The following is a 141,148-nucleotide window of genomic DNA, read 5'->3' as shown; positions in this document are numbered from 1 at the left end:
TCCCCATGAAACAGGAAGAAAATTCGAGAAAAGATTTCCAAATCATGATTTCGCAAATTTTGCAAATTGTGGTATTCCTTATCTGTGAGTGGTACTGGTGAAGAATTTAAAAGAAAGAGAAAGTAGGTAAAGCTATTGTTTAGGATGAGGATTTAAATTTCTGATTATCTACAGGTCTCCCCTAACAACATGCATAACTGAGACTTGGCTGAAATAAACATCCCTGATGATAGTGCAAACAGTGGGAATAGATCTGACAACTCTTATTGCCTAGCTTACAGCAACTTACTGACCAATCCAATTTTTTATTAAAAAGGAAGAAGTAAAGGGAAAAATAGCATTTGTTTTTCTATCAAATTCTATTTGTTTAATTTCTTCTTCCACTCTCCTAACTTCTCCATTTTTTTAATATAAACTGCTCATGACTTCCACTGAAGACTAAATCTTGGCCCCTCTTTTAGAATCTTTGACACCTTTAACCCCCAAACTATGCCTGTTGTGTTCTATCTGCTGTTTCTAGACTGTTGTTCAAAGTCTGAGGAAGAGAGGTGCCTGGGTGGCTCAGTCATAAGCCTCTGACTCTTGATCTCAGCTCAGGTCTTGATCTCAGGGTCCTGAGTTCAAGCCCCACATTGGGCTCCATGTTGAGCATTGAACCTACTTAAAAAAAAAAAAAAAGTCTGAGGAAGAAAATCTAATCCTGAGAAATGAAAAGTGAAGTATATTATTAAATAAAAATTCTCTCTAGAAGAGCCAGCTGAGGGCAGCAGGTTTCCCATAAACTCTGATTTTATTTTCATGCTTCTTAGATATGGTTTTTTGTGGTCAGCCCAGATTTCCCTGTACAGAATGAAAGGAGCTTGGCAAACAATCTGAACTTTTCTAGGAGTAAAGCTACACACACTCTAGGGATAAAAGCAAAACTGAAGCAGACCCATTGTAACAAAGCCTAAAAGCAAGCCTCAACAAGACAGGGTTATCTATTAGTAATTTAACTGCCTGCCAGAATAAAACATAACATTTTTATGGAAAGATACAATAATCCAGAACCTCTACAACATATTATTGCAATGTCCAACATACAACAAAAAATTACTGGACATGAAAAGAAGGAAAAATGTAACCAATAATCTGCAAATAAAGCAGTCAATAAAGCAACTTCTTTTTTTATTTGTAGCTACTCCAGACAATTTCTAACTCCATGATACCCTACAGCTTCTTTTTATACTTTGAGTTACCACCTTAACAACTTTATACCTGGTTAACAGGGTTTTTTTTATTATTATTGAAGTATATTTGATATATAACATTATATTACTTTCAGGTGTACAATATAATGATTAGATATTTATATATATTGTGAAATGAGCACCACAGTAAGTCTAGTTAACATCTGTCACCACACATAGCTACAAAATTTTATCTCTTCATCCACTGATGGACATTTAGGTTGTTTCCACATTTGGCTATTGTAAATAATGCTGCAATCGCACACATACACACACACCCCCCTTATTCGGCCATGAAAAAGAAGGAAATCTTGCCATTTGCAACAACATGAATGGACCTTGAGGGTATTATGCTAAGTGAAATAAATCAGACAGAGAAAGACAAACACCATATGACCTCACTTACATGTGGAATCTAAAAAAAATCCCAAACACACACACAAAAAGAAACTCATAAATAAAGAGACAGATTGGTGATTGCCAGAAGCAGGGCATTGGTGAAATGGGTGAAGGTGATCAAAAGGTACAAACCTCCAGTTATAAAACTAACAAGTCATGGGGATGTCATGTACAGCATGTGACTATAGTTAATAGTACTGTTTTGCATATTTGAAAGTTTCTAAGAGAGTACATCTTAAAGTTCTCATTATAAGAAATATTTAATGAATTTCTAAGTGATAAGAAGTAATGACAAGATGGGCGCCTGGGTGGCTCAGTTGGCTAAGCGACTGCCTTCCGCTCAGGTCATGATCCTGAAGTCCCGGGATCGAGTCCCACATCGGGCTCCCTGCTCAGCGGGGAGTCTGCTTCTCCCTCTGACCCTCTTCCCTCTCGTGCTCTCTCTCATTCTCTCTCTCTCAAATAAATAAATAAAATCTTAAAAAAAAAAGAAGCAATGACAAGATGCTTAACATCATTAGCCATCTAGGAAACGCAAATCAAAATCACAGTGAGATACTGCCTCACACCCACTAGGATGCCTATTAGCAAAAAGACAGCCAATAATTACAAGTACTGGTGAGTATGTGGGAAAAGAAAAAGGGGGAACCCTCATACATTGTTGGTGGTAAGGCAAAATGTGCTGTTGCTTTGGAGAACAGTCTGGCAGCTCCTCAAAAGTTAAACATAGAATCACCATATAACCCAACAATTCCATTCATAGGTGTATACCTAGAGAAACAAAACTGTATGTCCACACAAAAACTTGTACAGGAATGTTTCTAGCAGCATTATTTATAATAGCCAAAAAGCCAAAGAGTCAAAAAGTGGAATCAACCCAAACATCATTTGACTTCTGAATGCATAGACAAAATGGTATATCCATACAGCGAATATTATTTGGTAAGAAAAAGAAAGTACGTACTCAAGAGGTATACAAATATCAAATCATTATGTTGTACACCTGAAACTAACATAATGTTCTATGTCAATTACATCTCAAAAAAAAAAAAAAAGGCAGTACAGGCATACCTCAGAGATATTGTGGATTTGGCTCCAGACCACCATGGTAAAGTGAATATTGTGATAAAATGAGTCAAATGAATTTTGGGGTCTCCTAGTGCATATAAAATTATGTTTACAGTTTTCTGTAGTCTAATAAGTGTGCAATAGCATTATGTCTAAAAAATGTACATACCTTAATTTTAAAATACTTTAATGCTAAGAAATGCTAACCATCATCTGAGCTTTCAGCAAGTTGTAATCTTTTGCTGGTGGAGGGTCTTGCTTTGATGTTGACAGCTGCTGACTGATGAAGGTTGGGGTGGTTGTGGCAATTTCTTAAAATAAGACAACAATGAAGTTTGTGCTGCATCAATTGACTCTTCCTGTCACAAATGATTTCTCCGTAGCGTGCGATGCTGTTTGAGAGCACTACCCACAACAGAACTTCTTTCAAAATTGTAATCAATCCTTTCAAACGCTGCTTTCACAACTAAGTTTATGCAATATTCCAAATCCTTTGTTGTCATTTTGACAATCTTCACAGCATCTTCACCAGGAGTAGATTCCATCTCAAGGAACCACTTTTTTTACTCATCCTTAAGAAGCAGCTCCTCACCTGTTCAAGGTATCGTGAGATTGCAGCAGTTCGGTCCCATCTTTGGGCTCTACTTCTAATTCTCATTCTCTTGCTATACCCACCATATCTGCAGTGACTTCCTCCATTGAAGTCTTGAGCCCCTCAGAGTCATCCATGAGGGTTGGAATCAACTTCCTCCAATATCATGTTGACATTTTGACCTCTTCCCATGAGTCACAAATGTGATGAATCCTTTCCAGAAGGTTTGCAATTTACTTTGCCCAGATTCATCAGAGGAATTGCTGTCTATGACAGCAAAAGCCTTGCAAAATGTATTTTCTTAAATAATAAAGCTTGAGAGTTAAAATGACTCCTTCATCCATGGGCTGCAGAATGGATGTTGTGTTAACAAGCATGAAAACCACATTAATCTCATTGTACATCTCTACCAGAGCTCTTGGGTGACCAGAAGCCTTGTCAATGAGCAGTAATATCTTGAAAGGAATCCTTTTTTCTGAGTAGGTCTCAATAGCAGGTTTAAAATATTCAGTAAACCATATTGTAAACAGATATGCTGTAATTCAAGATTCATTCCATTTACACAGCACAGGCTGAGTAGACTTAACATATTTCTTAAGGGCGGTAGGATTTTCAGAATGATAAATGAGCATTGGCTTCAACTCAAAGTCACCAGCTACATTAGCCCCTAACAAGAGGGTGAACCTGTCCTTTGAAGCTTTGAAGCCAGGCAGAGACTTCTCTCTAGCTCTGAAAGTCCTAGATGGCATCTTCCCAAATAAGACTGTTTAAAAAGTAGTAACAATAAGGTTGTTTTGCCTACACTGAAAATCTGTGGTAGAGTGTAGCCATCTTCATGAGTTATCCTAGCTAGACCTTCTGGAGAACTCGCTGCAGCTTCCATATCAGCACTCGCTGCCACCTTGCACTTTTATATTATGGAGACGGCATCTTTCCCATGAGCCAGCTTCTGCTAGCCTCATATTTGTCTTCTGCAGCTTCCTCACCTCTCTCTGCCTTCATGGAATTGAAGACATTTAGGGCCTCGCTCTGGATTTGGCTTAGGCTTAACGGAATGTCATGGCTGGTTTTATCTTCTATCCAGACTGCTAACCCTTTCTCCATATCAGCAATGAGGCTGTTTCACTCTTTATTCTGGTGTTCACTGGAGTAGCACTTTTAATTTCCTTCAAGAGCTTTCCCCTTGCGTTCACAACTTGGCTGCCTGGCACAAGAGGCCCGGCTTTCAGCCGGTCTCAGCTTTCGACATGCCTTCCTCGCTAAGCTTCATCATTCCTAGCTTTTGATTTAAAGTGCGAGACATGCGACTCTGCCATTCACTTAAACACTTAGAGGCCATGTAGGGTTTTTTAATTGGCCTGATCTCAATATTGTTGTGTCTAAGGGACTAGGGAGGCCCGAGGAGAGGCAGAGAGATGGGGAACAGCTGGTTGGTGGAGCAGGCCAGAGCACACACAGCATTTATGGATTAAGTTCGTTGTCTTATGTGGGTGCAGTTCATGATGCACCCAAACAAGTACAATGGTAACATCAAAGATCACTGATCACACATCACCATAACAAATAAAATAACCAAAAAGTTTGGAACATTGCAAGAGTGCTCGCTTCAGCAGCACATATACTAAAATTGGAACATTGCAAGAATTACAAAGAAGTGACACAGAAACACAAAGTGAGCAAATGCTGTTGGGAAAATGGCACCACTGGCTTGCTCAATACAGGGTTGCCACAAGCCTTCAATGTGAAAATGTGACGTCTACCGGGGTCGCTGGGTGGCTCAGTCGGTTGAGTGTGTGGCTCTTGATTTCGGCTCAGGTCATGAGCTCAGGGTCCTGGGATTGAGCCCCAAGTGGGGCTCTGTGCTCAGCGGGGAGTCTGCTTCAGGACTCTCTCTCCCTCTGCCCCTCCCCCCACTCGTGTGTTTTCTATCTCTCAAATAAATACATATATATTTTTTATTTTATTTTTTAAAATGAATTCTTTTTATTGCAAACAAACGTCTTAAATTAATTTCTCCACCCACAAATGTGATGTCTACAAAGTGCAATAAAATGAAGTACGCCTGTACTGGTTTGTAATCTACAACATGAGCAGACCTTGAAAACATGATGCTAAGTGAGAGAAGCCAGTTATCAAAAGCCATATAGGGTATGATTCTATTTATATGGAATGTCTAGAATAGGCAAATCTATGAAGACAGGAAGAAAATTACTGGTTACCAGGAGCTGGGGGAAGGGAGCAATGGGGAGTGACCACTAACGGGGTTTCTGTGGGGGGAGGGATGAAAATGTTCTAAAATTAGGTTGTGGTGGTAGATGCTCAACTCTTGGATATACAAAAACCATGGGATTACACACTTCAAATGGGTGAATTTTATGGTATGAAATGATAAGTCTATATTTCAGTAGTGTTACCCCCCCCAGAAAAAAGCAATCATGGCATTTTCCTTTCATGATAATATATGAAATAATGAAATAACAACTGATGTCATCTTAGCATTGATTAAACATGGTGTTTGGTTTCTTAATTATCAAAGCAATCCTGGGACTTAAGTATTAATATCCCTATCTCGTAGATGAGTGAACAGTCATTTTCCTGGATTTGAGGTCAGGTCTGTATGGTTCCCACACTCTGCCTGGGAAGAATTGGAGTGATTGCAAAGCCAGGGTCAGTGCCTGGCAGGAAGCGGGTTGCAGTCAGAGGAGCCAAGGTCAAGGCTGAGCTGACATGGAAAGTAGAACTGATCTTGACCCCAGGGGTTCAGGTGGAGGAGAATTAGGCAGGTGCTGATTTTTCCTAAGCTGGACAAAACCATAGCTCCTGGTTATGGGACATGGGGAATGGGGCTGGCAGCAGAGCATAATTATCCTAAACTCAGTCATTTGCTCAAAAACCTGCCCAGTGCTAACTCTTCTACCAAGTCAACAGTATGGGATCTTCTCCCTACCCTTAGTTCTTCCTGAGGCTCTGACTCTCCCTGGGAAGGTTTCACTCCTTCTGTTGGAACACTGCAGCCAGAAAGGTTCTGCCCTCTCCCTGGTGCAGGGGCTCTTTCCCTTAGGCAGGGTGTGGGTTCTGTCCCAGGGAGAAGCCTACAGATGCCCTCATAGGTCAGAGGTGCATGGCAAACTGCCGCATGGACAGTTTCTGGACCCTCATTTCAAGTGCTGGCTTGAGATTGGGTTAGAATTTTGGCTTTAGGAGCGCCTGGGTGGCTCAGTCAGTTAAGTGTCTGACTCGGTTTCAGCTCAGGTCATGATCTCGGGGTCATGAGATCAAGCCCTACGTCAGGCTCCGCACCCAGCATGGATTCGCCTTGAGATTCTCTCTCTCCCTCTGCGCCTCCCCCTCCAAATAAATAAAAATCTTAAAAAAAAAAAAAAAAGGCTTCAGACTCAGGTAGCAAACCAGTCACAAAAGCCATCAGGGCAAAGAGGAGAGAAGAGAAGGTAGATGAGTTCAGTATTGCCTGTGAATATATGGTTTCATCCCCAGATGACGTCCAGGAAACGAGGACCCTCTGGGCAAGACCCTTATTCCTGCAGACTGACAGTAATATGGAAACCCATTCCGAGTCCCCTCTCTTTCCTGCCTTTTCTGGATGGGGTTTCCAGCTTTGACCAGTTTTCCTGTCTGGTCCCCCACCCGCAACTCCCCCCAAATTTGCTGTACCATCTTGTTTTCCTTTCCTAAGGCTCAGCAAGGGTAGATTCATCTGGAAACGGCCATTGCTGGCAGCGCTGCTCTGTCCTTGTTCTTCCCAGCCTGCAGGACCATCCGCTCAGAGCTCCCTGCCCACCTGCCCTTGCCCATTTAACTGTCAGGACTCCGCCACCAGCTGTCCTCATTCAGGCAGAGGTGGGGCTCTCCACCTAGGTTATTTGGTGGGGTTAGGAATAATAGGGTGGCTCACTCAGTCCCACAAATCTTGCAGACTCTGCTTTGTCACATCACCTGACTTAGCCTCCTTGGCTAACCTTCTGAAGTCTCAGATTTTCTCTCTCCAGCGGGCAGGGTCCTCCCCCTCCTTCCACAGCCATGTGACTGTATGTCCTGCCTCCGCAGCCAGCATGTCACCCTGTCTGCAGTCCTCCTGTGTCTGGCCCACACCACATACCCAGCCTCATCCTTAGGTAGCTCATCAGTGTCTTTCTTAAATGCTCTGTTAGAACACCTCCCTGTGGGCTCTGCCAGGAAGGACCACCCTGGAAGTTGTCAGCTTTGTATTGCCGATCATTGTCATCAATGTCTACAATTGCCCAAATCCAGGAGGCAAAGCTGGGGGTGAGGGGCCTGGGGGGCGGGGGAGGGCAAAAGAAGCACCAGGTTAGAGCCACCAGCCTCCCTCCTCAGATCTTTGTTACCTGCAAATTCCAGTAGCCCAGTCACCCAGAGGAGGAGGTGAGAGGAGAAACAGTGGAGTGAGGGGGTTAATTATGTGATTTGGGTCTCTTACAGACACGCTGGGCCTCTTCCCCAAACTCTCGATTAAACAGTTTATTTCAATGGGACCACATTCAGAGACCAAACTGTCTGAAGTGTGTTCTGCCGGAAGCTGAGCCTTGGTTGTCTAGTTAGTTATCCCTTCCAGCTTTTCCTTGTTTAGGAGTCCAGGCCATCCTTCAGTGGCACCTGCTGCCTGGGGATGGCACCAGCCTAAGAGGGCCCCAGATGCTGCCTGCTGCTGGGCACTTTTTGCTCCAAAGATGTGCTCAGGAAATCAAAAAATGTGACGCAGTCCATCTAAGCATCCTTGACTGGTATGGCACCCACGTCCCGTGCAGATGGAGATGGAGTACCACCCTGAAAACACACCTCTGGGAGGCAAATAATGGATGCCCAAAGGTATTTAAATCCTAATTCCTGGAACCTGTGAATAGTTATGTTACCTGATAAGGGGAATCAGAGTGCCAGATGGAATTAAAGTTCCTAACCAGCTGAATTTGAGAGAAGGCAATTATCCCAGATAATCGTTCAAAAAGTTGGAAAAGGTTTGGCAACCTTCGTTGCCATCAAGTCCCCAGAATACCTTGACCGGTGCAGACGGCCTCCAGCCCTCCTTAGGGAAGAAGGGACCTGGGCTTCTGCCCTAGTCCTGTGCTTTCTTGTTTGTTTTTAAGTAGGCTCCACACCCAGTGGGGAGCCCAGTGAGGGGCCTGAACTCACAACCCTGAGATCAAGACCTGAGTTGAGATCAAGAGTTGGACACTCAACGAACTGAGCTACCCTGGGGTCTCTGCCCTAGCCCAGTCCTGTTTGTTACTGGAAGGGGTTAACGTCTGGGTAGAGGGGTGGTGTGAAGGCATCGGACCAACTCCAACCTAAACAGCACAGACCTTCGCAGGGGTTCTAAACCCACCTGGCCCTCCTGTTTGTCCACAGTAAATGCCAAAGCTGGCCGGGCGTCTTTGCTTGTTACAGCCCAGATCTTCTTTTTCTTTTTCATATCTTTTTTAAGATTTTCTTTTTAAGTAACTCTACACTCAACATGGGGCTCGAACTCACAACCCCAAGAACAAGAGTTGCGTGCTCTACCAACTAAGCCAGCCAGGCACCCCTACAGCCCAGATCTTTAAATTCTGTGTCCTTCTCGTGGCCTGATAATGAATTTCTCTCCTGGAAAAACCATCGATCGCTTCTTTGGAGACTTCTTGGCATAAATGCCAGGTCCTCACTGTCCTCAATTCGTTTCTTTTTCTCCCCTTTAGCCTGAAGGGCATTTACCTCGACCTGTATCTGGGCTTCTATTTTGGGGAGTTAGTTGCCCAGTAGCTGAAGTTTTCTGGATTTAATGGTCCCTGAAAATTGGTGCCAATTGAACAAACCAATCAATCTGACCCTGAACGACTATCTCATCATCTGGGAGCTTATATTTTCCATTATAAATCCAGGCTGAAGTTACAGTGACCATAAGGGAAGTTATAGCTTCCCCTTATCATTGCCCATGGGTACTTAACAGAGAGCTCCTCTTGGGCAGACCATTGTTTCATTGTTGAGGTAAAGACCCACTGGAGATCAGTGCCCTTCTAAGAGATCCAAGAGAGCTCCCTCACCCTCCCACCATGTGAGGACATCTGGAAGACGGCTGTCCTCACAACAGGAAGCTGGCTCTTACCAGACACCAAATCTGCAGGTGACTTGATCTGGGACTTCCCAACCTCCAGGACTGTGAACAATAAATCTCTGTGGTTTATAAGCCACACAGTCTATGATATTCTGTTATAGCAGCCCAGGTGAATGAAGACATTAAGTTTTTGCCCAAAACCCTCCCCACTGTTCCTCCTTTCCCACTCACTTTAAGAGCAGACCTTAGAATGAGATCTTGCCATTTGCAACAACGTGGATGGAACTGGAGGGTGTTATGCTGAGCAAAATCAGTCAATCAGAGAAAGACATGTATCATATGACCTCACTGATATGAGGAATTCTTAACCTCAGGAAACAAACGGAGGGTTGCTGGAGTGGTGGGGGGTGGGAGGGAGGGGGTGGCTGGGTGACAGACATTGGGGAGGGTATGTGCTATGGTGAGCGCTGTGAATTGTGCAAGACTGCCTGCTGTAGGCAGGCATCTGAAACAAATAATGCAATATATGTTAAGAAAAAAAAAAGAAGAAGAAGATAGCAGGAGGGGAAGAATGAAGGGTGGGAAATCGGAGGGGGAGATGAACCATGAGAGACGATGGGCTCTGAGAAACAAACTGAGGTTCTAGAGGGGAGGGGGGTGCGGGATGGGTTAGCCTGGTGATGGGTATTAAAGAGGGCACGTTCTGTGTGGAGCACTGGGTGTTATGCACAAACAATGAATCATGGAACACTACATCCAAAACTAATGATGTAATGTATGGTGATTAACATAATAAAAAAAAGAAAAGAAAAGAAGAGCAGACCTTAGTACATCTCTGCACAAATGACTGTCCTTGACCCCAGGGAGTTTCTCCCGCGGTCACAGCCACAGGCGGGCGGGAGGTTCTGTTCTCCCGGTGGTGCAGAGGGGGCACAACCATGCTGTTCTTCTTAGCTTTATGGGATCTTCTCCCCTTCATCTGTAACTCTAGCCACCAACCCAAAACACTGGGGTCTTAGGGCAACCAAGGTCACTACCAAATGCTTTGGCAACCAGGGTCACTACCGTCCCAGCACCCTAATCCGTAGCTGCTTAGTTGAGCTGCAGGGTCACACCTATCTTTTTCCAAAAGGGCCTCCAGAAGAAGCGATGTGAAAATCCAGTATGACCAATGTGTCAGGGGCAGGTGGGCCAAGCCCCACATAGTATGGCCTCTGCGTGGGCTGAATGGCATCCCCCAGAAGATACGCCTACCCTGGACCTTAGAACGTGAACTTATTTGAAACCAGGGTCTTTGCAGATGTCTGTAAGGATCTCAAGATTACATCATCCTGGAGGAGGAAGGTCCAATAACGACAGTCTTCACCAGAGACAGGGAAATGGAGAAAGAGGCACAGAAAAGGAGGCAGAGATTGACCTGTCTCCAGGCTACGGCAGGCCAAGGACTGCTGTCGGCCACAAGCTAGAAAGAGAGGCCTAGGTCTGAGGGCCTCCAGAAGGCACTCAGCTGCTGACACTGTGATTTCAGACTTCTGGCCTTCAGAACTGTTGTTTTAAGCCACCAGGTTTGGGGCAACTGTTACAGCAGCCATAGGAAACTAATACAGCCTCCTTCACGGCAGGACGAATGGGCCAACTTTGGCCAACTTTTGTCAAGAGTTACAAGTTTTGAATTACGAACACAGAATTTTTTAGTTTGTAAAAAAACGGCAGTTTTTCCTCAGCTGTCAGAGAAATTCATTGTTTTAAGACACTCTACTTGGCAAGCAGGCCCTGAGTCTTGTTGGGGCTTATTGGTCATAGTTTCTCCCGTTGGCAGGCAGCCAAGGCCACTAAGAATGAGATCTTTAACTTGCCAAACAACAAGACATCATTATAAAGACAAGAAATACCAAGCGTTGGGGAGGATGTGGCGAAAAGGGAACCCTCACACACTGCTGGTGGAAATGTAAATTGGTGCCGTCACTATGGAAAACAATGCAAAGTTTCCTCAAAAAATTAAAAATAGATCTATCACATGATCTAGCAATTCCAATTCCACTTCTGGGTATTTACCCAAATAAAATGAACATGCTAACTCGAAAAGACCTGTGCACCCTTCTGTTCATTGCAACATTATTTACAACAGCCAAGATATGGAAGCAACTTACCTGTCCATCACTGATGGATGAATGGATAAAGATGTAGTCTATATACACAATGGAATATTATGCCGCCATTAAAAAAAAAAAAAGAATGAGATCTTGCCTTTTGTGACAACACGGATGGACCGTGAGGATGTTATGCTAAGTGAAATAAGTCAGAGAGAGAAAGACAAATACCATATGATTTCACTTGTATGTGGAATCTAAAAAGCAAAGCAAATGAACAAACAAAACTCAGACACACAGAGAATAGACTGGTGTTTATCAGAAGGGAAGGAGGATGGGGGTGGGCGCTAAGGGGTCTCAGGTCAACTCTACGGTGAGGAACGGTAACTCAACTTATTGTAGTGATCACTTTGCAGTGTGTGCACAAGTATCAATCCGCTGTATGTTACACCTGGAATTAACATAATGCTCGATAAAAAATAAGATTACATAATTATGCATGCTTGTTATAGACAAGTGGAACATATATAATGTATAATGAAAAAATAAAAACCTTCCTATGCCAAGATTAAAAAAAAAAAGATATCATCATAGACCGAAAACCGTGGACCCCAGAGGAATTTTTTAGCAGTTCAAGCATGTGAGACATTTCAATGCCAATTACAACAGTTCATACAATAAATGCGCTGGACCCTTCACTTACAAAGTTATTTCATCTTTATCTCCAGCACCAGCACCACCACCCCCCCCACCCTGCCCATGGCTTCCCTGCAAGTTTTTTGCCCAAACTCTATCAGGTGTTTTTACACAAACCAAGTAGTTTTAACGCAGGCATCACAGGGGGGTCTGTGCGGTAGCTGGACCGAGAGGGAGCAACTCGCACCGGTCAGCACAGCTTTGCACTGCCTTTTGGTTTTAAGTGGCCATCAATTCAGCCTCAAACTCCTTTTTAAAGATTTTATTTATTTAAAAAGAGAGTGTGTGTGAGCAGGGGGAGGGGCAGAGGGAGACAGAGAATCTCAAGCAGACTCCACACTGAGCATGGAGCCCAACTTGGGGCTTGATCCCACAACCCTGAGATCATGACCTGAGCCTAAATCAAGAGTCACACGTTCAACCGACTGCGCCACGCAGACGCCCCTCAAACTCACTTTTAACACCCGAAGGCACCAATCCTATCTCTACCCACTTACCGCCAAATGTTTATTAACAGGTGTAATCAACTATCAGGTTCCAGAAAATTCTATACACTAACCTGATCCATGACCCTCACAGTTCCCAAATAGGTAGGACGGCTGCCCTCTGGCCCACTATTTAGGTGACAGCTGCGCTACTAGATCCTGGGGCACATATATTATTAAGGGCACTGTACCTTCAGGGGCCCCACACTGGGCACCAAATCTGTCAAGCTCATGCACATATGACAAGCCAAGGCCAAAGCCAGTTCTAATTTGACCAGTAAAGATACAAAGAGCCGCTTGTGAATTTACCGTTGATTACTTACATGGATGGTCAAAAGAAGAATAAGGGTGTTCTAGCAAACCATCAGCTGAAACAGCTTGCATCTTGCTTCATAGGCACCAGTGAAGGTTTCTCTTGCAGAGATGGTAACTGGTTAGCTGTATTGTTAAAGGCACAGGTTCTAGAATCAAACGCTTTGTGGCTTTAGTAACATAACCTCTCTGATCTTCGGAGATCATCTTCATCTATAAAATGGGAGTCACATTCATTTTAGGGTTGTTAACAGCGAGGGTTAAACATTCCATCATGTAAGGCCTTTAATGCCTTCAGTGTGTGTTAAGAACACACTATTTATCTCAACAAACATTGACCATTATTAGCGAAGTAACCACAGGGCTTTATTCCCACGTGTAAGTCACCTTCATGATTTAGGAAACAAGGCAGGGAACAAACATTCACCTCCTATATAAAGCTTCCACCAAGACTGAAAAATCATGTCACAACATGTATCCAATTATTTGGGAAGACACAAGTAACAGCAACACTGAACCTAGCCTAATGGCTTTAACCCACCCGGATCCACGTTAAAGCTATTTCAAACAAGATTGGGTTAAGTAGGGAAAAAGAGAAAAGATGTGGCAGGAGAGGAGGGAAAGGAGTGGAAAAAGAGAGAGCCTGGCGCCACTATTCTTAGCAAATACCCCCCACTGTTCCCGGTGGAAGGGAAGGCTTCACTGATCTGCTCGAGACCCAGGGCAGACATACAACCTAAGTGGGAGGGATGGGCCATTCTTCACGTGTCCCCTTTTCACGAGATTTCACAAGACCATCACTGGCACTGGGCCCATCTATTTACTCAACAGCTAACCTAGAATGTTTCTTCAAGCATAGTGTTGCCCAGGACCGCCATGTCATCTTTGAAAGACATGTCAGAGAGGAAAGGGCTGGACCAAGAATCAGGAGAGCCAAGTTAGGAGAGGAGGTTGTGTCCCACGGGGTTGTCCCTCCACCGACCTGACATTCAAAAAAGGAAAACAGGCAAGGGCAGGACCACGGTGATGACCAAAACCCAGGAGGAAGAAGCCATTTGCATAGTTCTTCTTAGGGCAGGTATCAGGAAGGGCAACCCCTCTTCCCCATTTTCCCAGCTGTGGCTGCTCTGCATTGTGATTTTGCAACGTTTTTTCCCTGTGGAGGCCTTATTCCAGCATGCAAAGGAAGCGAATAGCAAGGCACCATCTCCAAGCCACTCCTGTTGGCTGTCGGCTAATTTAAGAAAAATGCCTCATTTGTATTTAAGCGACTCTGGTCCCTGGGAACCAGGGCTCACACATCGAAGTCAGCCACTGAAGGTCAGTGCATCTCAGCTACCAGACCCTGAAAGCCCCCCCGGAGATACACACATATGCACACGCGCGCGCGCACTACACAGCTTTCCATAGAAGTTTCCTTTTATTTTGAAATTGAAACAGAATGAAGTGGTTTATAGCTGAAACAACTTCACGGGAAAAGCTGGAGTGCTCATCCAGCAAAAGAACAAATTTGCAAAGTCTGAGCCACAGCTGCCCCACCTCCCCGGACAGAGTAAAGAACAGATGAAAGGGCAGGAGAAAGGGTACAACCAAAATCTGGTGGTGATGGCTGGCACGTGGCCAGCCAAGTACAATTTTCAAAGTGGCCACAATTACAGACCAGGAGAACAGTCACATGCAGGGGCCCCTCCAGCCCCCACCAGGATTCTTATCCGTAAAAACACACCTTCCACTCTCCTGAGTGAGTGGGGTCTCAGGACTGGAGACCAATTCACTTTGCCTCAGGGGAGAGGGCTCCTCTGACTTAGTCTGGTTTCCGGGACCAGGATGAAGATGCTGGAGAAAGGGGAGAATCCAAGTGGTGGTAGAGGATGTTTATTCATTACGCTAACTCATCATCTGCTGAAATTCATTTTGAACAGCTTTACATTGCAGTGGGTTACATAAAATTTACACAGAAGTGTTACAAGTGTTACAAGCGGCCCCCCAACCCCCACAGGGGGAAATGGTGAGTCGAGACGTAAGCACCCCAACACACACAGTCTTTATTCTTGGCGGGGGGGGGGGGGCTGAAATCACCTGGCTGGGAGGGTCTTGGGGTGAGCACAGGTAGGACTCACCGGTGGGGGAATGGGGTGTGGGGGGTAGGGTGGGGGGGACGCAAGCCAGGGGGGCGCTGTGAAAGCTGTACCTGTTAGAATAGCACGTTATCTTAAACAAGTGGAGAAACTCGCCAAAGAGTGAAACTTATTTGCGGGGGGAAAAAAAAGAGAAAAGTTTGGGGAATTAAAACAATCCAGTGGTGACTGGAAAATGTCTCCCTCTTTTTTTTTTTAATTTTTAATTTTTTTTTTTTTTTGGTTTTTTAAAATTTTTTGGAAAGTATTTTTAAGGTAATATTTTTTTTTCCTTTGGAAAAAGAAATCTTTTTCCCCCCTAACCTAAGCAAGTGGAGTTGCCACTACCTAATTTATCTCTATTGTCTTGCTAAGAGGTAGATAAAACAAAAGTGAAATGGGGCTTCTATGAGGAGGTCCATTAGAGGGTGGGGAGGGGCTGGGACCGCCCAGTGGACTCCCCGACTACAAACACGCCTGAGCGACCAGAGGACGGGGCCTTGGACTCTCTCAGGACAAAGGATCCTGCACCACCTCTTCTAGAGCCAACTGTCCCCGTGAAGACAGAGAAGGGGGTACAATGGAGGCAGAGCATCTCAAGAGAAACCCTGAAGAGGTCTGAACTCTGGCTTCCCCAGGCTTCCTGACGCTAGGGCTGAGTGATGGGTTCCAGGCCCAAGCCCCGACTTCACCTCCAGCCAGCCTCTCTGGTCCAACAAGATAGAGCAAGTGGGGGCGGGGGGCAGGCTGAAGGGAAAGGGGTGACATTGGACCCCAGGGCAAGGAAGGCAGAAAAGGGGTACTTAATTGCCAGACCTCCCAGCCCCATTGACAGGAGTGGGGGGATCCTGGCAGGCCTGCCTGTTCCTCAAGAACAAACCTTTTCTGGCATAAGCCTCAACTCACTTCTCCTGGCTGGGATTCATACCCTCATGCACGAGTCCCCGCCCTTGGTTCCAATCTTATTGTAAGGATTGAGGTAGTTAATCCATTTCTACTCGTAGCATCCATCACCTGTGGTTACTCAAAACACGTGCTCCCGAAGAGCTTCCTGCTAGTTCATTTCAGAAAAAAAAAAAAAAAAATTCTTTCATGTCTTGTCAGTCCGGATTCAACCATACTAAAGGCACCCTACTAAGGGTGCCATCATCAGGCTGTGCCCCAAGGAGGTGCATGGGCCCGAGGGTCAAGTTTGGGATCTGGCCCTCACCCTCTACCTCCACCTTTGGTCACGAGGTCTCCTCCCTGCCCCATACCCCGATAGAGAAGCCTTCTGTGTCCAAAGGAAAGAAACCGAAGCTTTCAGCTGGTGTTACTCCAAGTCTGAATACAAGAGAAATGTTCTGCATCGAAGTCATCGAGGGTTTGGAAGGGAAATGGCTTTATGGCCCCCTGGCACTGAGGATATGTCTTCCATCTTCCTGCAATTTGTTAGGCTGTGCTGTCCTCCTTCTACTGGTTTTCAACAAACAGGCAAAATGGTGGCATGGTTTGAATGCCAAAGCCACTAGGATCTCCCCCCACCCCTGGATGGGAGGTGGGAGGAAAGGATTGACTAGAGGTGCCAGCTTCTTCACGAACTGGAAGCTCGGGCGGTCCCTCTGGGGCTCTGTGAGGTAGTTACGCAGCACTGCTGGTTCCCAGTTTGGCAGAGGGTATGTCTGGGGTGGGAGGAGGGGAAGGCACCCTTGAGAGCTAACTGAGGCCCCTCCTCGCTGCCAGTCTGCCAGGCCTGAAGGGAACTCGCCGTGCTATCTCTGCAGTGGGGGCAGGGGACGGAGAGCAGTCCCACGTGGAGGGGCCCCAAACCTTCCTCCCCGTTCCCCAAAGTGCAACCAGGAGCCAACGGACCCCTTTCTCAGCTCCCTACCCCTTGGCAAGTCCCGCCCCCACGTCCCCCAGGAGCCTCAGAAGGGAAGGGACGCGTCTTTAGCTCACACTGTCTCCAGGAGCCCCCCCTCAGACAGCCCAAGTCTATGTTGAAAGATGGCTACTGCTTTGATTCAGAAGGGGCCTCTCTCAGCCTCTGTCTGTCTGTCTTTGGCACAGAGGAAAACGGACAAAGAGCCACCTGGAGTGTCCCCCCCCCCCAGTGTTCTCTGGGCTTTACACGGGGTCTTTGCTGCAATAGCTCCCAACCGCGCCCCTGGAAGTGGAGAGCTCACGAGGAAAGGAATAAAGACTAACAAGGACCTGGGGTGTGTGTGGGGGGGAGTGGAGAGCAGCAGGGGATAAAATCCCCTGTCCCTCCACTCGGCTCTCTCCTACCCAGACCCCTCCGAGGAGCTGAGTCCACAATCCAAACTGCAAAAGGCAACCAGATCCTAGAGGGGATTAAAGCCATCGGGGTGTTAACTGTCAGATGCAGCTTCAAAGTTAGTGAATCAAACCATTTTGGTTTTTTGTGTGTTCCACAGAATTAAAAAATATTATCTCAAAGAGATGGTCCTTTCTTAAAAATATATATGTAGCGCACACACACACACACACATATATATATAATCTTCGAGTATAAGAAGTGGTTTTTTTAAAAAGTCGCTTTTCTCAGATCATCCAAATCTCCCAAGTGCTTTTCACGTTGACTTCTCTCGCCAAGGATGGGGAAATGGAGGTGATGTTCGGGAGGACAAGGAACTGGCCCAAGACCTAGCCTAGCCTAGGGGTCAAAGGTGGGCCCCACCAAGACAGGTCCTTATCTCCCCTAAACTTTAACCACCAAACCATATTCCTTCTGCTTCTGGTAGGGTAACTTTCACAACCTTCCTGCTGGGCAAATGTCAGCAATGAGTGGAGCCGTGCTAATTCAACTCATATTGGATAGTCCCTTGCCACACTTCCTGATCTCTTCTGAGAGCTGAACCAGCCAAAGGAAAAGGACGTGGGCTTAAGGTGTGAAGGGAGCAGGATTCCAAGGAAACTGAACACTGCAACAATCACATTTCAGGTACTGTGGGTGGTTTTTGTTTTTTTCCTGCTGGTAGTCTGAACCAGATATTAAAGCATGCTTGCTGTTGGAAATTCACCTTAAATCACCAAATGGCCGATGTCTGAATGTTATCTGCTTCATTTTGGGATAAAGCATAGAGAGCCAGAGATGGAAGTTGGGAGACCCCCCTTCTTTTTTGTGGGTTAGGACAGGTGGGAAGCTCGTATTACCCCTAAACGCTCTCCTGCATCCTCCTCTCTTTGGGGTAGACCCTTCTGGAGGTTAAAAAGGAATGTCATGGGGACAAAGGGGTAAGACATGAGCGAGGCAGGAACCTGTCCCCAATCACATTCCCATACCTCCTACCCCTCGTGGCCACCCACCACCCTAAATTAGTAATTCCTTTAGTTTCGGTCCACTGTTAAAATCAATCAGATCAATCTAAAGAAGACAGAGGAGACAGGGGAGCAGTCATCCGAGTGTCTGTCTGCTCCTTGGTCTGTTGACATGGACCAAAAAAGAATAGCAAGATGGGACTGAAACGAAAATAACAAAAAAAAAAAAAAAAGAAGAAGAAGAAGAAGGAAAAAGAAAAAGATTGCAATGACAAACCAGGTGGACCTCTCTGAAGGTGAGAGAGCAGCTTTGTCTCTCCCACCAATGGAATCTGGCTCCCATATTTCTAAACAGAGAAATAGAGGGTTTTTTTTTTTTTAAATGGGTATATTTTTTAGTTACTATTTCACTCCTCGATAAAACGGAGGCAATATTTTAAAATATCTCAACAGCACCACTGGTGGGGAAAACTGGCTGGGATGCCCTTTAACCAAAAAGGGAGAGAGGGGGCGGACGTCAGGGGCCGGTTGCTAGGGACTGTTGTTTGCCCCTGGAGGCCTACAGCTCTGCTAGGTCTCTGAATCCCAACAGGCAGATCAGGAGAGAGGCCCCAGTGGCGTAGGAATCCGGGAGTCAGAGATCAGGGCCTCCCCCTGGGCTCTCTCAACCTCGGGACTGCACGCTCAGCCCCAGCCTCCTCCCAAAGAGCCAGCCCCTCCTGCCTTGCCCACAGGGCCTGTTCTCCATAGAGAGATCCTAAAGGCTTACACTGGCTCGTGTTGTAAGAAATTATGAAACATAACTTTCTCGTTTTTTTTCTTTTCATTAAAAAAATAAAATATTCAAGACTATCAGCTTCTCTTTTGCTTTGCTTTTCTTTTTTTATATAAAATATCAGCAAGCCGCAAAAAAAAAAAAAGGTTAAAAAAAAGGCGGGGGCAACAAAAAGGAAAGTAATTGCTGAGGTAACTTCATACCTTGAGGTAGTTTACTTCGCGCACAGCATTACCTGACTGACTCCGCCCACGTGTCATGGTTGTCTCGTTATTACTACTGTCGTTGTGGCAGTGTTGGAAGGAGGGGACTCCACGCATGGGCTTTTCCACATGCAGAGAGGCCTTCCTCCCTTCCCAGCACACTTGATAGCATTGTCCAAGGTAGCTAAAGTGCACCACCTGGCTAATATGCATTGACAATCAGTGTATTCGGAGGGGAGGCCTAACCTCATTTAACTGATGGCTGCCGTCTTCCATAAGGGCTGAACTTCCAACTGGATCTTATAGAGCCTAGTAAATTAATAAATTAAGGTTATTTACCCCTTTTGTGCATAATGCTGCTGGTATTTTGAATTTTGTTTTCAGGCACAACTTTGGTCATGCCAATGATTGACAGAGGCAGAAGCCATCGGTTAAATACGCCTCTAGGATAAAAACAGAAGCAAATACTCTCCAATTTACTGAATATTCGTAATACATGCCAGATGACGGGCTTCAGCTTTACCGGGAGCTCAGGGTTGGGTTCCACATCCCACCACCACCAAGGGAACAGTGCCGTGGGGGGGGAGTGCCCCGCAACCCCTGCCTCTGGGAACCAGCCCTTATAGGAGCACATGGGCTGGAGTGAGGGCACAGTGGCAGCCTTTGGGGCCACTCAAGTCCTCCATGGAACTGAGACTTTATCAAGGGGAGTCATGTCCCCTTCCCAGTGCTCATATCCAATCATTAAAATAGACTTTAAAAAAATATAAAATCTGCCTGAGAATGATGGGAATCAGGGACAGTACAGTGGTCATCCCCTATCCCGCTGAGCATTCAGTACCACCCATGTGCACCTAGATGGGTAGGAGGACGTGAATGGGGCAGGGAATCTTGGTGGGGACGTCCCGACAGAGCGGAGAAAATTTTAATTGCGCCAATTTTTCAAGATGGTGATCTGGACTAGATCAGCCGTAAGGGCACTCCTTTTAAACGTGGATTACTATATATTTTAATCATATTTCTCCCCCATTCTTTATTCCTTGCTGTTCCTATTGGTTGGTTAGGGAAGGAGTGGGATAATAAACTACAGATGCTGGTGTGTCTGCTCCTTTGAATCAATAACGTAAGCAAAGCAATGCACTGGTTCCCACTTTTTCTGGTAGCAGTAACAGAACAATTCGTGTGAATATAGGAAGAGGCTATATAGGAAGAGGCTATGTCAGGGCACGAGAGTAGAGGTATTTTAATCAACGGACCAAGCAGGAGAAGGTTGGAAGGATTTTAGGGTCAAGAAGCAAACCATCCTTTGAGGCTGATTAAAACACCCCTCTGCATGATTGAAAAACCTGAAGGAAATTTTATTTCTCTTCCCACTGGGGTCTGACCCACCCTCTCGGTGGGACCTGGAGAACTTACTTAAACAATCCACGTTTAAAAGCACCCTGAGCTAGAAATTTCCATGGTGACACCCTGAGGGGTGGGCAGTGTCGGGCCAATTGGTTGGGCGTGTGGGGCCGAGGGATCAGGGTTCCTCACTGGAACGTCTTTTCTCAAGCAAGTGGGCAAACCTGATCTACATCCCGGCCCAAGTGTCCCTGATTCCCACTCATTCTCAGGCCTGCTGGGGAGAACGCGCTCTCGATTTCAGCCCGTTGTCCTTGAGTCGACGTGATGGGGAGGGGCTGGTCACTTCCTCCGTGCCTGGGCCTGGTTACTCTGTCCCTTTTGGTGCAGCTGTTTAACTTGGGCCAGGATGTCTCGTATTTTCCTCTGGGCCATCTGTGGGAGAACCAGAGAAGAGGCAAGAGTGAAGATCCCCAAAGGCAAGGAGAGAGACTGACCCCAGGGGAGAGAAGCCATCGGGACCTAGACACCAGCAACAAACACAACAGAGAGAGAGAGAATGAGTGGGACCTAAAGTTTGTCTGCCTCCCTGTGGGTCCTGAGCAGCCCCCACCACGGTGGGGAGGGGGGGAGCGGACGGAGTACAAACTCATTCACCAGAATTGAAAAATTGACAAACTTGCTACACAGGCTACTGAGCCCAAAATAAAACCCCTGGAGTTTCCAGGTGTATGTTTGGTCAGAGGATCATCAGGTAGGAGACCTCCTCACAAATCAGAGCTCCCAGTGAAGGGGATGGAACGTCCAGACACGGATTTACAAACAAGCAGTGAAACCTAAGCTCCACCGTAAAAAAATGGACAAAATACCCAAGGATCTGTTTCTTTACTCTTTCCTTCTTAAAGGTTTCTTCGCTAAGGACGGAGTTCTGCAAGGGAAACCAACTGCAACAGTTAGGGTGCCCCTAACCGTTTTACCAGAATCGCTTCCTTCCATAAACGGAGTGCTTGGTTTCTTGGTTCAAGAGAAAGGTGGTGTAGGTGGGGGAAAGGCTGTGGACTCAGGATTTATATTACTTCCTACTCAGTCAGCCACAAGCGGACAGTTTACAAAGATTTCCCTCTAATTCTCATTCTAACCCATGAAAAATACCACCACCACCACCACCACCCCACTTCGGTACTGAGAACCTCCTGGCTCTGTGCATCCTTGGATCTATCCTTCACACTACCACACCCCTCATTTGTACAATGAGGTTGTCATGAGGATTAAATGAGCTAATATATGTGAACCACACAGAATGCTGCCTGGTATATCAGAAGCACCCATAAGTCTTAGATACTATCGTGGCTCTTGTTGATACCTCTCCAAGGACTGTCACAGAAAGTTTCTTAGCCAAGGCCATACAGGAGAAAAGGCCATGTGGGGTCTGAGTGCAAAGCCCTCTGCCTCCAAAACCCGTTCCTGGCGCTGTGTGGCCACCCCACACCGGGAGCCAAGAGCTGGGGTTCGGGGTTCCGGGACCCTGTACTGCCCTTGACCTCTTAGGCAGCATCTAGCTTTGGAAGTGTATCCTCTGAACAAAAGAGCTTGTGTCCAGGAGTCTCCATATCCCTTCCAGTCCCAACACCGGATGATTTTAGGGAAACCTCACTACCTTTCAATCAACCTTTCTCTGACTTTTAAGATTCGGAGCATTTGAACCTGATATCCACCCTCCTTCCAGACTCTGGGGTCAGTCCCAATGCCAGGCAGTGCCGACTGGGCCCCTGGAGGTGGTGTGGGGCTGGTGAGTTCTGGAATGGGACAGTAGAACTGGAACCAGGGATGGAGTAGTCATTGTGAGAAAGGCAAAGGGACTGCACTGGAAAAAGGCAATCCAGAATGTTGTTACCACTGCTATTATTCCACAAACAAGATTGGGTGGTGGGTAATACCAATTTCCTTTCTTATCTGGTGCAAAAGGGGTGAGCGAAGGACTAAAATCAGACAACAGGAAAGACTTAACATATAGCAAGTAACACAGAAAAATACTAGTCACTATATAGAATATATACTATATATAGAAGTTCTCAAATCACTTTCCCTACAGTTCTAAGAGGGGATAAAACATCTACACACCACAGTCCTACACTTGGAAAAGAATGGCCCCGTCCAGAGGCAGGCAGAAGTCCACGAGACTGGTCAAAGCCATGGTCAAAGCTATGCAAATCAACATCTGGCCTCTTGCTTCTCCAACCCTTGGGCTCCTGCTGTCTTCCCATGAGGTGGCAGCGGCGTGGGGGGGGTGGGGGGGGTTGTGCCACATGTACCTGGCTGGCATAAAAATGTCCGATGATCTTGACGATGACCTGGTCATTTTCATCCGGGGTCTGGTCTCTTGGCACCACCACCTCGGCTGCTGTCAAATTCTGCAACTCATTCACCTGGGGGAGGTGGGGGGCAGAGAGAAGTTCGGGGTGCTATCAAGAAAGCACGGAGGGGGCTGGAGGGAGGGGCAGGAGGCGAGTCCCTAGCAGGTAACTGGAGGAGCCGCGAGCCGGGCTGGGGAGGAGAACTGGGTAAAGGAGAAAGTCGGGAGTCTTATTGTACGGGGTAGGGGAGTAGGAGGCCAGGGCAGAGCTATGGGGTTTGAGGACTAAGATCTGGAAGGTTCATCCCTGGTCTGAAGGCTCACCGTTTTGCCGCCTTTGCCAATGACCCTGCCGGCAGCTGACGCCGGCACCCGGATGTGGGTCTCCAGCTTTACTTCCTCCTTGGGACCAAAGAAGTTCTCCTCCTTGAGTTTTCCATAAATTCTTCCCTGAGCCTGAGAAGAGGAGGTCCTTGTTAATCAGCGGGCCATACACATGACAAAAGGGAAGTGAGGTAAACGTGGAAATAGAGCCCCCAAGCTCCACCCCATCCTCTCTGGCCCCACAGACCCAGCCCATGGGTGCATCAACCATCTACACCAGGGGATATGAAAACAGCCAAGAGCAGTGACCCGTTCCTTCTGCTTACTTGCAATACTGTAGAGCCTGGGTAGAGTAACTGAACACATACTTCCCAGAAGTACAATTCATAAGCTACACAACCCTACAGGGTCTGGGATGATCCCATTTAGGTGAACAAGGCAGCTGATCAAGTCAGCCAGAGGACAGGCTGTCGGACAGCCCACACAGCCTCGAGAGCATCCCCTTCTCCATCCTTGCCTAGGTCAGCAGGAGCTAACTGTTAGCTCTCTGGCTCTGTGACCAGCAGTTCAGGGACCCAGCAATGCAGTAGGACATGAAGAAGAGAAGGGAACCGGGCATCAAAGATCTTCCTTCCTAACTAAGGCAGGGCACCAGAAAGAAGCCCTCAGCCTTCCTTCTGTCCCGTAGTTCTGTTCACTTTCAGAAGGAAAGAGGGAAGAAGTCAACAAAAGTTGAGTTTGATGCCAAATTGAAAGCAGCATTGCAATGCTGTCCTCAGGCCCCCAGCTGGCTCAGTCCGAAGAGCATGAGACTCTTGCTCTTGGGGGTCGTGGGTTCAAGCCCCACACTGGGTGTAGAGATTACTTAAATAAATAGATAAAAACTTTTTAAAGAAAGTGTTATGCAGATTTGCACTCCCACCCAACCTCGATTCCTTTTCTTTGGAAAAACAAAGATGAGAACCTTAAATTGGGCCTCTGGGGGTCCAGTGATGATGACCATACGAACTTTGGAGTCAGGAGTTTCAGGAGGAGCAATCTAGAAAGCAAAGATCTGGTCAAAGAGGTGCCCCCTACCTCCACCTCCTCCAAGCGCCCTGCCACCACCCCACTTCCACCACCTACTTCCGAGGGCTAGGAGAGGTGAGAACAAAGGCCCTGAGCCCCAAGGGCATTGCCCTTGCACCGAAAATGTGATGAGGACGTGGGTGCGTGTGGGACATTCCCTCCTCACCGCCCACCCTCCCAGCTTCCCGCGGAGGCCTCCATGGGGTCCTGCCCAGAGGGGGTAATAGACAAAATGCCCACGGCGAGGAGGGCAGGGACCACACTTCAGCAGAAAAGAATCCCTGCGCCGGTCATGACCAAGTCCTTTAGGACCACCGACACAACTGGATTTAGGCTTGTGAAACTCTCACGAGGACAGATTCTCCCTTCTCTCTGCGCTGGACCCCGGCCAAGGGGGGGCAAAAACACAGCTGGCATCTACCGCAAACCCCCATCCCACCCCCCTGAGCGCCGGGCGCTGGCCGAGTGGGACACCGGCTGCGTCACTTCACGGCACTAGGACAATGATCGCAGTGACAAGGGAACAGTGGTTGAGGCTGACGGCCTTAGCTTAGGGGCTGTGGGCTGAACCCATGTCAGTCTGGACCAGAACCTAAGCGATCCTCCTATGCGGCAACTCCACCTCCTCCCTTGGCCAGAAGCCCAGGAGCGCCGAAGGCCCCAGGCAAGGTCATATGCAAAGGGGCCGACAATCTGTCAGAGAAACAGACCACACAAGAGCGGAAAGAAAGGTTGAGGAGTGGAAGCAGGGCACTACCCTCTTCCCAGGACCCGGAAGGAGGCAGAGCAGGTCACCTTAATGGAGGCACTGGCGAAGCGGGAGAGCTGTTTGATGTGCTGTCCCTTCTTCCCGATGATAGCACCCACTGCCTGCGCCGGGATGAACACCTGCACCATCTCCTGCTCTGGAGCCTGCTGCCGAGACAGGGCGTGTTACAACCAGGGGCGAGGGACACAGCCTGGAAGCCCTTCCACACCCCCAGGGCGTGCAGCCTCAAAGAGAAGGCGGCGGACACCCGGTGGCCAACATGGGCGACCCACTCCTTGGCTCTCCCCAGGCCCCCAAGGACAAAGGGAGAGGGCTGCCGGCAACCCAGGCGACATCTGAGACGCTGTGCACACGGCTGGGAGTACTGCCCAAGAGGGGCATCCCAGACCTCCCTTCCCTCTCTCTGCAAATTCCCAAGCATCAGGCTCCCGCAGGGGGCTGGACCCTAAGGGAGGCCATGGAAGGGCCCAGCCGCCCCCCCCGCCCCCCTTACCCCCCCGGCCCCGTGAGGAGATCTTGCACCTACCATAAAGGAGCTGTAGGGAGCAGCCCCAGTGACACTGCTGGGAGGTGGCGGGACCGCACTGGACGAGGCTGGAAACAGACCTACAGCCGCCAAGTTCAGGCCGGGGATGAGGTGTGACTGCAGCTGGGGAAGGAAGGTAAGGAGGGAGAGGTCAGCTCGTGATGCAGGGTCTGGCTGAATCCAGAAGGCAGTGCTGGGGTGGGGTGGGAGGGGTGGGAGGGGTGGGGTGGGAGTGAACACAGGAGAACTGGGTGCTTCTGCACAAAACCTGCCCGCCCTTCCGGTTCTCACGCACATACACTTAAGAGCGTGGAGCTGTGAGTGATGGGACATTATTGCTGGACCAAGAACCAGCAACACCAACCAGAAGGGTCAACCAGAGCCTCAGATGTCCCATCTCTCTGGTGGTTTACTCCACTAACCCTGCCCTGGAACATTCCTACGAGAAGGCACAGCAGCAACAGATTTCCGTTGGACTCCAGGGCTCACCTTTTTTCCTGTTCTCCACATCCTCACTCCCTTTTAAAAATCAGATGAGAGGCGCCTGGGTGGCTCAGACGGTTCAGTGTCCGACTCTTTTCGGCTCAGGTCATGATCTCGGGGTTGTGGGATCGAGTCCCAAGTTGGGCTCCTCACTCAATTCACAGTCTGCTTGTCCTTCTCTCTCCCTCTGCTCCTCCCCCACCCCACCCCCCGCCCCCGGCTCGCCCTGGCTCTTGTGCTCTCTATCTCTGAAGTAAGTAAATAAAATCTTAAAAAAACAAATCAGATGAAAATTACGGCCCCTCTCCTCACTGAAGGACACACAAACACCAATCTTATAGGAAGACCACAGACTTTGAAACCCAAGATGAAACGCAACCCCCACCTCAGGAATCAGATAAAGAATCTCTATTCATCAAACGTAAAAGATCTGGACGATTGGAGATCCAAAGGCATGTGGCCTGCCCACCCCACGTGGAGACACCCATCTGCGGTGCCCCAGGCTCAGAGCGTTAGGGTGCCTGGCCCTCTGGCACTCACACTCATGGCAGCCACGTCATTCTCGTAGGCCTCCCGAACTTTCTTCATGATCTCCTGCTCCGCCCTGCAGCAGTTCTCAATGGCCCCCTTCACAGTGATGGTCCTCTCGGGGTTATAGAGGGTGAGGTCCTGCAGCCTGGCGGGAGAGCAGAGCCACGTCATCCTCCCACCAGGAAGGGGCCACGGCTGGGAATCAGCCACAGAAACAGCTCCTGCAGGCTGTTTCACTTTGAGCAAATAGCTCCCCGTCTCTGGCCTTCAGTCTGTAACCCGGGCAGGGAGGGAGCAAAGTACAGGGAGACGAGAACACCCAACTGAAACCCCTCGATTTGCGATGAGTCCAATCACAGGTTTTCATCACCGGTAAAGCAAGGAGGATGCTCAGGACTGGAAGTTTCTCCAGTGGTTCTAGGCAACCCATTTCCTGTACTTTTGGAACAGAGCGAGTCTGGGATGAAATGAAGAGGCACAGTGCTCACAGAAGACGTAATCGATCTGCTTGGCTCTGGCTCTTCCAGGAGAAAGGCCCCGACACCCAATCCTCAGACCAGGACCTGAGTCGGTCTGCTTCCCACGGACCGGCAAACATGCCTGAGACCCCGCCCTAGCTGCAGGCTCTCTGAGATGCAGGGGATAGGAGCGATGGGCAGGCCAGAGGACGGAAGGATGTGCTCCAGGAACCCCAGCCCTCACAGAGATAAACGCTCTTTGCCATGTCACTGATCATTCTTCAATAGAGCAGAAAGTGCATCCAACTTACAGGGCCAAGCATGAAGGCCCAATAATGACACACTGCCGGCCCTGAGCCCGCGGGCACCCCACCGTAGACAGGTAACGGAGAGCCTTACGAGGAGATGGTGATCTTCGTCTCTGTGTCCTGTTCCACCTTCTTCAGGTTACGCCCTTCCTTGCCAATGAGACGCCCCACAAAGTTATTATGGGCCAGGATCTTCAGGGGAACCTCGTCGGCCCTTGGGAAGGAGAGAGGGACAGGAGCTGTTAAATGCTGGGCCACGCAGAGACACGGTCAGCATGCCACCGCAGATATGGGGTTTCCGGGACAAAACTACATTTTAAGAGATGACAAAAATCAACAGATTGGTGGTTGCTTAGAGCTTGAGAAATGGGGAAGTGGGGATGGGCTGCCAAGGGGCACGGGGACTACCAGAGTGATGGCCATGCTCGTTATCATCACCGTGGTGATGGTTTTGCAGGTATGTGCATGTTAATACTCATTCGGTTGTATACTTTTAAACAGCCACACTACAGAATTCCATGCAGTTTTAGAAAGAATTGAGATGGGTCAGTAATTACTGATCCATAAATGTGAAAAAAGCTAACTACAGAACACGTTCGTTACAGTCCTGTTTGTGCTAAAACATGCGCATGCACACCTGTGCACACGCCGTACACAGACACACACACACATGCCTGTCAGTGCACAGAACTGTTAAGAGGGTATACAGGGCGTTACTTGTGCGAAAGAGGACCTCGTGTCTCAGTTCGTGTCCTTTGTCACCTATTTATCCCTGCATTCTTGCGAAGAAAAAGTGTGTAGGAGCGGGGGAGGTGGCACTCCCCCCATTACGAGAAACACTGAATGAGAGCCTTACGTTTTGGTGTCCTTTGCCTCCTTATGCATAATCTCCAAGATCATCTTACACGCAGATGAGCAGCCCTCAGGGGTCGAGTGGACGCTGATGGCCTTCTCCGCAGCGCCTGCATTCTCCTTCCTGTGCACATCTATCCTAAGGACCACAAGGTCAAGGATGGTTAGGGGTCCCTGGTGAAACCCAGAGTCTTCTTCACCCTCCTTACCACCTCTCCTCGACCAAAAGTACAGAAACGGCTCCTGCAACAAGTCCCAGTGCAGAACAGGGAAGGGCAGAGAAAAGGCCAGGGGAACCCAGGCCAGCCTGCCGCTCTGGATTCTGTCCCAGTCAGGAGGTGGGGCGGGGGGGGGTGGGGACGGATGATGGTGGCATCTGGCATGGGAACACAGGGCTGGCAATCAGCAGCCCACAGAGCTCTAAAGCTGCATTCCCCTTAAATGCTGGATTCTCCCCCGTAAAACTATAAAGGGAAGGCACACTGTCCCAAATTAAAAGTAAATAATAAAGGATGCATTCGGAATAAGGACATGGTGCGACCTGTTCTTTTCCAGAGTAACCTGATTAGCTATAAAGATTAGAGAAGAGGGGTCACTATACACAAACAAAAAAAATAAAGTCAGGGGCGCCTGGGTGGCTCAGTCGTTAAGCGTCTGCCTTCAGCTCAGGTCGTGATCCCAGGGTCCTGGGATCGAGCCTCGCATCAGGCTCCCTGCTCCATGGGAAGCCTGCTTCTCCCTCTCCCACTCCCCCTGCTTCTGTTCCCTCTCTCACTGTGTCTCTGTCAAATAAATAAATAAAATCTTTAAAAAATAAAATAAAATAAAGTCAAATTTTAAAAGAGTTTAGAGGAGTAACAGTAGCGGAACTGGAGATGGGGCAGGATGATGACCTATTACCGAGGGCTGGCTTTGGCCAAGCTGCCCAGCCCAGTGGCCACCAACAGGCAGTGCTAAACCCACAGTGCACCGGAGTGACTGACTCACCTAGACTAGGTTTGCTTGATGACACGTCCTACAAGAAATTCTAGAACGGTTCCTACTAATAACGGTCTGGCCCAGCCACTGCCACCAAATGGCACGCACCAGGCCCGTTCAAATTCCCCACCTTCCCAGGGCGCTGCCATTGGAGCAGAAACCACCCCCATCTCCCAATGAAGAGAAATGGGAACACATCCCAGGCAACATTTCCTGAAACGTAAATACTGAGACTCCCCAGTGTGCTACCAGGTGGTACCCCAGCTCCCAGTGCCCAGCAGCCAAGACTCACTTGGACTGGGTCTGTTTCGTGATGTTTCGGATGGTGGCCCCCTCCTTGCCAATGATGGCACCCACATACTGGGTTGGCACCAGGAGCCGCAGGGGGATATCCACTTGCTGCTGCTTGGTTGGGGCCCCCGCTGCCACAGGGGAGCCCTGGCGGGGCTGACCCCGAGAGCCAAAGCCTCCGCGGCGCCCATTCTCAGGACCCTGTGCTATCTGCTCGTCAGGAATGTAGGAGACTTTTAAGGCGTGGTTCTCCAGCTGGTGGCCATTCAGCTTCATGATGGCTCTGAGGACAGAGGGAGAGTCTACTGGTCACGCCATGCCAACCACACCAAAGGCGTTCCGTGTGTAAAGCACTCTGGGTTACAATTCGGAATCCACTAAAAACAAGGGAGATGACCACCTACCCACCACTCCCACCTCCACCTCAAGAGAACTTGCCAGTCTAAACGGCTGAAGACATCAAAGGGAAACCTAAATTAAGTTATTCCCAATGAATTTTGAATTGGTTTATTAATTCCAGCCAGAACTACGCATCTCATAAGATTAATGTGAGAATCACATGTGATTCATGATAAGTGAAAAAATATATACATGATAAAACAAGAGACTTGTTTTTACACCTGTTGAGCCTGGCACCTTCCATGTTTGAGGAGACTGTAAAAAAAAAAAAAATAGGGTTGGAGATGGAATGTCTTGCTTACAGCTTGGAAGCAGGAGTTTAAGTCTATCTGGAATGTCTGCAAAGCAGGAGTGAATAACACTGTGGGAGGGGAGGAGGCAAGCTCCATCCAGTTCCACACCCGCTGATGCAGGTTAGAAATGTTAACAAGGCAGCTATAGGCAGTGGGGAGTAAGCCGAGTACTGACAAGACCTTTAGAGCCAGGCTAAGGACCACAGACTAGCCACAAGGGGCAGTAGGGACCTCCAGAAAATCCTGAGCCCAGAGAGCCACTTAAAAGAAAATGGGGGCAGGGCTCCTGGCGGGCTTGGTCAGTAGAGTGTGCTAAGTCTTGATCTCGGGATCCTGAGTTCGAGCACCACGTCGGGTGTAGAGAGAAGTTAAAAATAAACTTTTAAGGGCGCCTGGGTGGCTCCGATGGTTAAGCGTCTGCCTTTGGCTCAGGTCATGATCCCAGGGTCCTGGGATTGAGCCCCGCATCGGGCTCCCTGCTCAGCGGGGAGCCTGCTTCTCCCTCTCCCTCTGCCTCTCCCTCTGCTCATACTCTATCTCTGTGTCTCGAATGAATAAATAAAATCTTTAAAATGTACCATCACCCAGCTAGAGGCAGCATGCTGAAGGCACAAGAAAGCTGTCAAAAGCTAAATGTGGCAAAAAGCCTGTAGCGGGTGGGATATAAGTGGGTAAATGAACTGAGTGTACAAAGTCTGTCAGTACCAGTGGGTGAGACGTGTAGTTCCTCAACCAAAGGGCTTAAGGAGCTAGAAAGCGTAGGTGTGATGGGACTATAGCACAATCGGGGCTCGTGGCATCACCGCAATAAAATGTCTGTCCCCGCCACATCAGAACGTGAACAAATCCCTTTTGTAAACCTCGCAGTTCCTCCTCACTATCACTAGATGGCGCCGTCAACACAGCAAAGGACGCTTGCAGTGCTGGGGCACCTGGAGACCCAACGCAAAGCCCACTTTTTCTCCTACAGAGGATTTCCCACCTTTCCTGAGAGGGTCTTTGGATCCATGGATTTGCTACCAATCCTGATAAGTTTCTGAAACCTTGAGATCCCTGAACCTGAACCAAAAAGAGTCTGCGACTGGCTATCACAGTAACAGAAGGCGCTCTTGCCTGCCTGGACCCCAGCTATGGAGAAGCACGTGTACCTGGCTCCCAACAACCCGCGAAGACCCACCCCGCCTCGCTTTCCAGCCCACTCACTGCCTGGTCTGTTCCCGGTTGGAATAGGTGACATTCACCACCGCAGTCTCACTCTCGGTGTTCACTGGGGGAGCAAAACAGAGGCCAAGGTTAGAGCAGCAAGATCTGGAGATGCCGCCAATGAGCTCCAAGTGTTAAAAGCTCATCCTTTCAGGTTATAAGGTTATGAGAAGTTACATGTGTTGTAATAAGGAAATACCTGGATGACAAGGCAAACTATTTGCCCTTTAGGCCCCTCTCTCCAGAATTCCTAGAAAATTCAAATTAACCTTTTTGCATTTTCCCTCCTGTGTCTTCTTTTGATCTCCCCTGGCCACCCCCCACCCCCCCACCCCCACCCCCGGCCAAGAGAGCTGGGCGACAAAAGGGTGCTGAAGTCAGCATAGCAGTTAGGCGGCAGGGAGCGCACACACCAGGTCTGGGAGACAAATTTATTTTGGGGAAGCTAAACTAGTTAAAAATGCACACACCGTAAGATTAGCAATTTATAGAAGCAAACATCCCAACATGGTCTCCAAGAATACAGCGAAGAGACCCACTTCCACTGCAGAGCATCCTCAAGGATAGATGGACCACACGTGAGTGTATCATAACCCAAGCTAAATGGGCTGAGAGGAGCAGCTACTGGGGAACCGAGGGGTGGCGATTTCCTGACTCAGTCTTCCAAACATCTTGGCAGTGGAAATGCACATTCAATCCATCATAAATCCATGGCACCTGCCATTATTCCCATCCAAGTCCTCCGTTCTTATCATGAAACCTCTTGGTCTTCATTGGATTTTGCCATATACTCTTTCCTACAGGGAGAGACTGGGCTGGACAATAGAATTCCAGGCGGTCTGGGGGCACACTTCTTAAATTAATAAAATTAACGTGTCTTGTGTCTGTCTTTTGATTTGGGGTTCCCTAGGCCAGCTCAGCCCTGGGGTGGAGGACAGTGACAAAAACCAAGCCTCTGCCCCTATCATCCTGAGGAGAAGTCATCTGGCCACAGACCCTCAGCACAGACCACTCTAAACCCCTCTGGCCTTCATCCACAGAGCTCCCCCACCACAGTGGTGAGTTAAGGGAGATTCCGCCAAGAACAATCTTTCCAGTTAAACTGAAACACAGTAATGAATGAAACCAGCGAAGGCTCTGCCTTCCTGGAGCTTCCGGGAGCAGACAACGCAAAGTACAATAAGCAAATTCTCTAACCTATCAGATGGGTTGATGATGGCCATGGAGAAATGTAAAAATCAGGGCTAAAGGAGGTAGTGGGAAGGGGTGCGATTTTAAAGAGTGGATAGAAAGTACTTCACTTAGAAAGTGACACCAGAAGACTTTCTCTGTTGTCCAACAAAATCAAACATTTCCCACTGTGTTCTCTCCAGGGAACGGGTCTCCCCTCCTGATATGGTGTGTTACAGCTCCCGGGTGAGCCCCAGACAGATTTGAGCTATCGTGGACTCCTGCGGGGCCTCCCAGGGCGGCTCACAATGTGCTCCCAAGCCAGCACTCATTCTTGCTATTTGTCCAGGAGTACCTCAGTCATTAGTCTAACGCGTGAGCAGTACTGGGCAATGGTTATCAGTGTGTCCAGCTGTGTCCTGGCATTTATGATAAAAAGGCAACCTACAGGATTAGAGCTGGAGAACCTGTTTGATGGACTCAGCACTTTACCTATGTGCAGGCAAGTATTTTAATCTAGAGTGATTTCTAGCTTGCACCTTTCCAAAGAAAATGGAGATGAGCATTGACATCTCGATGGGGTGATTCTTTACGCTTCTTGAAGATCTACAAGCTCCACTTGTATCTTCTCGAATGGACAAGCTCTATCTTGTGTCAACCAAAACCATCCTTATTTTAGCTCATTTCCTCTGAAAATTATTTATAACTTGAAGCAATGGAGAAACCTCAGAAATCTTAGCAAATATTTTACGACCCAGATTTCTTAGTATTTCTCCTGTGGGCCCACTCTTGCAAGACTGTGCCTGCCCATCACTATGTGCCCAGTAATAAAATCTCTGCTTTTTTTTTTTTTTAATTGACCAAAGACATGTAGCTGACAATCAGGGCTTCTTTAAAGAGATAACCAGTTGACTATTCCAGCCAAACATAGAGAATCATGAAGCTTTTAAAGTAAAGGGGCTGCAGATTTACTCAGGCTGAGTGCCCCATTTCCATGCTGCTAAACCCTTCAGACCTCTCTTTCGACCGTGACTGACCCCTAAGAGCTTGGGACCCCACGCTGGAAATGAGTGACTTTTGCTCATTAAACAGAGAAACCTGTTCCAGAGAGAAGCAACACAGCCAAAGCCGGGACGACATGCCCACGTCCCCCGTGTGTGTATCTCCCTTTGTGCCATATTCTGTCTGTCTGCCTTGTCTGCTTTTGGTATGCCAGGTGGATGTGGTCGTGGAAAACGAAGCAGAGCAGATCCCCCAAACTGCTCCAGCACCCACCCCCCACTTCCCCCCTGCCCACTGCCTCTGTACCCTTACCTTGCTCGCAGTTCTCCACTGTACCGTACTGAGCAAGCAGGCTGTCCAGCACCTAGGAGCATGGACGAGAGAAGAGAGGAAGGCTATTCTGAGCATCCCAGGAACTGTCACGAAGCCAGCCACCGGACACCCTCACCCCAAAGCATGGTGGCACAGCAGAGCCTTAGGTGGGGACTGAGTAGTATGACCTGTTTTAGCTTACTCCTTCTAGGGTACTGATAACTGCCAGTAACCTGTCAGGGCATCTTTGCAGAAATGTACTTGAGCACAACAAAAAAGCATCTAAGGGCCTTTTTGGAAGTAGACTTGGGCCTCTGGGGTCTAAGCTTGGGGCTCAGGGAACACCCTACCCACCTTCCTAAGGCCTCTCATCACAGGGACAAGCCCAAAGGACTAACATGGGTAGTCCTGGGCTGAGGATGAGAACCAACCAACTCCCTCAGTACTAGCATCTCTGGCCGACCCCCAAACCACCAGTGGACCTCCCCAGTCATCTCTGCCAACTCAGACTAGCCCGGACTTCCTTTCCGGTCTCCACTTCCCCATGTCTCTAGTTTCCCCCAATCACTTACTTCCCAACGGAGCTGGGGTGGGATGTTTCGAATCTGAATTTTCCGACTCCTGAAATTAGAGGGAACAGGATTAATGAGCGCTCTGGATGCTTTAGGGGCCTATGTATGACCTGGCAGTGTTTAATCCCTATGTCAGTCTGTATCTCCCTACCTTCTGTTCAACACCAAAGTCTGAGCATCCAAGAACGATAACCTTTGGGAATGAAGATTTGGTGGAAGGGTGCCTCACTTCAAAGTGTAAATTGTCAGTGCTAGGACAGTCAGGAAGACTGAGGTCAGAGGCCCGAAGCACCAGGGTAACATAACTCCCCTCAAATCACCCCTGCCTTTTTTGTCCCTGTGCTCAGGTCTCGCCCTGCTCTTTCCTTCACTAACCACCTATTTTCACCTCTTACCTCCCACCATGTTTCAGGCACTAGGAATACAACGCTGCTACAGAGACCTCATTCATTAATCCAATACCCATTTAACTGTTGCCTACTTCAGACTATACTTTGTTCTAGATACTGGGGACACGGTGACAAACAAAAGAGACAAAGTACCTGGCCTCAAGGTGCTCACAATTTATTGAGAGAGACACACATGCAAACAAATGACAGGAGGATAATAGTGCAGTAATTAAGTGTTTTTTATACAGGTATGGATTTAAATCTCTGTTCCACTTAACAGCACTGATCTTAAAATTATTTCACTTCTTTGAGGCTCACTTTCCTTCCTTGTAAAACAGGGATAATACCTATTCACAGGGTGGTTTCAGGTGATGTTAGATAATATTAGAGCTTAGCAAAGGGTTTCAAGTACTTGAAGTGTAGTAACAGATGCATTTGGAATACTAAGGTGGAAACGATTAACACACAACACAGCATCAGGACCGCCACCTTCCCTCCTTCCAAATGACTTCTCTTTCTCCTTCCCATCTTTCAAATACCTCTTAAAAGTGTAATTTTCCCCAGGAAGGCTTTCAGGTTCAAGGTTGATTCCCAGGGCAATTAACTGCTCACTACCCAAATCGATGCCCTAATCCCTGGGCTTACAACATTTCAATTGACTTGATTGTCATTGGTCAATTGTCATTTATGTCTCAGCATATCCTTGATCACAAACTTAGTTCAGGGACATGGTCCAGTGAAATTCTAACAACATGAGGGAAAGCTGGCCTGGGAAGCAAGAAAATCCAGTTCTTGCTCTTAAACTACCCCTGATTGGGTCTTCATCTGACTAAGCCATGTAAGCTTCAGGCCTCAGTGTTCCTACCGGGCCCTTGTCAGCTCCTAGCTTGCTAGGGGAGGGGGGTGTTGAAAACACGTGAGGAAGAGATGCTAAGCTCTCACCGTAAGTGTTTCCCTCTTGGCTCTGTCCTAGGCCAGCTCACTCATTCCATCCCTGTGACCCTAAGTGTCTTACAGCTGCAAAATGGAAACTGGAGGGTCTCTAAGATCCCTTCTAATTGTGCAGCTCTGAGCAGGGAAAGTCTTTACTTATAAAATACACAAAGGAAACCTCTTCCTGGGACAAAATGACTTCATGTAAAAGGAGGATACGTGTTGAAGGGAATCTACATGTACGGCTCTCTACCTTGGGTGGTTCATGAACCTGATCTAAAGTCGTCAGACTACACTGCAGGACAAGAGAGCAAGGGTAAGAAACAAGTCCAGTCGTCAGACCCTACACCAGGCCACTCTCTTTGATTCCATTCATAGGCAAAAGAGGGGGCCCCATGGCATCTAGCCTAGTGAGGGATGTCCCATATAACACTCATTTTGTGTTTGGCCCAGCCAAACAGGCTGAGAAAATGCAGGAACCGTCACAATCAAAGTCCAACTGTTGGAGAATTGAGGAACAGATGGTTACACCATTGGAAGACTGAGGACACTGACCTAGCTTGATGCCCCATGACAGGAGTCACTCCCTCTAGGGGCTGCCGGCCTGGGAATTCAAACCAGTAAGGGCTTAAAGCAACCCCCAGGCAGGAGGCTCAGTGTGAAGACAGCTCTTTCAAGATTGTCCCTTAGTGTAATCTCAGGTCGAAGATCAAAAATACCCTCCTCCTCCTACTACTTCAAACTCCCAGATTTAGGGACTTTCTTTTCAGGGTAGGGAAAAGTTGGGGAGGGGATGGGGTGAGGAAATCAAATCTCAGTTTGGGGTTTTAATCCATATCCTGAAAGCAATGGCAGTCTGGAATGTCTGGAATGTTCCAGGAGAAGGAGGGGGAGGAGGGCAGGGCCATACAACCAATGAAAGAAAAGACCTCCTCCCAGCCCTCTCCCACCCCCAAGAGGCAGAGACTCACCCACCCCTCTAGGACATGCACACCCAACCCTGGGAACCCCTTCAGGCCTCCAAACCTCCTTTCCACAAGCCCCCAACCCTGACACACACACAACAGAAGCCCCGGAAGACCTTTTGTCTTTTAAGCCCTTGGCCTGGTTTCTATTACTTATGGTGCTACCCAAGTTCTTTCAGGCCCAAAGCACATGGGGCGATGTTGGGAACTGTACCCAGTCCTCCCTTCCCAGGACCCCCGGTGAACTCATCTGCCCCACAAACTATGGAAGGCCAGGTGCAAGCTAGACCCGGTTGGTATGCTGAGGGCTTGGGGGTCCAGAGAGAAGCTACAGCATTTGATGGGGACTCCTTGGCTCATACCTTGTTTCTTCCTGTGGAAACTGACAGAGCTTTTGGGAGGACTTCAAGAGAAAAGCTGTGTGAATGAGGGCGCCTGACTTGGGAGTGGGTCCTCAGGAGCCTACAGGTATCCAGACGAGCACGGAGGAGACAGAAGGGCTGTAATGAGCGCTCTCACCGTGAGACAGTAACACCGTCGTTCACAATATTGAGATGTCACTGCTGCAGAAACAGTGGGGAAATACCAACGCCTACAGTCCCGCTCCCCTGCCTCCCTTGACAACTAAAGGGTTATGGTCTGGCCCAGGGCCCCACTCCACACTCCAGTGCATCAGCTTCCACTAGGATTGAGCAGTACCTTTGCCCTATAGGTAATAGGGCACTCTACTCTGAGCAGAGCCTGGAGTGCCTAAACCCCAACATCCCTCGTTCAGAAAAAGCAAGAGAATGCCTAGAGGTTCAAGAGCCACCACCTCTGCACCCTCAGGAGCGGATAAACCTGTTGCGTGATAGCCCCTGGCAATGAAAGCAATGGTTTCACCAACCTAATTCTTTCCTGGGTGCCAACGCCCAGTGGCTTCTGACCTCTTTGCATGCCCTGACCTGAAGGGCAGTTACCAAGCCCCGAGGCAGCTCCCAATACAGAGCAACCACAGGGGACCCATCTCTCTAATGCTGGCGGAAGGGGGGGGGGCATGAAGGCCACAGAGACCAAGTGACCATTTTTCTCAAGCCCTGGGGAGATTTCAGGAGAGAACAGAGGGAGAGAGCACCCATGCAACAGCAGCAGGAGTTAAGGAGCAAACCAAGAATTTCAGGAAGCACAGGAGCTGGGTACCCGGAAAGGGATGTGGTCGGAGTTCTCCCTGGGAAGGAAGTTCCTGTCCTTTTCACCTTTTCAGAGAAGTGTCACTGGCTTAGACTGGGAAGGAAAACAGGTCAATTAGGGAAGGGCTTAACATTTGAGGAATGCTTAACAGATGCCAAGCTGAAATTCAGCACTTGCTAGAAGACCCTCATTGCCCATGAGGGTGGGGCCCGCCACTCCGTTTTACAGACCAGGACCCTGAGAATGGGAGATTGAGTATCTCTGCCAAGTACACAGCTACTAAAAGCCAGAATCAGGCTTTGAACTCAAAACTTGTCTGGTTCCAGGCTCTGTGCGCTGTCCCCAGCGCTGCTGTTTTGATGGAAGAATGGCGACAAAAAGCCTTTGCCAAAATTCAGTCAAGTTAGGCCAAAGCACAATTAAAAATATTCAGAATTTGGGGCGCCTGGGTGGCTCAGTCGGTTCAGCAGTTGCCTTCAGCTCAGGTCATGATCTCAGGGTCCTGGGATGGAGCCCCAAGTTGGGCTCCCTGCTCAGCGGGAAGCCTGCTTCTCCCTCTCCCTCTGCCCCTCCCCAGCTTGTGCTCTCTCGCTCACACTCTCTTCTCTCAAATAAAATAATAAAAAAATCTTTGAAGAAAAAAGTATTCAGAATTCATACAACATAGTGAACAGTGGGCCTGGCTAAGTGGGTGCTAGTCTCCAATAAATCAAAACGTCCCACCTGTAATTCCTTAAGCTAGTAACTTTTCCCAGCTGCATATTTCCATAAGTGGGTGAAGTGATTCTAATGGCATATTGAACACTGATTAGATACTGGATAACACTGTTAATTAAGAATCAATGATTTTGCAAGTTCTTATTTTTTTTTAAGTAGGCTCCATGCCCAGTGTGGAGCCCAATGCAGGTCTTGAACCCTTGACCCTGAGATCAGGACCTCAGCTGAGATCAAGAGTCAGATGCCTAACTGACTGAGCCACCCAGGTACCCCTCAAGTTCTTATATTTTTTAAAAAAAAAGACAGGGGTGCCTGGGTGGCTCAGTTGGTTAAGTGTCTGCCTTCGGTTCAGGTCATGATCCCAGGATCCTGGGATCGAGCCCGCATCAGGCTCCTTGCTCAGCGTGGAGCCTGCTTCTCCCCTCTGCCTGCCACTACTCCCCACCCCCGCTGTGCTCTCTCTCTCTGACAAATAAATAAATACAATCTTTTTGTTTTTAAAGAGCGAGACAAACAATTACAGATAAAATAAGGTGTCCAGGATTTGCTTCAAAATAATTAGAGGGTGAAGAAAAAATAAACACCGATTGGATGTGAGTTGGTATTTTTAAAAGTAGGTGATAAGTACATGGGAGATTTATTAATTATCCTTTATCCTTTATACCTTTTCATTTACATTTTTTTCCATAATTAAAACTTTTGTTTTAAGCAGGGCTCAAACCCAGGACCATGAGATCAAGACCTGAGCCGATACTAAGAGTCGGACACTAAAGAGACTGGGCCACCCAGGTGCCCCTAAAATTGTTTTTCAGGGCACCTGGGTGGCTCAGTTGGTTAAGCGACTGCCTTCGGCTCAGGTCATGATCCTGGAGTCCCGGGATCGAGTCCCACATCAGGCTCCCTGCTCAGCAGGGAGTCTGCTTCTCCCTCTGACCCTCTCCCCTCTCATGCTCTCTATCTCATTCTCTCTCTCTCAAATAAATAAATAAATAAATAAAATAATCTTTAAAATTGTTTTTCAAATTATTCCAGCTTAGCTAGTTTTAAAGTCATAGCAGGTTCCAAATTAATGGATCTAACTAATGAGGTTTTCCACTTGGTGTTGTATCGGCAAGAATGTAAGCCTTGGTGATGAGCCCGCTGGGGACTGGAAGGGGGCAGGGGCCTGGGGTCCAGGGTAGAGAAGAGTGGATGCACAAATGATAGCCTTCAGAATGGGGCCTCCCTGCAGGGCAAAATGCACAGGAGGTACAAGGACTCCAGGTCTACTGGAAAAAGGCTGAAACCTGCCCCAGGGAGTGCTCTGCTCCTCTTTCCACCCCCACAGCCCCAGGGGAAGGGAACTCATCCCCCGCCCCCCGCCCCCCAGGAGGAGTTCCTTTAAACCAGGGTGGGGTAAACCAGCGGAAGGTGAGGGGAGTGGGAGGGAAGCAGCAACAGGTTTTGGAAATCTTGTCAAGCTTGGGGTCCCTGATCAAGAGTCAAACCTGGACTTTCATCTCGGCAGAGAACCAGGATTAAACTGGGATTCCCAGATTAGATCCTGCACCTCCAGCCCTCCCCGAGGCTGTGATTTTCTGACAAGCAGGCTGTGTGGCCTTGGACAAGTCCAACCTTCAACTCTCTGGACCTCAGTTTCTCACATGTGGCAAACAAGGGCCAGGACTGGTCTGTTTTACAAGGTCTTGTGTTCCCAGGCAGGGGTCAGCCCTGTCTACCCACAGGGAAAGGCTTTCTTTCTTTTTTTTTTTTTTTTTAAGATTTTATTTATTTGACAGCAAGAGAGGGAACACAAGCAGGGGGAGTGGGAGAGGGAGAAGCAGGCTTCCCGGGGAGCAGGCCGGGGAGCAGGGAGATTGATGTGGGGGCTCGATCCCAGGACCCTGGGACCATGACCTGAGCCGAAGGCAGACGCTTAACGACTGAGCCACTGAGCCACCCAGGTGCCCCAGGAAAAGGCTTTCTTAATCTGAGGAATTTTCTATGGCCTAAAGGTTCTTAAATAACTGGGTTTTTTTTTTTTTTTTTTAAGATTTTATTTATTTGGGACAGAGAGAGCGCACAAGCAGGGGGAGCGAGGGAGAGGGAGAAGCAGGCTTCCCGCCAAGCAGGGAGCTGATGCGGGGCTTGATCCCAGAATCCTGGGATCATGACCTGAGCCGAAGGCAGACACTTAACCGACTGAGCCACCCAAATGCCCCTTAAATAAGTGGTTCTTAACAGCCCCCCCACACACACACCTTTGTTGATACTCCGTTCTCATTAGGAATGTGATAAAAAGCTAAGAACACTCTACACCAGAAAAGCGCCAACATTCTGCACACACTTTCAAGATCTCAGGAGTTCATGAAGACTCTGGAATCCACCCATAAGTCCACATTTAAGACATCCTCCCACACATCTACACATTGATGCCCCAGTCCTGGCTCAAGCCTGAGGGCAGCACCTCAAAAAGCTGGGAAGAAACTAACCCAAGGCGATGAGAACACAAGCCTGGCTGGGGACGGGCTGGAGCGGTTATCTGCATGTCAGACTAGAGTGAGCCACAAAGGTTGCAAACCTGCAGGCGCACCCTGCTTGCTTTCATTCTCATCCACAAACTCACTACCATGACTTGCCCCAAGGTTTCTGTAGTCCGGCTGGTGCAGCCCTTCATTCCACAGATTTTCTTGGCACCTACTAAGCACTGGGACCCTGCTGTCCACACCACAGTAGCCACTAGTCACATGTAGCTTTTGAGCCACTAAATTGTGGCTACTGCAACTGACGAACAGAATGCTCGTTTTAGAGGTGTTTATATCATTTAACTTTTCCTCTGTAAAATTTGTAAAATCTAAATACTGATCGGGGGGTGCCTGGTTGGCTTGGTTGGCTGAGCATCCCACTCTACATTTCAGCTCAGGTCATGGTCTCAGGGTCTTGGGATCGAGCCCCGCCTCGGGATCCATGCTCCGTGAGGAGTCTGCTTGGGATTCTCTCTCCCTCTCCCTCTGCCTCTGCAACTCCCTCCCCAGCTCCTGCACTCTCACTCACTTTTCTCTATCAAATAAGTAAATAAAATCTTTATAAATTATAAAATGCTGATTGAATGTTTCCAATGCAAACTTAGCATCTGAATTGGAACAGGCTCTAAGTATAAAATACTACACACCGGATTCCTTATGACTTTGTACCCCCCTCCCAAAAAAATAAAGCCTCATTATTACATTGATTCCATGTTGAATTAATAATACTTTGAATTTCTAAATTAATTTTAGAATTAATCTTTTACATTATTTTCCCTCTTTTCTGACATAGCTATTACGAAATTTTAAAAAAGAATCTAAGCAAAAAAAAAAAAAAAAGGAAATGTACTTACATATGTGGCTGTCAATGCATTTCTACCGGATGAGGCTGGGCACTGTGCTACAGTGCAGAGCATAAGGTGATGGAGACAGGCATGCCTCCTGCTCTCAAGCAGCTGACAGTCCAGTAGGGGACCCCGTTTGGTTGGGGATGGGGGAAGGGAATGGACAAGGTTAACTGGGGAGTAGGGGGGGGCTGTCCACTGCATCCCTGGGTGATCCTGTTGACTCTTCAACAAGAGAGTCCCCGACCGCTGACGCTGATGTAGAAGCACCCTCCCGAAGCTGGCTCTCCTCCCAGTTTTTTCCAGCTGGAAATCACACATCAAACGCCCTAAAGTGCCAACCTCTGCCTTTTCCGTAAGATCACCACTGACCCAGTCCTTCCTCCCCACCCAGCCTCCTTATCCCTCTAGGGTGCAGAGGTGAAGAAAGTAATTGTCCAGGAAAGCCTCCGAAGGGGGCGGGCCTGGCACGCTCCAGGCACGGCGGTAGCTGAGAAAGGGGGCGGGGCCGGAGGGGGGGGGAGGAGCTGGCCCAATGCCCAGGGCTCCGTGCCAGGCTGATCCAGAGGCAGGGCAGCCAGACAGGCGGGCTGTCGGGTGGGCTGATGGGCAGGGTAGGGGCTGGAAAGGAAAACATGAACCTACTGAAAGGTACAGGACTAGGCAGAGCAGACACCACCGCCCAGGTGAAGGCCTGGGTGGAGGAGGGGCAACTGGAAGGCAGGGACACCACTGCGATGTATCTGTGGTCCCGTGAACATGGTCTTTTAAATATATGTAGCACCCCTGCACTGTCCCACGTGTGTTCGGACTCCTGTGCTAATGGTGGGGACAAGCAGAAAGGAAAATCAAATCTCCAGGAGAGATTCTGGGATGAACCATACCCCTCCCCCACCTCTGGAAGGCTCTGTATCATGTTTAATATGCTTCCAGCCTACCTAGAGGCAGGAAAGCAGGTGGGGGGCAGGGAGGGGTCGCTAGGCTTCTTACATGACTAACGATGCACGCATGCGCACGCCCACACAAACATGAGCCCAGCACCAGCAAGTTCCAGTCGAAGGAAATCAGATTCATACACTGAGGTGGGAGAGGGGTAAGCCCCTCAAGCCTGAGAGGTTCCTCAACAGTCACCTTCCTCTGACGCCTGGAGAAACCAGGGCTCAGAAAAAAGGAAATGAGCCTCTGGTGACGCTAAGGTAGAACCGGAACTCAGCTCTCCTCCCAGGCTGGTTTATGCTCATCTCCACCAAACCTTGCCGCTTTCTCTCTGACAAGAAGTGTTAACACAGCAGAAGCTTGTATAGCCCCGATGTCAGCAGCAGGAAAAATGCCCATATTCTGTATGGCTAAGTGAATGCCAACTGGCTTTTACTGCATGCGGCTCTAATTTGGGCACAGGGTTTAACCCACACAAGAGCTAACTATACTATAACACGGCTGGATGACTGTCAGAGAAATGTTAGCGGTGTAAAAGGATAGTCACCAAAAATTCTTGCAAGATTTCGTGTATGTTTAGGGACAAGAAAGGAAGCAAAGGTGAGACGTGGAGCGGGGAAGGCGCTAACCGGTGTTAGCAAGCAAACCTCAAGGATGAATACTTCACTCAATTCACTCATCTCGGAAATAAATGGTTTGACAAGAGAGCCCATGTTTTTTTTCTTGCCCATCTGGGCAGCACCAGAGAGGAAGCCAAAACAGAAGCTCTGAGACAGTGGAGCTCTTTCCAGACAAATCTCAAGTCGGCCTGGGCCAACTGCCTCTCCCCCTCCCTCCACCTTGCGCTCTGCCTCCGAATTGTGCTCTTTCACCTGAGTGGTTCCTAAGAGTGGGAGCTGGCCACGTGAGCTCTGCAGGGTGAAGTGGGAGGAAGCAGAATCTGGGTATGGGGACGTGTGGAGAAGCCTTCAGCATAAACCTAACTTGTGGGGACAAATGATAAAGAGGTGACCCAAACGTGAGCAGCGCAGCCTTCCCGGTGGAGGCAGCGATGATGTGGCATCAAAAATGAACTGCTGCAGACATCATTTGCCATCCTCCTCAGGCTGTCAGTGAGAAGCATTTCCAGCATCTTCACTGGGGGGTGGGGTGGGGAAGCTAATATACTCTGAGAGGAAAAGGCAGAAGGGGGACTAGAAAGACTATTCCTGCCCCAACCTCACCAGAGATGTTGGTTGAACTCTCACCCCCCAGTGGAGATGTCAGCATTTCTCCAGAAAGCTTACGAGCCAAAAGGTCTGACCCTCTGTGGAAAGCATCATGGGGGCACGCCTCGGAACTAGAGAAAGGCTGAGTCTCTCCCTCAGGAGGGAACGGCAAGCTTGGAGAGCCCAGTTCAAGACAGGATTTTGCGGTGAAGCTCTCAGAAGCAAGGGTAAGGAAACTAGACCAGCCTCAAGAGAAATCAGTCTTCAACAACTCAATTCCCCACCGAGAAAACGACCCTATGGGACTTAGCATAATTCTTGGAATCGGCAGTGTTTCCCGCGAAAGGACGCGAATGTATCCCGGTAAACATTAAAAATAATAACTGATCATCCTATTAGTGGAAAGGAGTGCTGGTTGTCTCCCTCCTGCATGAGGTTAACCACCTCAAGGCATGGCTCCCCTCCAGCTGCCCGCAAAGACCTGTTGGTAGTCAGAAACTTCAGGAGGCTGGTGTCTTGTCTCTTCCTAGTGGGGTGGGGAGTTATCACAACAACTCTCCTCGGACGCGGACACCCATCCCGACTTCTGCCCTGCCTTCCGGCAGGCACAGATGCCCTTTTGGTAGGTCCTTCTTCCCAGCCCAGGGATGGCGTCCAGGAGCTGCACCAGCACCTTCCAAGATGGTGCCGCAAGCAAGGTCTCAGACATGCCAGGAGACCCAGGGTGGCGGGCAGGGCCTTCCGCCGCTGAGGGCCGCCAAAGCGGGGGCAGGCAGGGCAGCGGAGGAGAAAGAGGTGCCTGGGAAGGGCGGCAGCAGCTGAGGGTGGGGGAGGGCTGGCAGCAGCTGGGGGGAGGAGGGGAGCCCTCATGAACGGGCAATTGAGAAGGCCTGAGCAGCTGAGCGGCCGCGCTGGCGTCGCCGGGCCTGCGCCCCACGCGGGCGGCCCCTTCCCCCAGCCCCTCACCTCGCCCAGGGAAAGCTGAGCGCGCGGCCTCCCACCCCAGCCGCTGGGTGGGCCGCGTCGGCAGGGCTCCGGGAGGGGGGGCAGGGCTCCGGGAGGGGGCAGGCGATGCCCCCCGGGTCCCCGCCCCCCTTCTCTGCCGAAGCCTCGGCAGTCTAGAATGTTCTGCCGCCAGAACCCCCTCGGTACTCCGACTCATTCGGGGCCGGTCCCGCCCGGCCCAGGGGGCCCTGGGCTCCCCGGCGGGGCCCAGGAGGGGGAGGGGGAGGGGACAAGCGCCCCCGGGCTGCCGGGTGGGGGTGGGGACAGGACTTTGCCCTTTGTCTCTCTCTCTCTCCAGAGCCACCGGCCGAAACCCGACCCCATGAGCGAGCCAGGCAGCCAGCGAGGGGCAGGCTCCCCCTCCGGGGTCCTTTAGTAAATCCAGACCCGACCTCCCTGTGGTCAGGGCTGTGACTGAGGTGGTCCTGTGGGGGAGGGGGCTTCCCGCCTGCAAACAGGCCTGCAAGCATTTAAGTGGGAACCGGCTGGGGGTAGGGGGCCGAGAGAGGGCTGGAAGCGGGGCCGCAGAAGCTGGAGGGGAGAAAATGGCCCGGGAGGCGGCATTCCTTAGAGACCTCGGCCGGGCTGCGGGGAGGAGGCAGGACCAGGCCAGGGAGGCCTCCCACTGCGAAGGCAGGAACTGAGGCCCGGCAGTGGGCCGGGCTGGGCTGGGGGCACGGGCCGCAAGGGCCTTCCGGGCCTGAAGAAAAAAAGACCCTGTTCCCGAGACGTCCCGGGAGCCTCCTCAGAAAAGCTACAATCCAAGAGCCATCTTCCGCACCCCTATGCAGAGTAGGGCATTTGTCTGGGGGTGAGAAGGCCCTTCTTTGTCCTCTTGGGGTGTCATCAGTTAACGATAATCATTAATAACTCACATTTGCACGGACTTTAGAGTTTACAAAGTCCTTCTTTACACCAGCACCTCCTATGAACCTAGGACAGTGACAAGAGGTTGATTTGAGCCTCTGAACCGCCAAAGAATGATAGTATTTTCTATTTACATTCTGCGGTTCAAAAAAAAAAACCGGCTCAGAGAGGTTAAGTGACTAACCCAAGGTGACACTAGCCAGCAGGCATGGCTACACCATGAAGCTGGCCTGCTCCTCCTGCTTCTCAGCAAAAAGAAGATACCTGGGTTCTTGCTCCTCAAAAGCATACATAAGCTATGAATTATGGTTCTGTAGGCTTTGCAACAAAGGTGAATTCTTTGTCCCTTCCTGCTAAGAGGGGAAGGGGGTGGGTGGGAGAAGCATCTCAATCCCTGCCCCTCCCCCCAGCCTCCCATGTTCCCTGGGGGTTGAACCCACACAAAGGGGGGGGAGATACCAGCCAAAGGCTCCAGCCCCGGGGCCTATCAGAATGCCAAAGGATGGATGGAGGCCCTTAAAACTCAAAATACCTAGCTCATTTCCTGGGGTTTCTGGAGATGGGGATGTTGAAGATGAGGAAATGAGGCCCAGGAAAAGATAGGGACCCCGGATCCCACAGTTTACCCATCTGGAGAAATAGCAAGCTGAGGCTGATACCTGAACTTTAACCCCACTCAAGTCCTTCTCCACTTCACTCAGCTCCCTCTCTGTGGGTCTTTTTCTATCTAAAAACAGAATCGCCATTTCGCATCTTAGCTGTCCAGACAAGAGGAGAATTTTCTCGGTTTTTTTTAACCACTGAAGATTGCCTGAAAATCCCAACAGTGAGAGGAAAATAAAATGCAAAGCAGGTATAAAACACCTGGGGAAGAAGGAGGCTCAGAACAGGGTGAAATTCATGTTGGGCATGTTTTTTATTTGCTAAGCTTACTTATGCACTCCCCCCAGAAAAGCTCAAGATTCATTTTCCTCGAACTTTAGAGGATCACCTGTTCCCACCTTCTAAGAGAGCTCAGCCTTAGAGGTGGAAAGGCTTGGGTTTGAATCCCAGCACTACCACACCTATTCAAGGTGCTGACCCCGGCTAAGTTACTTTACCCGCTCAGAGCTTCAGCTTCTTCTGCAGAAGGAAATCACTTGCACAGGGCTCTTTATGAGGATTCAGGAATGTGACGAGATACCCAATAAATGCTCATCTTTTGACCTGAGTCACCTCGAACAGAGCGCTGGAGCCAAGATGATGCTCTATAAGGGAAATAAACGGGGATATCTGCCCTACCTGCCTGAGGGCCTCACGACAATGCCACCCCTCTCTTCTAGATGAACTGTCTTCCCGTCAGCATCTCCCTGTCAATCCATCATGCTCTCCTTAATCCACTCCTATTTTGTCTGCCTATCCTCCAAAACACAGCTTAGCTCCCTCAAAGCCTCCCTCCTCTATTTTAGTCCCTGAGGTTGTGTGCCTCCTATTTTAATACATAGTCTAGTCTAGTCTCTTGGCCTCTGCTGTCCCACAGCTCTTCCTAGCTCTAAAGTGAAAATGCTGGAGGGCAGGGATTTTTATCTTGCACCTCTCTTGTGCAGCTCCCTCTCTCAACCCTTGTCTCTCTCCCCCACTCTGAAAAAGACCCAATAGTGCTAAATAAAAACCCAACAAATAGTGTTAATGCAAGAGAGGGGTCAGGCAAAGACTCCCGTATCTATGGAAGGATGAAGAGGTGACCACCATGTAGGAAGGAAAAAGAAAAACTGGCAATGGTTCTAATACCACTAGAGGGAGGAGGGGGATGGGGGAGTTCGTTTACTGGGTACAGTTTCGGTCCTGCAAGATGAAAAGAGTTCTGGAGATGAATGCAGGTGTTGGCTGCATGACAGCGTGAATGTTCTCCATAACCCAGCTGTGCAACTTAATGCTTACAGTAGTAAATGTCATGTTATGTATGCCTCACCACGTAAAATTATTTAGATATTTAAGAGGTATTTAATTAACTGAAATTATTTTAAAATACTTAAAACTATTTTTTTTTAAAGATTTTGTTTATTTGACAGAGAAGGAGAGAGTTCGTTCACAAGCAGGGGGAGAGACAGAGGAAGAGGGAGAAGCAGACTTCCCGCTGAGCAGGGAGCCCGATGCAGGGCTCGATCCCAGGACCCTGGGATCATGACCTGAGCTGAAGGCAGCCGCTTAACTGACTGAGCCACCCAGGTGCCCCTAAAATACTTAAAATTATTTTTAACTTAGGGGCGCCTGCCTGGCTCAGTGGGTAGAGCACGCAGTTCGACCTTGGGGGTTGTTACGTCAGAGCCAGAGGTTGGGCAAAGAAATTACTTAAAAATAAAATCTTATAAATTAATAAGTAAGTAGATAAGATAAACAAATAATTTTTAACTTAAAAAATTTAAAAACATTTTATTTAAAATTCTCTTAAAATACCAAGGAGCAAGTTAAAAATCTAAAAGCTCTTGGAGGAAAATGAACTGAGAAGTTGTATTTCCTTCCATCTCTAATACTAGTCTTTCACTTGTCATTCACTGTATTTCTAATACCTAGCAGAGGCGTGGCACGCAGTAGAAGACTCTGAATACCTAAAAACGAGCGGATGAACGTACCCGGGAGTGAGTGAACCCACTGTGAGAGGCACCAAACTTCACAGCAAAATGCTAGTGATCACACCAGGCTGTACCAACTTTTTAAATATTTTCTTATGTGGAATTTGGTTGTAAATGTGTTATTTTTAAAATCTCTCCTCCCCCCTGCAAAAATGGCTAATGTCTGAGTGGCAAAGTCGTCGTCCCCCACCCCACCACACAAACCCAAGCTAAAGTTGCTGACCAGGGGATGTTTTGAAGAGAGCAAAGGAACCTGAGCCTAGACAGACTCCATTCTTCCTCTAGTTAGAAGTTTAAATTTAGCAAACTACTCATTCAAGATAGTCAGTGAGGGACAAGCGTAGGAAAGTGAAAGAAAGATTATCTCATAGAGACATAGGATGTTTGTGAAGATCGTCATATTCCCCCTGCCTGCCTCCAACTTATTCTGGGTAGGTATCACTCTACCCTCTTCTAAAAAGCCAGCAGCAGCAGCTCTGAATCAAATGTGATAACCATAGCAGGAAAACCCTCTAGACCAAGTAACTACAGTGAGCTAGATTTTCCCTTCTTTTCAACAAAAAGTTGCTGGTGTGGACACTCGACATAAGGAGTCAAGAGAGTATCTTCAGAATCCCGCTGTTTCCCCCCCAAAGCCAACATCCTCTGTCTAGTCCCTGCCCAGAGCACACTGGCTGCAGGCACCAACAGCCTGGTCTGCAAAGGATCATCTCTACTCTTTAATTTTGGGGTCTGTCTCCAAATCCTGCCAAAACCAACTGCTCTATTACAGTCGGACTTCTCCTCCCAAGAAACTCAGAGACCTGGAGGAGGAAGTAGAATAAATATTTCTAGCCCTGAACAGACATCCTCACCAAGTTTACTTCACCCAGACAGCCCCCACTTTAGTTCCTGCCTCCCCTCATTTTGTCCTCTTCAGCTTCAGAATACCTCATGGGAAGTTGAGGAGCCCCAAGCAATCCCAGATGCCACTCCAGAAAAGAGGCAACACACATCATTCCACATAAACTAATTGTAAAACCCTTTATAGTAACTGATTAAAGTCACAAGCCTGTTAAATGGCCAAAAGCCACATCCGGATTGGAAGCCCTTCCTCTCCCCACCCCACTGAGAAGGTTCAATCCTCAGTCCCTAGACTGAGATTTCTAAAGGGGCAATAGGTCTGTGCGTGTGCGAGTGGGTGTTGTGTGCACCCTTTCAACAGGGAGGCCCAGAGAGAGGAATTGGGTGGCAAGATGGGCTCTCCTTCCAGTCCGTGGGGCCAGGGCAAGTGAGGCCGCTGGGGCTGTGCCATGTATAAGGGGAACAATGTATGCGGTCACTTCCTGGGCATCCAGGGATCCCCAACTCCTGAAAGGCTACTTTGTTAGCTTACCAAGAGCTGAACATCAAGGCAAACATGCCCATCTCCCACCAGGTGGGAGAAGCTGCTCTCATTTCTTCCTTCCTCTGACCCCCAAGGACTCAAAGTCCCCTTCATCCTGAATCCTTATAACACTTACCTCATTTCCAGAATTAAGGCGGTTCTTCTCTCACCAATGTCCCTGCCCTACATGCACCTTTGACAGTAGCCCCCAAGTATGAAATTTCATCTGGCCTGGGTTCATGGCATCAACAACAGAATATATGGCCCACTCCCCTAAAGAACAATCAGCAGGAGCATTCTCCACCGTCTCTTCAAGTCTCTTGTCTGACAGGATGGGGTCCATAATGCAGGGGGTCTGGGAGGACTGCCCTGGTGACCTTCATCTCCCTCTACCAAAAGGTGGCTTTTCCTTTCAGCATGCAGGTTATCAAAGCACCCTACACATAAGTCCCCTTCAGTATGCCTATCCATCACTGTTCCATATAAAATAACATGCCAAAGTCACAGAAGGATAAACACCCTACCTACTGCCTTAGATTATGCCCCAAGCTGCCACAGTCCAAAGACAGGAGGCAGAGAGGTCCGTATCTAAAACAAATAATAGCAATAATAATAGTTAATGTGTAATAACACCAGTTCACAGTTACAGAAATCGAGGCTTAAGAAGATTAACTTCTGCAGTTTCAGTCACCGCCTGGCTCCAAAGCTCTTGTTTTTAAACACTGAGCTCTCCTGAAAGACCTTTCCTCCATAGTCCTAAAGAGGGTAGAAGGAGGCACCTAGAGTAAGACCCTGACCCCATAAAGCGTCCTCTCTCCTTGAGCCTCAGGAGTTCAGAATGATTCCTGTCCACCCAACTCCTGCTGCCAAAGAACTCAGACCCCACAAACAACCTTTACACGGAACAACTTCTTCCTGAATCCTGATTTCTCCTCTTGGAGATTCTAACTACATCCAATCAACTCAACTATTCAATCAAATTTCACTCAGACTTAACATTTTCCATTTCAAGTGGTCAAAACATCTGGATGAAGGACTAATTTTTCAACTGAAACTAACTCAACATGAATGAAAATTGAAGTTTTCCTCACCCTCTTTTCCTACAGAAATATGTAGAGGGCTGACTAGAATCCACCGAACAGACACGGTGTGGGAAAGAGGTCCTCCATTTCTGCCGTCTCCTCTCAGAGAGAGATGTCTGCACACCCTTCCCCTCAACTATAAGCAGAATTCACACCCATCCATCCTGACTGGTCCCTTATGTGCTTCTAGCCACCAAAATGCCACGTGTCTAATAATCAGACTTGTCCATAGAGGTCTTGCAAACACCTTGACACAGCAGTCAAAAATTCTTATCATCCAGCTATTTGCTCTGTATTTCATTCAAAAGCAGTTTTACTAATGGTTCACCATGCTCTGTGCTCTCTGCCATACAACCAGAACATCAAATCCTGGGAAGACTGGACTTCGGCGATAGGACAGCATTTCTGGCGGGGGTGGGGATGGCGGGGGGGTTCTGTACACAGCCACATTTCAGTGTTTTGCAATCAGGTTTTCTCCAACTGCATTAAAATGATGAGGCCCAGACCCACTTTTCTCCTGTGACTTGCCCATAATCCACATACATTGTATTTCAGTGGTCTGTGTGTAGGGTAAAAGCTTGTTGGAGCCTGTTGTGCCTTCATTTTCCAACTATTTACTGCAAACCTACTAGCTGCAAACAGGCCTTACAAAGCTGGTTCAGCCTGTTCCATACTAGGATGACCCCTCCCACTCACTAAAAAAGGACAGAGCCCCCTCTGAACACAATCTGAGGGGACACTCAAGCCCTTCTACTGGAATGGAGTTAGCAAACTGGGGGCTAAGCATCTTCCTGTTGGCAGTGTCCCCCTCGGGATGGTATGTTATCACAGATGCTCCCCCGGTTGGATCTTTTGCTAGCCAAATCAAACTTTTATCAGTAACCAAAAGAGCATGTACTGTCTTGAGTGCATGTTTTTTGAGACCTTTTCTTGCTTTTGTTTTGACAGGCATTTTAAAAGGTGTGGGCGAGGAGAGGAAATGTGCTCAGCACAGGTGGAAATGGTGTGCAAATCTGACCGTTCACCTGGAGTCAAACACTGGCTGGGACCCTAAGAAAAGTCTTGCAAGCCCAGTCAGTGGCCCACGGGAGGACCTGTTGTTCTCTCTTTCACCACACGAATAAAACCCACCCTAGAACCTCTGGTTACTATTCCCCCCCTTTGTTATGGTTTCAATCTGCCTTTGGGACATGGAGACTGGCCATTTTCTAAAGATTACTGGACCCTGTTAACTCTTCCAGCTCTATGCCCCGTTGCCAAGGGGCCTCAGCTCCGGGGAGAGGGCGACCACTATGTGCACCTCCATTTTCTCTCCACCTCTCGTCCTCTTTCCTCCTTACCCCTTCCTTTCTCCCCACCCTCCTCACCCAGCCCTCCTCACTCCGCCTTGGCCTTTAGCTTTTGCCTTCGAATGGAAAGGTCTGCAGGCAGCCGGGGCGGGAATGGAAAGGTCTGCAGGCAGCCCGGGCGCTGCAAAGGGGCTGCGTCCGCAGCGGGGGACCGCTGCACGTGGGCGAGGTCGGGCATCTGGGGCTCTCGGGAGCGGGGTGAGGCGGTCTGCCGGCGCGCCGCGGCCGGGGGTCTCGGGGACCCCGGGAAAGGCAGCCCTGCGGGGAGCCCCGGGCCCGCGGGGGCGCGGGCAAGGATTGCGGGGCCGCCGGGGGCCGCAGCGGGCCGGGAAGGGTCAGGGCAGCGGGGCGGGCGCGGGCTCTCCAGGAAGCGCCTCCAGCGCCGCCGCGACTTTCTCTGCTTTTTTGAAAAGAGGAAGGGAAGGCAGGCAACTCTGCCAGCCGAAGGAGCCTTGCCCTACGCCCAGTCTCCCACCCGTCTTCCAAAGCTGCTGTCTGCGACCCCCTCTCCCGTGGGTCGCTGTGCGCCTCCAGCCGCTTCTCTTTAAAAGGGAAGCGGGAACTCCACCCAACCCCCATCTCTCTCTCTCTCTCTCTCTCTCTGTCTTCCCCGTCTGGAATTTCCAACCCAGGACTAACTCGTCTGATTTCTCCAGTCTCCCCTGCTGCTTTTTTTCTTCCTCTTTTCTCTCCCTAACACTCCCATCCCAAATTCTAAGCTGCACTTTCTGGAAGGCATTAGCCACATTTTAAGAACCTTTAAAGAGGATGGGGAGCGAACAAGACGGAATTCAAATCCTAACAGCCGACAAAATGTCTGTTCTTCCAACGTCTCTGGTTCATACATTTATTCTAATGACACCACCACCACCACCACCACCAAAAACCAACAGAGATATAACCAATGTCTATCCTCAACAAAAAGATCCCCAAATTTCACACACCACTTGGTCTCCCCCCTTTTCACTCAACTAAACCAGATCTGAAATTTTTAAAAATAATTTAAAATTGTATACCACTAGCCTATCTCAGTAGTATCTTTGTCAACTGGCTGTTACACATTAAAGTTTAGAATAAACCCTTAAAAAATAAGCCTTAAAAGTACCCAAACACATAAACAAGACGCAAATGACCTGTATTAAGGTAATTTAAAAAGATTAGAAGCTCAGAACCCTTGAATCAAGATTCTTCCAACGGCTAATGGTCATGTATTTCATCTCTAAAACATAATTATAATAATGTTTTGCTCCTTTTCCACCAAAAGCTGTGCCATTAAAACTTTACATTTGGGGGGCGCCTGGGTGGCTCAGTTGGTTAAGCAACTGCCTTCCGCTCAGGTCATGATCCTGGAGTCCCGGGATCGAGTCCCGCATCGGGCTCCCTGCTCAGCGGGGAGTCTGCTTCTCCCTCTGACCCTCCCTCCTCTCATGTGCTCTCTCTCTCTCTCATTCTCTCTCTCAAATAAATAAATAAAATCTTTGAAAAAAAAACTTTACATTTGGAGCAGTTAACTATACTTTGAATAAATCAGTGATGGGAATTACAATTCTTCCCCTTCTTTCCCCCAAGGTTCTCCATCTGAGAAAGCATCAGAGTAAAATTTCATCTTTCTACTGTCGGTCAGAAAATAAAGGGTTCTAGGAACCTACCATGCTCCCAATGGACAAATACCACTGTCCTTTAGGAAAGCATCTTGAAATACTGTGCACTAAATGATAACAGATTCTCTAGCAGTGAAGAAAACAATGAATTTGTAAGATCTACTTTCTAGGTGGAAACTAAAATGTTGAGTGAACTGATTTCCACTTTCCCTCCAAACAGTGCAGAAAAATGTAAGAATCAACCATTTTTAAATTTATTTAAAAGCAAAAAAACTAACCTATTATTACTAAGAAAACCTTTTACTGAAAGTGTCATAAACTGTTTCTACTTTAATCTTACTAGGTGAATACAGGTCAGATGTATCTTTCAACTATAACCACTGAAGTAAAAGTGCCTGAAAATCCTCCCACTCTAGTACTTTTTACTCCTTTGTTGTTTTTTTAAGACATTCCCTTGCTTCTTAACCCCCTTATTATAATTCATTTTCAGCCCCTCAGAACAATTTTCATTAAAGACAAGTCCATTTCTGAAGGCAAAATCTTTTTGCTTGTTTTGAAAACGTTTAGTGATCCAATTACTTCAGAGCGAATCACTTAAAATTAAAAATACTATTTTTGCCACTTACAAGACATCCCTTCACAGAGATTTTCAAAACTGCTAACTTTAGGAAATCAAACTGTAAAATCTGAATAAAGTTTAAGCACTTTCTGAGAGTTCTCCACACTTCAATGGCTCTGATACCAATTTCTTTTTTTTTTAATACTTGGAAAATCAAGGTAAAGTGTTTAGCCCACCTCATTTTAAGTCAGCTTAGAGAAAAGAACAACCATTAACCTGCCTAAGAAAATCAGTCTTTTAAGTTGAACACATTTCATGCAGAGAAATGCAGTACATCTCTTGCATTTTTTTCTTAACAGCAACACCTTTTATTTTGATGACAGCAGTTGACAGTAGGTATGCTATCTTTAGGTCACATTCCTCTAGAAAAAGGCACACACAGTGGCAAATGAAACACAAGCTTAATTCCTTTAAAAAGCAAGTCAATTCTCAAAATAAACAAGTCTAAAATGGGACCCCCCCCCTTACCTTAACTACTCTTATGTCTCTCAAAATAAAACACACGTACAAACCCCTTCCACAACTGTTTTAAAAATGCTTTAGGCTTTTCTCCTTTGTCCTAATATTTGACAGTGAATATATACAAATTCTCAACAAAAAGCCAAAACTGTTAGCCAAAATTCCAACACTGTCTAAGAAAGGGTTTGGGAAGGTGGAAGAAATTTAATATCATCCATTTTAAAATTTCAAATTAATGTTTTCAGTTTAAATGCATAGTGCTCAGTCTCTTGGGTTCTTAAAAAGGTACAAATAGTATATCTATCAAATAGATACAAAGTTAGAACACAATTAATACTTCAAAAATCAGAGGATGCTAAGGTAACTGCTGTAATATTACTTTTTTGATTCCCCCCTCTAAGAAACAAAAAACAACCAAACAAAAACCAGGAACACTTAGGTTGTTAGATTTTTATGAATCTCTTAGAAATGTTTAAAGTCATAACTCATTTGGAACTGAGTGCATCAGGAAGTTACTTCTTTTCTATTTTTTTAAAAAGTGGAAACAAGAGTATATACATACAAAATACACATGCACATTCATTTTGCTTAAAATACATTAGTCATATTTAATTAACTAGTTCCTGTTCTATACATCCATGAGATTGAAAAAGCCAGTAACAGACCAACTGAATAGTTTTCAGACAGACTAAAAACACATACCACAAAATGCTTCCTTCAAAGAACACAAAATGATAGAGCAAACTTACTTCATGCAAACAAACTTTTTTTAAATCCTAAAACTTCAAAAATTGATTCATTCTAGAAAAATGAAGTGCCTTCTCAACCACCCCACAAACACACACACACACACACACACACACACACACACACACACACACACACACACCTGTTTGTGCTCAAAAAATTATTTCAGGGAAGGGGAGAACACACACACAAAAGATGGAATTTAATATGGATGTGGAAAGGAAGATTTTGTACCCACTCTTCTCACAAACCCCACCCCTTCCCAACTCAAAAGCGCCCTAAGTAATGCATTTTGGAGGGAACAAGAAGGAGCCTAAAAATGGCTTGAAAGCAAGCAGATGGCTTAGGGGGAAAGATCCATAAATACAGAGCACCATGGAAATTAAAATATAAATGTTTTGGGTCCCCTCTCATCACATTTTGCTATTTCTCTTGCTTTCACTTCATTCCCTTTAAAATTTAAACCATCCATAAGAGCAAAAGGAAAAAAAATCCCACGTATGTCAGAATTCCAATTATTCTGGACATTTCTCATCAACATGTTTCAAACACTCAGCTTTCAGGTCAAATATCCACAATCTTCTCAATAAATCTACTGGTGTCAGTATCTTTCTCTCAGGCCCATCTCCAGGAAATGTTTCAAAATAATAAATAAGACTTTTTTTTCTTCCTTCTGATTTTATTGCCTCTTTACTCCTAACTCTAATTGCCTTTCCAATAAGAGTATCTGAAGCACTTGAGGTTAAATCACAGGCTCTATAAACATAGTTACAAGCCATATTGATCATCTATAGATACAATAGTTCTAAGTTACTTAAAATATCTTAAGCTAAACCCACTGAACAGATTTTTGTTTCACTTAAACTTTACAGTTAAACTTCACAAGCTCAAAAACAAAACAAAACAAAACAAAAAAACTATACAGAGCCACCCACCTCCACCTTCCCACCCACAAAAGGCCAGGATTATTCTAAATGCAGCAAGTTTCCAGTTGAAATAAAGGGGAGAACACACCTAGGGAGGGGAGGGGGTAACAAGAGGATCAAAGATTTCCTGGGGGCTGCAACATGAGGGAAAATTCTGCACTGTCAACATGTTTAAGTGAGAAAGCAGACAGACTCTGCCCCTATACTTTGCAGCCCAGGGTTCAATGAAAGATCTGAAATCCACCATGAATCAGATTTGGGGATAACATGATAGAGGTACCCCACTTTGCTTAAATGAGAATAGAAAGGTATTGGGACGGACACACACACACACACACACACACACACACACACACTCTCTCTCTCTCTCTCTCTCTCTCTCTCTCTCTCACTCACACTCTCTCTCTCTCACTATTCATCCAGGGAGTTCTAGACCCTCCAAAGAGCCCCAGCTCACAGCCTGAACACAAAGCTCTCACCCCAGATGGTCCCCTCGTAACAATGGACTGAAGGAGTGGGGGTGGGGGGGCTCGGAAAGGGATAGCACAGCCAAAGCATATTCTTTGCAAAATCCAGTTGGGAGGGGAGGACGTGTGATGTGAGGGACTAGGGGTAGGTGTCTAGAAAAAAAATGCCCTTGCCTGTTGCAGAAATATACATAAAGCACAAGCAAAAGGGAATTCTTTTGGGGACAGGAACTCATTCCACTTCCCCTTGGATGTCGAAGGGGAGCCCCCCCAATCCACTTAAGAATTATGGGATGGGTGGGGGGAATAAAAGAGAAAAGGGAGGCCTGCTAGAAGTTGCAGAGATGTCCAGGAGTTGGAACTCTTCAAAGATTTTTAGCTTCCTCACAAAAATGGCCCCACACACACCTTGAATAAATCCACAAGGTTTCTCTCCTATTGATTTTTTTCCTTTTACTTCTCCAAATACCATCTCTCAGCCCACCCCAGCCCCGGCTTATTTTTTACAAGCTGTAAACCACCCATTACAAGATCTTAGCCAATCTTCCCTCCCTGCCCCCAACATCCGGAGTGGGGGGTGGGAAGGCCCGTAATGGGTTTCTTCCACTGGAGACACTATGGACCCCTTAACACAGCCTCTAAGCGCCCCCAGGTTGCCTCCCTGCTCAAAGAGCCCTTTCCTACCTTTGTTTTTTGGGGACTGAGTGTTCAATCTCTAGGCGTTTTCCTTGCAATTCGACTTTCCCTAAAGATTAAAAAAAAAAAAGGCAATATAAGAGCTGCAACAGGGGTGTGGGGTGGGAAAAGGACGGAGAGGATAATTCAGGAGTTACTGGGATCGGAGATCTGCCTAGGAATCCAGGCAGTGGGTTCCGTGGCCAGACGCGAAACGGTCGCTCTGGGAATGGTGGAAATCTATAAATTCGTTATTGTGTTTTGTTAATTTTCGTTTTGTTCTGTTCTCTGAGGCTAGTTGGGTAGTGGATCGCTCTGGGAGCCCGATCTGGGAATGGGGCGACCAGGGCGTTTGTGTGGGCGGGCTTGCCTACTCGGCTCCCAGAGCTGGGGAGCCAGGGCCGGGAGAGAAAGGGCTCCCCGTTGCTCCCAAAGTGTGTTGCGGGGGAGGGGTGCAGAATGAAACTTTAGTTTTCGGTCGAGGCGCGGAGCAGGGCTCCGGGCGGCGGGGCGCTCACCTGTCGGGGCCGGGGGCGAGCAGAGGCCCTGGGGGAGCGGAGCGGGGCCCCGCGGGCAGGGTTCCCCGCGGCCGCGGCGCGCGCCTCTCGGCCCAGCCTGGGCGTCTCGGGAAGCAGCATGGCGACCCGGCGCCGCCGCCGCCGCCGCGCCACCCCGCTCACGCCCCACTTTCAAATCAAAATGGCTCAAGCCCAGGCCCTGGGCGGGAGGCGGGACCCCCTTCCTCTCCGGCCCTGCCCGAAGGCTGCCGTGCCCACTGGGCACCCGGGAGATCGGGGACGGAGCGGGGACCTCTTCCCCGCCTGGAAAGGCCTAGGGTGGAGAAAAGGGAGCTGGGGGTGTTCGCGCTGCAGGGCTGGGGGGGGGGGAGGAGGGGGTCCAGCCTCGAATAGGGAGGGGCGGGCATGGAAATAAGGCCCAGACGGGAGCTGCCTGAGTGGGGACCCCCCCACACACACTGCCAACAGGGCCCCCGCCCCGTCGGCGGGGGGTAGGGGCGGCCTTACTAAAGCCTCCAGCTTCTGCTCTGGGGCTGGGAGGAAGGGGTGAGGGGGTCCAGGATATTTCCGCGCGAGGGGCGAGTGGGGGGATGGAGGGGGCGTCGAAGTAGGTGGGCGGAGGGTCGATGCCGAGGCCAAGCCCCGCAGGCCGGAGCAAGAGGGCAGTTGGCGGGCAAGGAGAGAAGAGGAGCAGGTCTCCGTTGTTGGGGGTATTTCGTTGTGGCTTTTCCGGGGAGGTGGGCGCACTCTTACCGGAGAAAGTTTCGATGGCTTTCATCGCCCAGTGCTCGTCGGGGCAGTCCACGAAGGCATAGCCGGACTTGACCAAGAACTGGCCGCTGTAGGAGATCTTGTGCTCCGCAAACACTTTCTCCAAGTCCGCGGGGGTCACGCTCTCGTTGAGGTTGCCGATGTACAGCTTGTTCATGGTGGCGGTCTCCGGGCGGGACGCGGTCCCTGGCAAGGCCGAGCGGGCGGGCGCGGGCGGCGAGCCTCCTAGGCCGAGAGGCGGGAGGCCGGCGGCAGCAGCCGCAAACTTTCTTTGCACCCCACCCCTGAAGTTGTCCGGAGCCCGCGGCGGGGAGGGCGGCCTGAGGGCGCGCAGAGGTCGCGGGAGAGTTCGGGGAGGCCGGAGAGAAGTGCCCGCGGCGCGCTGGGAGGCGGACGACGCGGCGCTGCTCCTTTCCCTTCTGTCCGAAACCCCTCCGAGCGGGCTGGTGTGTCACGTTTCTCCGCGGCCGCCCTGGCGCCGCCTCTAAATAAAATCGACTTGAAAAAAAATGGAGCGGAAAAAAAAAAAAAGGCGAAGCCACGTGGTGAAAGCCCCCACCCACCCTTCTCGGGAAGACCCCCGAAGCCTCTGGGCCCATCAGCCCTCCAGCCCAGCCCAGCCCACCAATCTCCAGGCCTGGGGGGGGGCATTCAGCTCACCCCCCGGGGGAAACAGGGCGGTGGGGGCTGCGTTCCCGAAGCTCTACTTGCCCCCTCCCCCTTGGCAAGAATCTGGCCCCAAGGGAGGCGCCCCGCCCCCACCCATCCCCCTACCCCGGCCCCGGCTGGGGGAGGGTGGTCGGGCCCAGAATCTCCCACCTCTTTATGGGTAAAACGTACGGTTATTTTTTATTCGTGCGGTGGCTGGGGGGAGAGTTTGCCCACCCTACCCCGGTTAACTGCTAGCGACTGACAGGCGGGGGACGGCCGAGATAGACAAAGAGAAGCTGAGGACTCTGGGGTCTTCAGGCGGGGGTCGCGCGAGCCGGTGATTTTAAAAGAAAGGCGCTTTTCCCCTAGATTTTTAAGTGAGGGGTCTCGGCCTTCCCGGCCGTAGCCCTAGGAGACTCCTCCGCCTCCGGGCAATCCAGGACCCAGGGACCCTGCGAGCGCGGGACCGGGAAGCTAGGAACACGGGGGACCGCGGCTGGGAACGAGGGGTCCGCAGGAAATCATGTTTCGGGATTCCCACGGGAGAAGGGTGGTTCGCACCCGGCTTCGGCCGCCGAACGAGACGGTCTCGGGGTCCAGGGGGGAACGCGCGGCTCCGGCCCAAGCTGACCCCAGGAGAGAGGGAGGGGTGGAGAGGAGGAAGAGGAGTGGTAGCGTGAGCAGACCCGAGCGAACCGAAGGGGGAGGTCTCAGGGAGGGAGTGACCGGGTGGAGATCCGAACGCTCCCCTCCTCCCTCCCTGACGCGGGGGCAGACAGGTGGAGTCCCCTCCGCCCGCCCCACCCAGGCCGGCGACCGCAGCTTTCCCAGCGCCGGGTTCGAGTCTCGGAACTTTGTTTGGGGTGCAGCGTTCGGATCCTGGCGGGAAGGCGGGAGAGGGGCCGGGGGCGGGGGGCCGAGGGCTGAAGCCCCGCCCACGTCCCCAGGTCAGACCCGCGGGGGGAGGGGGTAATTTCCGCTCGGCGCTCGGGGAAGCGAGGGGCGGGAGCTGCGAGGAGGGGGCGGCGGCCCCTCCCCCCTCCCGTTCCTGGGGAGGGGGAAGCGGATCCGCCCTGGTCCCTTTCCTCGCCTTTGACCAACTCGCTCCGGATCCTCCGGCCCCGGGAGCCCGAGGGACGGACCCGACTGGGCAAGGGGCGACACGTGGGCGGTCGCACCCCGTCTCGGCGGTGGGGGAGGGGGCAGTTCGCCGCGCGTTTCGGAGTACAGGATAGGCGGCGGAGAGCGGGACGCGCGGTCCACGCGCAACCGGGATCCCGGGCCGAGTGGCGGGCGAGGGCAACGAGTTTCCAGCGGAGGGGGCTGGGACGGCGCCGGGGCTTGGAGGGTGGCGGAGAGCGCAGCCCAGGGACCCCGGAGCCCCCCTGGCCCGGGGACCGGGAAAAGAGGGGGTGGACCCCCAGTAATGCCAGACTCTCCGTGAACTGGGCGGAAGCTCGGGTTTTGCTCGGGGTTCTGCGGATGGGAGAAACAATTTTGTCGGGGGCACGCGTGCTGCGAGGGCAGGTGAGGAAGGGGGTCACTCTCCCTTTCCCCGTCCCCGACCCCATTGTCTCAGTCGCCTGCGGCCCGGGCCGACTCCGCAACACGTGTTGGCTGCACTGATAGGAATGCCTTGGATTTTTTTTTTCTTGTTATTATTTTTTATTTGCAGAGTCAGTGAACTGACTCCCGACTTGGGCGCACCTCTCTTCTGCCAGACGATTTTATACCGTTCAAAAAGTCGGGAGTTAAAAGACCACACGCCGCACCTTTGTCCCCCTCCCGGTTTTCCCCGCGCGCTGCAAAGAAATGGGGCTTTGGGCGTGGGGGGAGGGCTTCCAACTCGGTTTCTCCATCTCCACCACCTTCAAAACCCACTCTCCAAATCCGCGTTTTGTTCTAGCCAGCCACGTGTTTGTCGGATTTGGGGGTTTGTGATTTTTTTCTTTGCATGGGGCGACAGAAAATACTATGAGCTGTTAGTTGCTGAGTAGAAAAAGAATGTTTTCTAGGCAAGAAGGTGGGCGACGTCTGTATCCTATCCCCCCACACCTCCGGCCCTCCCCCCTCCCCCACCGTTTCTGACTCTTAATATTTAGTCAGCTCTTTGACCATAATTTTCACACACACCAACGAGCTGGAAACGGTGTCTGCCACATAGTAGGCATTCAATAAACATTTTTAAAATGAAAAAAAAACAGCTAATACAAACTGCAGGGCAAAGAGAATTCAGAGAAAAATTGAGAGTCCAGGGGGGAAAAAAAAATCTTGCCAGAATGTGTGTCTGTTGCCCGGGGACTTTCTTGGTGATGTGTGTGGACTTTTGAAAGGGCTCAAAGATGGGTCTCAGAAAGGCTGTTGTATTCCTTGGCCTCTTCCTAAAAAGGAGCCCCAATCTCCTGAAATCCTTTCTGTTACATTGGGGAACAAGAAAGAGGGTCCTAGGCAGGGCACTGCAGTTCCCAGAAACTTTAAGTGCTGTTTCCTTCATTTAATTTAAATCTCTAAGAATTAATAGAAGCACCTCTCAGGGTTTCTCCCTGGGGAACATGCCTACTACTCTATCTCTTTATTCCTAAAACAAAAGCAAGTTACACCCCACAAAAATTTCCATCCAGACCTCTAAATTCCTGTAAAATGCAGCCCACCTTTTCCTATCCTAGATTCAAAGGGAAACAAAAATTGTAAAAGTAATAATTGAATTCAGTTCACTTTTAGATTTTTTTTTCCATGTAAAAAATACAATAGAAGTCTAAATGTTAGTTGAATTTAGTTTCTTTTACATGTTTTAAAATGACAGGAGGGGAGAAAATAACACATTTGGGAAAATAAAAATTTACCAACTATTACTAAATTGAAACTGATTAGTTCTTTTTAAAAATCAGATGTTTCAGTGAATTCTAATCCTCCCCCCTGCCCCCACCAAGGGCTTCTGTGTATAGTCAGAGGCTGCAAGAACACAAGAGAGCGGAGACAGCTGGGGTGAGAAGCAGACCTTTATAGCCCCCAAATCAGTTTTGCCTCAGTGATCTGGCTATTTTAGGCTGGGGTTGGGGGCACTGAATGATGTTGACTGGTGCTTCATCTCCCCTCTGAGTGAGCCCAGCACTAAAATTAACCTGAGGGTAGGGTTATTTCTTGTCAAGACTCACATTCCTAGGATAGGGATAGGAATGGGCCAACTTGGAATGCCATGCCACAATTTATCATTCCCCTTTTCTGTCCTTTTCTTTTGTTATTAAAGACAACCAATAAACATTGTATTTGTTTTCCTTTTTTTTCTACACAGCTTCTTTGAGAAAGATTAATCATCAGTGCAGTATCAAACTTTGTAAGAATTAAAAATATAGCTGCAGGATAAATTATTTTCTTTAATAACATTATTTTTATTTTTATTATTTTATTCCACTTATTTACTATCATTGGGATTTTTTTGTTTTGTTTTGTTTTGTTTGTTCTCCTCTTCCTCTCTCTCTCTCTTCATTTTTCCTGGAGAAGTGTTTGGTCTAGTTAACAGGATTCAATTCTCTGATTCCAGAAACACTGAAACTTGACTCCATTTTAAAGATGGGATTCTGATCTATTTTCCTTCAATGTGGACATACAAATTCAGAGAGGAAAAAAAAAAAACCCAAAGACAGAAAACAACTTTTTTAACAAAGTGGAAATATGATATGAGAAAATCAGCAATTCCCTTGTCCTACAGTATTAATTTTATTTTTAAATGTTTCTTCCCAATATTTGTCCATCGCTAATAGTTTGAGATTTTGTCATCTTATTTGTATATCTTCATTTTTCACTTGCTGTTCTACCAGAAGTAGTACCCATTGCTGCCTCAAAATTTTCATAACTGTCATTTTTCACCAACATGTAACATTCAATCCAGTAGATGTGAGTTAATCATTAATCGTTATTTTTAGATATATAAGTTACATCGATTTTTTTTAAACTTTTGTAAGTGCTGAATAGTTATTTGGGGACATACAACCTTTTCTTCTCTTAAATTAGCTTAGTTGAATAAATCCCCAGAATATAAATTTCTTTTTTAATCTTATATTTGTCTATGACTTCCTATTTTAAAAGTTCAGCACATTTTATAAAAGGGAGGACACAAAAAATTGGAAAGCACTTAGGAGGGAAATATATTAAAATAGAACTTTTCTGTGTTTTATTTTCTAATGAATACTAATCAATTTTGAAATAGAATTATGGTTTCTATGAAATATAGAAAAAGAAAGAATTCACATTTATTGAGACAGGGCTACTTAGACTTCACAGTTCTTGGAGGAATTTGTTTCTTGTTTGCTCGGGTTTTATTTATTTTTCTGTTGTTTGCTTGTTTTTTCCTTGTTACTGCCTTGGGATATTTTGTTTCTGCCAGCAACTTGAAGTCTTGGTGTGGTTCTTTTAAATGCCCATAAACTTTGAAAAAGTGTAAATGAGTCCCAATTTAAAAGCACATGAAGCATTTTCTCCTATCAAATAAATAAGGATAATTATGTGTTTAAGATAACCCATAAAATGTAAGGGAATTGTAAGCAGCAAAGGAAAATTTCCTCCTTCAAATTATTATTGAAAAGTGTTCCATGTTGAAGACCTTAAAAAGAAATGTGTTTAAAAAGACTCAAAGACAAAAAAGAACTTTAAGAACAATCATCTGTTTTTCTATGGGTCACACAGCCTGTGTGACAAAACTGCTCAGTGTTTTGTTTTGACTCAGGTTGGCGATGTAGAAACCTCCAGATAAGGAAGGGAATCGTTTATTTTGTTAACTTTTGGAAAACAGATGGTTCCAAATTCAGTTTGTGAGTAAATTAAACTACACCACACTAGCCCTATTGACAAACGTACAAGAAAATGGTCAATAACATTCCTCACACTACATGACTGCTGCCTTTTGCATTTTTTTTGACTCTAAAATCACTTGGTTAAAAGATAACGAACAATTTTGTGTAGTCCCTATATGGCACAAAATGCAAAATAAGTCACAGGTTAATTTGGGGGAAGATTGTAGAATTCAAGAAAAGACAAGGAAATGTTATTTTTCAAAATAAAACAAATTGTAAAAAGCAACAAAAGAGAGAAAATCCATACCTCAATATTATTGAAAGTGGAAAAAGTAATAAGACAATTAGGTACTTGACATCCACATAGCTTCTAAGTATGCAAATGATTTTAATTCAAAATGCATCAGTACAACATCAAACTGCATGGAGTTAATTCAGTTTTAGCTACATAACATCTATGCTTTTTAAGACTAAAAGAGTGTTTCTATCTAGAAAGCAAATTATTTTTGTTTGCTTTAAAATTTTATTCCTGATGATAAGATTAATTGCTTTTACGCCTGTTGCTAGTTAGGATTTTTTTTTTTCAGGAGCTATCTCAAATATTTCAGAATGCTTAAGAGGGAATGCTACTATGATTTTTTATATTTAGGTTTAAAAATTATATGCACATACTATTTCACTAATATCTCATCACCAAAATACTCATTAAAAACACTTCATCTGTCTCTGTAAAACGAATCAGTTTTACTAAGGAAAAGGGACCCAGCCTACTAGAATGTTATTTTGGTTGTTTAACTAAGCTGAGATATAATTCTAAAAAATGATTTCTGATTTTCATGGGTCAACTATCTAGAAAGAGTTTTGGTCCACATACCTCTCCCAAAAAACACTCTCAATTTTTTAAAAATTATTAACACAACTTAATTTCCATTTTTAAACATAACCTGAAAGTATTTGGTAAGCATTTATATGCTAAATTGCTCAATACATTTTTCTGATTTTCTTTTCACTTCTAAAATGTGTTTACAAAGTGTGTAGAAAACAAATATTAGAGTTATTTCTAAATTGCTTTGAAATGAGGTTCATGATGTCCTTCCCTATCTTCCTCTTCCTCCCTGCCCCTCCCCCCGCCCCTCCCCTTTCTCCCCCCTTTTGTTCCTCCATTTTTCTTCCTACTCCCGACACTGTCAATTCCTTTCCTCCTCCCCCTTTCTCTTTGCCCTCTTTTTAATTTTTCTTTTTTCTTTGTTACTTCTCTTCCCCTTTTTATTATTCTTTGGCTCCTCTGCCCCCAACTCATTTCTTTCCTCTTTTTAATCAATAAACCTATCCCAACTTTCTATACTTTACTTCATTCCTTCCCTTTTCCTTTTTCCTGTCCCTCTATCACTAACTTGCTATCATTCAAGCTGTTACTTCTGGTGAAGTGGAAGGCTACAGAGATGCTTACTTTATACACCAAAACAAAAAGCTCGTTACATTTTTGAGGTGAACATCAATTGATTCAGACCACAGAGCTCCCTGTTCTCCCAGCATTTATTGTGTGAACATTCACTAGACACTTTTACTTCTTTGTATCATTTTTCCTGTGTCTTATGTTGCTTTTAACTGATTTTTTATTAGCATTTTATGTATCAAATCCTTGAGAGCACAGCCTATATATCTCCCAAGGAATTCCAACACATGCTGACAGGTGTCCAAAAATACATAGTAGGTATCTTTTGATACTATCTGGAAAGACATGGTCAGTGTGATCAAATAAAATGCTCTGTTCAGCCTGTAATGCTTTTTCTTTTTCCTTTTTTCTTTCTTTCTTTCTTTCTTTCTTTCTTTCTTTCTTTCTTTCTTTCTTTCTTTCTTTCTTTCTTTCTTTTTCTTTCTTTCTTTCTTTCTTTCTTTCTTTCTTTCTTTCTTTCTTTCTTTCTTCTTTCTTTTTTTCCTTGTTTTAATTTTTGTAAATACAATACTCCACAGTCCTCAGATTAAATACAGGTAAATTCAGTCATTCAAAAGGCTGGCTGGTCTACATCAAGAACAGCAACCAAGAGGTATCTTTCGGCTTCTCACTCCCTAGTTTTGTACCCATGACTGTCCTATGCCTGATGTCCACTGATGAGCATCCTCTTCACCTTGTGTCTGCTTAAGTAGCCTTGGAGTTCTTCTCAACTCAAGGCTTCAGGCAGTCAATGTCAACCATCAGAGTTAGTTGGCACAACCCTTTGCCATCCTTATCTCCTTGATGCCATCCAACCAGGATGACAATCAAGGGACAGTCCACATGCACTTCCTGCCAACAGGTCTCTTAGGGTCTTCTTTTTTTTTTTTTAAGATTTTATTTACTTATTTGAGAGAGAGAGAATGAGAGATAGAGAGCACGAGAGGGGAGAGGGTCAGAGGGAGAAGCAGACTCCCCGCTGAGCAGGGAGCCCAACACGGGACTCGATCCCGGGACTCCAGGATCATGACCTGAGCCGAAGGCAGTCGCTTAACCAACTGAGCCACCCAGATGCCCTAGGATCTTCTTTCTGGGAATGTAGCCAGCACCCCATTAACCATGTAAAGATTTATTATTTTGTATGTCATCCAAAGCAAAAGTGTCACCCCCAGACAGCCGCCCATCTCAGTGATTCCCAGGATGTCTGGTACAGTCACTTCCCATAATAGATGTTTATTGAATACCTACCTATCAATACAGCTATGAACACGAAGGAGAGGCAAACCAATTTTTATAACAGTCTAAATTAAAGCCAAATTTAAGCAGGTCATGAAAATAGCAAAGTGCTTTGTTTTGTTTCTAATTTATAATACTCATTACTAGCAAGAATATAGTGAAATAAAACATTCCATATGTCTGTGTGGGAGAACGATTTTAAGGCAACAAAAACCTTTAAAAATTCATAGTGTTTGACTTAGAAGTTGCACTTTTGAGAATTTTTCTAACAAAAATCTGGTATATAGAACATTTTATTCAGCCTTAAAAAAGAAGGAAATTCTGATACCTGCTACAACATAGAGGAACCTTGAAAACATTATGCTAAGTAAAATAAGCCAAGTACAAAGGATAATTATGTATGAGATACCTAGAATAGTCAGATTCATAGAGGCAGAAAGTGGAATAATGCTTACCAGGGCCTGGGAGGAGTGGGTGAAGTGGGGAGTTAGTGTATGGAGTTTCAACTTGAGAGGAGAAGAAAGTTCTGGAGATGGATATTGGGATGGTTGCACAACAATGTAAATATATTTAATGCCCCTGAATCTTAAAACACTTAAAAATAGCTAAAATTAAAAAAAAAAAATTTAAAGATTTTATTTATTTGACAGAGAGACACAGCGAGAGAGGGAACACAAGCAGGGGGAGTGGGAGAGGGAGAAGCAGGCTTCCCGCGGAGCAGGGACCTGGATTTGGGGCTCGATCCCAGGACCCTGGGATCACGACCCCAGCCGAAGGCAGAAGCTTAACGACTGAGCCACCCAGGTGCCCCTAAAATTAAAAATTGTAAGTATTTATTTTTAAAGATTTATTTATTTGCGAGAGAGAGAGCAAGCAGGAGGGGCAGAGGGAGAGGGAGAAAGAAGAATCCCAAGCAGACTCCCCGCTGTGCACAGAACCGGACCTTGGGGCTCCATCCCAGGACCCCGAGATCACAACCTGAGCTGAAATCAAGAGTCAGCAAGTCAAACAACTGAGCCACCCACGCGCCCCTGTGTTATGTATACTTTACCGTTTTTTAAAGATTTTATTTATTTATTAGAGAGAGAAAACAAGCACGCTTGCAACTGGGGGGGCAGAGGGAGAAGCGGGACTCCCCACTGAGCAGGGAGCCCGACCTTTGCCATGATTTTTTTTAATACCATGATTTTTAAAAACAAAAATTTTAGCCTTTTCAAAATGTCACAACAACAAAAAAACTGAACAAAGATGTTATTTATCACTGTTAAGGAAAAAAAACTGTTAGCAATATGAATGCTTACAAATAGGGAAATCTTCAAATAACTTCAGACATAGGGGCACCTGGGTGGCTCAGTCATTAAGCATCTGCCTTCAGCTCAGGTCATGGTCCCAGGGTCCTGGGATCGAGCCCCGCATCAGGCTCCCTGCTCCGCAGGAAGCTTGCTTCTCCCTCTCCCACTCCACCTGCTTAGGTTCCCTCTCTCAGTGTCTCTCTCTGTCAAATAAATAAATAAAATCTTAAAAAAAAACAAACTTCAAACATAGCCAGTTGGTAAAATATTATGCAGCCATTAAAAATTATGTCCAGGGGGCACCTGGGTGGCTCAGTCGTTAAGCGTCTGCCTTTGGCTCAGGTCATGATCCCAGGGTCCTGGAATCGAGTCCCACATCAGGCTCCCTGCTCAGCGGGAAGCCTGTTTCTCCCTCTCCCACTCCCCCTGCTTGTGTTCCTGCTCTCACTGTGTCTCTCTCTGTCAAATAAATAAATAAAATCTTAAAAAAAAAAATTACGTCCAGGGACACCGGGGTGGCTCAGTTGGTTAAGTGTCTGCCTTCGGCTCAGGTCGTGATCCTGGGGTCCTGGGATCAAGCCCCTCATCGAGCTCCCTGCTCAGTGGGGAACCTGCTTCTCCCTCTCTCTCTGCCCCTCCCCCCACTTGTGCACAAGCACGCTCTCTCTCGCTCTCTCTCGCAAAAGTAAATAAATAGATAAAAATCTTTAAAAAAAATTATGTCCGAAAGGGGTTTAGAAAAACTTACGGGAAGTTTATAAAAAACAAAAATGCACGTCACAAAATTTAGTATTTGTGCTCATATAGTCTGTATGATTGGAACAATCTTAACAACAATGACAAAAGCTACATGTACATTAAAGGCTAGAAATTACCTTACAGAAACTCTTGCATATGGATACCCAGAATGTGTACAAGAATATTCATAGCAGCATTGCTTACAATAACAAAACCTAGAAACCCTACAAATGTCCATCTCCAAGGAGAATGGATAAGCAAAGCTGGGTATCAGTGGAATTTGGGGGCAATCACAATAAAGGAACTTCTGCAATGTGTATCAACGTGAGTGAATTTCACAATTCTGACCAATAAACAAAAAGAAAAACCCAGAGACTGAAGAATATGCACATAATGGTTCTGCTTATAGAAGTTCAAGAATATGCAAAAGTAGGCGCCTGGGTGGCTCAGATGGTTAAGCGTCTGCCTTCGGCTCAGGTCATGATCCCAGGGTCCTGGGATCGAGTCCCGCATCGGGCTCCCTGCTCCTTGGGAGCCTGCTTCTCCCTCTGCTTCTCTCTCTCTCTCTCTCCCTCTCTCTCTCCCTCTGTCTCTCATGAATAAATAAATAAAATCTTAAAAAAAAAAAGAATATGCAAAAGTAACATTGTGTTGTTTAGGGACGCATCCAGAAGTTGAACTTTAAAGAAAAGAGCCCTGCAACTGCTAGGCAGCTTTTTAACCACCTTGGAGCCCTATCCCAAACCATGGACCAAATGGAAACAATAAAGCTTTCCGCAGAAAAAAGGAAAGGAAAGGAAAGGACAAGTATGATAAACAAAATTCCAGAATGTGGTTAATTCTGGGAAGTAGCATAGGGATGATTGTGGAGGGGCTCACAGGGCACTTCAAAGACACTGGGGTTGGATGTTCTAGTTCTCAATCTGAGCAGTAGCTACACAAGTGTTTTATTATTTATTCTTTTAAACTGTACATGTATGGTTTACATTATCTTTCTTAAATGTACATATTTCATAACAAAAATTAATTGAAATAATAAAAAGTCTGGAAAACACTGTTAATAATAACTCTCTGGTTTTGAGAAGATTAGTGGATTTCCCTCTATTCCTGTCTGTTTCTCTCTCCCTTTCTCTCTCCCCATTTCTCTCTCTCTTGACTCTACTATATTTTTCAAGATTTCTAGACTATTATGTTTTTATAACACTTAAAAAAAAGTCAAATGGATATTCAAATGAGTCACCCTGGAATACCTTTACAAACCACATAGGGAATAGTTTTGGATCATCCATTCTTCCAAGATTTGAGGCAGCCAGAAATCTCCTTCCATTAGTGACCAGGGTTGAGGGTTAACTGCAACTCACCCTGATCAATCACGGATGTGGCTTGACTTTAGCTAAAGGTCTGATTAATTATACATGTATTCATAATAAACTGAGATGGTGTGTACTGAAACTCAGGACCAGCATGGTAAACAGGAACCAAGCACTCAGATTCACACCTGCCCAGTCTGTCCGGGATCTTGCAGATATTCTGCTCCTTTCAACTCCCATGCATGAGCATTTTTGTTTTCATGCACATTCACTGGAAACCTCTAAGGCTGCAGCCCATTTCTGCCTCATCAGTCTGGGAGTTTCTTGTGAGATCACGCCTTTCAGCACACTGGAAACCTCAGGGCAGAATCCATGTTGTTTCCTTTCTCGAAGTGAGCCGTTTCCATTATGTTCATCAACTCAGATCTCCTTTATTATTTTTCCATGAGCCCAGTGTTTTGAAAAATGTTGCCTATCAAAAAATTCCAATGACCAAGTAATAAATTGTTCTCAGAGTGAGTGGCTAAGCAGAGCTTCTGCATAAGTGGCAAGAAGTTATACTATTCCCACCAAAAGTAAAGGGACTTGGAATTGGAGTTTGTCCATACAGCCTTGCCTGGAGCAGGTGTCTGATTTGCATGAGATATCCTAACTGACTGAAAATAGTTTATGGATACTACTGTGCCCATTACACCTTCTTTCCTTCCTTCTTAGATCCCGGATCTGGGGAGCCTAGGGTTAGAGAAACATTCCTTAGGACCAGCTTTCCCGGTTCCAGCGCTATGCCCAGGAGAAGAGCAGAAAAGAAAAGAAAAGAAAAGAGAGAGGATGTTGTAAAATGTGGTAAACACCTAAGGTGGGTAGCTTCATGGTTTCTACTTTGTAGTCAACTATGCCACGGATAAGCAGCAAAACCAGGATTCCAGCCTGATTGTCCTGGATCCCAAGTCCTTGTTCCTGCCCTTATATAAGTGCAGCATTTAAAAATCCTAGTGCATGGAGCGCCTGGCTGGCTTGGTCCATGGATCATGCAACTCTTGATCTTCTTAAAACATAAATAAATAAAAATTCTAGTACAACCCACACATATATCACAATCTATTTATTTATTTAGACTTTTTATTTTATTTTTTTATTTATTTGACAGAGAGAGAGAGCAAGCACAAGCAGGGGGAGCAACAGAGGGAGAGGGAGAAGCAGGCTTCCAGCTGAGCAGGGAGCCCGACATGGGGCTCAATCCCAGGACCTTGGGATCATGACCTGAGCCGAAGGCAGATGCTTAACCTACTGAGCCACCCAGGAGCCCCACAATTTAATTTTTTTAAGATTTATTTATTTATTTGAGAGAGAGATAGCGGGGGGAGGTGCAGAGGGAGAGAGAGAATCTCAAGCAGACTCCTCGCTGAGTGCAGAGCCCAACATAGGGCTCAATCCCAGGACCCTGAGATCATGACCTGAGCAAATCAAGAGTCAGACACTTAACCGCCTGAGCCACCCAGGCGCCCCTATCACAATTTATTTTATGCAGAGGTGTAAAGACAACTCAACAGAGAAAGGATACTCTTTTCAACAAATACTGCTGAAACAATTGGATATTTAAATGCAAAAAATAAATTTCCTTCCACATCCCATCCTATATACAAAAATTAACTCAATCCTGTACTTTAATCATTTGAGTCATATAACTAACTGTAAAGCCAAAAGCTATAAGGCTTCTAGGAGAAAACCTTTGTGACCTTGAGTTAGGCAAAGATATCTTAGATATGCCACCAAAAGCAAAATTCAAAAAGCCAAATTGATTAATAGGACTTTATCAAAATTTCAAAAAGAACAAAAAAAAAAACCCCTCTTGCCTCTAGAAGGTAACCATTAAGAGAATGAAAAGATGAGCCACAGACTGGGAGAAAAGTATTTTGTAAATCATGCATCTCATAAAGGACTTTTATCCAAAATATGTAGAGAACTCTCAAAATTCAATATCAAGGGCGCCTGGGTGGCTCAGTTGGTTAAGCGACTGCCTTCGGCTCAGGTCATGATCCCAGAGTCCTGGGATCGAGTCCCACATCAGGCTCCCAGCTCAGTGGGGAGCCTGCTTCTCCCTCTGACTCTCTCCCCTCTCATGCTGTTTCTCTCTTGCTCTCTCTCTAATAAATAAATTTTAAAAATCTTAAAAAAAAATTCAATATCAAGAACACAAACAAGCCTCTACCCCCGAAATGGGTGAAAAATGTGAACAAACATTTCACACGTCAAATGTTATAACCACTTCAGAAAACAGTTTGGCAGTGTTCACTGCAGCTGTGCATACATTAAAATTGGAATGATACTGGGGCGCCTGGGGGGCTCAGTCGTTCAGCGTCTGCCTTCGGCTCAGGCCATGGTCCCACGGTCCTGGGATCGAGCCCCGCATCGGGCTCCCTGCTCGGCGGGAAGCCTGCTTCTCCCTCTCCCACTCCCCCTGCTTGTGTTCCCTCTCTCGCTGTGTCTCTCTCTGTCAAATAAATAAATAAAATATTTTTTAAAAATTGGAATGATGCAGAAGAGATTAGTACGGCTCCTGCATGAAGGTGACACACAAATTCGTGAAGCGTTCCCTATTTTTGATGCAGTTGATGTGTGATAACGTGGACTTGTGAACATTAACAGTGGACGTCAACTGTCACATTGTACAAAATCTCTGAAGTATAATTAAAAGTTTTTATTGAGCCCCTGGGAGAAAAAGAAAAGAAAACAGTTTGGCAGTTTCTTAAGAAGTTAAACATATCCCAATCCTCAGTATTTACTCAAGAAAAAGGAAAGCATATGTCCATAAAACAACTTGTCCACAAATGTTCACAGCAGCTTTATTTGTAATAGCAAAAACTTGAACAACCTAAATGTCCATCAACAGGTAAATTGATAAGCAAACTGTAATATATTCATATGATAGAAGAATCTTTCTCAGCAATAAAAAAAGAACAGACTATTGCTCATGCTACAACTGAATCTCAAAATCAGTATGCTGAATGAAAGAAACTAGACAAAAAAGAATACATACTGTATGATTCCATTTGTATAAAAGTTTAGAAAATACAGACTAATCTATAGTAACAGAAAGCAGGTCAGCAGTTGGAAGAGGTGAGCAGGAGAGAAAGGGCTCAAGGAAATTTCGGGGGATGGTAGATATGTTCACTACTTTATTTTTTAATTTTTTTTTTTTTAAGTAGGCACAGAGCTTGAAATCACAGCCCTAAGATCAAGACCTGAGCAGAGAGCAAGACTCGGTCACTCAATGACTGCATAACCCAGGTGCCCCAATTTTTTTAAGTAAGCTCTCTGCCCAACATGGGGCTTGAACTCACTACCCCAAGATCAGGAGGTGCATGCTCTACCTGCTGAGCTAGTCAGGTGTCTCAATATTCGCTACTTTGATTGTAATGATGGTTTCATGGGAGAAAACATATGTTAAAACATCAATTATACACTTTACATTAAATATGTGCAGTTAATTATGTGTCAGTTATACCTTGATAATGCTGTTTTTAAAAAACTCTAGGGGCACCTGGGTGGCTCAGTCGTTAAGCGTCTGCCTTCGGCTCAGGTCATGATCCCAGGGTCCTGGGATCGAGCCCCACATCGGGCTCCCTGCTCAGCAGGAAGTCTGCTTCTCCCTCTCCCTCTCCCACTCCTGCTTATGTTCCCTCTCTCGCTGTCTCTCTCTCTGTCAAATAAATAAATAAATAAATCTTTAAAAAATAAAATAAAATAAAAACCTTTATACTGTGGAGGGAGTGGTGAATTGGAAAATAACCATTTTCCATCATCGTAGTGAAGATGGGTTCACTTCTTCAAGCAAGAATCAATGGTCGTGAGGAGCCTGGGTGGCTCAGTCAGTTAAGTGTCTGCCTTCAGCCCAGGTCTTGATATCGGGGTCCTGGGATTCAGCCCGTTGGCCTCCCTGCTCTGCCGGGAGTCTGCTTCTCCCTCTCCCTCTGCCTCTCCCCCTACTCCCCTGCTCATGCTCTCTCTCTCTCTCTCAAATAAATAAACAAAATCTTTAAAAAAAAAAAAGGATCAATGGTTATTAAATAAATCTGAGGATGGGGAAGTCTGATGAGGAAGGGGGTATTTACATTGTCTTAAAGTGTCTCCCTGTCAATTGCTTATTAATTAAAGGAGAAAAATAGTAACTATACAGTAGAAAAATCCAACAAAACTTTGGGTGGCCAAAATTATCATCAATCATGGGCAGGTAGACATCTTGTGCCTCCAGGTGCAATACCTTGAAAAGGACACACTAATTTTTATATGGTATTCTGGCCACCAGGCAAAACCTGAATGTAATAGGGAAGAAAGAGCAGACCAAGCCAAATTAAGAAACATTCGATAACATAACTGGCCTGTACCCTCAAAAATGTCAGTGTAGGGGCCCCTGGGTGGCTCGGTCAGCTAAGCATCTGCCTTTGACTCAGGTCATGATCTCAGGGTCTTGGGATCCTGCACTGGGCTCCCTGCTTGGTGGGGAGTCTGCTTCTCCTTCTTCCTCTGCCCCTCCTTGCCCCTCTGCTCATGCTCTCTCTCTCCCTCTCTCTCAAATAAATAGTCTTTTATTTTTTTAAGTCAGTATCATGCAAGACAAAGAAAGGCTGAGAGAGAAACTGTTAAAGGAAAATAAGAGACATGACAAATGCAATACGTGATCCTGGACTGAATCTGATAAAGAAGGGGAAATACCCCAAAAGACATTATTGGGACAATTGAAAAACTTGTAATATGGACTATATGCTTTATATCAATGTTAAACTTCTTGAATTTCATCATTGTACTTATTGCGGTTATGTGTGTGAATCTCCCTGTTCTTAGGAAATATACATGGGGCAGCAGCTCTTTCTGCCCATTGGTCCCGTCCCTGTGCTTTAATAAAATCACCTTTCTGCACACACGCACACACAAAAGGAAATATACATGAAAATATGAGGTGGTAAAGGAACATAATGCATATAATTGACTTGCATGTGTTTATAAGATAATGGAATGATAGAACAAAGTGGCAAAATGCTAAAAATCGGTGTATCTGTGGGTAATTGGTGTATCTGTATTACTTTTGCAAGTTCCCTGTAAGTTTTAAATTATTTTATTTTATTTATTTTTTTAAAGATTTTTTATTTATTTGAGAGAGAGAGAATGAGAGATAGAGAGCACGAGAGGGAAGAGGGTCAGAGGGAGAAGCAGACTCCCTGCTGAGCAGGGAGCCCGATGCGGGACTCGATCCTGGGACCCTGGGATCATGACCTGAGCCGAAGGCAGTCGCTTAACCAACTGAGTCACCCAGGCGCCCAGTTTTAAATTATTTTAAAATGAAAGCTTTAAAAAATCTCCAGGCTAATGACATCAGAGTCTCTGGGAATGGTGCTGAGGCACTGGGATTTTATTTTATTTTATTTTATTTTATTTTATTTTATTTTATTTTGTTTTATTTTATTTTATTTTATTTTGTTTTATTTTATTTTATTTTATTTTTAAGTAGGCACCACTCCCAATGTGGGGCTCAAACTCACAACCCTGAGATCAAGAGTCGCATGCTCTACTTACTGAGCCAGTCAGGTACCCCAAACCATTGGGGATTTTAAAAAGCTTTCCAGGCCAGGGTGCCAGATATGGCAAGTAACAGTACAAGATGTGCAGTTAAATTTGAATTTCAGATAAACAACAAGTTAAAAACATTTTTTTAAAGATTTTATTTATGAGAGAGAGAGAGAGAATGACCAGAGGAGGGGCAAGGGAGGGGGAAAAGCAGACTCCACTGAGTGTAGTCTGACAACAGGAGTGGGGGGGCTGGGTCCTAGTACCTCCAGGTCATGACTTGAGTCAGATGCTTAACTGACTGAGCCACCCAGGTGCCCCTAAAAACATTTTTTTTTTTTTTTAGTATAAGTATGTCGCATGCAGTATTTTCTGCCTAACTAGCAAGGACTGTCTTAGAATACAACTCATTTTGATATCTGTACTCTGCTGGTCTTTGTAGAATATTAGAGAAATTTCTTGCTTTATCTGTCTTCTGTATACAAAATCGTCTCAATTCTCACTCGTGCAGAGAGAAGGGGACTGAAATAAATATAAGTAGATATTAAATGACCAGAGTTCATGGCGATGAACAGAAATGTCTCATGAATCTAGCACCTTCTGTAATAATAACAATAGTGGTCAATATTTTTTAGGGCGGATTATGTATATGGTAGCCAACCTCTAAGGTGGACCCCAATGATCCCTACCTCCTGGTATTCACAGCCTTGTACAGTCCCTCCCACATCATACCAGGGTTGGTCTATGTGACCAATAGCATAAAGCTGAAGGGATGGTATGTCATTCCTGAATTTCATTTACACTTTCATCTTAGGTGCATGACTTTGCTCTGAGGGAAGAAGTGTGGAGAGGTCCACATGGTGAGGAACTGAAGCCTTCAGCCTACAGTCGTGGGAACAAGGTTGGAAGGTGATCTATAGCCCCAGGCTTCTGAGATTGCAATTCGGCCAACAGCTGACTTCAGCTTCATGAAGACCCTGAGCTAGAAGCATCCAACTAAGCCACTGGCCAGATTCCCAATCCTCAGAAACTGTGTGAGAGAGTGAATGCTCTGTTGCTTTACACTGCTAAAGTTTGGAGTGATTTGTTACCCAGGGAAAGATCACTAATGTATCAAGATACAATGTAACACAATGTATCTGCTCAGTATACTTGTTTCCCAAACCAATTCTGTTTCTCTTTATCTGAGACAGAGGGAGGGGCGGGGCATGAGCATGAATAGGGGGAGGGTAAGAAGGAGAGGGAGAAGTAGAGTCCCCGCTGAGCAGGGAACCTGACTCAGGGCTCGATCCCAGGACCCTGAGATCATGACCTGAGCCAAAGGCAGCCACTTAACTGACTGAGCCACCCAGGTGCCCCCCAAATCAATTCTTTGTTGTAGGAACTTTGCACTCCCATTTTACAGAAATGGGAACCGCAGCACAGAAAGAGCAGGTTGCTCTAAATCACCTGCCCCGCTGGTAGCATCAGCGGGTCTGTCTGCACAGCCCTCAGCCCTAACAGGGAATTTCACGAGCCTTCCCTGTACCAGGTGAGGGGCAGAGTCAGCCTGGGTTTTTTTTTTAAAGAGAGAGAGAGAGAGAGAACACATGAGCATGAGTAGGGGGAGAGGGAAGGGCAAGGGAGAAGCAGACTCCCGGCTGAGCAGGTAGCTGGCTCGCGGGGCTTGGCCCCAGGACCCCAAAATCATGACCTGAGCCTAAGGCAGACGCTTAACCGACTGAGCCACCCAGGTGTCCTAGCCTGGCTTTGTTTTTTCATCTTACCGAATGCTCACCATAGAGTGAGGTGGAGGAGATCATTGTAGAGAATACCCCCCGCCAACACTGGTAGGATGCCTTCAAGTTAACATGACATTATGTCACACTTACCTATGAGGTAGGGAGGACTGATTCTGGTTTTTTTGGGGGGGGAGGGGGAGGCTGTTTGTTTGTTTTTTAAATAGGCTCCATACCCTATGTGGGGCTTGAACTCACCACCTTGAGATCAAGCATCGCATGAGCCAGCCAGATGCCCCCAGATTCTGTTTTCTTATCTCCAATTCAGAGATGGGCAAACTCAAAGCTCAGAGTGGATAAGGGCTTTGCCCAAATACAAACCTCACCTGGCAGTGGCTGGCGGGAGGAGCTGGGGCTTGAACACCTCCTCCTCCTCCACCCCACAGGCTACTGCCTAGTCTCCTTAAAGAAGGGTGTGGTTGCTGAGGTTGCAGAAGGTCCTCCCCATACCCATTACAGGAAGGGGTGTGTGGTGGGGGGCCTCACTGGGGACCCTGGAAGCTGTCCCCATGCAGGGAAAAGGAAGGGGAAACCCTCTCTTCTCACCCCACCCCTCGTTCCCCTAGGAGGTGCTCCCACAGGACAAAGAAGGGGTCAGGAACGCTACTTTCTCTGGGACGCCCGGCCCTTTGGCCTTTCACCCTAAATGCACCACTAGCTCTTGCCCTCTCTGGAAGTGAGAGCCGTGCGGCCACCCCTCCCAGTTCTGACATTGCCCACAGTTCTCTTCCCATGGATTAGGTCGCATTTACTAACTGCTGAGCTCTTTTCTTGACGAACAAAAGTGGACAAAATATGGACTTTGAACACAGCAAGAGGGTTTGGGGTTAGAACTGAGAGGGGACTTCCAAACTGATTCCTTATAGCAGGTGGCCAAGTGAGGTTGTAGGTAGTACCTTCCCGGTTTTTAGTGGAGAGTTTTATTTCTTTATTTTAATTGAAGTGTAGTTGACATATTATATTCGTTGGGGGTAAGTCACATAGTGATTTGACAATTATATACGTTGCAAAATGCTCGCCACCATAAATGTAGTTACCATCTGTCACCATACAAAGTTAGTATAATCTTACTGACTAAGTATATTCTTTCTTAAAGATCCCTCTGAACAGTACCTTGGTCTGAGGGGTGTTGGGGCTGATGTGGGCAAAAATGTTTGGGACCACGACTGGGTTTGCGACGTGACTGGGGGGGAAAGCTGGAGGTGACCCTTCTAGGAATCCAGGATAGACCCGATGACTCAGCAAAGGTTGTCCCTCTGTCTCCCCTGCAGGAGAAGAGTATAAATCTGCCACCTGGTGTAGGAGAGCCCAGAGAGGGATGTCTGCCTTCTGAGTCAGCCGGGGAGCTTGAAGACCAAGTGAACCTCCGAAGCAGAGTCCCCCCCCCGCCCCGCTGCAGCCGGCCCTCTGAGTCACCCTTGCCTGGCGGTGAAGCCGCTGGGCCTGGAATGTCTGCGGTGGCCCTCGGGCTGTGGCGGGGCTGGTGAGTCACCGCTGGGAGCTGGCAGAGTCAGCAAGCCCCACAGGCTCTTCTGCTGCGCCCGTTCTCATCCTGGAGCCCCGGTCAGAAGTCAGGAGGGTCTGGGAAGCAGGACCCCGGGGTTCTCGGGCAACAATACCTGCCATCGTCCCTTCCTGGGCTGCCTTCCACGTGTCCTCGACGCCCCTCGTGCACCCCCACTCTCTCCACCTGTCTGGGCCACTGGCCTTTGTATCTAGGCTTCCTCTTGGTTTCCCACCCCCTGTGACCTCTCTGACCCTTCACATCCTGGAAATCCGCCCCAGTGGACTGAGGGTCTACCAGAGCCCCCTCCCTGTCCCCACCCCTGCACACTAGGGCACTTCTCATGGTGCAGACAGGCTGGTGGAGTTGCCAGTGGATTTACTGAACTATTTTGATCAAGTCCAGCAGGCCCTTCCGATCCCTAGAAACTTCAGAAGGCCGTCTTTTCCATTCCCCAGCCTCCTGAGATGCTCTGGGGGTGGGGGCTGTGGGCTCCCCTGAGCATCTGGCATCTTCTCTGATCTCCTCCCCTGACCCTCCCCACATTCCTTCCTCTCCCCGGGCCCAGGCTACATTTTCCCTGGTGTGTCCACCGCAGGACCTGAGAGCCAAAGATCAGAGGGAAACAGGTTGGGGGGCTGCTGAAAGGTCTGCTCCAAGAGGGGGTGGGCTGAGAATTTGAAGCAACAAAACTGGCCTTCAGAGCAGCCTGCCCCCAAAACAAATCCCCAGAGCACCAGACAGGCACTCAGGGACCCATTCCAGAACCTTCTTGACTCTGGTCTGGCATCAGACCTAGGGTTTCCAGGGAATGATGTACACCCTTCTTGGATAACCTTGTGCCTCCAGGCAGGGGTGCCCAGGTCTTGACACAAACACTTCTAAGCCCATTAACTGTTGCTCAACAGGAAGCAGGATCACAAACACCCCCGCATCCCGTTTGGAGGCCAAATCTGAAATGACGTCTAATCACTGCCCGTGGATAGCCAGGAGATGGAATTTGGAGAGCTTGCCCGGAGAGAAGTTTTTCTAGACGGTGAAAAATGGGTGGTGGGCGGGCGAGGTTTCTAGGAAGCAGAGGTGAATTGCCCCCCTGATCCAGCGACCTCTCATCCCACACAAACACTTAATTTCATGCTGGAGCTGCTTCCTGGCCCCAGAGTTCACCTGGTAAGTGGACTTTATTAGACCCTGGAGCTAATAAGCAGAGCATGAGCTTGGTTGTTGCTGGTTCAGAGTACTCCGGTGAGTGGAGAACGAAGAGCCTGGGAAGGCGGCCTTGGGGGTCAGCCCAAAATGCAGCTTCCACCCTGCCCCTTCTAGACTGAGCCCTGAGGACAGAGGCGTGCACTAAGCGCTTGGACAAAGGCAGACGCAGTACTTTGAGGAGTCTCCAGTCTAAGGGACAGACATGGCTCTTAGCCTCCAGAAGCTTACGTAGGATGGGGAACGATAGCCCCCCTGGTTCACACTCCTGATCTCAGAGAGCCCCCAGTCTGATCCGGGAGACAAAGCCCCCACGCTGGAGAGCCCCCAGCCTGACAGGCACAGCATGACCTCAGGGTCCCCCAGTCCGTTGGCACAGGCAAGTCCACATTGGGTGTCATAAACCTTTACAGATAGAATTGTAGCTGCCCACCTTCCTTCGAGTTCCCAAGGGGTAAGTACTTCTTCCCCCCACTCTATCCTGCCCCTATGCAGAAAGGCAGCTTGACTGCAAGTTCTCAGTTCCCAGCTACCCCAGGAAACACCCATCCTTCATGGTCCCTCAACCCTCTCACTCTCCAGCCCTTTCCCCAGCCGGCTGGGATACCACCCCCCCCCCCAGATTTCGCAGTGGGGACATCGCCTCATTACCAAAGCTGTGGGCCACTATCCCGAGCTGGGTTTCCAATGACTGTGCCCCACTCTTCGGACCCAGGGGCAGCCCCTTGCCTGTGGGAGCAGTCCTACCCCAGCTAGGGCCACCCGATCTAAGGCACCCTTTCTAACTGAGGACACCTATAAAGGAAGTAGGGCTAGAAGAATCCGGGGCCCCATGCTCAGAAGAGAGGAGGGGGGGAGAAGAAAGGGGACACTTAAAGTGGCCTACCCCCCGGGCAACTGGAGATACCCAAATGTTAATCATCGATTAGCACAGTTCAGGTGGAAAGGGCAACTTTATTACGCGTAAAATGGACTTAACGTGGCGGGAGCTGTGGACCTAATTTCTTGAGATAAGGTGCTTTTAGGCTAATCAGCAGGCCTGTGATGCCTGGATATAAAGGAGCTACAGCAGACTTTCTTGAGACAGGCTCCAAAGGACCAGAAGGTAGGAGGAAGAAACCCCTGCCCTGTCCTTCTGGAATAGCCGGAAAGGAAGCCGGGTAAGGGAGAGGCTGGGACAGAGGACGGCTGGAGGGGATACTGGAGAGCCAATCTGCGTGAGAAATAAGAAGGCAGCCCTCAGCATTCCTGTAACACCCGGGTGACAAAGGCAGGAGGACAAACGAGGTCTGGGCCCGTTTCATCCAGGGGGTCTTCAGTAGGGGTGAAGAGCAGTAAGGAACCCTCCTCCCAAGCCCTGAAAACCAAAGCTAGACCTAGACATGTTTGGGCTGCCGGACCTCGTCTTCCCGCAGGGGCACCCTGGAAAGAGCCTCCCTGAGTAGAGAGAGTGAGGCCCGAGAAGGAGAGGATGGAATGGTCTTACTTGTGGCTTTCACTTGGGGCAAGAGGACTGTGATGGTTTAGGCGACCTCCAGTCCGACAGCTGGAAGGCGGGCTGCTATGGACCCTGGAGGCTCTAAGGGGAGACTCGCCAAACCACATGCCGGTGAGGTCCAGCCACTGGAGCCGGGAAGGGGGCTGGCAGGCCCACGGGTCTTGGCTGCTTTCTTCTGCCTGGGCCCTTCCCCCCACTGCCCTCGTCCAGAGCTCAGGGCCCCCAGCTTGCAGAACCCACACATGCTCTGAGGCATCAGCGGGACACGGCCGGCCATGCTGACTATCCATGAGAACGGTGCTTCCCTCAGCCCGGTCCCTTTTCTCTCTTTGCTCAGGAAATCACCCTTGGAAGATGGTGGCCGTGAAGATCTTCGGTCTCCTGCTGGCGTCCCTGCTACTGGCAGTGGTGCTAGGAGAGAAGACGGAGGGTCACTCCAGGTAGGGCTGCAGGAGAGGGGTCGGGCACAAGGGAGGATGACCTGGTTCTGGTTCTCCAGGGGAGAGGTGGGAAAGGGAGGGGTCCCAGGCCAAGGGGAAAGAAGGCGGAGGGGAAAACCGGCCAGCGCCTGTGTGCAGAGTGAGGGCCGAACCCGAGAGCATTTATTATGAGCTACTGTTGCCACAGGAGAGACTGTGGTTAGATCTCTGGAAGGACTTCTCAGTGGCTAAGTGTCTGAAGTAGATGACAGTATCTCCCTTCCTAAGGAAAGCCTTAACCATTCATTCCTGTGTGCATTCGATCAAATTGTGGAGAGGGCCCCCTGCGCGCCAGCCACAGGAGATACATTAGTGCTGAGTGGTCCACCTGTTCCTCGTGGAACACATGGGCCCCAGGGGGAAACAAAGAACCACCTAGGCGAGTTGCAAACTGTCCTGAGCACTTCGGGTTTGGGGGGGAGCGAGCAGAGTATCATGAACACATGGAGCAGGGGGCTCTGTGCTCTGGAGGGCCGAGAGAGACTTCTCTGAGTAAAGAGCTGCCCTGTTGGATGCAGGAACCAGCCATGTGGTCCATCCCTTGCATCCTGTAGATGGGAGGCACGGCCGTCAGACGGGTACGAAGAAGGGCAACATCTTGTAGAGGTTGCGAACTTAGACCTGGGCCCGGACCGCCTGAGGCTAAATTCTGGATCTGCCACCTAAGAGATGTGCTAGATGAATCTCTCTGCCCCTTAGTTTCCTCGATCACAAAAAGGGTGTAGAAATAGTGTCTACTTCCTAGGGGTGACGAGGGTCAAATGAGTCTGTCTGTCTAGTAAAGGGCTTACAGAGGACCTGCCACACAGTGAGGGCCATTACGGAGGAGTTCACTCTTTTTTTTTTTTAATAATTTTTTATTGTTATGTTAATCACCATACATTACATCATTAGTTTTTGATGTAGTGTTCCATGATTCATTGTCTGTGCATAACACCCAGTGCTCCATTCAGTACATGCCCTCTTTAATACCCATCACCAGGCTAACCCATCCCCCCACCCCCCTCCCCTCTAGAACCCTCAGTTTGTTTTTCAGAGTCCATCGTCTCTAATGGTTTGTCTCCAGAGGAGCTCACTCTTGTTCCTATCGACTGGGAACAAAGCCTTGAATCGGGGTGGGCCAGGCAAGAGGAGCAAAGGAGGGAACTGAGATCAGTCCTCCGGGATGAGGGGGACCCCTGATCCCTCTTTGCCCCGAAGCCAGAGTCACACACACCAAGGATGCAGGAAGTGGGTTCTAGAGCTGAGGATAAAGTCCCAGGGCCTTGATGGATAGACAAGAGGGGTCTGCATAAAAACGGACTCCCAAGAAACAGAGGCGTTTTTCTCTGACACTGGCCTCCTGTCGGTGACAATCATTTGCCCCTGCACTGTGATTCCCGTCACCCTCTGCCCCTCCTGCATTGTCCTGGCTTCTCTCTCTCTCTCCTCTCCCTGCCCCTCAGAGGCCACGCTAAGGTCAGTGGCTCCCGACCTCGAGGCCCCAGGTATGCTGAGGGGACCTTCATCAGTGACTACAGTATCGCCATGGACAAGGTCCGCCAACAAGACTTTGTGAACTGGCTGCTGGCGCAGAAGGGGAAGAAGAACAAGTGAGTTGAAGCACACGCTCCCTCCTGAGCCCGGGGCTGGCTGTACCTCCGTGCACACTGGATGCGACGCAGGCCACGCGGGCCGGCGCCTCCCAGCCCCACATGGTGCCTTTCACTGAGGCACTGATGGTGAGCTGGGCGACACGGTGGCCCTGATTGGGGCTCAGGCAACTGCTCGGTTGGGGGGGGGGGCAAGGCAATTTTCCACTCCTTTTCTTCTAAGGAGAGGGATCAGGGAAGAGGTAGGGGCTCCCAGAGGAGCCCCACGGGGCTGGAGACGAAGGCAGAGGGAACTGAGATGCTGCTGGCAGTGGTGGCCACTGCGGACTTGGTCCTTCTTCCTTCTCTCGGCCAAGTCTCTTACCTCGTGCTGGCTGCTCGGTCGGCATGGTGGTAGATGCTGGAAAGGCGGACGGTGGCAGCTGAGGACAAGCAGTGGGGCGGTTGAATGGAGAAAGAGGTTCGCTCTGCAGCTTGGGTTAAGGTCCCGAAAGATCAGAGCCTTTGGACTGGAGAACATCTGGAACCTCCCCAGTCCCACCTACTCCCGCGTCTTTACCTTACCAGCTGGAAACACAACATCACCCAGAGGGAGGCCGCTGGGGCCCTGGAGCTGGCCCATCAATCTAACAGGAAGGAGGAGGCGAGGGAGCAGCAGGGGTGAGTCAGCCCACAAGGGAAGGGGTGGGGGCAGGGCCTCATTGTTCCCTCTCCCAGACCCCAGAGCAGGGCAAGGCCCCAGATAAGCATCCCCCTCCACTCCCAGTTCAGAGAGGGGTCTTTGAGAAACTCCTGGAGGCCAGCCCAGGCTGAAGGGAGAAGCCGAGGAGGAACAGGGGCTGGGGTCCTAGGAGGGGTTTGGGACCAGAGTCCCTAAGATTGATGACTTTAGCGTGAAGAATCACAGAGTCAGGGAGAGGGGCAGCGAAAGAGACGTCAGGGAGACCTCAGGAACTGGCTTCCCCACTTCTCCCCGACACACCTCAGGAAGGATGTTTGAGGAACAGGGACCCTTTGAAGGCCAGTCCCTTGACATCAGTTACCCCCTATCTGAGGTAGCTGAGGAATCTGTGGACCATTCTAAAGAGTGAATGTCCGCAAAGTAATCTCCTGGGTTTGGGGGGATGCATTCGGGGATGCTCGCAGAGGTGGACGGGTGGGCGTTCTCCCACCTGAATTCTGTTCCGCGTTGCCTGTGCTGAAGAGCCCCTGTTCCCCTGGCCCACAGATCGGGGTGGAGCTCTGCAAGCTGAGATAAGGAGAGGCAGCTGTGTTGACTCCCTCCCCCCAACCCAGCTGCCCTGTGGAGTCCCAGGCCCTGTATTTACTCACTCCGGGTGGGGCCCAGGCTCAAACAGCCGGCCTGAGGCTTTCTCCTTGGCAGCTCTCTACCCAGGAAGGCCAGTGATGAAGATTTGCTCAAGGATTTACTGATTCGAGAGCTGCTGGCCTGGATGGTGGATCAGATGGAAGTCAGCAGGCTCAGGTGGGGCTGTCTGGTGGCTTTGGGTGTCTTGCGTAGTGCTTACAAGCTTGAGCTTTGGGGCTGGACATGGGTTCGGATCGGCACCCCAGCACGTGCTAGCAAACTAATAAGCCTCTCTGAACCTCAGTGTTGTCATGAAAACAAGGCTTATTCAGACCACTTCGTGGGATTGTTGTCAGGTTTAAATAAGATAATCCGAGGAAAGAGCTGAGAGCAACCCGGGAGGAGTGAGTTCAGTAATGTCGGCCGTTGTCATTACTGCTTGCACTTGGGTCTCCTCAGCCGGGTGGGAGGCTGCACTCACCTCCCCTGCCCACCTGAGCTAAGCTGCCCATCTTGGTCTCAGCTCTCCCTCTGTACCCTTGTCCCATGGCCCCTGGAGCTGGAGGTATGTTGCCCGTCTATAGCCATCATTGGTCTCATTGGTCCTGGAATCGATCTCACCAGCCAGGAAGCCCTTTAATCTATCATGTCCCAGAAACAAGGGATGACTAAATACCACGAAGGGGTCCATCTACCTAAAGGGGGAAACAGAACACTCATTCAAGATGCAGACACCGAGGCTTGGAAACCAAAACACATTTTCAGACTTTGCTGCAGGCGAGCTAGGGAGGGATGGAGGGAGCAGATCTGGGACGGCTTCCTGCAGAGAGCGGGAAGGGAAAGAGGAACGTGGCCAGAACCATGGAGGAGAGTATGAGAAATTCTCCATAGACAGATGGGTGCTTTTCAGAATTATTTTGCTTACTTATAATTAAAAAGGTAATTGGGAGGTAGGAGCAGCTGAACCATGGCTGGGCGCCAGGATGAGTTTACTTTGCTGATTCCAAGTAGATAATGACTCTCCTCTCCAACCACTTCCCCTCCTCTTTCCACTCTCCCCAGATTTCAGTGACTCAGACCAAACCCAGCTGGGGCCTGGACTCTGCCCTTCGCTCACTCAGGACTCAGCTCCATTCCAGGGTACCTAAGAGAAGCCAAACCAATCAAGTTTAAGCTGAAATAAATCCTTGTGCCCATTGTCAAAACTTGCTCAAATGTCTATTTGAGCACTGTTAATGTACGTGTGTCTGTGTGTTTGCATGCCACCCAATGAAAACGAGATATGGCTCCTACCTGCATCTGTAATTCATCTATTTACAAACACTTATTGGAAAGTTAACATAGGCAGGGGCTGTGCTAACTACTGGGAATACGGCGGTCAAGGAAATGGGCACAGTCCCTGTCCCCGAGGAATTCATAGTCCCATGATAGAGACAGACCTTAACTTAGACACACACACACACACACACACACACACACACACACACACATTAATAATCATGTAACATGCTGGGGCACCTGGATGGCTCAGTCCGTTAAGCCTCCAAATCTTGATTTCCGCTCAGGTCAAGATCTCAGGGTCATGAGATCAAGCCCTGCCTCTGGCTCTGCATTGGGCATGGAGCCTGCTTAAGATTCTCTCCCTCTCCCTCTGCTTCCCCCCCCCCCTACAAAAGAAGAATCACATCACATGCTAAGCCATGTGAAGAAAGCCTAGAGAGCTAGGAGAACAGAGCAGCCTCAGTGAGATGGAGTGGGGGGGTCTCAGCGCCTCTTGGAGAAAGTGCCATCCAAGCGGAGTGAGATGGCGAGGACAAGACAGCCAAGGGATCGGGGAGCCTCCATGAGTATTACCTCGGTGCTATTCTTACGAAGGAAGCAGGCAATGGGGAGATCAGAACAAACAGAGGCTGGACAGGTGGGCAGAGAAAGGATCTTAAAGGCCGTGTTAAAACTTTTCGGATTTTATCCTCAGAACAGGGGCAGGTTTGAAGAGCTATTTCGTTCCCAAACCATCATGAGTGAGGGTTATATCCCGAGATGAACAGCGATGACAATGGAAAAGGAAGACCAGTTAAGAGAATCCTCCTGCAGGATTCCAGGCTTACCCTAGGGTGGTGGGTGTGGGAGTGAAGGGAAAGGGGCCAACTCAGTTTGTCCAAAAGTCAACACCTTTATCTTCCAGTGTTCAAAGCTCTCCCTCTCCCCTCAGTCCACTGCCTCTCCCAATGCCTGGTATCCATAGAAGGCTATGTCTCCTCCCCCTTCATGTGGGCTACCTTGCCTAGAATGTCCTCTCTCTCCTTGATCTGGTCATACTTTAGGTGACACGAGTCAAACACACCTCGATTCAAAGACTCAAATCACTTACTAGGTCTGTGACTTGGCAAGTTAGTTCCTCTCTCTGAGTGGGTTTCCTGTCTATGAAAAGATTTGGAAGTACCTGACTCATAGGGTTGAAGGAAGTATTAATTAAGATAGTGCCTGGCACAAAGTAAATGGTCAATAAAAGTTAACTTTGCTTATCATTTACCCACCTAAACCTCAATTTAAAAATACAAGGGTATTCGTGTTCAATTGGGGAGTGGCAAGCTGGATTGGCTGAAGGGCTGGGCCGGGGGCATAACTGAGCAGAGTGGGGAGGGTGTAAGACAATGGGCAGGATCGGGGACTGTGAAAATGGAAGAGACATGCTTTCTGCTGACCGAACAAAACACTTTTGAGAACTGAATTTGCGCGAAGGCTGACCGTGTGCAATCTCTTCCAGCTCTGACATTTTAGGTTTCCTCTCCTCTAAACTCCTTGCGTTTGGAGAGTGTGTACCACACAATTTAGACCATGCCTTTGCTCAGAAGATAGAGTTTGGCGATTCTCTATGGTGGGACCAGTTGTCTCAGGGATAGTTGGCTCTCTATTTCTGGAGTCTTGGGTGTCTCTGGGGGTGAGCGAATCAGAAAGGGTTATTTAGATTAAATTTGTACAATGTTCTTATTACGGGCCAGGCATTATGCTCAGCTCTTTATAAAGCTCATCTAAAGCCTCATCACAGCATTTTAACATACTAGCTGTTAACCACGCACTACACTGCCTCCATGAGGTAGAGAATTAAAGTCCTATGCTCTTAGCCACCCTGTGCCTAAGGCCAGTGAGTCACTTAAAGCAAGTGACAGCATGTGTGATGGTCTGCATTCAGGGTATCCTGGAGCTGAGCGCTTCTGAGAGCCATTGTGAAATTGTCAGGAATTTTGTGAGAAGGTCATAAAATCATTGTTAGCTTGAAATTGGCCATGGCCAGAGTACACCATGGAAACTGACAAATGCTATAAATCAGAGCTCCTCCTTCCCAGCCCAGAGAGGGGGGTTGTTAAACATTTACCAGCTCATTACTGGTCAACATACTTTCTCTAAAATTATGAAAGAGAACAAATGTGTCTGAATAAGGGAATGAGCGTGTCTGCTTGAGTGTGGTAACCAGGTGTGTCTCCGGCCAATGTTTGCACCTGTAAGAGTGAGTGTGTGTGCATTTGAGGGTATGAATAAATTTGAAGCCATGAGTGTGAGGGATCAGTGCATGTGAGTCAAAGAGTGAGAAATGAGGCAGGTGTGTCTATGTGTGTCAGTCAGGAAAAGACCAGATTTTTGTGTTAGGGAGTGGTGTAGTAAGAATATGAGAATAGGAAGTAAATGTGTATATAAGGGGCTACTTGTTGTTTTGCAGAAAGGCGTGGGTAGGTATATTGAAGGTCAGTGTTTTAGGAGAGGGTGTCTGAAAAGGCTAGTATGAGTTGGAGGAGCAAATTTGTGTCTGGGGAAGTTTGTTTCTAAGGGGACTTAGACTATCTGAACTCAGTGTCTAAGGGTGTATCTGAGGGTGAATCTGAAATAAGACTACAAAAAGAGGAATGATTATTTTAGCCTTGGTCCTTGCATCTGCTAACATTAGATTCTGCTTCAAATAACAGAAAAACACCTGTGTTTTGGTAAGCCAACAGTGGCTTTGGTAAGACAACATTATTTCTTTCTTATAAGCATCCAGAGGCAGGTAGCTCAAGGCTGGTGTACAGCTCTGCTCCATGAAATCCTCAGGTCAGGGACCTGGATCATGGCTCGATAATCCCTCAAGGTCCAAAATGGTGGCTAAATATCCCTGTCACCAATCTCTGATCATATCTTCTTCTAATCCTTTTACTTGAAACCTCTGGTAACATTATTCACATTCGTGCTTTCACCTTGCTGACGATTCTGGATCTGTAGCTCTGCCCAGCTCTTTATGTAGATCGTTATACTAATACATCCAAATGACCAGTGGTCATCTCTCTTGTGATGTCACAGAGACCTCAATTTCAACATGTTCAAAATCACTGTTAATTATTTCCCCAGCTTCATCTTGTGGTCTCAGTCCCTGTTCCCCCACCCCCTTCTCCAAATGGCACCGCCCTGTTTCCCAAGACAGAAAACCAAGCACTTTTTCCTACCCACTCTGTCTCCATCTTATCAGTTTTACCATTCTGCACTCCAAGTATCTTCTGAAACTGTCAATTTCTCTCTACCTCATGGCCACTATCTTAGTTCTAGCTTGCATCATTTCTAGGTTGCTTTGCTATGACTGACTTAAGTCTAGGTTGTCACTTTTTTTTTTTTAAAGATTTTATTTATTTGACAGAGAGGGGGAGAGAGAGAGCGAGAGAGCACAAGTAGGGGGAGCAGCAGAGGGAGAGGGAGAAGCACCCGCCCTGCTGAGCAGGGAGCCCTAATCCTGGCTCCATCCCAGGACGCTGAGATCATGATCTGAGCTGAGAGCAGACGCTTAACGGAATGTGCCATCCAGGCGCCCCATTTGTCACTAACTTTTCTAAAACAAGAATTTGATCTAACAAGTCAAGTAACAACTTCCTGACTTAAGAATCCTTCATCAGCTCCTTTGTTAGGCTCAATGCTATAGAAAGCACCTATGGAGCTTTCTAAACACACAGATGGCTGATCCCGCTCCAAATCTGATGAGTAACAATCATAGGTGACGTTTACTTCTATGTCAGGCACTGCACTAGATGCTACGTTATAGATTTTCTCACTTCATCCCCACAACAACTTCATGAGTAGGTATTACTCTATACCAACTGTGGACACTAGAACACAAGAGATTCAGGATTTTGCCTGAAGTTACTGGACCAGATGCAGTGGAAGTGAGCTATGGAGCCAGGCTATCTAATTCCAAAGTCCAGGTTCTTAAAGTAAGGTCTGGCCTAGTCAGAATCTCAGCGTGTGACTCCAACAGGTAGGCTCCATTAGAGCTGATGGGTTGTGTTTCATGCTCAATTTGGAAGCTTTGGGGCCGACTCAGCGCCTGGCCCAGAGCACGCGGCCGTGAGCACTGGCTGGGAGCCGGAGTTTGGGTGCCGGCGGGCGGCAGCCGCGCTAACACGCGAGGGTCCGAGGCGCCCACGTGGGTGGGGAGCGCGCCGCCGACAACGAGGGCGCGGCTCCGCGTCCGCGCTCGCCCGTCCTCCTGGCCGCAGGGCTTCGCCGAGCTTCTCCACACCCGGCCACCAGAGGAAGGCGGGGCTGCTCTGCCCCGCGGCAGGAAGTCGGCGCGTAGCTTCCGGCGCGCGGAGATGACGCGCGACTGGCGCTTCCGCGTTGGGACCCGGCGGCGGATCCCGGGACGCGGAGACCCGGGGTCCCGGCAGCGGGGCGGCCCCTGGGCCCAGGGCGGGGATGCATCGCCGCGGGGTGGGAGCCGGCGCCATCGCCAAGAAGAAGCTTGCCGAGGTGAGGGGAAGAAGGCCGACCCACAGTCATCCCCGACCCGAGAGAGACCGAAAGTCTCGGAGCAGAGCTCTGTACCCGCAAATCGCGCCCCATCAGAATCTGACACGGGCTCCTCGGGTCCCGGGGAACGGAGTTTCTTCAGCTTCCGGTGGATTGGGATGTAAGCATCCCCAGATCCACCAGCCCTTTCCCCCGCGTCCCCAAATATGACTGCAGACGAGCCGTCTGTTTTACTTCCTCATCCCTCTCCCTAAGAAAAACCATTTAAGAGAGACCCTCCTCTTTTCATACTTCGTCGGAGGCAGTACAAGTGGGAGCCCCCAGCGCCCACCCTCAACTCACGCTGGTCTCTTTGTCTGACAGGCCAAGTATAAGGAGCGAGGCACTGTCTTGGCTGAGGACCAGCTGGCCCAGGTGAGTCGGTTGGAGGGCTCCAGGCAGGAAGGGAGACACGACGAGGCTGGACAGGACACCTTTGATGTAAACTAGATTGTTTGGATTGAACTAAAAATAGGGTATTTGGCAAATCTCGATTTCTGGGCTGCTCAGATCTTTTATGGGGACTTGCTAATAACAGTGATAGCTAACATCTTTTGAGTCATTCCATGCTTATATCGTACCAGGCACGTGTCCATTTTCTTTACATGCGCTATCTTGTTCATCTTGACGATCCTACCAGGAGGGAACTCTATTCTTCCCAGTTTAGAAGTGAGGACATTCAGGTGGTTTATCCATAATTACGTGGGTAGTAGGTGGTAGTGCGGTTTGATTTACGTCTTTGGGGGCTTTCACTTGAAGTGCCTAAGAATAAGATGAAAATACTGCTTAACCTGTGTGGCTCATCACCACCACCGGTACATCCAGGTGTGTACCAGAAGTGTGTGTCAGTGATGGGATGCCGGGCCTGCGGTTTCCTTTTCTGTACGTGCCCTGAGTTTACGCAGTTACTGGGACTGGTAAAGAAGAGGAGGAAACAAGCAAGGAAATGGAGCCTTGTACTGAGGAAAGATAGTAGACACAGGCAGTGCTCTTCAAAAGCTCCCACTCAGGGGTGTCTGAGTCGTGGTTTCGGCTCAGGTCGTGATCTCACGGTGGTGGGATTGAGCCCGGTGTTGGGCTTCTCGATCAGCGGGAAGTGTGCTTGAGATTCTCTGTGCCCTTCCTGCTTGTGCTCTCTCTCTCTCTCCCTACTCCTCTCTAAAATAAATAAATATTGGGGCGCCTGGGTGGCTCAGTCGTTAAGCATCTGCCTTCGGGTCAGGTCATGATCCCAGGGTCCTGGGATCGAGCCCCGCATCGGGCTCCCTGCTCCGCGGGAAGCCTGCTTCTCCCTCTCCCACTCCCCCTGCTTGTGTTCCCTCTCTCGCTGTGTCTCTCTCTGTCAAAGAAATAAAATCTTAAAAAAATATATATTTATTTATTTAAAAAAAAATCTCCCATTCGTAGGGGAGGTGACATACAGGAATCATCTGGAAATGGTGATTATAATGTTTAAGTTTATAATATGTAGCAGAAGAGGAGATGTTGGGCCAGGAGTGGTTACTCTTGGTGGGTGGAACATAGGCTTTGTTAATTAGGGAAGGAGAAGGAATACTACAAGTAAGTCAGAAAATCCCCAAACCATTTGTATTTAGCTTTGGAATATAATCTGGTAGATCCACCCCTACCTTTGGGATTCTTTATTTGGAGCTAATTCCCAAGAAGGTCCATGACTGCAAGATTCAACAGTCACTGCATACCTAATTCATACCAGGCTTCCTTTTTCTCCTATGTAACCTTTCTGTCAGTGGCTGAAGATTTTTTTCTGAATGCTGCATTTTCTCATTTTTTTTAAGACCAAATGGATTCTGGGGTGCACCTTCAATCTAGTAACAGTTTCTCTGGGGGAAAAAAAAAGTATCACATTAGATATGCATGCTGATTGTTAGATGCATCCTGACTTTAGAACAGGAACATGTGAGGAAAAAAAAAATGTGTGCTTTATTTTTTATTATCTTTAAAAGATTTTATTTATGTTTTAAAGATTTATTTATTTTAGAGAGAGAGAGTGTGCAGGTGGGAAAGGGTAGAGAGAGAGGGAGAGAGAGTCTGAAGTGGACTCCAAGGTGAGTGCAGAGCCTGAGGTGGGGCTCAATCTCACAAGCCCGAGAGCATGACCTGAGCTGAAACCAAGAGGACGCTTAACCTACTGAGCCACTCAAGTGCCCCCAAAGATTTTTATTTATTTATTTATTTGTTTGTTTATTTTAAAGATTCTATTTATTTTTTGACAGAGAGAGACACAGTGAGAGAGGGACCACAAGCAGGGGGAGTGGGAGAGGGAGAAGCAGGCTTCCCGTGGAGCAGGGAGCCCGACGTGGGGCTCGATCCCAGGACCCTGGGACCGTGACCTGAGCCAAAGGCAGATGCTTAACGACTGAGCCACCCACGCGCCCCCAAAGATTTTATTTTTAAGTAATCTCTATACCCAACATGGGGCTCAAACTCAAAACCCTGAGATCAAGAGTTGCATGCTCTACCACTGACTGAACAAGCCAAGTGCCCCCAAAAATGTGTGTGGTTTTTTTTTTTAAAGATTTTATTTATTTATTTGAGAGAGAGAGCACAAGAGGGAAGAGGGTCAGAGGGAGAAGCAGACCCCCCGCTGAGCAGGGAGCCCGACGCAGGACTCGATCCCGGGACTCCAGGATCATGACCTGAGCCGAAGGCAGTCGCTTAACCAACTGAGCCACCCAGGCGCCCCCCAAAATGTGTGTTTTAGAATTGAGGAAACATTATGGCATCCCAGCCCAGCTGACAACAGAACCATGAAGAAAAGTTAGGGATAAAAAGAGAGGGAACAATAGGGTGCCCGGGTGGTTCAGTTGTTTGGGTGTCCGACTCTTGGTTTTGGCTCAGGTTGTGATCTCATCACGCCCCCAGTCGGGTTTGGTGCTCAGCGGAGGGTCTTCTTGAAGATCTCTCCCTCTGCCCCTCCCCCCACTCGTGCATGTGCGTTCTCTCTTTCTCTCTAATAGATAAATAAATCTTAAAAAACAACAACAAAAAAAAACAAAAAAACCTAAACTAAAGGGAACAAGAAAGAGCATCATGGTAGGCCTGGAGGAGATAGGTTATTTCAGCCCTTGCCCTGCCACTGGGCCAGGAACTTAATTTTTGGCATCGGATTATCACTTGGCCGGGCTGCCCCTAATCTCCCCCTGGTCCACCTTACAGATGTCGAAGCAGTTGGACATGTTCAAGAGCAACCTGGAGGAATTTGCCAGCAAGCACAAGCAGGAGATCCGGAAGAATCCCGAGTTCCGGGTGCAGTTCCAGGACATGTGTGCCACCATTGGGGTGGACCCTCTGGCCTGTAAGGAGCTGTCCGCAGGGCTGTGGTGTTCTCGTAGGGCTCCAGAGGGGCGGAAGCTCATCTGGCCGTCATCGCTGTGGCTAGGGCCCCTTCCAGAAGGCCCTTCTAGAAGGGCCTGCAGGGAGAACCAGTGGCTGTTGTTGCCAGGGAGTGCCCAGCAGGATGGCTGAGTGCGCCCGGGGATGGGGAAGCTGGAGACACAGGCCTTGGGCTAGTAGCCAGGGTGGGTACGGGCCTTCCCGTGAGGGACCTCCAGTGGAGTTTCTGAACGGATATTTCTCCCTTTGTTAAAAAGATAATTTAGTTTTAATGAAAGTAGCATGTAATCATGGAGTCAGTCAATAAAGGAGGAAAAAGAGAAAGTACAAATCTCCTGACCCTGTCCCATAGTGGCAGACATAAATATTAACAGTCTAAGATAGCTTTCTGGACACCTTCATCCTATTTATAAACTTTTTTTTTTTTTTAACATATCGGATTATGCTATAATTACTACTCTATAACCTGCATTTTTTTTACCCAGGCAGCTGTTGTCTTCAGTTGATTTTTGAATGCCCGGTCTGCATATTGTTTCTCTCAGCCTTGTCTAGATCCTGTATCCCATTATATTTCACTGTATAATTTGGGAAAGGAAGGCTCATTTTTATAGTGTCCTGAGCCGGAATTCGCCAAATAGAAATGCCTTTTAGATTGCCCACCTGTCCGAGCCTGGTTTTTAGGAGGAATTTCCAAGACTTCAACTGTCTTGAGGATCCTGAGTAGTAAATGGAGCCCCAGGACTTAGGCTAGGCAGGGAAGGCTTCCCACAGGATAGATGTTTTATTTAGCTTTGAAAGAAATGAAAGGATAGAAAATAACCTATAACCTGCTTTTGTTTTTCTTTCAGCTGGAAAAGGCTTTTGGTCTGAGATGCTAGGTGTGGGGGATTTCTATTATGAGCTGGGTGTCCAGATTATCGAAGTGTGCCTGGCCCTGAAGCACCGGAATGGAGGTGAGGCTGGCTAAGTCCTGCACACTGGGCTTTGGACTTCTCAGAGGGAGAAAACCTTGAAAGGTGATCTTTTCCGTCCTGCAGTCTGCGGGCCAATAAGATCTTGAGAACCTGTTAGGTCTTCAGAAACGTCTTAGCGGCTTCATGTGGTTGAAAAATGGAATTACCTGAATGATTGTCTCTATTCCCTAGAGATCTTCGCCCAGGAAGGTCTTAGCCCCTGGTTATTACAGAAAATAATAGGGAGGTAGGAAATAGGCCTTTTCCCCTGATATACAACACGTCCAGGTTATGATTTTATCATTAGTAACTATGTATCCTGGCGCTCCAAGGTGGGGTGGTGCCACGTTTCTAGGCTCCCCAAAACGTGACCTAAAAATGGTCATCCAGTGGTGTCATCTTAATAAAGCACTTCGAATGGTCTGTGTTGAAGTTAGAAAGAAAACTTAAAACCAGTTATAAATCATTGGTCGTAAATAGATATGGCCTTGATGTTAAGAGCACCTTTATAGTTTTTCAGAGATGATGCTGCCCGTTTTTTATATTTTTGTTTTGGGTTGGTTTGGCTTAGCCATGAAGGTAATCCTCCGTCTGCTTTCCTCCCCGCGCCCCCCAGGTCTGATAACTCTGGAGGAACTGCATCAACAGGTGTTAAGAGGAAGGGGCAAGTTCGCGCAGGACGTCAGCCAGTAGGTCTTGCCTTCCAACCCCTTGGAAGGAGTATAGAAAGGTCTTTAGACATCAGATGGAAATCTTTTCTCTTTACTGCTCGCATGTCTAGGCTACTTTCGGGATCATTTTCGTTTCTCTTTATGATCAGAAAACATGTTTTTTAGAAAACTGAAAATACAGAGATATAAAGAACCAGAAGCCACCCGTTATTTCTCAGCTGAGAGATTACAACTGTTGACATTTTGGTGTATTTTCTTCTAAGCATTTTTTTTTCACGTGTACGCATGTATTGTTACTATTTTTTTTTTTTTAAACATACTTGGGGCTTAATCTTCAGATTATTTGAGGTCAAGGAGATTAGCGCAGGCACTGAGAAAGGCTGGGGAACAGGGTAGGGGGCCAGAAGATGGGGTACAAATTGATCTGGTTCACCAGCCTCTTTGTGTGACTTCAATTTGAGAAAAGGTTAAAAACAAAGGCTGTCAGTATGTGGGCTGGGTATAGGGTCTACACACTGTCTTGTGGGTTTTCTTTTTCCCTAATTCGAGATAGTTGTTAACCGGAAACCAGATAATCCAGCAGGACTGGGCCTGCATTTCCAAATGGCAATAATCAGCTGGGTTGCCCTCTGTAACATGGATAAGCATTTTCTGTTTTGCCATAGTTCACACTGCTCCCTGTCTCTTGCATTTAAGCTCATTCGTTCACATTCCCCGACAGGCTCCCGTGAGCAGATTTTTGACCTCTGTCCGGGGTCAGAAAGGTTTGCTGAGCGGGGAGCCCCGTACCTGTACCTTCTGCCGTGAGCGTCCCAGCACCATCTGGTGCCCCTTGGCCCTACCTTTTTACTGATGTCACCGACTGGTGTGCAGCCTTTTGAGTCTTCTGTCAGGGTGTCCTGGCCCGGGGCAGAGCTGAGATGCTGCGTCGTGGCTGGGTCTGGTGTGCCAGAGGTCTGTAAGCAGCTCTCCCTCACCGCAGAGACGACCTGATCAGGGCCATCAAGAAACTGAAGGCGCTGGGCACGGGCTTCGGCATCATCCCTGTGGGCGGCACCTACCTCATTCAGTCTGTTCCGGCTGAGCTCAACATGGATCACACGGTGGTGCTGCAGCTGGCCGAGGTACTGGTCTGCCTTCTGGGGGCAGGGGGGACAGTCGGAGTGACTCCAGTCTTTCGCTGAGACTGTCCAGCGGATGCACGACTCAGACCTGTGCTTGTTTAGAAGCCGTTTATTGAGCAGCTACAGCACGAAGCAGCGCCCGGGCTGTGGGGGTGGAATGACGGGCGCTGTACAGCCCCTGCTCTCGGGGAGCTTACAGTCTAGAGGGGCAGACGGACATGCACACAGCGAACCGCATTTTCTTGGGTAGACAGATTCTTTGAGGTCTTCGGAATACTACTTTCTGTATGGGCTCTTCAATACAAAGGTTCCCTCCTGTTTGCCATTCCCATTACTCAGCGTGCCTCAAGCATATCCCCTCTTCCCCCAAGTCCATATCCTGGGTGTAGGGAAGACGTTCGGTTTTCTTAATTCGATAATGTAGAACAAAACTAAATAAGGAGGGGCTTTTCTCATTGGGGGCTGAGTAAGGTGAGGCAGGGAACTGCCACCGTTTCTTCCTGTCAGTTAATTATTCTGAATCTTGTCATATTCTGAAGTTCTCTGAGAAGGTCTAACTTAATATTTTAGTACCAGGGACCCCACTTTTTAAGACTGAACCCGCCCTCCCCCCCCCACTTCTGTCACCCTAAAGTCGCTTCTCTGTCTTTGCTGGGACTTCTAAACATTCTTTTTCTATGCTTTTACGCTTGAAGCGTAAAAGCATAGAAAAGTTCTTCCTCCTGTCTGGGGTCAGTCCGTTGTTGCCGGGCAGGTGCTGGGTTCTCAGGGAAAGTCCACTGTGAACTGACCACCCCACTTCCTCCTTCCCTCAGAAAAATGGCTACGTGACCGTCAGTGATATCAAAGCCAGCCTTAAATGGGAGACCGAGCGAGCGCGGCAAGTGCTGGTATGTGAATTTTGGAATGGCCCAGGAGAGATGGCCCCAAGATGGTTGGAGGTGGGTGGGTAGATAGCACTCCGGCAGAAACTTCAGCCTTGCTCTGCTGGCCTCTTGCCTTGAAGGCTGCTGTCACCACAGAGAAGCAAGCCCCGCATTCCCCTGAAGGTGCCACTGAGGTCCCAACTCAGAGGCAGGCTTCTAACTCTGCTGTAGGCAAGTCACCAAAACCCCTTCTCTCCCCCGACCTGTGGAGCCTGGTCAGACAGTTCCTACAGTTTGTATCGGAAGTAACACTGTTAACACAGAGTGAAGGGAACTGTTACCTGCTTAATTACATATCCATAATTATATGCTATTATACTGTATATGAGATAGTGAGCGTTTTATATATACAGATGTCATGGTACGAAGGAAAGGTTGATGTGAAGAAGGAGTAGCAGGAGAATGTAATCCTGGCTTTCAATACCTTCTTCCTTATCCGGGCAATTAAACTATACACTTAGGTGTATAGCAGGGTCACGTAAACGTCTCTTTAATGCTACTGGGCACAAGCAGCCCATCGTGAGCATGTTTCCAGCTGCAGGAATTGCGAGTCCCTTCTAGACTAATAGAGTCCTTCCGGTAATTTCTCCATAAAGGTTCACCCACAAGTTAACGGGAAACCTAATGACAACAGTAGTCTCCATTTTGCTTCAGGGAAATGGGACCGGGGCCTTGCTTCGGGCCATGGGGTGGACATCTCTGCAGCCCCACGTCCCTCCTGCGATGTCCCCCATGCCTTGTCTTTACCCTCTTTCCTAGCGGTATAGGTTAAGTGATTCGGTGGCATTTTTTACACCTCAGGCCAAGCTCAGGGCCAAGGAGAACCCGGAATTCCAGTTGGGTTGTGTAACTACGTGAAGGCACTCGTGTAGATTTAGTCTGAAAACCCCACTGAAGCCAAAATGGTTTGTCCGCCCCACAGGAACTCCGTCTTCATAAATGACTGCCTCCTTTTCCCTCCAGGAACACCTGCTGAAGGAAGGGCTGGCCTGGCTGGACCTGCAGGCCCCAGGGGAGGCCCACTACTGGCTGCCGGCTCTCTTCACTGACCTCTACTCCCAGGAGATTACAGCCGAGGAGGCCAGAGAAGCCCTCCCCTGACTCCACGAGTGCAGAAGGGGCCCCCACGGCAGGCAGGGACAGGGTGGAGCTGCTGGTGAATAAAACCTGAATCACTTTTTTCTTTTTTGAAAAGAAAGAAAAAGTTCCAAGTTTTTTCTCTCCTCAAGACTCTTCACCCATGATTTTATTTTAAAGTGCCTTCACATTGCATCTTTATTGGAGAAAACCTCATTTTATCCAGTAAGGATAACCTGAGTAACAGAGAACAGTGAGCGTGTACGAAATGACGAAATGACCTGCACAGGTCATCTACAAGTTCACGGTAGAGCTGGGTCTACAACGAAGGTGGTCTGTCTCCTGGCTAGACAGTCTAGTTTCTCTGTAGCCCTGGGATGTACATTATAGCCCGCTAATTCAAACCTTGTCCTTATAAAAATGTTTATCTCAAACGAGCAGACCCTGATGGACCAGTAATAGCCACTCGTTCAGTCTCCTCCAGCTTCCTCTAGAACTTCCAGGTTCTGACAGACTTGGCCGAGTGTGAAGGAAATAGAGGTCAAAATTAGGTGGTGGTTAGAGGAAAGAATCTATGGAACCTGGGGGAGTGGCCCAGCAGTAGACAGAGTCGTCGAGTTCCGCACCAGCTCCCCTCCCGTGCTGATCGCTAGGTGCCCCTGGCCTTAGCGGCGGGAAGGGCATCATTTACTGAACACCTACCCTGGACCATCTTCTCGACCCTTAATCCTCATGGCCACTTTCACTGGTTCAGGGAGTAGGTTCTTACTGTCTCGGGTGAGGAACTGAAGTAGTTCACCGGGGGCCACCAGCTTCGGAAGCAAAGCGAAGAGCCAGAGCCTAAGTCCACTGCCGCGTGGGCCTTCACTTTCCTACATCCCGGCTGGCCCAGCACAGGCTGGCCAGGTATCTCGGACTGTCTTCCTAGCCGCGGGGTCAGCCAAGAGGAAAAGAAAAGCCTCGGCGCCTGAAAGCCAGAGCCCTTCTTTAGCAAGTAGGGAAGGAAGGTGGCTGTATGAAGCTGTCTTCGTGGTCTGAGTGCTGAATTCCTAAGAGCTGGTTTAGAAGCAGAAATCTGAAAACCCAGTAGGGTTTGGATTATCCAGGACTTAAAGACGCCCTTTCCTTACCCAGAGATACAGTCTAGATCTGCCTGTCCTTGGAGGACATGCTCCCTTCCCAGTTTGTGAAGAAGGCGCTCTTTGGAAGCAACTAAGACCAAGATGGCATTCCTCTCCTTGACTGCCAGAGGTGGTCTCAAAAAAGGCCCTTCTACTTCTGGTTGGCGGGAGACTCGGCCCCAGCAGCCCTGCTTCCACCCGTGTCCTGTAACCGGAGTTTCCAGCCTCCAGACAATGCATCGAACACTTTCTCCCTGACAGTTTCAGACCTAGGTGAGAGGTGTGGTTGTTGAGAATCCCAGTCTCCCTTGACACAAACCCTCCCACACCCACAGGCGCTTCCTCCTTCTGCCAAAACAAACTTTATTGCACCAAAAAGAAAAAAAAAAAACTTCATTTATGTACAGTCAGATATAAAGACATCTCTTTTGACTCCTGTGCATATATTTCCTCAACTCAAGATTAGGGCATAAAAGTCAGGCAGGTATGCCAGACATGCTCTGCCCATGGCAGGGCCAAGGAGAGGATTGTCACTTGAAAGTGGGAACACTTAAATGGATGACAGACAACCACTGGACCAACAGACCAAGGGCATTCTCCTAAGCCCTGTGCTTGCTCTGGGAATGGAAGAGGGAAATTGGAAGCAGGGTCCCTTTTGAGTCTCCTTGTTAGGAGGCCCAGCCTTAGGTATCTGAGATAAACTTCCGTTCCCCAAGCCTACTTCCTGTCCAGTTTGTTTGCTTCCTGCCCTCCCAAGTCGGACATTCTCCTTTGTGCCCAACCCCTTCCGAACTCCCCCCGGGAAGTCCCACGACCCACAGGCAGAGGCCTCCATAGCAGCGGGCAGGGCAGGCCCAAGTCCTCCTCTCCCAGACACTGGCCCGATACTGACTGAGGCCCTGCGGCACATGGATCGCCAACACCCCACTGGGAGCCACAACAATAAGAATCTGGAAAGTATGGGGAGAACACACCAGAAAGGGGAAGGCTGGATTCCCTCAGTGCCCAGGACCACAGGGCTTTGCCTAAAGCACATTTTTTCTGAGCCAACCAGCTAAAGGATCACTGCAGCTAGATACAGAGAGAGAAGCAACACAGCCAGGCAAGCGCCCATCCGAGCCGGTGACAGAGCAGCTGGGAGGGCGGGGAGGGGGAGAGGCAAGAGAAGCAGAGGAGCCCAGAGTCCCAGCCCCGGCCCCTCTGCCACTGGCCAACCCTTGCTCCCCACAAGTTCCTGGGCATTGAAGTGAGGGGGAGGGGTGGGAGTGACTAGAGGCCGGGGTGAAAATACACAAGGACAGCCAAACAAAACACAACAGCACTAGCATCAGTCTCCCACTGCACCCCGCCCCCAGGAGAAATACCCTCATCGTGGCTGGCATTCAGGAACATCTGTAAGAGACTATTCTATGTAGTGGCTCTTATCCCCCCCACACAGCAGCTGGCTGCGGTGGGAACTTTTCAAATCAGTGATTGTGGGAACAAAATCGGCTTCTCATGGTGCCTGTGCGGCTTTACCAGGACCTTGGTTCAGTCCCAGTCACGTTTACCTTCTGTCTTAAATCTAGAAATGGGCGAGGGAATGGGGGGGCAGAGGAGAAAGGTGCTCAGGTGCTAGGTAAAGCTTACTGATCAGCAGCCCAGACTCCACCACTGTTCCTTCTCTTTGGTCTGTCTAGAACAGTGACTATAAATTAGGAAAAACAAAATTATGCTGGCCCATGGGAAGTAATGGGAGAAGAGGCAGGGAGGAAAAGGGCATTGGGAAGCCCTGCTTCAAGACTGAAGACAGACAGACAACCACCCAGACTGCTTAAGTGTCACAGACAGCCCCCCACCCAAAGCTCCCTTCCAGATATCCCCATCAGTCATTTGGGCACACTCCCTCTTGGAATTACAGTTTGTCTCCCACCTACCCCTAAGGGGCTGACCCTGTGGAGAGGTGTGTCGGTTGGTTGGTTTTTGCCAGAGGCCCCTTGCCCTAGGTGCTCCTGCATAGGTACCTTGGCCCCTGCTATGGGATGAACACAGCCCCAGATGCTCGAGAGCCAGGGAGGTCGGATCAGGAACAGCCTCCCCACTCCCACACCCTGGGATCCGAGCTTGCTTGGTTCTTGCCATCTTGCAGGATGACGTCACGTTTGGAGGGAGATACACAGTGCCTCTCCGTCCCTGGGGTGGGGGGGAAGGGACTTTGCTGGGACCCTTGAGTGGGGGGAGGGGAGAAGGGAGCAGGGTCTAAACCCTCAGGCTCCCGTGCAGGTCTGTCTCTGTCCCAGACGAACTGCTATCAGAGTCCATTTCGGCGTTCTCATTATGGAGCCTCTCCAGCACTTTCTGACGAATCAGTCCCAGGCGCATCAAGAGGGACTGGTAGTCAAAGTGGCCACGCTTCTCTCCAAAAGGGTCCTGTGGGGGAAAGGAGACAAGCGGGATGGAAGATTCGAGTCTGGGTGGCTCACCCTAAAGAGAGCAGCTTCGGGCCCATGTTGGACGCACGCTCCACTTCTGAGCCGCGGGAGTAGAGAGGAGAGCGCTGACAGATCCCTGCGGCAGACAGCACACCCTCCGCTCAGGACTAGTGTGGCGCGTCAACCACCCCGGCGGGTCTGGCTTGGGCCAACATTAAAATGTGTTTTTGTTCCCTGCGAGCAGGGCCACTATGCAGGTGAGGGTCACGGTAAAGGCGAGGCAGGCAAGAAGCAGAAATCCAAGACCAGAACTGTGCCTGTATCTTCAATTAACTTCATAAAAACCACATAAGGGAAGTATCACCCTTCTTCCCCTATATTCAAAAAGGAAAATTTGCTTTTCCAACCTGACAGGCGTGTAGGAACTCAGGAGTTCTGACTTCCCAATAAGCACCCGTACGCTCTTCCCAAGAGACCTGCCACCACCTTCCTGTCCGGTTTGTAGCTGTCACTCCGGGGCCACCAGCCTTGGTCCCAGTCCTTGTCACCCTACAGCAAACGTCTCCAAACGTTTTGTGCTAACTGTCCTCAAAATCTCAAGAATAACCAGGGCTGGAGTGGAGGGCATAAACACAAGGAACGTAACAATGCTATACAGAGGACATGGCAGCAAAGGGGCACACGGCCAGGGTTTGGACAAGTGAAGACCTCTTGAGTCACAAAAAGGTACACGACTTTGCCCTCTCATATTCTGCTTCTCCCACATAAACTCCTTTTTTTTTTTTTTTTTAAGATTTTATTTATTTTTCAACAGAGAGAGGGAACACGAGCAGGGGCAGTGGGAGAGGGAGAAGCAGGCCTCCCGCGGAGCAGGGAGCCCGATGCGGGGCTCGATCCCAGGACCCTGGGACCATGACCTGGGCCGAAGGCAGACGCTTAACGACTGAGCCACCCAGGCGCCCTCCCACATAAACTCCTGCCACGCTTCTGCCCACACATCAGCCTCACGATCAGGGACCAGTGAACACAAGTCAGTCACTGTGACTACAGCCCACGCTTTTCGCTTCCGAGGGTTATGTTCCCCACTGGCTGAACTCCACACTTACTCTGGAGCTGTCAATTTTTCAAATCTTCCTTTTCTCATCCTTGGCTCCATTTCCACCCACTTCCCTCCTCCCCAGACGCTGCTCTTCCCTTTCCTTCTCTCATCACGAGTCATTTTTCCTCCACAGAGTGAATATTGGAAACGCTTTTGAATACCAGCAATGAGAATTCCTGGGGAATGAACCATGGCAGGCATCACGGACTCTGCAAAAGGGGTCAGGAACAAGTTAATGCTGAGCCGGCCTTGCCCTTTGAGGTTTTGTTTTTATTTTTTTTAAAGCAATCTCCAGACCCAACATGGGGCTCAAACTTCCAACCCTGGGATCAATAGTCACATGCTCTTCCAACAGAGCCAGCCAGGCGCCCCTGCCCTTTGAGTTTTAATGTGGCAGATGGGTGGGAAGTCCTTGAAGGGAGGACAGGGAAACTACCATTTCTAAGCAGCAGCTGAGGAAAGAAGACATTTATGCCTACTGCTGCTACTGGGGCCTGGGTGGGGGAAGCGGCTCAGGAAGAGCTGGAGAGAACCTTCCTTAGTCTTTCATCCAAGCCAGCACGATTCTAAGCAAGACCACCAGTAAATGATCCAAAAGACACAACAACTGGTCCTTCAGGACAGGGGGAGTCTCACCCTCTTACCAACCAGGTCTTTTATATTTAAGCCCATTTACAATTTGGTTTAGTAAAAATCTTTTTTTTTTTTTTTTAAGTAGGCTCCATGCCCAACGTGGGGCTTGAACTCACGACCCTGAGATCAAGAGTCACACGCTCTACTGACTGAGCCAGCCAGGTACCCCAAGAATCTCCTCTTTAAAACAAGCCTAGGGTGCCTGGGTAGCTCAGCTGGTTGGGCGACTGCCTTCGGCTCAGGTCATGATCCTGGAGTCCCTGGATCGAGTCCCACATCGGGCTCCCTGCTCGGCAGGGAGTCTGCTTCTCCCTCTGACCCTCCCCCCCCATGGGCTTTCTCTCTTTCTCATTCTCTCTCAAATAAATAAAATCTTTAAAAATAAAAAAGAAATAAAACAAGCCTAAATCCTGCATTCCTACTGAGAGTGGAAGCACATTTCTCCAGTGGAGGCAGAGAGTAAACAACTGCTTACTGTCTTTGTGACAGGAATCTTTCAACATATACCACCACACACCCAGTGTTTCCCTAGCCTCGTTCTCTGAACACCTACCCCTCGGAGCTAGGGACCGAACTCAATAGAGGACTCACCCTTATCATCACTAAGATTCTGAGAGGGCTGAATGTTCTTGGTTGGAAAAGACTACTAAGAAGGGAAGGCATTCCAGGTTAGAAAGCAGGACGGTTCAGACTCTACTCATGAGCATCTAAGTTTATGGCAAGACTTGAGAAGCAACTCCACATGAGTTAGGCAAGTCGGTCTCCTCTCTGGGCTGCAGTGACTTAAATGAACCAAGTTCCTTTTGGCTCTGAATTCTCTGAGAGATGCAGATGCTCTCCCTTCGGGGGATTTTACGTGATCTGCTGTGAGGCCTCTGAGTCAGTGGCAGGGGCTGCATTACCTGCATAGTCTGGCCTTGAAGGTGCAGGCGATCTTTGCAAGCCACCTCATAGAAGTCGTAATACTCCAGGAAGGACTTCTCCATCACCCCTCTGGAAAACAAGCAGCGAAGCTTAAGTTAGGAATGTGGTGGGGAAGGGATCAACCCTTCACCATCTAACCTTTCTGCCCAATTAGAGTTCCCAAGCCCAGATTTGGTATCTCACAAAGACTTTTTTTTTTTTAATGATTTCAGATAGAGCGAGAGAGCACGAGGGGCAAAGGGAGAGCAAATCTCAAGCAGACTCTATGCTGAGTGCGGAGCCCGACTCGGGGCTCGACCTCACGACCTGAGCTGAAACCAAGAGTCGGACGCTCTACTGACTGGGTCACCCATGTGCCCCCCTCACAAAGATCTTTCAATGGAAAATGTAAAAAAGAACAGCTGACAGCCCAAGGCTGATTTCTCTTACACCTTAGGGATTATTAAAGGAGGGTGACTGTTAATACAGATCATTCGAATCCCAACTTCAACTCATGACTCAATCTCATTTGTTTTCCATAAGCCATCCCTAATCCCAGACCTTACTCAAAATTCTTCCAGAAGTTTGGTTCAATAACTCTGACTTTGTTCATCTAGTTTGAACACTTACAAATAAACTCGAACACTGAGAAGTGGATTCATTATGAAGGGCTCTACACCTCATTTGGCTATAGAACAAATAAGGATCTTCAATAGGTCCAGGCTCTTACCAAACTAGGGCTCCCTAAGGGTATGGACTATGTCTTTCCCACTAGGCTTGGCACTCTCCTAGAACAGCAGCTCTCTGAACTTCGAGAGACCCTCAGCCACCACTCTTGGAAAGCACGAACCACAGCTTTCATTTTTCTGTAACTCCCCTGGCGCCCAACAGTGGATTTTGCCCCAAAGGTTCTCAAAGGTATGAACCAGCTAAGTCTCCAACAGCAACACCAAGTGCCAAGTGGGTGCTCTTGGCACACACATACCGTAAGGGCTCAGGGCAGGGACACTTTCCTTCCATCATGTCACAGACCGCCACTCTGATGGTCTCATGCCGGATACATTCATTGTAATTTTTGCTGTCTCCTGGATGTCTCTCCTGTAATATAACAGACACCAGAGTGTCCAAGTACAAAATTTAGGCAAAGAGAAAAGTCAACAGGAGGAGACCTCAGGATTAATATGGGGCACATGACCCAAGTAAACAAACCGGGAAGATACCTATCCAACTACCGCAGATCCATGAAGTGCAACTGAGTTTTTCTTTTTGAGATCATTCACCTCCTCCCACGCAAGCCAATACCCATCCTCTGTTACAAGTCAGGTCACCCATATTGTAAGCAGCAAACTAGAAATTTTTTTCCTAAGGCTGAACTGAGAGGCCTCTGAGGTAAAGATTGGATGGCAAAGAGCCAAATGTTAAGAATGGTGGTGGGACAAAACGGTACACATCACATTAGGAGTCTCACTTAAAAACCCTATAAATATCTGGATGCTTCCCAGCTAACTCCTTTTTATGTCTGCAGGGTTCCACCATCACTGAAAGAAATTACTATGAATCTATCAGAAGTAGAACTTGAAGTTTCCAAAAGAAAACTCCCATGCTGATTGAGAAAGCCAATATGAAAGTGGGGTACAGACGGAAGGGAGTACAGACTTCCATCCTTTAAGCCCTCCTTTACTCTTCAATGCTCCTCCTACCACCAACCCGGCAACCAGAACCTTGGCCTCTGATTAAAACACATCATGAACAGAAAAGACATACATAGCCTCAGTCTACTACCATGGTCTCCAAAATGCACCACCGTGAGATCACAGGGGTGCTGTGGGATACGTTAAACGTTTTGAAGAAAACCACAGTATTCACCACCTGTCAAACATCACGCAAACTAACAAGCTTGAGCTCAGTGGGTCAGTTCTGACGTTAAACTGCATTATAGTCCGTTCCATGACACATTATCTTTGTGAAGCCGGACTGTCAATCACTACTTTGATAAATAGCAAGCAGCATATGAAAACAGTGGGGCAGAGAAATGAGGGTGGTGGATCCAATCGGATTCCAAGATCTTCAAAGTTGTGTGGTGCCCGACAAGTGTACTCTTTCTGTCATTAAGCCATTTTAGTTATTTAAGGAAGAAGTGAGTTGTCTGGACCTAACTGCTTAAGAAACGAACAGCTGGGCACTTCCTTCTGCCTGGGGAGCTGTGAAAAAGCCACCGACATACCAGGGACTTTGAACCGATAATGTTTGGGAGTATTAAGAATAAAAATCACATCTCTTGAATTGCCAAACAAAGAAAAGACCTTAAAATCAGCTCCTTGGTTAGCCAATGAGGCCCTTTTCCATTTCTACCTAATCCTAAAATCAAATATACTGTTTGTTTGGAAAGGTGGTTTTGGGAATAACTTCTGTTCACTCTCAAAGGGTATTTCCCATTGTTCCCGTCTATAAATGAACCATCAACGTTAGCATTATCTCAAAAAGTTTAAAAATGAGTTAAACTGTTTTAATCACCTAGACAGAATTGTTACCTTTGGGGATTATCAGTGGAACTCTTTCCCTGTACTTCTGAGTAATCCTGGAAGGCATTTTGGAACAATGGAAAAACTCTCCGCTCCAGGGCAAATATTGGATTCCACCATTATCTATGTATCTTTGTGAAAGTTAATTAACCTCTCCATGTCACCATTACCTCATCTGAAAATGGGGATAATATTTACCCCAAGTTGGTAATCTCTGCACCCAACATGGGGCTCGAACTCACGACCCCAAGATCAAGAGCTGCCTGCTCTTCAGACTGAGCCAGCCAGGCGCCCCTACCCAAGTTAGTGTAAAGGTTAAATGAGATATTATATATATGAAAATTTGGCAGTGGCTGGCATACAGCATAACCCCTGGAAAATGCAACTTTCCTCTCCCTTCTCTTTGGCAGCGTTGACTAAAATATTCTTGCCCTACTAGCTAATGACCAGCTCCTCTGGCTGTTCGAGTTAACAGTACTTTGTGACTCTGGAAGAAGCCCCGGCTGGGCAGCAGTCACTTTAGGAAGTACCTTAGGGGATTACTGGGAGAATGGACACATACAGAAGAACCCACTGGTTGCGACAGCCCCCAAAATCAGGCTTAGAATTAATTTCCAGGTGACTCCACTGATTCCCACCTTGTAGATTAACCCAAGTCAAATGGAAACAACCTGACAGTGTTATTGTAACTTACGAGGAAAAAGTCATTTTTAAGGAACACACATACCAGCTCCTTTTTTCTCCTATGGTGACATTAAACAACCAACCAAACAGGACCCTTAAGCAGACCTATCAGAGCTTTTCAAACTCAGTATTCCACTCCCCAGCTGGCCCCCCGGCCTTACCTGCTCAAAGCCAGGCTCATTGTGATAGGGGTTCTCAGTCATTAGGGACTGGATGGAGATGAGCACGGAAGAGATGCTCTGGGCTGGGCTCCAGGCGGGGCCAGTCCACGTACTGCAAAACACAGCAGAGAAGGGCAGAGGGTGAGGCCCAGAGCGATGGTGAAGGCCGCCACAGTGCACCAGCACCCTGGGGCCTAGCAGCACCCCCGTCAATGAGTCAACTTTCTCTTTCACTATTAATGCTCTGGAATTTCCCAGCCTGTCTCACCCTCATTCACCAGAAATCAGTCAACTGCCTAATCCTCTCATCAAGTGGGACAAAAGAAAGGAGGGTAAAGCAAGCAAGATAACTTTGAAGGGATTTTCATTGGCCTAGGAAAGAAACAGTAGCTAGGGAAGGTTCCATTCATCAAAATGGAAGAAATAAGGTAAGAAAACCACACCAAAGGCAGTCTAAGTGTTAACCTCAGCGGATCCCGGAGCTTGCTTATTTACAGGTGGTGAAGGAGTTAGTGGGGGGACAGAAGCTGAGCACAGAGGTGCAAGGGAGCCTGAAGCCATCTGGTTAGAGGCCATGTGGCGGGGCTGACGTTCAGGGATCCTGCTCTGTATCCCGCCCCCAAAGAGTGTCAGATTCTCTGAAGACTACAGAACTCTGCCAAAGGACAGGAAGGGAGTATATGGAAATAATATATAGAAACCATCCTGAATAAAAGAGAAGCACCAGAATTGCTCCTCTCTTCCATATAGCCGACCGAGTCCTGGGAGGAGGAGTGCAGCTTGGACATTAAAGACATTTTAGCTCAATTAATTGAAGAGATGGCACCTGATCTGGAAGCTGAACACAACCTAGGCCAAGACTGACTTGCTCAAGTTCACTGGCCAATTCCCTTTCCCTGCTACACTCGAGGAGAGTTCAGTTAAGCAAGCTCATCATCATCATCACCATCATCACCAAGGCTTGCTCTTCCGAGCCTCTCCGCCTGCTCCCCTCAGCTCTGCTCCTCCAGGAACGCCAGACTCTGCGCTAAGACTTCACATATTCGGGGAGGCAAGCCAGCAAGACAAGGTACATTTTTACTACATTTCTTTTGTCAGTAAGGCAGCCCCAATCTTTTTTTCTAGGTAGGGAGGAAAGGACTGAGGCTGACAGAGCAAACAGTCAACTAAGAACACACGGGAATCTTCTACCCTGTGATTCCTCATGGTCAAAATTCAACTTGAGGGTAGCTTCTCCTTTTCCACCCAACACGCTTCTGCCACTTTTACCCCACCATCTTACTTCCCCTGGTTCTACTGTGAGCTGATGTTTGTTCGAAATAGTTTTATCCTGGCCTAATGGGAACCTAGAACAAAAACACCATCGCGCAGGGGTGTCCTACTACAGAAACAAGTCAGTATCCTCACCGCTGTGGGCTACATATACTGCTGTCCTACCAGCAGAGACAAATACCCTAACAACATAAAGGACCTCTTTAAGAACAACCTCCTTCGAAGGACTTCCTCACTGCCACCATCGCAGAACATATTCCTGGATCAGAGAGATTAAGAAAATAAATAAATAAAATAAATCATGCCTCCAGTTGGGTCTGCTGCCTTTCCCCCCCCACATACTCGGAAACATGCTGGACAAGAAAGAAAACAGCACCACCAGTTTGGGCGACTTTCCCAACTTCAACCTGCACTTGTTCTCTGCTCCGGGGCAATTCAGACCACACGAACAAGACCGATCCAGAAAACGTAAGAAGACATTTCCATTCTGAATTTTTAACCCCCAAAGGAAATTAAAAGGGAACGAATGAGAACCACATGAAGCAAAATCTTCAGTAGCACCCAGATACAAAATGTACTTGAAACCCATGTTTCTTATCTGATGTGATTTCCAACCTTAGACATTTTTCATTCAGTTGTTAAAATATCATAATCATCTTCATCACCACCACCGCCTCCAAAGCCACTCATTGAGAGACACAGAAACAAGACACCCACAATCTTAAATGGCACAGATCTGCAGCCTTTCTCAACCTGTTCGGGAGAGAATTAAGCCCTGATGCCCTGAGGAAGGGGTTCTCAAGCTGGAGTGTGCGCCAGCAGCACCTGGAGGGTTTGTAAGACACAGATTGCTGGGGCCTACCCCTAGAGTTTCTGATACAGGAAGTCTAGGGTGGAACCCCAGAATCTGCAGGGCTACAAGCTCCTGGCTGCTGCTGCTGCTCAGGGAGAAAGAATCACTTCACTAAGGCACCCATTGTAGGTCATAAATGAACTTCTCTCTTCTGCACCTAGAATGGTACCAGTCGCGTACCACCCTGGGGAGAACTGAGGAAACAGTCACCCCGACCGTTTTCTGTGCTTCTGATGATGAACGCTGGTTGACAAAGGCTGGCCTGGAGCAGAGGTATTTGCTAACAACCAACGTGGCCCCTTAGAAGAGTCTCCTCTTACCCTAGAATACTCAAGCAGACTTTCCCATTGCGGTAGAAGTTGGGGTTAAACCTCACTGTGTTATTGCCCGTTGTCATCAGTTTGACCCGAGGTGGGTGGATGGGATAGTCGGGCGGACACCGAAACACGAACAGGAAGAAACCCCCTTCATAAGGAGTGTCAAATGGGCCTGTGATCAATGCATGAATCTGCAAAATAAAACCCCATCTCAAAATTGTGAGGTGATGTCCCATCCCAACCCCTCCTGGCTTCCACGGGTTACCCACACCAGAAGCAGGACTTTCAGCCGGCATTCATAGTCCAGATCTTCACCATGCAGGATAAAAAGCCTGCACGCACTCATACTGATACATATGCTTGGAATTTTAAGAAATCCCATTACGGTGGAGTGGCATCTTACTCGGGGGTTACATTCTAAAGTTAGAGCCCAAGGTGAAAATTGAATCTAATCAAAAATCACCCTTGAGTGTCCCTTAAAACTCCCCGACAGCATGGTTTTTTCTTTAGATTTCCCTCATCCATGGTTTTTTCTTTAGATTTCCCTCATCCATGTTTTATATATATACACACACACACACACACACACACACACATATAACAAATCTACATGGAACACCACTGCGCAAATTAAAATATGCACCTGTAAAATATTATCCTAGCATGTTTAATTTGAAGAAACGAATACATATTTTTACTGAGCACGTCTGTTTGGATGTACCTAGGTCACACACGCCTATGATGTGTATGTGGCACAAAGGGGAACTAAGATGAACGGAAAAGAGCAAAGGGATTGGAGGCCACCCCAGCAGTGCCAGGAAAAGTGCAGAGCTGAGGGGCCTGATGGAGGCCCTGGGTGTCTGCTGCCTCCGCAGAGGATCAAACCTACTGCTGTATCAAAGATATAAAGAAAAACGGGAAAACTCAGGGTCCATTTGAGGCCCTTAAACCATCCTCAGAAATTTCCCCAACACTGTTGGTTAACTTAAAAAAAAAAAAAAAAAAAAAACGGCAGCATTGAAAACAGAACGCTAAACTCTTTTCCTCCAGCCACGATTAATTACTGAGCAAGCTTTCCCTTCCTGAAAGGAGGAAAACCTGAACTGTTATATTTCTTCTCCTACAAAGGCTGGGAGGCACTCCAGTCTGCTCAGAATTTAAACAGCAAGACGAAAAAGGACCTGCAATCCAATGCCTCAGTCCCTACTTTGCCCTGGTGGCACCCCGGACTATCTTTTAGCCCTCAGTCTTCTGGAACAGCAAGCTCAAATGGCATCACAGGACATCAATTCTGGGACCCTCGGAACTAGCATATTAACACTGATGCTTGATTGAGGACAAAATGTCCCAGGAAAAACATTTCCAACCACATAAAAAGAAAAAAAATCAATTTACAGGGAAACTTATTTGAAGCAAAATAGATATACCAACAATACAATGTCTGAACTTTTACTGTAAGAAACTTTAAACTATGGAGAGTTTTCATTTAAACAATATTAGATTTAGGAAATCTGATTTCTTCCCAACATCAGTTTAAGTGAAAATTCACTTCCATGGGTAGAGCACTCAATGACAGAGAAGCCTAGGTATCTAAGCCAGGGGAATTTCAACTTCTCTGTGTTTGTGTGTGGAGGACAAGACAGGAATGGTTTTGGGGGTGGAAAGGATATTCAAAAGCAACCAGTAAAGACAGGAGCCTGAACAAGGCCCTTTGAGTATAAACTCTGTTCATTCAGGTCTGCCCCATCCCCAATCTTCGCTGCATTTGATTTACAGCACCATACTTAAGAGTCCAGAGTGACAGGATGAGGGAAGAATTGGGTAGTAAAGTGAATAGGATGACTATCATTTATCGGCCTAACTGGAACAGTTTTAAGAGTGAAAGAGTGGCCTGGTACTAGTTAAGCTGGGACAAGACGCATAAACGGGGATTTTCCAAGTCAACCAGACCTACTGGCACCAGAATAAAAGACACCTGTTCAACGCTCTGCTCCACCTCACCGTGTGACCTTGGGCAAGCCACTTATTCTCTTGGGATCTTGATTTATCCATTTATATTATCAGAGATGTGAGCTGGATAATCTTTTAGGATCTTCCAACTTTCTGGGCCCAATCTCCCAATAGCCCCCACCCCACTCCAAGTTACATACCTTAGTCATGTCAACAGTATCAGGTACAACGAACATTCCTGGAGGAGGCTCCTTATAAATGGACATGATATCCCTGTATAACACCAAGAGGAGGTGGGGAAGGGAGTGAGGGAGAGGAGAAAAAAGGGAAATCCCTTGAGCAGGACAGTTGTTATCACCTCAGTGAGGCCAGGGTTTGAGAAAGTGGTGCTTGGTACCACAAATGTCTTCACTATCTTGTTGGCTGAGAAATCTCAGCTGAGTACTTGTCAGGCAAGCAGAGAGCAAATTATTATCAAAAGGGCATTGTTTCCTCAGGGGGAGGGGGAAAAAATCAGAGATCCCAATGGCATCAGATGTCACCCTGGAAAAGCCACATCCCATTTACTCTCTCTTCCTCCCACAGGGCAATTCATTCACTCCCCACCTCCGAGACTCCCAGGTACTACGACTGAATGCTAAATGAAGACTGTTCAGTAACTGGGAAGACATAATCGCCTCCACTAAAAAAGCGAATCCCATAAACAGTGGACCGTTGTTGGCAAGGGGATTCTATGAAGCAAGTGAGCTAGCAAGGAGCAATCAGGGTCTTCCTGCCCATGGCACCAACAGGATAGAGATCTCTTCAGATTGGAGAGGGTACCCTCTGACATTGCTGAAGAGTCTCACATTTGAAAGATGACATGCAGCGGCTACTACAAATGAAAGGATTTGTAGGTTGTATCGCACAATCTAGAATGCATCCATTGTGAACGAGGGTCTAAAGAACATTCTAGGTAGAAAAAGACCTGGTAGGGTACACAGAGATGTAAAGTGCAAACAAGTGATTGGCAGAACTCAAAGGTAAAAGCCAGGATTGACAGACTGAAGGGGATGGAGGACAGGAGTAGAGGGGAGCGCTGAGGTACTGAAGTTAGAGGTGGCGACCCTGATGGACCCTAATGGAGCTGGTGTCTGTGTCAGGCACTGGGCCGCGTAATTTACATACAATGAGCTGTTTAATTCAATGAGCGGTTTAATTGCTACTACAATCTTGAAAGGTAGGTAGAGACATGTGAAGGGACTTGGAGTCTGGGTGGGGGGGAGGGTGAGATTACCTAGATGAGGGTGGCTGCAGCAGAGGGACATAGGGAGAGGCAGAGACTGGTCATCAGGAAACCGTTTTCAGGATTAATAGCAGCTAAAAAGCATTACTCTTCCTATGCAATAGGTACTGCGCTAAGCATTTTTGCAGAAACATTATCTATTAAATGATAGGATCTAAGATCAGTCGCCCAAGAAATAAGCACAGAAAGGACTTGGGCCTTTGTTCCTATATTTGAATTAGGTATATTTACTTCAGAAAACTAAACCAAATGACCGAGAGAAAAGAATACAAAAGTGTTGAGTGGGATAATACAAACCAGAGTGAGACTGGGGGGAGAAAGCCTGCATTCCTGGAACAGGTGTGAGAGTGGAGAGCTTTAGGGTTCTGAAGAAGTGGTTCAAGGGGAGATTGCGGGTATGTGAGGGAAGCGATCTAGACTTGGGGAGAAGGCTTGAGGATATGGGGAATAAAAAGAAAGGTTGGCCTCGACTCTGAAGCGACGAAAAGCAAGCTCTATGTGTGTTACAAACGGGGCCCTGGAGGAGACGACGCGGGGGGGGGGCGATGGGTGGGGCCTCCGGGCAGCATCTCGCAAGGCTGGGGTGGGGAAGGGGGGAAGAGAGGCGGCGCGGAAGGCGGGAGGGGGTGTTGCTGAAGCGCGAAAGGGTCGGGTTTCGGGCGGGAGGTATGGGGGAGGGTGTCGGGCACCGAGACGGAGGGCTCAAGGGAGGTAGCCGAGGGGCGGGGTCGGACCTGGGCACGCGAGGAGGGCTTTGGTGCGTGTGGAGCTGCGGGCGGGGGGGGGGTGGGGAACAGGGGACTCGGATCGCGACGCTTCGGGCTGGCAAGACGTGGGCCTTGGAGCTGGGCCTCCGCGAGGGAAGCGCGGAGGCAGCGGGCGGGAGGGGGTGTAGTGGGAAAGGGGGGGCGGGGAAGGTCGAGCCCTGGAGCTCGGGGCTGGGGGAGGAAAAACCCCGGCTCACCGCTTGATCCGAAGTAGACACTGCGGCGCGGTTCGTTCGCCGTCCCAGTCGGAGCTGAGTGTGGGGTCCCAGTGGCTAAGCAGCGCGGCCCCGTGGGCAGCGGCCGAGGGCGGGAGCCCGGGCAGCGGAGCCAGGCCGCTCCCCGGCCCCCCGGCCCCGCCCGCCGCCGCCGCCGCCGCCCACACATCCGGCAGGAAAGGCGGCCCGAACCCGCTGCCGCTAACGCCAACAACACCGGTGACACCGCTCGCCCCGGGGCCCGCCGCCCCGGCGCCCGCCGTCGCCGTCGCCGCCTCCTCAGTTGGACTCTCCGCCATCGCTGCTTCGCTTCCGGGACTGCTCGGCAGCACGTCCGCCGACCAGAGCGGCCGCTGCTCCCTCCTGCTCCCGCACCACCGAGAGCCGGGCCAGAGTGTCCCCACCCTCGGCTTCCACAGCCCGGGCGGCGCTGGCTCCGCCCACCCCCGCCCGACCAGCGAGAGGCGTTCTTGCAAGAGCGTCCACCCACGGTCCTCCAGGGCGAGAGGGGGCGGGAACTAGCCGGCGGAGCCAGGGCCCTGGGCCCGCGTTGGCCCCCGCTTTGCCCGAGGAGGCTCTGAAGCGTGCCGGGTAGCCGAGGTGCGGCTGAGAGCCCAGAGCCGTGCAATATTTTATTTTCAAGTGTGGCAAGGAGAGGAAGGAAGGATTATATCCCCACCCTTAACGAGAGAGACCCTCTTCAGTCATGTCCAAGGGATAGGATTGGGGATCGAGCTTCCCACTTGGGGGAGGTTCCGATAGATGAGTCGACTTGCTCAGGACTCTTTCCTGTCTGAAAACCTCTGTAATTTATTTTTGTTCCCCGCACCGTCACCCACGGAGGGCAGGCTGCCATTGCCCCCTGCCTGCAACAGGACCAAGAGGAAGGAATCAGAACCCGCGAGTGAAAAACGACCTCATTTTAGAGTTTATTCAATACACATTTATGAAGGGGCTACTAAATGCCAGGCACTGTTGCTAGGCGTTGCCATAGGGATAATGAAACAGACCTAGGGAAGCTTAGTAAAAGGAAGAAAATCAGGCCTCCTGACTCCAACCTCAGTTTTTTCTTCCCACAAGTCCTTGAATATACAGGAATCAAGGGGCTGTGAGTTTTAAATCCTGGGAGGATTCCTCAGGGCTTTCCTGGGATTTGTAAGGTGATATAGCATACTATGGACTAAGAAAAACAGAAGCCTCCTCTAAAAAAGGCTTTCTCTTTTCTTTCTAGCAAGAACACAGGCTCATAATCTTGTCCGGAAACTCTTGACCAGATGCATTTCAGAATTGAGAGTAACACTCCCAATAAGGTCTGGGGCAGCTCCCAGTAACCCAACATTGATATTTCGACAGCAAAGTGTATGAATATTCATGTTAATTTGGGTACATTTATGAATATTCAAACAACATCAAACAAATAACCTCACTCTGTGTTATATTTTGCTGCCCAAACTGGTTTTTAGAAGAAAAGTCCAGTTTACACTGCTTCCTGAATTTTTCAATAAGGGACCGTGGACTTGAATGGGTAATAGCCAACACTTATTGAGGCTAAAAATTTGTTTCTTTAGCTGTCATTTATTGAGTGCTTAATATGTGCCACTCTGTATACTTTGTCTTATTTATTCCTTTCAATGACACTATGAAGTAAGTACTATTATTAGTCCATTCTGACAGATGGAAAAACAGAAGCTTACAGAGGTTATGTCACTTAACCCGGGTCACACTGAGAGCAAGCAACAGATTTGGGGCTGTAAGCCAAATCTGTCTTGACTCCAGAGAAAAAGTTCTGACCACTGTGTGATACTGTCGCAGCCTGGAGCTCGCCCATACTTACTGAATTTTACTTCATGTAGTCCTTCGATACCTGTTGCTCCCAACCCCTATCCCACAACACACAGACACACAGACACACACACACACTGTTGGGGCTCTTGAGCATGTACTGTCTGTGAATCCAGCAGAGGGCCTGGTACAGTTGAGGTGCTTAACATGAAGTAAAATGAATCAACACAATGTTTTATATAGATTTCATGTTTTGTTGGTATAGCGTTCTACTACTCTATAATAAGGACACCAGAATATCTATGAAAGGATACACAAAAAACTGGTAATAGTGGTTGCCTCTGGATGGTTTGATCGCTGACAAGGTGGGCCAAAGGGTGTGTATGTATGTGTACCTTTTTAATATTGTACTGTGCATCTATTGCCTATTCAGACTAGGTTTTATTCATTTTTAAAGGATTCTGGAATTTTGTTTGGGTATTATTTATTTAGTAAGGTGGTCAAAAGTCAATTCACTGATAACCTCACACAAAGAACACTGTTCCATTGCTCCTCCACGGCTCTAGTCTGCAGAGGCCCAAAGATGGCCCATGGGGGAGAGGAATTCTCCGTGTGGTCCTCCCCTTACTACTGGGCTATTGTTTTCAGTGGACATAAAACACTTACCTTGGATCCAGAAGAGTTTCCAGCTTTTGATCTGTACCACTCTACAAATAGCCTCTTTGAGCCTATTTCTGCATCCATAGAATGGTGCTAATTCTTTTTTTTTTTTTAAAGATTTTATTTATTTATTTATTTGAGAGAGAGAATGAGAGACAGAGAGCATGAGAGGGAAGAGGGTCAGAGGGAGAAGCAGACTCCCCGCTGAGCAGGGAGCCCGATGTGGGACTCGATCCCGGGACTCCGGGATCATGACCTGAGCCGAAGGCAGTTGCTTAACCAACTGAGCCACCCAGGCACCCTAGAATGGTGCTAATTCTTACCTCTTAGGGTTTTTCTGAGGATTAAGTGTGACAATTCCACAAGTGCTTTGTAGAGTGGCAAGCACTGTCCAAATAATTGGCATCCCACTTGCCCATGTACTGTCTCTCCTCCAGGCCTTTGCTCTTTCTCTACCTGGAATACTCTTTCCCTCTACTCTACCAGGGGAAATCCTAGTTACCGAAACTCTGAGCCTCTATTCCTCATCAGTAATATTGGTAAAACAAAAGTAGCTATAAAGAAGAGCTAACGTGGGGCGCCTGGGTGGCTGTCGGTTAAGCGGCCAGCTCTTGATTTCGGCTCAGGTCATGCTCTTGGGGTCCTGGATCGAGCCCCACGTTGGGCTCCACACTCAGCAGGAAGTCTTCTTCGGCATTCTTCCTCCCTTTCCCTCTGCCCCTCCCCCCAACTCACGTGCTCTCTCTAAAGAGAGATCTAAATAAATGAATCTTTTTTAAAAAGAGAGATAATGTGATAATGAATGTGTACAATACCTGGTCAGAGTAAATGTTCAATAATTATTAACTCTTATTATTCCTACTCATCTTCAAGGCAGGCTGAAATACTACCTTCTCTGCCAAGTTGTAGCACCTCCAGGTGTATTATTATTACTATTAATTAGTCATTTAATTTACTCCATCCTCGAATAATTCATACCTTTATTGTAGCACATACTACTTTTTATTTTACTGGTTTGGTTACTCATCTGTCTAGCTACTACGTGCGATATACTCTAGGGCAGAAAACCTGGAGCACCAATCTTGTATCTCTAGGAACTGACATTCAGTGAGTGCTGCAGACATGGTGAACAGAGCGGAAATGAGGACGTGGTAGCCAGTTGTCCTTCCCCTGGCCATGGATCTCTAGAATTTCAGCTCCTCCTCCTCCTCAGATATGCCTGTTTTTCTTTCCAAAGGGCTGGGCCAGGCTTGCACAAGGAATCTGCAAGTCAAGGCCCGAAGGGCCGTAGAGCACGGCAGCTGCTGAAAGGACCAGCTCACCACCTTCCAAGGGAGCTCCAGGAAGCCTCTAAGCCGGAAAGAGGAAGGGCCAAGGAGAGGCTAGCAGCGGAGTGTTATAAGCTGGCATTACTTAGTCCAGTGTTTACTGACTTTTTCAAGGCAACACCTGGCTGCTTTTCTGGCCGCTTGGCTAGAGGGCAAGAGTGTGCCTTCTGGAGCCTCTCCCATGTCCTCTGGGGATGGATGACACAACTAGGCAGTCTTCCTACAGGAATTTGGATCCAAGCCTCTCTCTCCTCCACAGCACTGGACTGCCCTGCATTGAGCCATCTCTTAGTGCAACCAAGTTTGGTAGCACCTTGCTCATGGCAACTAGGCAAGTGTCCTCCCCCAAGGACAGAGGCCAGCAAGTGTCCTAGAGTTCAGGTCACTGCTGTGCCTCAACTCTCTCTAAAAAGAGAAATCACGAAGATCTTTTTCCCCCTTCCCCAAAGTTCTGTGTCCCTCAGGAGCAGTCCTTCCCCTACAAGGCCCAGCCTTTTGTCCTGGGCTCAATGCCAGGGATAGATGAAGAGTTCCCATCCAGGTCATAACTCCTGGACTGAAGGGAAAAATCAGAACTTGGACTGGGGTTTTGAGGCTTCTGATTGCAAGTAATAATAGCTATATTAAAGAAAATTTTTAAAAAGATTGAATTTCTTTAATCTCCACACCCAACGTGGGGCTCAAACTCACAACCCAAGATTCAAGTTGCATGCTCTTCCAACTGAGCCAGCCAGGTACTCCCTTAAAAATTTTAGTAACATACGTGTTACTACATCTCTCTGAATACATTCTAACGTTGCATGTATCTCATTAATACCACAGTGCATATACGACATGTATTATCATTATTTGCATATATTTACCTATCATGGCATTTGTTGTCCCAACCACTTAAGTTGTTTTTATCCCCATTTTAGAGATGAGAAACTCGAGTCTCAGGGGAGAGAATTACCCAGGTAGTTAAGTGGCAGGGATGGCGTTTACATTCCCCTCTGTGCTCCTTGCTACCATGCTGAACTCCTAAGGAGTGGTTACCAAATTCTTTTTGGTCACTACCTCTGAGAATATAATGAAAACAATGGATCCTCGCCCAAGAATAATACACTCTGTATCCAGTCATAAGTATTTTGCACTAGCAAGATGGTTCTACCCTCTACTGTAGACCCTAAAGAATCTCAATGGTAATGGACTACCTAGCCCTGTTGGGGTGGGGCAGCATTCTCCCCTACTCTCTAGGGTTCCCTAGGCCCAACCACATTCCCAACCTTGCTGATTTGGATTTTAAGTCCAGCAATTCCAAGGCTGTTTGGCGCTCATGATCAAGGGAAATTCTTCCCAGCCCCTTGGCAAAAACTAGGCTCCTGGAGCTTCACAGGAAATAAAGGGAATCACCTTCCCTGGAGGCTGCTCCTTGATTTACCATTAGAGGGGAGTGACCCAGCAAGGATGCCAGCCTGACATCCCAAAGGGTACCACATTCCGTTTTCATAACTTTACTGTTAATCCATTGCTCCCTTGGAGATACCTCAGTTCCAAGTTCCATTCTTTTCTCTTTGGCCCTAAGGTTCCTGGGCTCTGCTTCAGGTTCTACCACTGCCTTACTGTGGACAACTTTGAGAATTACTTAGGGTAAAGAGGACAAGCAGCAGATTATGGTAGACCAGTAGTTCTAAACTGGAAGTGATTTTTTTTTCCCCCAGCCAGGAGACATCTGGTGTTTGGAAATTGGTTGTCACAACTTGGGGGTGGGGAGATGGCTACCGGCATCTAGTATAGATGCTGCCCAGGGATGCTGCCCAACACCATACAATGCACAGGACAACCCACCACAATGGACTATCTAGCTCCAGATGTGCCAAGGTTGAAAAGTCCTGTGGTACAAGACCATGATTGTTGAATGAATGTTAGATGGACTTGGGGACTGGAATTGTTGGCCTGCTGTGTGCTATCGGGCACGTCAGTGAACTTGTGTGAAGCTTACGTGAGTCAGCAGTGATAAGAACACAGGTTCTGGAGTTTGAATTCCAGCTTTACTCATCAGCTGTGTGACCTTCATAGGTTGCCTCACCTCTCTGAGTCTCTTTTTCCTTGACTATAAAATGACTTACTTCATAGGGATGTTGGAAGCTATTCACAGAAAATGCTTAGCACTGTGTCTGACCCACAAGTGCTCAAGTGTTAGCTGAGGTTATTACCACACTGACTTGCTTCTCCTCACCTACAGCACATAGTTTTTGTACCCACATATTCAATTTGTGACACTGTTCAAGGTTTCCGCTCCCTTAATGCCCCAAACTCCTTAAGGGCAGGATCCTAGATTTCTTTGCCTTCCCCAAGACTACTAGGAGGATTCTTAGCACCTAAATACTTGCAGACTGCCCTTATGTTGCATGTAAATTCAATCCATTATTAACTCACAGTTTTTGGTGTTTTAACCCTCTTTGCTAGCTGCCCTTCAGCTGGATAGGAATATTCTTAGTTTCACAAGGTATAAGGATTTCACAAAATGGGTCCCACTTTTACTCCTTTTGAAACCATCCAATTTGAGACAGATCGTGTTAACCAGCACCTCTGTGTTCATTTTGTCATGGTTTACTGGTGCTAGGGCTTAGAGAAGCAGCGGCTGTGGATGTATCCGCCTAGCACTCTCTTCCCTGGGTTACCAGTCGCACGATAGCCAAGTTGGGGAAGCCTGCTGGGCACAGACCGAGACCACAAGGAAGATGTTGTGCAAGGCTCTCTACGCAGCTCACTAGTTGGTTCAACCAAAAAAAACTCACCCTTTTTATCCCTAGCAAGGCTAAGATTGTAAATTCTCCAAGAGCAGGAACTGTACCTCATCTGCTTTATTCAGGAACATTTAGACACTCTAAAAAAGTGTCTTTCATTCCTTCATCTAAGAATGAAAATGAAACTTACAAGTGGGGCTAAATGCAGGCAGATGGGAAGCCCACCTCCATTTCTAACCGGCTACATCACTTCTTTGAGACTGTTTCCCTATCTGTGCCACCCTACTTGTGGGGCCATCACAGCAGTTAACGGGTTAGGCTGGCCTGAGGTGGAATCCCCAATTCTTCCACTTCCCAGCTCTGTGATGGTGGGCAAGTTATTTTGCTGCCCTAAGCCTTGGTCTCCTCATTTGCAAAATGGGTATAAACCATTGTATTCCTAGTTCATAAGGTTGTTGAAATATAAGCCCCTTAAGAATGGCACATTATTATTATATTAAATTCGAAGGGGAAAAAAGCACCAATTATCATTACTTAGACAAATCCATGCTCCCTCTGGGAAATAAAGGGAGCCCTCCACGTTCTCAGTGCTACTTCCCAGCCCCGAGGAGTTCCAAACCATGGCTGACCCATTCCCACTTGCCTTGTCCCACCTTTCCACCAAGGCCCTCCGCAGGGGCAAAGGACAGAGGCACAGGCATATGGGTTTAGAGAAACGTTGTGTTTAATGGTAAAGCTTAGCACACTCCAGCACCAGGCATGGCCTGAAGTCGAAGCAGCAGGGACGGGTAGGTGACCCTCATGGAACCTCACATGGCGAACAGGATGAGGAAGGCGACCATCAAACAGAAGAGCCCCATGGCCTCAGACAGGGCAAAGCCCAGAATGGCATAGGAGAAGAGCTGCTGCTTGAGAGACGGGTTCCTGCCAGGGACAGAGATTGATGCCAGCCGGGGGAAAGGAAGGGGTGAGGAAATGGGTGGTGGAGGACACAGGTAGGTTGTCAGTGGGGGGTATGAGGGGGTGCTGAAACTGGGAGAGGGCCTAACCTACGTATATCCTGGGGATTTCGACAGGTAAGCAGAGTACCAACATGGTTAAGTTTAAGTGAGCCAGGTTGAAAACACACTTAAATAATGATTCAGGGATCACGGGAGAAATCAAGAGGTCGATGAAATCAACCCCAAGCTAGTGGGACCTCCTGCTGAGGCTTCTCCCAAATGGGGTGGAATTTATGGTAGGAGATACTCTAGGCCACCCCCAAACTTACCTGGCATAGCCAATGATCAAGCTGCCAAACACTGTTCCAATGCCAGCCCCTGAACCAGCCACACCAACCGTGGCAGCCCCAGCGCCAATAAACTTGGCTGCTGTGTCAATGTCCCGGGAGACGACACTGGTCTGGAACTCCCGCCGGGCCACCTGGAGCGGGGAGCTGCTGTAGGATGGCTGGAAAGGCAAGTAGGGATGGGGAGGTAGTGAGGCATAAGGACAGGTGGCTGACTCCCATCCCCTCACCCAACCCACCTGGGCTCCCAAACCACTGGCAAATTGCCTGGCAGGTAGAGAATGCTCAGATTGCAGAGAAGGCTGGGAATTAGTCCTCGGGCCCATTTTCTGACAGGGCCAGGGAAATTTTGTGGGTTAGGGAAACCTCACTTTTGCAGACTTCTCACCTACAATGTTCACCTTGGGGTACTTAGAGCTATTAAAGCATAATAGATTCTCTAACTGTCCTCCCACTCTGGCCTACAGGTCACTATTTGAAGAACCCCTCCCTGGGGAAATGAATTAATTAATTTTTAAGATTTTTACTTTTAAGTAATAAATCTACACCTGATGTGGGGCTCAAGCTTACAACTCCGTGATCAAGAGTTGCATGCTCTACGGACTGAGCCAGCCAGGTGTCCCTGGGGAAATGTATAGGAGGGCCCACATTCCTTTACCTGTTTAGCTGGGATCTCTGGCCTACTCAAGAGGGAGGCAGACACAGGCCTGATCAGATCCCTGGTACAACAGCGAATCTGTCAAATCAGAAAGATACATTCCTCCAAATCAAGCAAGGCACAGGAAAACCTAGATGCTGAACTTCTGTCAAAAATGACAAGATTATAAACAAAAAAAGCCCATGTGTTTCAAGGTCAATTAATGCATTCCTGTTTCTACCAGATAGGCCTGCACAAGAGACAGCCGTCCAAGACCCAGACGTAGTTAGCAGTGGCAACTTTCCCATTTAAACCCACGTACCAAAGTTCATTTCTACGGGCACAGCCCTTATCAGTATCCCAGAATGGAAGAACCCACACTAACATCAAACCGGGTACAGGAGGGGTTTGTACCCAGATCACCCAAAGAATCAGAAGAGGTAAATCTTTTGTTAGCATGTACTCACTGGTACACACCCCGAATGGACTGGGCCAGTAAGCCTGGTGAGGCTCCTCGAACAACCATCTAAGCAGAGCCCCCTGTAACCTGGCTTTCTTGAAACATGTCAACATAATGCAGTGATTCTCAAACATGGCTGAACATTGGAATCACCTGGAGAGTTCCAGCCAAGCTTGAGAATGACTACTTCAGTGGGCTGTCTGGCTACGGCTAAGCCAGACTCGTGTAACAAGATCCTATCCCGACTCTGACCACATTCCAAAGCCAAGAAAGCTTGGTTTACAGGTCTAAATAAACAGGGGGTAACTGCATCACTACAGCCTCCCCAAAGAGCCAACAGCATCTGGATGCCAAGCTCCTCTGAGTTCATTCATTAAACATTGACAGCTCCCACATCTGGCACTACGGATCACCCCGGAGCCGCAGCTTACCAGAGCCGGAGAAATGAGTAGTGCCCCGGTGGTCTGCATTTTCTCAGTCTGCAGAGGAAAAAAAAGATTCACTCACAGCCTAGTCGTTTGCTTATAGTGGCGACCTTCGGTCGTCCCCTTCACCCCGCCCGCCCTCCCTGGACCACGTTCTTCCTTGCACCGTGCCCCAGCTGAGGAGGGCATTAGAGGTCAGAGGCACAGCGCGAAAAGGGTCTGCGAAGGAAGGTCACGGAGATCTTCAGTAGAGGAAGGAGGCCAAAACCCCAGGAAGGAAATGTTGCTGAAGAGTATGGTCTCCAGGGAAGACTTTTGGAGGTAGATACTGGGTCAGTGCCGGCCAGAGTCCTAACCATTTTACACAGCTGTCCCCGGCCCGCCTCCGTGGGGGCAGTTAATCGTTCATTACCGTTGGTAATTAACATTAATTGTTAAGGATATAGGCACCCATCGCTTCTCCCGGCCCGGAGGACAAATGCCCCTCCACACAGCCCAGCCTACACCCCTGCCCATTGCTGGCTTCCGGCCCCGAGTCACCTGCACTCCCACTGCCCCGCTGCCCCTACTCGGACCACAGCGCTTGCCCCGCTCAAGGTGACTGACTCACCTCCCGGCTTTAGCTCTAGGTCTCAGCGCTCCGCTGCCCCACCCACGTGTCCCGGGATCACCCCACTCTCATTGGCCGCAATCCCCTCGCACCCTCATTGGCTAACGTCCTCAAGTCCTCCTTTCTTATTGGCTTTCCGCAGCTTCTTCCTCTCTCTCCACAGGAGCTTCGTGGCAGTTCCCGCCTCCATGCGGGTGAAGGCGGGGTTTTCCTCGGAGATCTGGCTTCCGATTGGTCGATCCCTGAAATGCTCAACCATAGAGTCGGCGGGGCTCAGAGGTTCCAGAACCTCCCGCACAAAATGGCGGCCAAGGTGGAAGCCGCAGAAAAAGGCGTAGGAGAGACGACCGTACGCCTTACGCAGACAGACACATGACCCTGGACCTGCGCCTTCATTCGGGCGCTTGGGCCTTCAGGCGCGTTGTATGTCGGGATTTGTAGTCGGGTCGAAGGCCCCCCCCCCCCCCCCCCCAAGGACGGCTGAGATCCCGCGAGACGTTCCACCCGAGGCCGGGAGAGCCAACGCCTTTGCAGCAATTCGCGCCCTCGTGATTCGTGAAAGCCTTCCTTCCGCCTTGGCGAATAAAGGCCGCTCGCTAGCCTTAAAAGTTAACCAGTGGGCGAGCGCGGCTTTGTGGGCCTTAACCGGAGTTCAGCAGCCCTGGACTACCAGCCAGATTTTTGTTTTTTTTGAATTGTAGAAAACAAATTCTAAGGATAAAACACTTAATACTTCTGTAGAATAACGAGCAAAGGATAGGAACAGGCAGTCCGCTAAAGAAGAAATAGAAATTAAAGGAAATAATATTTAACTTCGCTGATCAAAGAATAGAAATTTAATTGTATCATTTGGCATTTATCAAAAGAGCAGAGTTCTTTTTTTTTTTCCTTTCCATTTCCCCCCCTTTTGGGCAACCTCTATTCCACTGAGGGGGTGCACTGTTCCTGGAAGTATTGCAATACCAGGTCTATGCGTGAAGTGGATGGAGCAAGGTCCTATTCTATCTCCTAGTTCCAAAAATCCATTTAATATATTGTCCTCGGATAGAGGACATATCAGATGTTAAACTAAACAGATACTACACTTGATCTTAGCTAAAAGGCCTAAAAGTGATCAGAATATTTTTTATTAGTATTAGCCAGACACTATCCTATACTATTGCTGGTGAAAGTATGCGTTAGGAAACCTTTCCAGAAAGCAATGTGGATTGGAAGAAAATAGAATATTAATAGTTAATTCTGGGTAGTGTAGTAAGGTTGATTTATATTTTTATGAGTCTAAAATAGTAGAAAAGATTAAAAATTATACAAATCTGGAAGGTTAGACCTCTGGACTCTTAGAAAAAATATTTTAAGATGGAGATGTAAGATAGCTTGCCAGCCTGGTATAATGGAAGGAGTGTGGAGTTTTGAGATAACACAGACTTGAGTTCCTATCTTGGTTCTGCCATGTAACTGGATATGCATATCTCTGAGATTACCAAATCTCTCTTGGATTTAGTGTTATAAGCTACCATTGGTTGAGGCCTCATCATATGGCAAGCACTGTATTAAGTTCCTTCAACTCTTATATGATTTAATCTTAGAACAACCCTTTAAGTAGGTATTATTATCCCCATTTTACAGATTACCTCATTTCACAGAACGTCTTTCTCCAGTTTGACATTTGGTTAAGAGGTAAAGTCAGTATTTGAACCCAAGTGTGTGTGGGTCCAAAGCAGAAGCTCTTAACCTAATGGCTATGGAGGTTCTTGGGCCTCCTAAAACTGAGGAACATGTAAAACAGTGTTAATACTACTTGCCTTATAAAAATATGAAATAAAATAAATGTGAGGCATAGGTCGGTGGTTGGTGAATGTTCTCTTTCTATTCCTACTCTAAGAAAAGTTATATTTTCGGGACGCCTGGGTGGCTCAGTCGGTTAAGTGTCTGCCCTGGGCTCAGGTTATGATCCCAGGGTCCTGGGATCGAGCCCCACAACCGACTCCCAGCTTAGCGGGAAGTCTGCTTCTTCATTTGCCTGCTTCTGTCCCTGCTTGTGCTCTCTCTATCTCTCTGTCAAATAAATAAATAAAATCTTAAAAAAAAAAGTTATATTTTCATGTGGATTATCTCTTTGTCTACATGTATTAATTTTTTTTCACATACAGATTTGTCATATGGCCCTCCTCCTAGCATACACTCGAAGTTGTCAAGTTTATCCTGTGACCTACTGGAATTCAGGCTGTTCAATGTGAATTTTGGAGTCAAACTAGCAGGTTTCAAATCCTGGCACTACCACTTACTAGTATGTGATTTGGGCAAGGTTCTTAATCTCTTCAAGACTCAGTCTTCATCTATAAAAGGGAGGTATTCCTTTTACAACAGGATTGTTATAAGGAATAAATGAGATAGTGTATGTGGAGGTGGTCTTTAATTATTGAAATAAAAAGTACTAGTAAACCAGGAGTGGGTGTGAAGTCAAAGGTAGTTGGGAAACCTCAAATCTGGACCTGGCATCTTGGGTTAGACTAAACTATCTTGGAGGAGGCCAAAAAACTGTGGGAACTCAGATAATTGCTGTGTAGGCAGAAATGCTATTGACGAAGGTGGCAAAGAGGAAACTTGTAGATAATAAGCCAGGAGGGCCCTCTTTCCAAAGGCATTTCTTCTGAATCTTCAAAATCCTCCTTTCCCATCTAGAGTCTTATCGCAAGATCTTCTCTTTCTTCCTTTAAGCCCAGTTCCTCACTAGAAATTCAATTCAACAAATATTTTTGAGCATAGATGAATAATACCAGTTTCCACCCCAGACAAACTCAAAACTGGCAGGAAAATAATTATGCAAACAAACCATTAAAACTAATAATCTTAATGGGCACCACAAGAAAACTGCCTACAAAATACAAAGAAGGGAGAGACTAACTTCATTTGGAGAGAACCAAGGAAGTTCTTTTTGAAAAAAAAAATTCTGGGCTGAGTTTTGAGGATAAATATAAGTTAGCTAGATATGTCAGGGGAGAGGGTGAGAATGGATGAGGCTATTCCAGGCGGAGTGAACAACATGTATAAAAACACAGGAGAGGTGGTATATCCAATCTTAGACCAGTCAGCCATGGCCAGGACACAGCACAAATGTGACTGTTGACTTCCATTTCTGGCAATATGGCTAAATTAAATATTCTGAAAGTCCTCCTGCCACAACACCTAAAGATGCTACCTAAAGATAAAATATAACAAATATATTTTTAAATGCATGGCCTTGTTTTTGACAACTAAAATAAAATGTGTTCTCTAGTATATTAAATTACCAATTTTGCACAGTCCGAAAAAACACCTCCTCTACTAAATGACCCAGCTGGTGATGATATATTCTGAGACAACAATAGTAACAAATATAAAAGGAGGGATTTTTTTTTTTTTTTTTTTTGGTGGGGGGAGAAGGGGAGAGATGACTCATGGTGATAAATGCTAGCTTTTAAATGCATAGCTGGGCTCACAAGAAAGTAAGGAAAGTCCTTAGGGACCCAAAACAAAGAAAGAACATAAAACCAGAGCAGTAAACATGTAATATTAAACTGAAGCAGCCATGGCTGGGAATATGGTGGGATAGAGAAAGAAGTATCTGTTGCAGGAATTAAGTGGCTTGAGTTTTAATCCTCCATGAGGACAGAAGGGTTTGGGGCCTGTGTGAGAAAGGTAGTTGGAATTGAAATTTCCAAATAAAGCTAAGATCCTCAAAAGGCTACACCCTTTGAAGGGTGGACTTAAAAAAAAAAAATCCATCCACAGGGAGGCAACAAAGAAGTTTATCTACCTATTCCTGGCTCTGGGTGAAAAAAATCACAAACACAAAACTTTCCTAAGAATTTGTAACTACAGGACAATATTTTATGTTGATTCTGAATCCAAATCTAGACCCTGTTGGGCACCTGGCTGGCTTAGTTGGTAGAGCATGCAACTCTTAACCTCAGGGTGGAGAATTCAAGCCACATATTGGGTGTAGGGATTACTTAAATAAATAAATAAATAAATAAATAAATAAATAAAACCACATTATAGAAAAAAAATCTATACCCTGTTGTTCAGGAATGTCCAAGATAAGGAATTGGCATTAAAAGTGGTTCTGGATTAGGGATGCCCTTGAGCTGAAACAGCGTAAAACTCCTCCTCTGGACCCATTCAGGATTCCCACAATAACTGAAAAAGTGATCTTCATAAAGAAATAATCCACAATGAGCAAAGATGAGCAAACACAGAGAACAGCAAGATTTCAGATAACACAATTTTTCAGATGACAATTCAACTATAAAAGAGGCAGTAAGGTACAGTGGTTCAAATAAGTTCTAAAGTCACACTGCCTGGATTCTAGTTCAAATGCTCTACTTACTATTCAGGTGATCTTGGGTAAGTTGATTAGCTTCTCTGTGCTCCATTTCCTTATACAGGGCTGTTATGAAAATTAAATGAATTAATATAGAACAGTGCTTGGCACGTAGTGTCACTGATGCATTTGTTATTATGTATTATTTTTAAAGATTTTATTTATTTGACAGTGAGAGTGAGAGAACACAAGCAGGTGGAGTGGCAGAGGGAGAAGAAGAAGCAGGCTCCCCACTGAGCAGAGAGCCTGATGTGGGGCTCCATCCCAGGATCCTGGGATCATGACCTGAGCTGAAGGCAGACACTTAATCGATTGAGCCACCCAGGCACCCCACATTTGCTATTATTTAAAATTGAACAAGTTTACAGGGTTTCTGGTAGCTCTGTTGGCTCAGTGGGGACCCTGCTTCTCCCTCTGCCTGCCGCTCCCCCTGCTTGTGCTCTCTCTCCCTCTGATAAATAAATATAAATAAATAAATAGATAGATAAATAAATAAATAAATAAATATTAAAAAAAATAAAGGTAGAGTCAATGTGTAGTAACTGTTAATGGATGATGAGGATGAGAGAATGAGAGAAGTTAAAGATTCTGTGACTTCTAACCTGAATAGCTGGGATGATGGATTTGCCATCAAATGGGATGAGTCTTAGGGTGCCTGAGGGGCTCAGTCATTAAGCCTCTGCCTCCGGCTCAGGTCATGATCCCAGGGTCCTGGGATTGAGCCCCACATCAGGCTCCCTGCTCGGCGGGAAGCTTGCTTCTCCCTCTCCCACTCTCCCTGTTTGTGTTCCCTCTCTCATTGTGTCTCTCTCTGTCAAATAAATAGATAAAATCTTTTTTTTTTTTTAAAGATTTTATTATTTATTCATGAGAGACAGAGGAGGAGAGAGAGAGAGGGAGAGAGAGAGAGAGAGAAGCAGGCTCTCAAGGAGCAGGGAGCCCGATGCGGGACCCGATCCCAAGACCCTGGGATCATGACCTGAGCCGAAGGCAGACGCTTAACCATCTGAGCCACCCAGGCGCCCAATAGATAAAATCTTAAAAAAAAATGGGATGAGTCTTAACTGTGACGACAGCAGATTGTTTTTTGTTTTATTTTTGTATTTTGAAAGTGGGATTAGGATTTCAATTTGCCATATTAACTTTGCGGTAACTGTTAGACGTTCAAGTGAGAATGACAAGTAGGCTTTTGAATAAATGAGTCTGGGTCCTGGAGAAGTCTGGGTTTGAAATATATATCTGGGAGTCATCCGTAAATAGTTGGCATATAACATTCTGAGACTGGATGAGATCATCAAAGAAAGAGTATATCACACATAGACACATCATAGCCAAACTGTGAAAAGACCTAGACAGAGAGAGAATCTTGAAAGCAGCAAGAGAAAAGCAACTCATCATGGGCAAGCACTCCTCAATAAGATTTATAGCGAATTTCTCACCAGAAACTATGGAGGCCAGAAAACAGTGGGATGACAAATTCAAAGTGCTGAAAGAAAAGGACTTTTAGTCAAGAAATCTATGTCTAGCAAAACTATCCTTCAAAAACTATAGTAGAAATTAATCACTAGCCGAACTGAGCTAAAAGAAATATTAAAGGGAGTCCTTCAGGCTGAAATGACAGGACACTAGACAGTAACAAATCCACATGAAGAAGCCATCCAGGTGCCCCTTCTTCTATCTGATTTAAAAGACAATTACATAAAGAGATAATTATAAAGCTGTGTTAATGGGGTTTATAATATCTAAAGACATAATTTGTATGACAATAATAGTACAAAGGAGAGTGGGGGAATTAGGCTATACTGGAGTAAAGTTTTTGTATACTATTGAAATTAAGTTAGGGGTGCCTGGGTGGCTCAGATGGTTAAGCATCTGCCTTCAGCTCCGGTCATGATCCCAGGGTCCTGGGATCGAGCCCCACATCTGGCTCCTGGCTCAGTGGGGAGCCTGCTTCTCTCTCTGCCTCTCCCCCTGCTCATGCTCTCTCTCTCTCTGTATCTCTGTGTCTCGAATGAATAAATAAAATCTTAAAAAAAAGAAAGAAATTAAGTTAGCATTAATTTGAAGTAGAGTGTTTTAAGTTAAGCTGCTAATTGAAATCCCCACCGCAGCCATTAAGTAATAACTCAAAAAAATACAGAAAAAGAAAAAAGGGAATTAAAATGACATACTAGAAATATCTATTTGACACAAAAGAAAAAATTCACAAGTATGTGGAAATTAAATGATATGCTCCTAGATAGCCAATGGGTCAAAGGAGAATCATGAGGGAAATTAGAAAATATTTTAAGATAAATGAAAATGAAAACATACGTACAAAGCTTTATAAGATGCAGCTAAAGTTGTGCTTAGGGGTAAATTTATAGCTGTTAACACCTATATTAAAAAAGAGGGATGATCTCAAATGAATAACCCACTCTTCTACCTTAAGAAACTAGAAAGAAAGGGGCGCCCGGGTGGCTCAGTCGTTAAGCGTCTGCCTTTGGCTCAGGTCATGATCCCAGGGTCCTGGGATTGAGCCTCACATAGGGCTCCCTGCTCGGTGGGGAGCCTGCTTCTCCCTCTCCCACTCACCCTGCTTGTGTCCCCTCTCTCGCTGTGTCTCTATGTGTCAAATAAATAAATAAAATCTTTAAAAAACATACTAGAAAAAAGAGGAGAAAACTAAACCCAGAACAAGCAGAAGGAAGGAAATAATAAAGATAACATGAAAATAAATGAAATAGAAAATAGGTGGTAGAGAAAATCAACAAAACTAAAAGTTGATTCTTTGACAAGATTAACTATGTTTTTTATTTATTTTGTTTTTTTTAAAGATTTTATTTATTTGTTGGGGGGGCACAAGCAGGGGGAGCAGCAGGCAGAGGGAGGAACAGGCTCCCTGCTGAGCAAGGAGCCCAAAGTGGGACTCAATCCCAGGACCCTGGGATCATGACCTGAGCCAAAAGCAGATGCTTAACCAACCGAGCCACCCAGGCCTCCCCAAGATTAACTATATTGACAAACCTTTAGGGAGAGTAACCAAGAAAACCAGAAGACTCAAATTACTAAAATTAAGAGTGAAAGAGGAAATATTACAACGGACCTTATAGAAATAAAATGGATTATAAGGGAATACTATGAACAATTACATTCCAACAAATTAGATAACTTAGATGACATGGGCAAATTCCTAGAAAGACAAAAACTGTTGAAACTGACTTAAGAAGAAATAGAAAATCTTGGGGCATCTGGCTGGCTCAGTTGGAAGAGCATGGGACTCATGATCTTGGGGTTGTGAGTTCAGGTCCCACACTGGATGTAGAGATTACTTAAATAAATAAAAAGAAACTTTAAAAAAGAAGAAATGGAAAATCTCAACAGATGTATAAAAAACTAAAGAGACTGAATCAGTAATAGAAAAAACTCCCCAAAAGAAAAGCCCAGGTCCAGATGGCTTCACCCATGAATTCTACCAAACACTTAATGAAGAACTAACATCAGTCCTTTACAAACTCTTAAAAAAATAGAAGAGCATAGGAGACAGCACTTCTCAGCTCATTCTATTCAACCTGTAGTACACTGCTACCAAAGCCAGATAATAAGATCACAAGAAAACTACAGGCCAAATATCTTTTATGAATATGGATGCAAGGGCCCTAAGCAAAATGCAAGCAAACCAAATCCAGCAACATATAAAAAGGATTATATGCCATTACTGAATGGGATTTATCCCAGGAATGCAAAGTTGGTTTAACATGCAAAAACAATTAATACAATATAGCATATTAATATAATAAAAAGCAAAAATCCCACGACCATCTCCATAAATACAGAAAAAGCATTGACAAAATGCCACATACTTTCATGATAAAAACACTCAAAAAACCAGGAATAGAAGGGAATTTTTGCAGTAAGGATTCAATACAATCCCTATCAAAATCCCAGCTGGCTTCTTTGCAGAAATTGAAGAGCTATGGGGCACCTGAGTGGCTCATTCAGTTAAGCAGCTGCCTTTGGCTCAGGTGGTGATCCCGCGGTCCTGGGATCAAGCCCTGTGTTGGGCTCCCTGCTCAGTGGGGAGTCTGCTTCTCCCTCTCCCTCTGCTCCTCCCCCCTGCTCATGCTCTCTCTCTCTCATTCTCGCTCTGCACTCTCTCTCAAATAAAAATCTTAAAAAAAGAAAAGAAATTGAAGAGCTGATGCTAAAATTCAAATGAAAATTCAAGGCACCCATAACAGCAAAAACCATCTTGAAAAAGAAAGACAAAGTTGGAGAACTCATACCTTCCAATTTCAAAACTTACTGCAAACTATAGTACTCAGGACAGTGTGGTACTAACATAAGGAGAGATGACAGATCAATGTAAAAGAAGGAAGAGTCCAGAAATGAATCCTTACGTTTATAGTCAACTCATTTGCAACAGGGGTCCTAAGACAGCTTAATGGAAGAAAGAATACTAATGTCAACAAATGGTGCTGGGGAAACTGGATATCCACACGCAGAAGGATAAAGCTGGATCCCTACCTCACATCAGGTACAAAAACTACTTTAAGATGCATGACAGACCTAAACATAAGAGCTAAAACTATAATACTCTTAGAAGAAAAACAGGTATAAATCCTCCTGACCTTGGATTAGGCTATATTTCCTTAGGTATGACACCAAAAGCACAGGTGACAAAAGAAAAAAATAGATAAATTGGACCTAATTAAACCCTTTTGTGTTTCAAAGGATCCCATCAAGATAGTGAGAAGACAACCCACAAGAGAATTGTAAATCATATATATAGTAAGGGACTTAAGTCTAAAATATATGAAGAACTCTTATAACTCAGTAAAAAAACAAAACAAAACAAAACAAAACAAAAACAAACCCAATTTAAAAATAGGCAAAACGTCTGAAGAGACATTTCCCTTTCAAAAACATACAAATGGCCAGGGGCGCCTGGTGGCTCAGTCAGTTAAGCGTCTGCCTTCAGCTCAGGTCATGATCTCAGGGTCTTGGGATCAAGCCCCACATCAGGCTCCCTGCTCATCGGGGAGTCTGCTTCTCCCTCTCCCTTTGCCTCTGCCCCTCCCTCCACTTGTGCTCTCTCACTCTCTCTCAAGTAAATAAATAAATAAAATCTTTAAAAACAGGGGCGCCTGGGTGGCTCAGTTGGTTAAGCGACTGCCTTCAGCTCAGGTCATGATCCTGGAGTCCCCGGATCAAGTCCCGCATTGGGCTCCCTGCTCAGCTGGAAGTCTGCTTCTCCCTCTGACTCTCCCCCCCCCATACTCTCTCTCTCTATCTCATTCTCTCTCTCAAATAAATAAATAAAATCTTTAAAAAAATCTTTAAAAATATAGATATACAAGTGGTCAATAAGCACATGAAAAGATGATCAGTTATTAGCAATTGGGGAAATTCAAATAAAAACTGCAATGAATAAGAAAACCTGCAATGAGATACCACTTCACACCCACTAGGATGGCTATACTCAAAAAAGACAAATAATGGGGCACCCGGGTACCTCAGTCATTGGGCATCTGCCTTCAGCTCGGGTCATGATCCCAGGGCTCTGAGATCGAGCCCCACATTGGGCTCCCTGCTCTGCGGGAGGCCTGCTTCTCCCTCTCCCACTCCCCCTGCTTGTGTTCCCTCTCTTGCGTTCTCTCTCCCTGTCAAATCAATAAAATCTTAAAAAAAAAAAAAGGACAAATAATAACCAGTGTTGGTGAAAACATGGAGAAATCAGAACACTCATGCACTGCTGGTAGGAATATAAAAGAGTGCAGCCACTTTGGAAAATAGTTTGGCAGTATCTGCAAATGTTAAACATAGAATCACTATATAACTTAGCAATTCCATTTTAGGTATATACCCAGAAATGAAAGTGTTTGTCTATGGAAAAATTTATACACAAATGTTCATAACAGCTGTATTTATAATAGCCATAAAATGGAAATAACACAAATTTCCATCAACCGATAAATGAATAAACAAAATGTGGCATATCCAAACCATGGAATAGTGTTTGGTCGTAAAAAAGAATGAAGTACTAATAAATTTTACAACCCAGAGGAATCTTGAAAACATTATGCTTAGTGAGAGGAGCCTGATACAAAGTCGCATATTGTGTGATTCCATTTACATGGAATTTGTCCAGAATAGGCAAATCTATAGAAACAGAAAGAGATTAGCAGTTACCAGGGGCTGAGGGGGAAGGGGGAGTGACTGCTAAGGGGTTTGGTGTTTCTGTTTTTGTTTTTTTTTTAAGATTTTATTTATTTATTTGACAGAGAGAGAGACAGTGAGAGAGGGAACACAAGCAGGGGGAGTGGGAAAGGGAGAAGCAGGCTTCCTGCCGAGCAGGGAGCCCGATGCGGGGCTTGATCCCAGGACCCCAGGATCAAGACCAGAGCCGAAGGGAGACACTTAACTGACTGAGCCGCCCAGGCATCCCTGGGGTTTCTGTTTAAAGTGATGAAATGTTCTAAACTTGACTGTGGTGCTGATTTCACAACTCCGTGAATATACTAAAAACCCTTGAACTGTAAATTTCAAATGGGTGAATTATATGTTATGTGAATTATGAAAACTTTTAGAGATTTAAAAATATATTTTTAAGTCGCACAACCATGTAAATGTACTTAATTCCACTAATTTGTACACTTAAAAATGGTTAAAATGGTAAATTTGTTATGTATATTTTACTACAATTAAAAATATATACATGTATATCCAACATACATACAAACACACACACACTACAATATGGAGGAAAATATATCCAAGTGATATGTAAATACTTTTTAATGGCATGTCACAACTCCTAGACAGAGAGAGAGAGAAACAAAAATCTGAAAGATACATCTATTAACAATGGTTTCCTGGGGCGCTTGGGTGTCTCAGTCGATTAAGCATCTGCCTTTGGCTCAGGTCGTGGTCTCAGGGTCCTGGGATCGAGTCCCACATCAGACTCCCTTCTCAGTGGGGAGTCTGCTTCTCCCTCTCCCTCTGCCCACCCCCTCCTCATGTTCTTTCTCTCTCTCAAATAAATAAATAAATAGATAAAAATCTTTTTAAAAAAACAATGATTTCCTGTGGGTTTTTAGGTTATAAAGTAAGAGATGCTTTAATTAATCTATTTTTTACTTTTTTGCATTTCTAAGTTGTACAGAATAATATATATTACATATTTACTTTGAAAAATCAAATATATAAGTTAGTGATAGAAACGTAACTTTTGGGTAAACATAGCATAATGTATAGAGATGTTGAATCACTATGTTGTACACCTGAAATTAGTGTAACATTGTGTGTCAATTATACTCAAATAACAAAAATTAAATTTATAGGGGCGCCTGGGCGGCTCAGTTGGTTAAGTGTCTGCCTTTGGCTCAGGCCATGATCCCAGCGTCCTAGGGTTGAGGACCCCGTGTAGGGCTCCCTGCTCAGTGTGGAGCCTGCTTTTCCCTCTCCCACTCCCCCTGCTTGTGCTCACACTCTCTCTGTGTCAAATAAGTAAATAAAATCTTTAAGAAAATTAAATAAATAAATAAATAAATAAATAAATAAATAAATGGCATACAGATTCAGAAAAAAACATACTTTTTGCTTCAAGGTTAAAAAAAAGAATGAGTGTAGATAGAGAAGTTCAAGGAGGGAGCTTTGGGCACCCCAATATTGAGAGGTCAGGGAAAAGAGAACTAGCAAAGGAGGCTGAGAAGGAACGGTTAGTGAATTAGGAGGATAATTGAGGCAGAGTGATGTCTTGAAAGTCAAATGAGAGAGTGTTTTAAGGAGGGAGTGATCAGGGCACCTGGGTGGCTCAGTTGGTTAAGAGTCTGCCTCTGGCTCAGGTCATGATCCAGAAGTCCTGGGATCAAGCCTTATACTGGGCTCCCTGCTCATCAGGGAGTCTGCTTTTCCCTCACCCTCTGCCGCTCCCCCTGCTTGTGCTCTCTCTCTCTCGCTCTTTCTCTCTCTCAAATAAATAGATAAAATCTTAAAAAATAAAAAGAAAAGAAAGGAGGGAGTGATTAACTAGATGAGGTCTAGACTTGACCTCTGAATGTAGAAGCCTAGAGGTCATTGGCGAACTTCATAAGAGAAATTTTGTGGATCCCCGGGTGTGAAAAGTGACTGGAGTGAGTTTAAGAACATAGTTATTTGGGGGCACCTGGATGGCTCAGTCAGTTAAGCATCTGCTTTCAGCTCAGGTCATGATCTCAGGGTCCTGGGATCGAGGAGCTGGCCTTAGATGACTATATTAACATCAGGCACAGTATCCTGTAAAGCAAAAAACACTACTATAGACCAGAGGATCATATACATATTAATAAAGGGTTCAATTCATAAAGAGACTATAATAGTTCTAAACTGTACACATCTAAAAATACGCATGTAATGTGAATGCTGACAGAATTATAAGGAGAAATTCAGAAATTCATCAGCAGGGTGGGAGATTTAACACATCTCTGTAATAGACAGATCTAGCAGACCAGTAATTAACTAGGGTATAGAAGATTTGAACGGCATAATGAGCTACCTCCATTTATTGAATTTACATAGAACTCTGCATTCAGTCATTAGAGAGTATGCATTCTTTTCAAGCACACATGGAACACATAAAAATTGACCACTTACTAAGCCACAAAATAAGCTTCAATAAATACCAAAGAATCAATGTCACACAGACCACATTCTCAGACCACAATGCAATTAAATAAGAAGTCAAGACATTAAAATCTATGCATTTAGACATTTAAAAAAACCCTTTCAAATATGATTTGGAGTCATACCAAGTATTGAGGGGCTGTATCTGGAAAAGGGTAAGTGAAGAGGTCTAATGAAGAAGACACCCCAAAAGGTCTTCACTATTTTCCAGGCCATGTTGTCTAGTTCATGTGTGCACATGTGTGCAAACACACACACACACACACACACACACACACACCCCTTTCTTCCAATACAGCCCAAGATGAGCCCACTAAGCATGACGTAATCACCTCAAGGACAACTACAACTCATCTTCCCAAAGTTAAAATCATCCACATCCAGCTAATTTCCAGAGGCACCATGATGAGGTGGCTATTCCCCAAGTACATAACCTATGAATGTCTTGTAGTTCAGGCTCAATCTCACCTCAGTATGACTCCACATCACCTTGTCATCTACAGACTAAGCAATAAGTATAACATCCACTTGCCCCACCCTATGCTCATGTAGGGGCCAAGGGCAGGCCACCCCAAGATGGCCACTTTGGCATGAAGATTACTCTGAAGGCAATGGAGACCCTATGAGCTCAATAGAAATTTTGCGCCTCCCTTAACTGCATAGAAGAATCTAAACTGGAGGGTCTTTCCAGAATAAGCGTTATTTGCAGAAATGAATATTATCCGTGTAACCCATCTACGGCAGGGCACACATTTGTTCACCAAACATTGACCCTTTTCTGCCCTCCTGTGAATTGCATTCCTTCCCTCTGAAGTCCCAGACCCCTACCCCTTCTCCTTAGTTTAGAATGACATGTAGACCTCATTTTGCCTAACTGTCTTTGGAAGTTCCAGGTCTGTGTGGATTCCCCACACCATACACTATTAAATTTGATTTTCTCCTGTTAATCTGTCTCAGGTCAACTTGATTGTTAGCCCAGCTAGAGGGACCCTTGCAGGGGACAGGAGTTCTTGCTCCCTGATGCTCACGTGGGCTTCCTGCCATGCAGCAAAGCTCTCTGCTGGTGCAAAGTGTCAGGACAGACTCATGGACACTTGTTCCTTTGTGCAGGTGTAGTGCCAAGTCCTTTTGGAGCACCTGGGTTTATTGTGTTTCATTTTATCCACAACTTACACCTTCATCAGTCGTTATCTTTGCACGAACTTCTTCCAAGTTCCAGCCCAGTTCCTCCCTCTCTCATGATTTCAAATGTCAGATGAGGGGCGCCTGGGTGGCTCAGTCGGTTAAGCGTCTGCCTTTGGCTCGGGTCATGATCTCAGGGTCCTGGGATTGAGCCCCACATCGGGCTCCTTGCTCAGTGGGGAGCCTGTTTCTCCCTCTCCCTCTGCCTCCTGCTCCCCTGCTTGTGCTCTCTTTCTGTGTCAAATAAATAAATAAAATAAAGTAAAATAATAAAAAATGTCAGATGGTACAATCTATGGAGTTTTGCAACTCCAGCATGTTGCTGATCAAGATCCATTCATCTATTTTTTTGAAAAATTTTTATTGTGTTAAAATACACATAACAGGGGCGCCTGGGTGGTTCAGGTGGTTAAGCATCTGCCTTTGGCTCAGGTCATGATATCCAGGTCCTGGGATCAAGCCCCACGTTGGGCTCAGTGGAGAGTCCGCTTCTCCCTCTCCCTCTGCCTCTCCTCTTGCTCATGTTCTCTCTCTTTGTATCTGTCTGTCTCAATGAAGAAATAAAAATCTTAAAAAAATACACATAACGTAAAATTTACCATCTTAGCCATTTTTAATCCAGTCTCTTCATCTTAACCGTTTTTTAAAAAGATTTATTTATTTTAGAGAAAGAAAGAGAGAGAGAGAGAGAGAGAGAGAGAGCACATGTGAGCGGGGGGAGGGGCAGAGGGAGAGGAAATTTTAAGCACTCTCCGCACTGATCGAGGAGACTGATGCAGGGCTTAATCCCACAATGCTGAGATCAGGACCTGAGCCAATACAAAGAGCTAGATGCTTAACCAACTGAGCCACCCAGGTGCACCTCCATCTTAACCATTTTTAAGTGTACAGTTCAAGGGTATTAAATACATTCACATTGTTGTGCGACCATCACTGGTGTTCATCTAATTTTCTTGAATTTTTCCTGACAACAAAATATTCCTCAACATCCACGCTCACATGAATGTCAGTAATAAGGTACATTTCCCTCTGTATTACCAACCATAACAAAATTCCAATTTTAGTTCTGATTAGAAGCATCTACCATTAATCATTACTCCTGTACAGGAGTGGGAAAGAAAAAAAGAAAAGAAAAGGACAATCATAATACCTACCCTTAAGCAAAGGGTCTAGTGGGAAGGCTCTATGAAAGCATGGTACTTGGCCATCGGTTTAGAAGCTGTGCTGTATCTTGCTGAACAAGTCCGTACAGGTAAATGACAGAACCAGCAAATCTCACGGGTGCCGTTCGTGTAAC

At 47.3% G+C, this 141,148-nt stretch overlaps 5 protein-coding genes and 2 non-coding genes across 10 annotated transcripts; 3 read left to right on the top strand and 4 right to left on the bottom strand.

Annotated features, from left to right (window-relative positions):
• Positions 1-20,977: 20,977 nt before the first annotated feature.
• IGF2BP1 (insulin like growth factor 2 mRNA binding protein 1) lies at positions 20,978-59,415 on the bottom strand. Of its 2 annotated transcripts, XM_028093717.1 has the most exons (15): positions 59,241-59,415; positions 57,979-58,039; positions 34,528-34,576; positions 33,956-34,007; positions 31,472-31,535; positions 29,578-29,859; positions 28,312-28,446; positions 27,547-27,669; positions 26,699-26,834; positions 25,676-25,798; positions 25,176-25,295; positions 24,277-24,351; positions 23,313-23,444; positions 22,948-23,061; positions 20,978-21,070 (listed from the first exon to the last, which is right to left on the bottom strand). In XM_028093717.1, the coding sequence occupies exons 1-15, from the start codon at positions 59,413-59,415 to the stop codon at positions 20,978-20,980; spliced, it is 1,734 nt and encodes a 577-aa protein (XP_027949518.1). The 2 variants fall into 2 exon arrangements, with proteins under 2 accessions (XP_027949518.1, XP_027949519.1); XM_028093718.1 differs by lacking the exons at positions 28,312-28,446; positions 29,578-29,859.
• A 13,795-nt stretch (positions 59,416-73,210) lies between these two features.
• LOC114201187 (U6 spliceosomal RNA) lies at positions 73,211-73,312 on the top strand. The gene has a single exon (XR_015769387.1). It is a non-coding gene; the product is annotated as a U6 spliceosomal RNA (small nuclear RNA).
• A 9,300-nt stretch (positions 73,313-82,612) lies between these two features.
• On the top strand, positions 82,613-86,710 carry GIP (gastric inhibitory polypeptide). The gene is made up of 5 exons (XM_028093725.1): positions 82,613-82,698; positions 84,183-84,329; positions 84,897-84,989; positions 85,714-85,815; positions 86,701-86,710. Exons 1-5 carry the CDS (start codon positions 82,613-82,615, stop codon positions 86,708-86,710), a joined length of 438 nt encoding a protein of 145 aa, XP_027949526.1.
• Positions 86,711-91,262: 4,552 nt separating this feature from the next.
• Positions 91,263-101,392, top strand: SNF8 (SNF8 subunit of ESCRT-II). Its single transcript, XM_028093662.2, has 8 exons — positions 91,263-91,407; positions 91,771-91,821; positions 94,624-94,762; positions 95,649-95,753; positions 96,370-96,442; positions 97,407-97,548; positions 98,364-98,438; positions 99,438-101,392. The coding sequence occupies exons 1-8, from the start codon at positions 91,354-91,356 to the stop codon at positions 99,573-99,575; spliced, it is 777 nt and encodes a 258-aa protein (XP_027949463.1). The 5' UTR covers positions 91,263-91,353; the 3' UTR covers positions 99,576-101,392.
• UBE2Z (ubiquitin conjugating enzyme E2 Z) lies at positions 99,719-116,173 on the bottom strand. Its single transcript, XM_028093661.2, has 7 exons — positions 115,727-116,173; positions 113,678-113,750; positions 111,531-111,718; positions 109,086-109,197; positions 106,704-106,816; positions 105,718-105,808; positions 99,719-103,081 (listed from the first exon to the last, which is right to left on the bottom strand). The coding sequence occupies exons 1-7, from the start codon at positions 116,041-116,043 to the stop codon at positions 102,911-102,913; spliced, it is 1,065 nt and encodes a 354-aa protein (XP_027949462.1). The 5' UTR covers positions 116,044-116,173; the 3' UTR covers positions 99,719-102,910.
• Positions 116,174-122,954: 6,781 nt separating this feature from the next.
• Positions 122,955-125,859, bottom strand: ATP5MC1 (ATP synthase membrane subunit c locus 1). 3 transcript variants are annotated; one of them, XM_088027308.1, is made up of 5 exons: positions 125,756-125,859; positions 125,060-125,107; positions 124,190-124,267; positions 123,514-123,692; positions 122,955-123,167 (listed from the first exon to the last, which is right to left on the bottom strand). In XM_088027308.1, exons 1-5 carry the CDS (start codon positions 125,759-125,761, stop codon positions 123,053-123,055), a joined length of 426 nt encoding a protein of 141 aa, XP_087883434.1. In that variant the 5' UTR covers positions 125,762-125,859; the 3' UTR covers positions 122,955-123,052. The 3 variants fall into 3 exon arrangements, with proteins under 3 accessions (XP_087883434.1, XP_027949534.1, XP_027949535.1); XM_028093733.2 differs by lacking the exon at positions 125,756-125,859 and adding an exon at positions 125,664-125,740; XM_028093734.2 differs by lacking the exon at positions 125,756-125,859 and adding an exon at positions 125,594-125,678.
• A 733-nt stretch (positions 125,860-126,592) lies between these two features.
• On the bottom strand, positions 126,593-126,778 carry LOC114201183 (U2 spliceosomal RNA). Its single transcript, XR_003607596.1, has one exon. It is a non-coding gene; the product is annotated as a U2 spliceosomal RNA (small nuclear RNA).
• Between the last annotated feature and the right edge of the window lie 14,370 nt (positions 126,779-141,148).

This window comes from Eumetopias jubatus, unplaced genomic scaffold (assembly GCF_037043125.1).
Source record: "Eumetopias jubatus isolate StellerSeaLion01/CBP00866 unplaced genomic scaffold, mEumJub1_p1.0 scaffold_10, whole genome shotgun sequence".
Taxonomy (NCBI): Eukaryota; Metazoa; Chordata; class Mammalia; order Carnivora; family Otariidae; genus Eumetopias; species Eumetopias jubatus.
Note: the sequence above shows the minus strand (reverse complement) of the source record. Positions and strands in the feature narration are given on the sequence as shown.

Excerpts from the sequence above, each read along its gene's own strand:
- IGF2BP1 (XM_028093717.1), bottom strand. The coding sequence starts at position 59,415 with ATGAACAAGCTGTACATCGGCAACCTCAACGAGAGCGTGACCCCCGCG. Across the intron at positions 28,447-29,577 it reads ACGAAACAGACCCAGTCCAA|GATAGATGTGCACAGGAAGG; the intron begins GTGAGTCTTGGC and ends TGTGGTCCTTAG. Across the intron at positions 25,799-26,698 it reads ATGACGTGGCTGCCATGAGT|CTGCAGTCACACCTCATCCC; the intron begins GTGAGTGCCAGA and ends TTCCTTCCCCAG.
- GIP (XM_028093725.1), top strand. The coding sequence starts at position 82,613 with ATGGTGGCCGTGAAGATCTTCGGTCTCCTGCTGGCGTCCCTGCTACTG. Across the intron at positions 84,330-84,896 it reads CAGAAGGGGAAGAAGAACAA|CTGGAAACACAACATCACCC; the intron begins GTGAGTTGAAGC and ends TTACCTTACCAG. Across the intron at positions 84,990-85,713 it reads GAGGCGAGGGAGCAGCAGGG|CTCTCTACCCAGGAAGGCCA; the intron begins GTGAGTCAGCCC and ends TCTCCTTGGCAG.
- SNF8 (XM_028093662.2), top strand. The coding sequence starts at position 91,354 with ATGCATCGCCGCGGGGTGGGAGCCGGCGCCATCGCCAAGAAGAAGCTT. Across the intron at positions 95,754-96,369 it reads CCTGAAGCACCGGAATGGAG|GTCTGATAACTCTGGAGGAA; the intron begins GTGAGGCTGGCT and ends CGCGCCCCCCAG. Across the intron at positions 96,443-97,406 it reads TTCGCGCAGGACGTCAGCCA|AGACGACCTGATCAGGGCCA; the intron begins GTAGGTCTTGCC and ends CCCTCACCGCAG.
- UBE2Z (XM_028093661.2), bottom strand. The coding sequence starts at position 116,043 with ATGGCGGAGAGTCCAACTGAGGAGGCGGCGACGGCGACGGCGGGCGCC. Across the intron at positions 111,719-113,677 it reads ATACTGTTGACATGACTAAG|ATTCATGCATTGATCACAGG; the intron begins GTATGTAACTTG and ends TTTATTTTGCAG. Across the intron at positions 106,817-109,085 it reads ATGAGCCTGGCTTTGAGCAG|GAGAGACATCCAGGAGACAG; the intron begins GTAAGGCCGGGG and ends GTTATATTACAG.
- ATP5MC1 (XM_088027308.1), bottom strand. Across the intron at positions 124,268-125,059 it reads TACTCATTTCTCCGGCTCTG|ATTCGCTGTTGTACCAGGGA; the intron begins GTAAGCTGCGGC and ends CTGATTTGACAG. Across the intron at positions 123,168-123,513 it reads TTGATCATTGGCTATGCCAG|GAACCCGTCTCTCAAGCAGC; the intron begins GTAAGTTTGGGG and ends TGTCCCTGGCAG.